General features: G+C 39.4%; 6 protein-coding genes across 6 annotated transcripts; 5 read left to right on the top strand and 1 right to left on the bottom strand.

Annotated features, from left to right (window-relative positions):
* Window positions 1-1,039: 1,039 nt before the first annotated feature.
* Window positions 1,040-20,019, top strand: cs (citrate synthase). The gene is made up of 11 exons (XM_084917006.1): window positions 1,040-1,219; window positions 4,768-4,818; window positions 5,091-5,198; window positions 5,979-6,044; window positions 9,136-9,267; window positions 12,335-12,523; window positions 12,676-12,875; window positions 15,312-15,441; window positions 16,642-16,743; window positions 17,693-17,902; window positions 18,000-20,019. The coding sequence occupies exons 1-11, from the start codon at window positions 1,169-1,171 to the stop codon at window positions 18,168-18,170; spliced, it is 1,410 nt and encodes a 469-aa protein (XP_084773132.1). The 5' UTR covers window positions 1,040-1,168; the 3' UTR covers window positions 18,171-20,019.
* A 4,093-nt stretch (window positions 20,020-24,112) lies between these two features.
* On the bottom strand, window positions 24,113-30,850 carry coq10a (coenzyme Q10A). Its single transcript, XM_084916455.1, has 5 exons — window positions 30,262-30,850; window positions 28,478-28,627; window positions 28,203-28,395; window positions 27,935-28,036; window positions 24,113-27,065 (listed from the first exon to the last, which is right to left on the bottom strand). Exons 1-5 carry the CDS (start codon window positions 30,396-30,398, stop codon window positions 26,898-26,900), a joined length of 750 nt encoding a protein of 249 aa, XP_084772581.1. The 5' UTR covers window positions 30,399-30,850; the 3' UTR covers window positions 24,113-26,897.
* A 1,713-nt stretch (window positions 30,851-32,563) lies between these two features.
* On the top strand, window positions 32,564-52,887 carry ankrd52a (ankyrin repeat domain 52a). Its single transcript, XM_084916454.1, has 28 exons — window positions 32,564-32,772; window positions 33,388-33,471; window positions 33,565-33,643; window positions 33,842-33,912; window positions 34,118-34,318; window positions 34,399-34,486; window positions 34,615-34,757; window positions 34,923-35,135; window positions 35,624-35,702; window positions 35,821-35,935; window positions 36,117-36,199; window positions 36,311-36,428; window positions 36,568-36,636; window positions 36,753-36,893; window positions 37,776-37,838; window positions 37,949-38,060; window positions 38,239-38,310; window positions 38,408-38,609; window positions 38,731-38,818; window positions 38,968-39,085; window positions 39,740-39,959; window positions 40,065-40,152; window positions 40,231-40,314; window positions 40,772-40,917; window positions 41,066-41,148; window positions 41,285-41,367; window positions 41,751-41,842; window positions 42,869-52,887. Exons 1-28 carry the CDS (start codon window positions 32,746-32,748, stop codon window positions 43,138-43,140), a joined length of 3,234 nt encoding a protein of 1,077 aa, XP_084772580.1. The 5' UTR covers window positions 32,564-32,745; the 3' UTR covers window positions 43,141-52,887.
* Window positions 52,888-55,211: 2,324 nt separating this feature from the next.
* Window positions 55,212-60,039, top strand: rnf41 (ring finger protein 41). Its single transcript, XM_084916290.1, has 7 exons — window positions 55,212-55,342; window positions 56,139-56,221; window positions 57,338-57,447; window positions 57,543-57,814; window positions 57,923-58,058; window positions 58,368-58,471; window positions 58,565-60,039. The coding sequence occupies exons 3-7, from the start codon at window positions 57,358-57,360 to the stop codon at window positions 58,917-58,919; spliced, it is 957 nt and encodes a 318-aa protein (XP_084772416.1). The 5' UTR covers window positions 55,212-55,342; window positions 56,139-56,221; window positions 57,338-57,357; the 3' UTR covers window positions 58,920-60,039.
* A 1,438-nt stretch (window positions 60,040-61,477) lies between these two features.
* Window positions 61,478-79,501, top strand: dgkaa (diacylglycerol kinase, alpha a). The gene is made up of 24 exons (XM_084916287.1): window positions 61,478-61,864; window positions 68,500-68,603; window positions 68,967-69,043; window positions 70,241-70,370; window positions 70,553-70,627; window positions 70,708-70,757; window positions 70,847-70,921; window positions 71,217-71,333; window positions 72,895-73,012; window positions 73,184-73,272; window positions 73,387-73,506; window positions 73,719-73,817; window positions 74,053-74,139; window positions 74,279-74,352; window positions 74,446-74,520; window positions 74,667-74,752; window positions 74,840-74,929; window positions 75,102-75,262; window positions 75,354-75,418; window positions 75,803-75,893; window positions 76,020-76,206; window positions 78,150-78,267; window positions 78,445-78,505; window positions 78,591-79,501. Exons 1-24 carry the CDS (start codon window positions 61,824-61,826, stop codon window positions 78,663-78,665), a joined length of 2,265 nt encoding a protein of 754 aa, XP_084772413.1. The 5' UTR covers window positions 61,478-61,823; the 3' UTR covers window positions 78,666-79,501.
* A 73-nt stretch (window positions 79,502-79,574) lies between these two features.
* Window positions 79,575-90,747, top strand: tamalin (trafficking regulator and scaffold protein tamalin). Its single transcript, XM_084916288.1, has 8 exons — window positions 79,575-81,056; window positions 82,891-82,943; window positions 84,326-84,380; window positions 86,142-86,244; window positions 87,316-87,409; window positions 88,488-88,554; window positions 89,348-89,414; window positions 89,780-90,747. The coding sequence occupies exons 1-8, from the start codon at window positions 80,805-80,807 to the stop codon at window positions 90,250-90,252; spliced, it is 1,164 nt and encodes a 387-aa protein (XP_084772414.1). The 5' UTR covers window positions 79,575-80,804; the 3' UTR covers window positions 90,253-90,747.
* Window positions 90,748-109,854: the final 19,107 nt, after the last annotated feature.

Raw genomic sequence — 109,854 nt, 5'->3', positions numbered from 1 at the left:
AAGGATTGGCTTTTTGTTTGCGGATAGGTTGACAGATGAGGTCAGGAAGGATGAAGTGGGAAGGATGGAAGCAGGAAGGGTGTTTGAATTATGATGTTCAAAGACAACACTGTGATCTGTCTTGAGAGTAGTGAGCAGGTGGAAGAGAGCCTGGAGAGGTGGAGGTATGCCCTGAAGAGAAGAAGAATGAAAGCCAGTATAAACATGACAGTATAGGTGTGCATGAATGGGAGGGTAACAGATTGAAATTTAAAGATGCAAAGAGCAGGAAGTGAAGCTAGATGAGTTTAAATAACTTGGGTCAACCACCCAGAACAACAGACTGTGCATGAGATGGGTGAAGAGAAGTGCAGGCAGGATGGAGCAGTTGGAGATGAGTGTCGGGATGATTTGTGACAGAAGAATAGCAGCAAGAGTAAACAGGACAGCTCAGGTAAAGTAGTTTGGAGACAAATTTGAGAGGCAAGGTTGAGATTATTTTTTATACACCTGTAGAGGAGGAATGCTGGGTACAGTGGATAAAGGATGTTGAAGATGGAGCTCCCAGGAAGGAGGAAATGAAGAATACCACAGAGGAGACTCATGGGTAAAAGGAGGACATAGCACAATGCTAGGGTTGGGGTAGCTATAGGTAGATGTGGGAACCTTTAAAGGAGGCAGTCAAATGAGAAAAATTACACTATGTTGCTGTTGTCCTTTTATCTGAATACCACTTATTAACATTGTGAAGACTTAAATGTTAAGTATATGTTACTGTAGCCTCACAAAAAAGCTCTTTAACTGCATCTGAACAATAGGAAGGATAAAGATCATTTTAGAAGAAAAATCCTTCAATTTGTTCGATTTGTCAGATTAAGCCAAATAATTGCGCGGTTTTATAATGTCAGTGTTTGTGAACAGAGCCTGATATTCAGCCCTCGTCACAGGTTGAAGGAGAATCTCTATCCAATGAAAATAACCTCAACGGTATGTAAACCAATCAGATGCCTTTACGTAAGTGCGCCGATCCAGCCCATTGTCCAATCAACGCTGTTTGTAAATGCGGGCCTGAATCCCTCTTCAACCTTCTGCTTTCTGGAGGGGCACCTTCAACCAGGTCCGCGGTGCACTGGCAGCGGCTGTCTTAGTTGTAAAGAATAACTGGAAATAAGACTTTTAGACAGACACAATGTCGTTCCTCACTGTCACCAGGCTAGCGCCCAAACTACTTAATTCAAAGGTAAGAGAAACAGAATGAGCCTCGATGCCGCTTTCTTGGTTAAATCTGTGGACGTTTCCTTTAAGCTAACGTCGGGTTTGGTAGCTAACAGGCTAGCTTAGCCCTGTCAACCACATTGTGAAATGCAATTGGCCGAGTTTTTTGCAATTTGCGTAAACACTGACAAGAACTTTAATCATAGTAATGTATGGACCCTGTTTTTCGTAGATATTATTCAGAGACAGAAGCCGTGTTCTGTTTGACAGCTCGTATCTTGTTAGCTAACGATAGCGCATGAATCATTGCACTCATGTTGGCCTTGTAGTGTCATAACTGTGGTATGTTTGTCCAACCAGCACAGAGCAGACTCTTAACTTTACGCTACGAGTTTCTACTATTTGTAGTATAGCGTAATAACATTAAATTGTATTTTCTTTTAAATTATTCACCATCGCAGTTGATCTTCATATTAAGATTTTAACCAACCATATAATGCTTATATGTTTAAAATACAGTTGAATAGCCGGTATAAATCATTTTTCATAAATCAATTTTTATGTAATCAGGTTAGGTCCACTGAAAAGACCTCTCTTAAAATAAGAGCTATGAAGAGGCAGTCAGCAGACAATTACAGAGGAAAAAAGCTGCAAAAATCATATAATAAAACTTTATGATATCTAAAGGTAGAGATCATACTACTTACAAGGTAGAAGGGTGCATACCTTTGGAACATCTGGGGTTAAGAGGTGAAGTATCTATTATGTTGTCTGGTTAATAATATAATAGTTATGGGATGGTTTGAAAGCTTGAAAGATGAAGCATAGTCATACTCTGAGCTAGGACAATTAGGTATTCATTAAAATAATTACATTGACAACTAGAGATCCCCTGTGGTGTTCTGTTTCTAATGGTAAAATTGCATGATTGATGATATAATCCCATCAGCAGCAGTCTGGGTTTTGTCTGTGAGGTTGGATATTAACCAGTTAAATGTGGCTTTATCTTGACATGGAGACAGAAGTAAGATTTATGGTTTATGAAATGGGCAGGGCACATTTTGTATCTTATGTTTTTATAAATATCCAACATTAGGGTAAAATCCAGTTGCATTTGGAAGAGCATATTGCTGTAATGTCCATTGAAAAAATGTGATTATTTGAACAGATAAATGACTTTGTTTTAATTAAATCATTTAAAATATGCTTTGGCCAGCCTGTCAATCTTAAAGTACCCTTCCAGTGACCTTAGTCTACTGCTTTACTCCAGTGACCTCTCAGTATGAACTACTTGGTTGCCATATCAAGTCAAGTCTCCTACTACTGAAATAATGAGATCATTTTTCAGTGATGGCGACTAAGTAGTGTCTCTCTTTCTTTGAAATCTCTATCATATGTGGGGACCTCACCTATGTCACAGTTACCTTTCTCTCTTATCATTTGTAATCTTTGCTCTGGAGACTTATTAGTAAGCTGTAGTTGCATAAGAACGTATGTGTCTGAACTATGAAAGTCATATGATTTTTAATGACGCAATGAAGTCTTATAAAGGAGAGTCTCATGATTTATTTTTTTCTTGCTTCAGATCATTTCATCTTTTGAAAAAGGGGATTGTTTTAAGTACCTCTAGATTTAAATGTCATTAAAATGTGTATTCCTTATACCAAGATGTCTGTTTTGATTTGTTTGTCCATAGAGAGGGTGGCTTTGTTGCTAATCACTCAAGTATCATGTGTTTCTTCTAAACACAGCCTCCGGAGGGGTTGCCTTTTTGTGTGGAGTAATTTCCGTAGTTGCTCTTTAACCCTGGCTGATGGACAGTTGGGAGTGAGTGAGTTTAACTGGTGCTCTATATTTAAGACACTGAGCTGTTACATAATCTCCCTGATGCTCAGCTGGGTAAACTGTGTGTGTAGTGACGCACCCTACATTTTTGTTTCGCTGAGCCTTGATGGTCCTGATTATTCAAAACGGTTGTGGTTATAAGGAGTAACTGTCTCCTGCCCATTGATAATCTACTGATATGTTTAAATGAACACACAGGAGAGTCGTATTTCACTAGTGAGCGAGACAATCAGCTGAACTTCTCAATACTATCAATGAGTTTCAATTAAGAATACTTTCATAAACACTTTTTTTTTTTTTTTTAAATTCATGCCTTGACGTGAAGGGAAGGAGGCATCTTTTCCTAGTTTGTGAGTAATTAGGTTGCTTCACTCTGGATTTGCCCCTTGGATACATGTAATGGCTGGTTTACATTTTACCAACAGTTAGATCTGAAAGAATAAGACTAGATGTACTTTTCCTGGCTTTACAGGACCAGTCTGATTGTTTTACACCAGCATTAACATTGTGAAAAAAACAAACTGGAAATGACACACGAGCGCAAATAATTTGTTTATATTATAATGAGATTGTGGTGTGAGGTTTTTAGAAAAAGTGCACACTGTGCTGTTTGAAAGAGGTGGGGTAATATTTGTGTGACTTGGAACATCTCCACAGTATTGGCAGATAACACAAAGCCCCAGTTTGTGATCCGATTTTTTTTTTTTTTGGCCAGGTTGTCAGACTTTGAAGGTCTCAGGTGCAGAATGCCCTGGAATGGCTGTCACTAGTGGCTCTTTGTTGCAGGCCATGTACTGTGAACTACCCAGTTATAAGTGTTGTTGTTTTTTTAACTCTAAATTTTGGGCAAGTTTGAGTGGCAGTTATAAAATGATGAGGATGAAAATGGAGAAAGTACTCTGAATAACTGCTTAGTTTAGTGAAAGCTATGTGTTTTGCTACAAGGTACACTTTAATAGGTAAAATGCTAGAAAGAACCTGTAATTATATGTATTAGGCATGCACCAGTACAGCAAACAAACATTGTTACTGAAAATATGGTGCTCTACACTGTTATCGTCATATTAAAAAAATAAGATGCCATTTACCAACATCAGTAGCCGATATGTATTTGGTACCATGTAATGGTTAGTGTTCAGAAATTGTTTGATGAAGAGCAGAAATGGAAATGGGCTTGTGCTTGTAACAATCAGTGTAATATTGGTGTAGCACCAGTCTTGCACAAGGATACATTAACATTTGGAGGAGCCTCTAACCGAACCACTGACCTTCCAATTAGTAGCTCTACCTCCTGAGTGACAGCCATGCTAGTGCTGTGGACAAAACAAGCATACAGTATTATATAAATATAATACTGTTTGCTTGTAGTGTAATTTTTTTTCTGGACCACAATAAGAACAGTTGTTACTGTGGGAAAGAGAAAAAAATTATTATAGAAAATGTTTTTTTTTCCTGTGTAAAAGTTTCTGTACACTTGGTAAGAACACTGTGATTCGTTTAACATGTATATTGCTTACTACAGAGAAAGAGTTGGAGCCATTTCACTCACAGACTGATTGCAGTATTGTCCTTAGAAATGTTTTGTAGCTTTTAAGGTCCTCCAAGGTTGTTTCATTTTAAATACAAGCAGTAGGTAGTCTAGAAATTCTGTTATTACTATAATGTTGTTTTGTGTGTGTGTTTTGTTGTACTAACAATCCAAATTGTATTTCCTAATATGTTCTGCAGAATGCCTCTTTCCTATTTGTGGCTGCCAGAAATGCCAGCGCATCAACAACAGTAAGTGCATTTAGTTTACTCCACTGTTTTCTGCTTGTTTTATATAGTTGTTCTGTAGTTTTACTGTTTGTGTTAACAACCTTTGGAAGAGACACCGGTTCTTACTCTGTGGTCTCTGTGAAGATATTGACATTTGTGGAGCAACAAATCATTTTTTTTGCCTGAAATGTTTGCATAAAGTTTGTTTAACCACGGGTCACAAGGGAATGTAGTCTATTTTAAGGCTGAATATTTATTCAAGGGCATTAAAGAGTAAACATCGTCTTTTACAGAATCTGAAGGATGTCCTCTCAGACCTCATTCCTAAAGAACAGACCAGGATCAAGAACTTCAAACAACAGTATGGGAAAACCAACATAGGGCAGATTACTGTAGACATGGTAAGTGGTGGAGATTTTTGCACACGTTTAGTGAGCTGAATAAAATAAGACCCTCACACAAGTGAGGCACTGAGCTGGATTCCTCAGATCGATTATATTAATTCAGGGAGGAGCATTTGGGCTTTACCTTGATGCAGATTAGCTGTGGCATGTTAGCTGCACATAATCCATCTAGGCCTGCCTGGTCTTGTTTACTGTGCCAGGTATCACTGTTTGGTCATCTCCCTCAAAGGTCACAAATTGTGCTGCTTCCTGCCAACAGGGATATTTGAGCTGACTCACTCAAACCTCCACTGTAAACTGGCACTTGCACTTTCTCTCTCTCTCTCTCTCTCACACACACACACACACACACACACACACACACACACACACACACACACACACACACACACCACTGCAACAAATCTATCCTCTTCCATCTATCAAACACTGCATCTAACTTGTTGCATTGTAGATTTAAGTTGAGCTTCATGTGTCACGGCAATAATGCATTCAGTGTCTATTAACTTATTATCCTGTGTGCAGAATTACAAACCTGAATAGTATTTAGGATGTTTCTTCCTGCCTTTATAAAGACATTTGGTGGACACTGATAGCAAAATCAAAGAGGTGAGCTTCTGAAATGGTCTACTGATAAAAATAATCAGTAGATAAAAGGTTTTAAAGTCCAGTATAGCGTAACTTGGTTACTACAAACACACACGGCTGTTTATATATATTATTGACAAGACAATTTTCTGAATGTCATTCCATGTTTTTGTTTGTTTTCATCCATAGGTCTATGGGGGTATGAGGGGAATGAAGGGTCTGGTGTATGAAACCTCTGTGTTGGATCCTGAGGAGGTCAGTATCAGAGCCACAGAGAATACACTGATATATTATTGCAGATCTATTAGTGCCTGCGTTTGTTGGTACATTTATAATTTAAAAAAAAAAAAAAAAAAGAAAAGGGGGGGGGGGGGTGCAAGACCGAGGTGCCACACTAGGTTTGAGGTTGTTTAGAAACAGAACGACTTGTGATCAAGTCAGTACTGCAAAGTAGGGCAGGGCAATATGGCCAAAAATATTTATCACGTTATATATTTGAAGATTTGCGATAACTATATAACTGACGTTATAATTGATGCAAGACAAAATATTTTACAACTCAAAACCCCCCATAACTTTATTTTCACTTAAAAAAGCAGCTGTTTTTTATGTGCATTAAAGCCATGTACAAATTTAACAGTGCAAACGCAAATTCCTTGCTGACAGTTTAACCAAAAGGCATTTCCAGTGGAAATGGGCCGACGTATCCTCAGCATAACCACGCATAATATCCACAAAAGTTAAAAGAGGTGCTTTGCAACATGAAACTGCAGTGTGCCAAATAAATAAGTCAGATACGTACTTTTCAGACCATAAGGTGCACGGGATTGATTATAAGGCAGATTAAGCGAAACAAAACAGTCAGATAGCCTTGAGTTTAAAATCCGCTTCATACGCATAAGTGCCACACACACAATACGGTAAAATTATGTTGAAGCACTGTACGTATTACTCCATGAGGCTCCTGACTACGGTACTCTTAATGTTCCGACAATCCATCAAGCGGTGCGGCTTTTTAGTACGACTTTGGTAAGCTACAACAGTTTTTGACAGATTTTTGAGCGCTGTGTACCGCATAAAATTGGTTTGAGTACGCACAACCAGAATTCATACAAAAGGCACACCGGATTATAAGGTGCATTGTCGATTTTTGAGAAAATTAAAGGCTTTTAAGAGCACCGTATAGTCTGAAAAATACAGTAATAAGGACGGCCCACTTGCATGTTCTACAAAACATTTTGCTTTGGTGGCTATGTGACGGACAAAAACCAAATCAGTTCCACATCACTGAAGTTGAACCATTTTTACAAACCAATTCTGGTTCATCTGTTTCATTCAACGATCTGCTTTCGCCCTTCTCATTCTCTGTTGCCGCCACGCTTTTTCCGCCATGTGTGTATGAAAACAAAGGCACTGCGCATGCGCGTTTTACCCATATTCTGTCGCGATATTTAATTTTCTTATCATTGCCCAACATTATACCGTGAACGGTATGTTGTTGGGTTTTTTTAGTTTTTTTTTTTTTAATTTTCTTTCTAAAATGAATTTACTTGGCATATTGTCATGCACATTAATTCAGGTTGTTCAGTGATTGACTTCCCTCACATGCTTCAGATACTCTGTTAACAAACTGACCCTGATTGACAAACACACGGTACACCTATCAATGTCCACAAAGAAGAAAAACAAAACAAAGACAAGCATACTTCCTCTTGCTCTCCTTAAAAATTATTGACTCTCCTGTTGAAAATTGCTGATAACTGCATAGCTTGAAATTCAGGTTAATCTATATTAGAGATTAATGGTTGCTCTCTGCTCACGTTCAACATCGATGACAAAAGCGCAGAGTGCATAGTGTAAGTTCTCATAGCAGTGACCACTTGCTCTGTGTGGAGAGTTCTTGGAAGTAATGTAGAAAAGGCAGCAGCCAGAAAGCTGCACTGGCATGACATGATATCTTAAATTTAAATCGGATAAGGTTTTTGAACAAACATGTTATCAGTCAGACTCTAAACACAAAAAGCACAAGGTATTATTATGGTAAGCTTTTTTTCTGTTTTTTTACTCTTAACTGCATTAGGGCTGCCACGATTAGTCGACTAGTCACGATTACATCGACTATCAAAATCATCGACGACTGATTTAATAGTCGACGCATCATTTGAAGCTTTGTAAGATCACAAAAGACGCAGGAATAAGTAGTAGGATTTAAGAGTGTAATAACGGACTGAAACAGAAGAGGGCAGCACTGCATGTACAAGGATGCCAGCTGACGTTAAACCCTGAAGAAGAAGAAGTAGCTCTGTCCGAGAATTCATAGCGCAGCCCAGCTCAGTTTCCAACAATGGCGGCAGCTAGTTAGTTTTAATATTACTCTTATTATTCTTTCTGGGTCACAAAATAAACGTTTAACATATTTTCAGGCGAGAATGTAGCTGTGTAAACCTCAAATATCTGCTCAGTTTATCAAGACACCACATATTTTCAAAAGCGCTCCGACGTTTTCGGAGACGTCTGTTACCCACTAGCTCGATAGTTAGCCGGGGGCAAGGCTCACTAGAGCCGTGAGAACACCGGACTCCCGGCAAATCGTTTTCAAACCCACCGCCGTCTTGCGCTACTCAGGTTAAATATATATATATATAAGTCACTTGATAACTTAAAAATGTTATTGTTTGGCTTTTTTTTAGTATTTTATTTGTTCCTGAGTAAATCTGTTTGGCTGAGATTAAAGTTATAGTTTTTACACAGCTGAATAAATGTCAAGGAGACAGCTGATTATCAGAAGTGTGAGATGCTGGAGAATATACTCCGGTGTCCCGTTATATTTTAGATAGCAAGGAGCAGACAGCTGAGTTTATTAAACTTCACCGAAACAATCTGCAAATTTCATTAAAATTTAATAAACTATCATCTTCTCTTTATTTTTAGTTAGCACATACCTTAAACACTTAAAGCTGTAAGCTAATGATAGTTATATAAGAGCAGATGCGTGCAATAATCTATATGTTTTACGTCCAATGGATGCATGATCTGATTAGTCGACTAATCGCAAAAATAATCGGTGACTAGTCGACTATGAAAATAATCGTTTGTGGCAGCCCTAAACTGCATACACATTAGCATTCCCTGTAGGCACTTGAGTTGATTGCTTTCTGGCCAAAGCTGTGGCACTCTGAGGCATTGAATCATCAATATTCATTGGTAGAGATGCAGCTTATATTAGCAGCTTGCCAGCACTCAGTTGATTGTGCATTTGATGATAACAGGAATATGTAGCTAATTATCACAAATAACATTTACTTCAACATCTTCTCTCCCCTCTCGTCTCTACTTTGATAATCAGGGCATCCGCTTCAGGGGCTACAGTATTCCAGAGTGTCAGAAGCTGCTGCCTAAAGCTCCAGGAGGTGAGGAGCCACTGCCCGAGGGTCTTTTCTGGCTGCTGGTCACAGGACAGGTCCCAACTGAGGAGCAGGTGAGTCGATGCAAGAAGTTATTGTCGTAAAATGTTGTTGCCTACTGGAGTTTCAGTGAGCAGGTATCTGTCATGGTATGTCAGACGCTGTCAAATCTCTTCAGAATGCTTCATCAAAACTGAATATTCTTGCAGTGCAGTAAATAAGGTGACTTTGGCACCTGGATCAGTTAAGGTACCAAATACGTGAGTCATGACATTTTCTTTTGCATCATGGAAACGTGAATAACAAGATGCTTGGCGTGTGTTCAGTTCAAGTGTATTTATGTAATGACAGATACAAATGTACAAAGGCTCAAGGCACATTAAATTTTAACCTTGGTTCTTCTCAAAGTGCAAACTGCCATCCTTGTTTTAAAAAAAAAAAAAAAAAAAAAAAAATTTCCATGGCCTTGTCAAGGAAAGAATTTATATAGTAATCTTTAACTCAGAAATGTCTTAATTTCAGTTGTTTCTAGTTATCTATGGGCTCAAAATGTGGTCATAAATATTTTGTACTTGTAAATCGGTTTTGTACTTGTAAATCAGGATTTGTATGTGTAAAAAAGATTTGTGTGTGGACTTAGCCAAAAAAAAACCCTGCAAGTTACAAGTACAAATTTTGACCCTATTTTTCTTCCTTTCATCTGATTGGTCAATGTCATGTCAATCACAAATGTAACAATCCAATCAGAGAACAGATGGGTTTGGCTGTCGGAGGGGCGCTTTTTTGAACTGCAGGTCCTTGAAGGGTAGCAGCTAGGTCCCCTAACTTTCAGTAGCTGTTGAAAGGGTAAAGTTGTGGTATATCAGTGGTTAGAAATACCATTATTACTTTAGGATTAGTTTAACACAAAGTCAGGGCTGACCCGGGACCATGGCTGTGAGTCACAGTGCGCAGCATAAAAGTCCTTTCACATCGGACGCAGGATGTGCTGCTAATGCTAACTGCTAACTAAAAGCAAAGGATCCAGAATTTGTTGCGCTGGCTGCTGGGCTCTGTGGGTTTTTGCAGCAGCTCTACCTGTACTAGATGCACCTGCTCCGGAGCAGGTGCATCTTTTCTATCTCTGACTTTATGTCCTCTACAAGAGTTTCTGTTTTTTTTTTGCTAGTTCTTCAAATGTTCAATAAAAACATGTATGCTAATTGATAACGAAGAAAGCTTTGTAATGAAGACTGTCATTTCCAAAACACTGCCCGCCCCCCCGCGGTCAGCAGCGCTGTTGAAAAGGCTGTGGAAGTCCCTATATTAAACACGTAGACCTGTGACACAAAAATCCCCAAACTCAGACGACCACAGACTGTTTTCCTTCGTGATGATGAAGGAAAACGCTGGGTTGGCATGTAAAAGGGCATTTATTCCCTTCAAAGACCTGCAGTTCAAAAAAAGCGCCCCTCCGACAGCCAAACCCATCTGTTCTCTGATTGGATTGTTACATTTGTGATTGACATGACATTGACCAATCAGATGAAAGGAAGAAAAATAGGGTCAAAATTCGTACTTGTAACTTGCAGGGTTTTTTTTGGCTAAGTCCACACACAAATCTTTTTTTTACCCACGCACAAATCTTTTTTACACATACAAATCTTTTTTACCCACGCACAAATCTTTTTTACGCACGCACAATTTTTTTTTTTTTACACATGCAAATCCTGATTTACAAGTACAAAATATTTATGACCACATTTTGAGCCCATAGTTATCATCTACATTTAATTTTTCTTTACGTTCACAATAAAAGAAATGGTACCTTAACAGTAGTTTAAAAGCTAACTCAGTGAAAAAGTGACAAATACACACAAACGACCAATTGAGGTGATATATTACACTAAATGTCTTGACGTGAGCATTTCTCTTGTGCAGCCTTTAAAAATATATTTGCACTGAGTCACCAAAATTTTGAGAATCACTTAAGGCAAAAAAACCCACCCTTGAGCAAGAACCTGTTTGCAGTGGGGAGTAAAAAAAACAGGCTCTGTGTGTGTGGCAGTCTGCCTTGATTGGTTGGGTTGAGGAAAGCGAAGATGAGTATTTTACAAACCAAATGACACAATAATAACCTCTGGGCAGGTTGGTAGGGCCAGTCACTGTTGATGAAATGCATGCAGTTTTAAACTCAGATTTGCAATTTTTGCCGAAAAGGTACAGGGACAGAGAGGACAGAACAAAATGCACAAACTACAAGAAAGAAAATAGAAGCAAATGACATACAATACTATAATAAATAAATGCCTGCAGAGTGAAATACAGAACAGCACAAGACAGGTGCTCTGTGAGTTTAGAGGTCTCAGCAACATAGGCCCATGTAGCAGCAAGAGTCAGAATCAACTAAGCCAGCTCTAATTGTATCCATCAATCCATCCATCAATTCGCTTCCGCTTTTCCTTTTCAAGTTTGCGGGGGGCGCTGGAGCCTATGCCAGCTGTCATAGGGCGAGAGGTGGGGTACACCCTGGACAAGTCGCCAGTCTGTCGCAGGGCTAACACAGAGACAGACAACCATTCGCGCTCACATTCACTCCCACATTCACACCTATAGGCAATTTGGATTAATCAATTAACCTATCCCCCTAATTGTAATCATCAGTATTTAGTTTTTTGTACAGCGTCTGCCGCTGAAATATAAAAGCTACTTATGTTAATTTAAAAGCTCTGAGAAGCACAAGTAAGGCTGAGTGAAGTTTTCTATATGGAGCTGTGAGATTTTTAGAAAGTAGATACAAGAATAAGCTTGATTTTTACAGGGAATCAATAACCAAAGTCAATATCTAAGAAACTGTTTCTGAAATTTGGTGTGTATAAACTAGAGGTTGTATCTTGTTTCTCAGTTGTAAAAACAATCTATAGGGATTTTATTGCTGCCAACTATCTCCTTACAGAATGATATGAGGACAACCTATGCTCCTTTCAAATGCTTGCAACTTTCAAGCACACCTCTCTATCTGTTCTTCCTGCATCTCATATCTGCTCAAATCAGCCAAGGAGGAAATGTTTATTCTCAACACACATTTGTCTCCTTATTGATCGAAGAGTTTTCTGAGATTTCTGCCTCATCTATTTATTTTATGTCCATCTTTCTTTCCAGGTGAACTGGGTGTCCAAAGAGTGGGCAAAGAGAGCAGCACTTCCCTCTCATGTTGTCACCATGTTGGATAATTTCCCCACAAATCTGCACCCCATGTCCCAGTTCAGCGCTGCCATTACAGCTCTGAACAGTGAGAGCAGCTTTGCACGGGCCTACTCTGAGGGAGTCCACAAGTCCAAGTACTGGGAGGTGAGTTTACACCCATACCTTTTTTGAAAAATATGGACTAATAGAATTTTTTTTGCTCAAGAGACTGAATCACTTTAGACACAAGAACACTTTCAGTTTGGTTTCATGTGGTCTTTTCTTGTTGTGTAATTTATCTATTTCTTTTTTTAAAGTTTATCTATGAAGATTCTATGGACTTGATTGCCAAGCTCCCCTGCATTGCTGCCAAGATCTACCGTAACCTGTACCGTGAAGGCAGCAGTATCGGAGCTATCGACTCCAACCTCGACTGGTCCCACAACTTTACCAACATGCTGGGCTACAGTGATCCTCAGTTCACTGAGCTTATGAGGCTCTACCTCACTATCCACAGGTGCAACTTAAGATGCCTTTTTACATAAAACAAGTTGGATTTAATCTTATTTTTTTTCTAGTAACACTTGAATCAAAGTCTTGCCTTTTTAATCTAAGAATTAGAGATGTTAAGTGAGATGTTGAAAAGATGAGAATGAAACTCGCAAACCTATCTGGAGTTAGACAGCATGACATTGTGTCACTACTTGGTTTGACTGATTAATGATGAGGATGACTTGGCCAAGTGTGGCCAAGTTTTTTTTTTTTTTTCATCATCTGACCATCAAAACTAACCAAACTATTACAAACAGAAGCAGTAGTTCTTAGGTATAACACAGCCTGAGGTAACTACCTACAGGTTTCCTAAAGTGACCTTAAATTTATTTAGCATGACCTTTTTCTTTTTTTTTTTTTCTCAAGCTTAGTTGAATTAGTTGCTTAATCCAGGTGGAAGGAGCTGCAAATGTAATGACTGTTTCTCCAATTTTAATATGGACAGAAGCAAAAACTCTTCCCAGACTTTTTGATTGATGTAGGTCAGTTAAGTAAGATGGGAGCCGACTGAGAATAATATATATATATATATATATATATATATATATATATATATATATATATATATATATATATATATATATATATATATATATATATATATATATATATATATATATATATATATATATATATATAAAGTAGTCTACGACACAGTGTTAGGTGTAATGCGTTACTAAAGTAACGAGTTACTGTAATTAAATTACTTTTCCACTGAAAAAGTACAGTAACTGATTACTGTTCATTTTTAGGTACTTTAATTACAGTTACTTACAATGCACTTGCGTTACATTGTAGAATAATTAAACTCGCTGAATATCATTATTTAATTTCAATAATTTATCTTCTAAACGTAGAAGTAAACTCTGCCGCTTTAACATCGCTGTAGTGCAGCTGCACGTCATTTCGCGCCAGTTTGCTGCATAGTCGTATTCTAAAGCGGAAGATGTCGGACTCGGCTGAAGCGTGTGGCTGTTTTATGAAACGGAAATATTCCCGTCTCTTCACTTTTCTGAAACAAGCAGACAAGAACATTACAGTAATATGTAAGCTATGTCCTGGGGAGAAAAAACTATCAGCCGTTGTTAATAGCACGAGTAATCTACTGAAGCGCCTGACACGAGAGCATAGACGAACACTTCTGAGTGATCCTTGTTCATCATCCATGGATAACACCGCGGCAACTCCTGCTAAGCAGGCAAAACTTGATTTTACTTCAGCAGCGCAGAAATTGTCTGAAGGTGAGCTTAAAAAATGATTGCAGGCTACATTGTGGAAGAGATGCTACCGCTGCGTACTGTAGAGTCTCCGTCTTTAAAAGAAAATTATTTATTATTTAAAGATATGTCTGTGAAGGTTCTCAGTCATCCAGGTCATCGTAGTCAAAGGAGCTTGCAAAGAAAAGCGTCTGGACTTCTTTAAGTTACTTGAAGACGTTTCACCTCTCATGCTACTTCAGTTCAGTTCAGAACTGAAGAAGCTTCTCGGATGAGAGGTGAAACGTCTTCAAGTAACTTAAAGAAGTCCAGACGCTTTTCTTTGCAAGCTCCTTTGACTATTATTTAAAGAGTTTAATTTCTATTGTTTGTCCACTCAAGGTTTATAGGGTTTTTAAAAAGTATTTAGTTAAATTACTTATTGAGTAATTAAGTTACTTTTCTGACACAGTAATTAGATAAGTATTTTAAATACAGTATTGATTAAGTAATTAGTAATTAATTACTTTTTTAAAGTAACTTACCCAACACTGCTACAACATGACAAAACTGACCATCCAACCTGAGTGTGCAATGATGTGCAAAGGCTTTAAGGTTTGAGTGCTGAGGTAATGAATCTCAGTGCTCCTGGATAAACAGAATCCACTGTTGCTAAGGCGCATGTATATAAATAAAATCGCTATTATCAGACAGACAGACAGACAGAAGTTAGAGCAGCGAGGCTTTTTCTTGCCTCAAAAGAAATGCTGGATTTAAAAAAAAAAATAAAAAATTTAACCAAGAAAGTAGCATCTCCAGTTATTTATGTGGAGAAATTCCTGCTTTTTTTTACTGTGACAGCAGTCCTCTTATCCTGAATTTGATGCAATATACAATAAAAATAGATATTGGTTTACACAGTCTGCAGTTTGTTTAGCAATCAAACATGCCATGCAGGATATGTGCACTGAAAAAAACAGACAAACGCTAAGAGCAAATTCAATTTATGTCCCACACAGATGGTTCTGCTCAGATAAAAAGACTTGACAACTCTCCAGCCTCCCCAGTGTTACTGTTTGCCATTGTGATGAAGTGTAGCAGATGCCGGTGTAGACTTAAATGGCACACTCTAGAAACTTTACTGTTAGAATTAAAATTTTAATGTGTTCATTACTATGTGTTTTTGTGTGTTTGTAAAATTGTAGTGATCATGAAGGAGGCAATGTCAGTGCTCACACTAGCCACCTAGTGGGGAGTGCCCTGTCTGACCCCTACCTGTCCTTCAGCGCTGCCATGAATGGTTTGGCCGGTCCTCTCCATGGCCTGGCCAATCAGGTTAGTAATGCACAGATCATCATTTTCATTCTGTTTTCACGCTGAGAGATTTGATAGAAACAACTTGGAGATCCCAAGTTAATCCCCCATTCATCTTTTTATAAAGGAAGCATTTTTATTACGAAGACTGCAGTGGATATTATGTGATAATGATTTTTATTTCAGTCAGTTTATTACAATTGTTCCAAAAACACTACATACAACACTTTAATTATTTGATTTTTACCAAAAAACTAAGAAATCTGATGAGGAAAAAAACTGAAAACAAGTTTAATGTGTAGTTTAATGGTTTGTTCATAATAATTTAATGCCTTTATAATCTCATAGATCTCTTCTGTAGCATATAGATGGGTTAGAGTTTATTTCGCCATACCTTCTTACTAATATTAAAGATGACCGAGTTCTGCTAATCAGCTTTACTGTCACAGGCCTGGTATTCTGAATACTAGCTTACTGTCACATTGTCACAACACTTGATTAAAACGGATCATTAAATTATTAGACACTTCTGTGTTTTTAATCACACATCAAAATATCCACTGTGGTAGAAGCCTTTTTTGAAACAACCTTGTCACCTTTGTGCCAACATGGCAACATAATCATTGAGGACTTGGCTGTTTTTTGGTCAGTGCAGTAGACAAACACTAAAGGTGAAAATGACAAAGAACCAAGAGTTCAGAGTCAAACTGCTGTGGTGCTCAATTATAAATATTATTTTAGAGTTCAATAACGTTCACAAAGCACTGCTTGTTTACCTGCGCCCGAGGAAAGGTCTCCCCTCCTTTTCTTAGCTAGCAATTTGTCAAAGCTGCTTCTACCTCCTCCAATAAATTTTGGCATCTGTTTAATTACTATCCATCCATTTTCTTAAGTGCTTATCCAATTATAGTGTCAGGGGGGCTGGAGCCTATCCCTGCTTCATTTATTTATTAGCTACTTAACTAGTTAAATACAGTCATATGACATGACCAACTATTATGAGCAGTTGTACAATAACCTATGATTTTAGATTAAAATGTTCATAATGATTTTTTTTCTTTCAGTTTGCGCTTTGCTCACATATTTGACATATTGACACTTAAAATGAGTTTTGGTTTGATTTCAAACACAGTGCCAACAAAAATACAGCAGAGAATTCACTTAGCTTATGAATGTGTGTTTTGTTTTGTCTTGTTCTGTGGGTTTTTGCTGCACCTACAGGAGGTACTGGTGTGGCTGACTGCTCTGCAGAAGGAGTTGGGAGGAGAGGTGTCTGATGAGAGGATGAGGGATTATATCTGGAACACACTCAAGTCTGGAAGGGTAAATAAGCACCACATCCGCAAACAAACAACTCTAGTTATTATTATGACTTCATTTTCCACTCTCACTCATTTTCAGAATAACACTTCTGGGGATGTCAGGGGTCCAGTTGTTTCTACCAGAAGTTACAGCTAGATTTAGGAACCTTTGGAGGAGCTCAAACCAGATTCTTTATTAAAAGAAAAAAAATTAACACTTTAAAAAGTCCCTGGTGGGCTTTTGTTGTTTTCTAAAAGAGTAGAAACTTTGGGCATGAGGCTTTCTGCATTGAACATTTCTAATTGGTTCTAATCTCCCTAATAGTGTGTGAAATCTGTTAGGACCCCATTGTCAAAGCAGTAACTCGAAAGCAACATCAACACAAGTGGCTTATTGTTGTTGCAGTGTTGTCACTTTATATGGCATCATTGTTTTTTGTATAGTCTTCCTTCACCTACAGGACTAAGAGGAGTAGTTGATTTAATGTTGGCACAAAGAAAGTTGTGTAATTACAACAGGTTTTTTGTTTCCAAAACCAAGAAATTGCTATTATTACATTTTTTATAATTTACTATATTTTACACCTGATTTACTCTGACATTCATCTAAACCTTCATATTCTAGTTTGATTTACCGATTAACTAAATTCTGTTTTTGTCTTTCATAATAGGTTAAAATTGTTAATGTATACCATAAAGAATTTGTAAAATAATAGTATTTTAGCACAGATAGAACGGTGTTGATGTCACCTAACAGCAAGTGGTTTTACATGTAAGTTCTGCACCTGGTTGGTTTCTTCTGGTTTTGTTCCCCAAAACATGCATGCTAGGGTAATTAGTGATTGTAAATTGACCTTATGGGTGTGTTTAAGTTCTTAATGCGTTTCTGAAGGTCTCGTGAGTACTTAGAGTTGTCAGAGAGACTAGAAGAGTGCACTGTCAGGTTAAAAATGTTGGTTTCTTGGCTGTAGGTGGTTCCAGGTTATGGCCATGCTGTCCTAAGGAAGACTGATCCACGTTATACCTGCCAGCGTGAGTTTGCCCTGAAGCATCTGCCCAGTGACCCCATGTTCAAGATGGTTGCCCAGCTTTACAAGATTGTACCCAATGTGCTCCTGGAGCAGGGTAAGGCCAAGAACCCCTGGCCCAATGTAGATGCTCACAGTGGAGTGCTGCTGCAGGTAAGACCTGGGATTATAATCATGCATTTGTTATCTAACTGAAATAATCACAGATGCTGAAGTAACTGACTGCTTTCCTGTTTGTGTGTATGTTCAGTACTATGGAATGACTGAAATGAACTACTACACTGTGCTCTTCGGTGTGTCCCGTGCTCTCGGCGTGCTGGCCCAGCTGGTGTGGAGTAGAGCCCTGGGCTTCCCCCTGGAGCGCCCGAAGTCCATGAGCACAGATGGACTGATGTCTTTGGTTGGAGCAAAGTCAGGCTGAAGCACCAACCTGGAAGTAGCTGTGGGTTAGTGTTAAGGGTGGGAGGAGGTGGAAACATCAAAAAGCAGACATAAGTTGACCCCTTGTCATTTCCAACCCCAGGGATTTAATAGGATTCAAAGAGACAGTATGCGTTTAATGCCATTTCACAATAAAAGGGCCTTTTTAAATTGTCATAGCATTAGTCTTCAAGTGTGTTTAGTTAATCACTGACAGGCTTTCCAATCATGTCTCTCTATCTAAAACATGAGCAGAACAAACTTTATATATGGCCACGGTAGGCTCAAACTACCTACCACTTTTAGGTCTGCTAGCATTGCTAAGATTTCCCCTGAGCGGTGCTTCTCATTGGACACTGGGTCTAAACTAAGAATAGGTAGTGGCATTCAAAGGGAATTGTGCACTTCCTTTGTATTTAAGCTTCTACATTTAAAAATCTGACTAAATCTTTTTGGCCAATACAGTGATGTGTTGTAGAGGATACTTCCAAGCAAAATACAGTTTTGTCACACAGCTCTAATTTTAGTTTTTCGTCTATGCAACGTTGTCATCCCACCCAGTTGATCAATGCGTTTCACTCCCACTTATGAACACTCCAGCGTAACGGGAAAAAAAGGTCCTCACTAGTAAAAATCCTAGAAAGCTGTTTAAGAAAAAATATTCGTTTAAAGACACTGCCCCTTTAAATCTCTGGTCTCCCCTTTTTTTCTTTTTTTTTTTCTCTAACTTGTAGTTTTTTCTTTTTTCTAGATGACCTGTAATACCTCTATGATCAAAATAACAGTCTTTATTCAAATTTGTTTCCTTGGTCTTATTTTCCTCAAAATATTTTCCTATTTTTTTTAATGGGTTTCTTATATTACGAATCGCTGAGAATCAGGACTAATGAAGGTAACTGATACAGATTTGAGCAAAGGGTGTTGTAACTGGCAACCTGTAGGGAATCCTTAAGAGCAAGCTTGAATAAAAACAGGATGGGAGGGGGGGGGCTTTGTAGAGTTTTGTTTTGTTTTCAAGTCTTCTTTTATTTGACTGTATGGTCATTTCTTTATCCTAGCAGCAGAGCACTTCAAAGGACAATTGTAAAATTATGATGTATTTGATTGGATTTCCTAAATTGTAACAGTAGAAAATCTCCCCCTTTTTTTTTTTTCCTTTTGGTGTTGAATGATGTATGAAAATATATTTGGGTTTGAATTTTGTTGTGGTTTTATTTATACTCTGTGTACATAGGTATATATATGTATAGCATTAATGTATGAGCTGTAAGCATTCACTTGCTGCTTATAACCACAATGAGCACCACAGTTTACCAGCAGTGTAGTCGTGCCCACTATGTCCAGTCTCGCTGGTCACTGTGAATTTCTGACAATGAACAAAAAAAAAACAACTGCAGCTATCTTCTGTATATACAGTTTATTCCCAAGCTCTGTTTCCTCAGCTGGTGCTGTATTTCAGGTATTTCACTTGAATGTGTCAAGCTTGCTCTTAAGTTCTGGGTTTCTCAACACTCCATTTTTGTCTAGTTAGAGTTCTTGCGTATTTCCTCCTAAGAATACTCTTTAACGTGTTCGTTCCGATACTTGATTCTCTCTGCTCTGCTCTTCTGGCTTTTTCGGGCACGTGTTTTGTGTTTTATTGTAGCATTCTTCCATGTGGCAGGTTGTTCAACAGATGTGATTATTTTGATCGTAGAGGAGCTTAAGGGTTGTAACTGGGGGGAATCATTAGAGAAACACTTGGGGGCGGGGGTACAGGGCTGGATGGGTCAAATGGGCAAGAAAAGCTTGAAACAACTATTGGAAAACCTTAGAAAAAAAATGAAAAATAAAGGTTTTTATTAACACTTTTTTGGTCTCATTTCTTCATAAGTGCTTGAAAAAGAAATTGTGATGTAATTCCAGTTCCATGTAACCTTTGAAATTACCAGGATTTCTGAAGTGATTACCCAAATGCTCTATGCCCTCCTTGTAATACACAAACACAGTCTCACAAAACGCTGTCTTTTAGCCATTGCTAACAGTTGTTAAGCTTTCACGATTAAAAAGGACTGAAATAATAGTTAACAATCATTATTAATGGCTGTGGAAAAAAAATGTTTTAACAATTATTAAATTATTTAACAATTAAATTTGCACTTGTTAGATACCGTATTATACACTTACTGGACACTGTTAGTTACACCCTGCTAGTACCAGGTTAGACTCTTGTTTTCGTTACTGCCTTATTTCATCGTGGCATTTAGCAAGATAGTGGAAATTTTTTTTTTGTCCACATTTACATGATAGCATCACACAGTTGCTTCTGATCTGTTGGCTGTACATCTATGATGTGAATGTCTTTGACGTTTAAACGATACTCAGTTGGTACAGTTGGAATCTAAACTGGGCTGAGGAAAATATCACTCATAAGGTTCCAGCAACAGCCTGAACAGTTGATACAAGCCAGTGTGGAAGCATGCTTTCAGGCTGTTTATACCAACAGCAATGGAAATTCATCAACCCAACATTCAGTCTACTGTTTTCCAGTTATGGTGAGCCTCAGTTTTCTAATATCTAGGGATGGGTATTGATAAGATTTTCACGATTCCGATTCCATTTTCGATTCTGTTTAACGATTCGATTCTTTATCGATTCTCTTATCGATTCTTTTTAAAAAAGGAGAACACTAAGGTCGATTATCTTAGAACTTTGTTTTATATCTTCTCTTTGAACAAGATAGAAATTTAGGAGTAACATGGCCTTACAAACCCAACAGTGAGATCTTAAGAGATCCAGCCTACGGCTCTTCAATGGGTGTCACAGGGTCCCCAGGAAAAAAAATTGTAAATGTAAAATAATAAAATAAATATTCTTCTGTAGCAATAACAAATTATAACATAAATTATTCTGTAGCAATTACACAAGAATATCCAGTAATGTCCCTGCCTACAATTAAACACATTCACTTACCGAAAATCGGGGGCATCTGCTGTGGCAAATGGGTGCAAGCCTTTTACCACAAACTTAGTCACTGCTCGGTGACATTCGTCTATCCTGGCCTGAAAGGAGACGCTACCGGTAGACTGCAGCGACAACTGCCAGCATCTGAGCCAGCCAGACTCTGTCTGTCTCTCTCATCATGGTCGCCTAAATGCACAGTAATGGCAGGTTTTGTAATAAGGCGGATCGCGCTAACATAATATGCACTGTTAGTTGATTATTTACCTGCCGCATTAACGGGAGAGGACGCGCAAACGTTACCGCTGCTGCTGGGTTGAGATTCACGAGTCCGGAGCGGAATTAAAAACACGACATTCATTTAAGGTCATCGCGTGTTTTGTGAGCAAATGCTTTTGCATATTCATAGTGTTTCCTCCCTTAAATGAAATATCTACTTTGCAAGTATTGCAAGCTGCCCAGTTGTCATCCGTTCTCGTAAAGTATAACCAAACTTTTGAGCGTTTGAGCCGCTTACGCGCCGTGTTTCCTGCCAGGTAAATGACACTCCGCAACGTGGTGACGTCATTCGGGGCGACTGGAATCGATAAGGGAATCGTTTGTAAAAATGTCAAACAATTCCAAGGAATTGAAACAGTGGGAACCGGTTCTCAACAAGAACCGGTTTTCGATACCCATCCCTACTATTATCTGACCGGAGTGGCACCCAGTGTGCTCTTCTGCTGCTGGATTCTATCGGATCCAAGATTTGTCAAGTGTCTGTGAAGGTTCTCAGTCATCCAGGTCATCGTAGTCTAAGGAGCTTGCAAAGACAAAACTCCTAAACACTAACTTAACAAGGTAGTGTATGCTGTACAGTGCAGCGAGGAATGCTCAGACCTCTACATCGGAGAGACCAAACAGACACTTCATAAAAGCATGGCACAACATAGAAGAGCCACCTCCACAGGACATCTGCATCTAAAGGAGGATGCCAGTGTTCCCATTTTGGACAGAGCAGAAGGATGGTGTGAAAGAACCCATCTATGTCAACTGTGAACGGCCATCTTTGAACAGAGGCGGTGGTTCACCACACCAACTGTCTGCCATCTATATGTTTATATTGACATCCTTTGTTGTGTTCCTACCTTTTAAGTTTCTTGGTTAGGTTAAACTACCATAAGGTGTTAACTGATGCCTTAATGCCCACTCACATCCTGGGCCATTTGACCTCAATAAATCACATGATAGGGTGGGGATGGGTTTCACAATGGATTCACCTGAAACCTTGGCTGACTGTGAGACACACCCGTTTTCAGACCTTGGACCTTGTGATTAGGTAGAGGATCAATAGAGGGTCCATGACCCTCTTGCGGACACTCCCATAGGGCTTAAAATCTGGGACTCTCCACCAATTGCGCTTAGAACTGAAGAACTGAAGAAGCTTCTCGGATGAGAGGTGAAACATCCTCAAAACAAAACTTAAAGAAAAGAAGTCCAGATGCTTTTGTTTCCAAGCTCCTTAGACATTTCATTTTGTTCCCCATTCAGATGCTTGACTGGAGCATCACAAGTTCATCTTGACCATGCCATGCATGCCTAAATGAATTGAGTTGTTGCCATGCGATCGGCTGATTAGATATTTGCGTTAAAGAGCAGTTGAACAAGTGTACCTAACATTCAGGAGCAAATGTAATAAACAGTGAATATAACAGGACCAAAACTGCATTCTCCAGCTTCAGTCTGGTGATTTACACCCTTACCTACCTACTTATTATCTATTTAAACAAGTATTAGACTTTACACTTGCATCCAAATAATGTTTGAAAATGCTTTACACAGTACATATTAACAGTTTACTAAGATGTATAAACATAATTTGCATTTTTATAATAACCAGATAATGATCTTCAAACCAATGAATTCATTAGTAAACCTTATGTCCATTTGTTAACAGCAGTTAATTTCCCTTATTGTGGACTTTGTGTGTCGCTGTAATGATCCTGATTCAAAGACCATTCACACTGAGCAATCTTTACTGAGAACATCACTTCTTGTCAGTTCACACACTTTGAATGCCTTTATTTATAGGAAGGGCACCTCTTCAACTCACACTTCCAAAATGAGATCCTTAGCTGGAACACTTGACCTCACTACTCACTTCTCCTTTTGGAGAAGCTGTTCCACAGAGGTTTACCTTTTTCCATCTTGCACTGTGTGGTTATTCAGTGTGGACCATAAAATATGAAAAGCATAAATGTTTAAAGACGTCGAACTTGTCAGCTGTTGTGACTTTAGATAAAAAATATATTTTATGAGTGATTAGTGCTACTTGATAACTTCAAAGGGATTACAGACTTTTTTTTCTTGCAATGGTGTGTGGCATTTCAAAATGATTTATGACAGTGACAGGGTTCAAGTGAGGTCAGTTAGGTAAATTCTCATGTTTGTAACATGAGGATGATGGCACAATGTAAAAAAAAAAAATGTATTTACACTGTAAACTTTGAGTAATTTTCTCTTTCCGATGAGACATACAGCTCTAGGCAAGAGTGTAAAGAAGTGTTTGAATTCAAAAACCAGATACAAAACCTGCTCATTTAAGAATATCATGATCATCAATGATTCCTGTTGTAATGCTCCAATTTCAATTAGTCTTTATTCCATACTGTGATCATGAGAAGAAGATGGTCCAAATGCCCACCTCTCCTATGTGCTGTTATTAATAACTGGCCCAAATACCATCACCCCACTCTGGTTTCTTGCTGGTCAGCTGAGCTGTGCCACTCTTTCCACTCCACTTGTGCAACAAAGGCAACCAGTGCTAAGGGACATCAACTCAATGCCATCCCCTGGAACACAAGCTCAGTCTAAAAACGGTACCTGGTGTCATCTAAATGCATTACAACGCAGCTGCTGCAAGTGAAGGACACAATGCTCAAGCACTAATGCAGGTATACCTTCAGGAGTCTGTTTTGTTTTTGTTTTATCAATCACCTTTAAAAAAAGCGCATACGCAAAATGTGACAGCTCCTTTTTATTTAAATACAAATTTAAAATACACCGATATTTACATAGATACATTTTCTGCTTGCAAAAAAAAAAAGCAACTGAAATCCAAAACAGTGAAAATAATTTTGATTGAAGCAACAAGTGACTGATATTTATTTATATCTCCTTTTATACATACAAGGCTGCCTGTATTAAGACCAGTGGTCATTAATACACCTGCAGCATGAATATTGATGTGGAAATGTACAGAGGGGTCGAAGGGTTATCAGGGTTACAATAATTTCAAGTGAACCCTTTATGCTCACCTGGACTGTACTAGAGTAGCTTTTGCATGAGTCACAGTTCAAAATAATCCTTGTTTATCTTATACTACAGCTTGGTGCAGCCTCTCAGTTCATCCACTGTCTGAAATAACCTGTTTTAGTTCCTCCACCTTTCTGATTGGGCAGCCTTTACAAACAGGAGGTTAGAACAGCAGGTGGGCGGGGCTTCTGAGCTCATAACCCAAGCAGTGTGCCTGAGATAACCACTGTCACTGACATCATATAGTGCAGACAGTAGAAAAACCTGCCTGGAACCTGAGCGTCTGGCTCACAGGAATTACTTGTGCATACGCTGACCTCATTATGTTAAATTTTTGGCATATTTAATATGAGCATTCACTATTATAAGAATCTATATGTATATGTCAGAAAAATCAAGAAAAGCATAATAGGCTAATTCGGAAAATATTTCTGTTTACACTGCCCCTTCTTTTCCAATAAGGATTGGCACTTACAATGAAAAACAAACAAACTCTCTCTGTAATACACTTAAAGACCAAAAAACCTTGATAGTAAAGATGAATTCTAATGTGATGCAACGTTAAAAACACGACACAAAATTTTCATTAACATTACTTATAATTATGTTAGTTCACTTTGAGTCTGGCAATGGTAGGACCATCTTAAATAAAACTACACAGTTAATGCAATACTTTTGTTAAACTGCTCAAAGAAAAAAAAAAAAGACGCTGGAACTACACTTCAATCATATCTTGATTGCTTCTTTTCAAATTTTGATAGTACACAAAGGCCAAATTGCAACATAATACACAAAAGTGGTATTCAATGATTTTACCTCAAACCATTTTTAAATGTATTTATTTTTTTAAATAGTAACAGTGATTCTCAGACTGAATACGCCTGTCTTGGGTTTTGATGACTCATTTTTCTTAATTCCCAAATCACCTTACTAACCAAAAATAAAACAACATACTTCAGTTTCACAAAAATACGAAAACACCTTTTAGCTTTACTGGACCATTTGGACAAAATGAAACATTTTTCACAGAGAAGGTCACACTAAATTACTTCTTTAGCAACTTACGAGTCACCTTTAAAATGTAGCAAAATACAATCAGTTACCTTTAATAGCCCTTTATCACAGAATACTGTGAAGGGGCTGCTTGATTTTAAATTTAAGTCAAGTCCTGACAATGCAACACATAAATGCTACAAATATATTTGCCTTTGTTACTTATATCCATGCATCAAAATGTGTGTAAAGATAAGCTGAAATGTCAACAAATAAGCATGAAACTCATTGATAAATAAGTAATGTTTTATTCTACAGCCCACCGCTACAATTTATAGAAAGATGACTCGAGTGTTTCATCCTCCGGATCACCTTCAAAAAATCTAAACACAAAACAGCCCACTAAGCAAGGACACACCTACATTTTTTAAACTATGACCTAAACTGACTCCTAACAGTTAGAATCCACATAACATGGCAATGTTTATTTATTTTTGATCCAATTACAATATAAGCCACATTCAAATCACAAGAAGCCATCTTTAATTTCCAATTTTTTTTGTTTTTAATCGATCATAAAGATAATTTTTGTGTAACATTGTACTCTTCTTACATTCTTTGTGATACCTTTTACAGTACTGCAGATTTTTCACCCTTTCAACAGGGGTTCTTGGTTGTGCCAATTCTTATTTCCCCACCTTTACTGACTGATACTAGTGCTGGGCTGTAAAACAAGGCATTATTAAAACTACTATGCTAATTTTTCTTTTTTAACGTTCTAAAGCCCAATCCTCACAGCATCCAAGTTAAAGTGACATTTCTCAAATCCTAGTATACTGAGACCACACCTAATTTTCCTCCTTTGCACCTCATACTAACCTACAATAATGCTCTTATAGCATGGCACTGTCAATATGAACGCCTATAAAACTGGTTGAAAAGTGCTGCTGAATAAATTAAAGAACTAAAAGCAATATTATTTTGCAGCAATACCAGTACTTTATTTCAAACTATATATTACTATTTCCATTTGAAATGAAGTCAATGCTAAGTGTAAAAGCAAAGAATGTGCTTTCCTGAAGCTGAAGTTCACTTGATAGTAGTAACCTCAAGTTACAGTGAGACAACTGCTTCGGCAAAAGGGACTCTGTGTCTTATAGAAAAACCGAAGTTTAAGTTTAAAGTAATAACTGAGTCTCCAGCACAATGTAACAATGCTGCGATGACTTACTGTTCTTTCTGCTAAACAAGGATATGGAGGTAGACAGAAAATGGACAAACGTAACACAATGAGAAGGGAGGTGAGCAAAAATTTACTAAGGCAGGAATTACAACATTATGTTTGCAAGCGTTAGATGCGCTACACCTTTGGTAGCCGCTATAACATCTATGAAGCAGTGGAGATTTGATGTAGTGGCCTGCTAAGCCACATCATGCAAGTTTATTGAGGGAATAAAGAGGGTACGGTTTAAGGCCAGATGAAGACGTACACTTGCTGAGATCACGTCTGATGCACCTCATGAAACATCAGCTCTCGTGGGATGCGAGTCTCTGGGCCGTAAAGCTTGCAGGCTCGCCGCTCGAATGCAGCAACATTCTGCTTTACCACTTCATCGAAGAACATGGTGGCTAACTGTGAGTGCAGCAAAGAGCGGAACTCGAAGGATATCTGTTAAACACACAGAAACATAATAATTTAGTTTAAAGAAATACTGCAAATATATATAGTGGGCATGATAGGTTAAAGCTAAGCTTATTTGTGTTCTTGCAAAGATATCAGATGAGATTGGAACACAGTTAGCTTAGCATAAAGAGTGAAAAAAGTGGGACGAAGCCAGTCTGATGGTTTAAAAAAAAACAAACAACAACAACAACAACAACAACAACAACAAAAACAACAACAAAAAAACAAAACAAACAAACACCTGACTGAAAGGTTTCCTGCAGAAATAGATCTTGTTCTGGTGGCATTTCCTTTAACTTGCAGTTAAAGAGGGTGGAGCTGGAGTCTGACCACAGGACAACAAACCCTTTAGAGAGAGTGAAACGATAGTGGCCACTGCTAGTCTTCAGCCAAAATGAACAAATTAGACAGGAAGGGGGCGGGAGCTGCTGATAAGAAGCAACTGACCTTTTAAAATAAGAAGTTGGAGACTGCCAACCAAACAGTAAATCATCTCTTGAATAGATATAAAGTAAAAGTGCGATATAATTGGGTAGCTGCTGTTAAACCTAGGAGGCTGACACAAGTAAATCAAATGTTTGGGAAACACTTCCACAGGTGGTCTCTCTTCCTTCATCTTGTTCACTGTAGATGAAGGAAAAACCAGACCCACACGTAACCACTCATAAAACCACAAAGTGTAATTTTTACATTTGTGCTTTTTCACAGCATAAAAAAAAAAACATTAACTAATGAGCATGAATACAGACTTTAATGATATCAGTCTTCTGATGTATCATCTATCCCATGTGGTATTTAGTACACACAAGCAGTTAAAGTGAGCTACAGGCTAAAGTGAGGCACAGGCTACTTACAGAAAAGTCTACGGTGCAGGTACGTGGGTAACCGGGAATGCCAGGACTAAAGCGCCATATCGTCTCCAGGTGATTGAAGAGCTTTCCATCTGTACACACTGCCTACAAATAACAAAAACAAAGACAATAATTAAAAGTTGTAAAACACAGAAACTGTGTTTGAGTCATATAGTTTATATATAAACAAATTCTAGCAACAGATGGAGCATTAAAAATCACATATCACAATTCAAAAAGACTGGGATAATATTTTTCTACCATTACTTACTTTGACTAGATGAGGTCTAACATTAGTGATCATAGATGTGTATCTTTCCACTACTGGAGGAAATCCCACTTCAAGCTGGGCTTTGGAGTGACCTGCTCTTTTCATGATGGTCTGGGACTTCTTACACCAAGGCACAAAGTGCTTGTACTCGTCAACGTTGGCCACAACATCATACATTTCCTGCATAGAATACCTGTAACAGGAATATCCTTTTAATTAAATTTTTTGTATTAATGATCAAATTTATGATTATAAAAAGGCTCATCAATACTTACCCAAGTATTCTACGTTCAGAGTACTCCTTCCTTTTGTTGGTGAGGCTGATGAAGCTTCTGCTTTGGGAAACCGCTGTCATTGTGTCACAATCTTGAAGGCAAAGCACCCTGGGACTTCTTGTCATCAAAATGCCACATGACGACAAGTGTCTGGAAAGGTAATTAGAATCTGTGTTGAAGTGATGTGCCATAAGCCCCTATCTAGAAAGAGTGCAGTCTGCAACAAAATAGGTCCACTGCTTTCCAGTTTCAACAGTCAGTGAGTGCGCAGATGGACCAGAGAGTTATGAAAGGTCAGTGTTGAGAGCATGCTGGTATTTTCCACGTCTGGTCTTTTTTTGTGAATAGCAAAAAGCTGTAAGGTGACACCTACCTGCTCTGGTTGAACAAATTAGCTTTGTGCTTTCTGGAAGGTAGCCTGTAGGATAGGGGTGAGCAACATTTTTTCCTCATACTGAGAGTTAAGGATCAAACTAAATAAGCAAATTAAAATATTGCTGTATCAAATTATGACACGAAACATTAGATCCTTGTGAATAAAATATTCCACTTAAATGAAGCACCAGTTTTCAAGTTTTTATATAACTTTACCATAAGACATCATAGGTTATGACAGAGAATTTGTTTGCCATTTGTTGGAATCAAGTTAAACAGCAGTGAAGCAGTGATTTATTTTATTCTTTCATCTAAAGATCCATTAACACAAAGTTTACCTTGATCAAGGTCAACCTGATCAAATGGGTTGTGATCACTAGTTAATGCAAGTGATTATGTGTGTGTGTGCTTCCCAAAACATGAAAACATTCATTCATTAAGTCAATGCATCATACTATTCACTGCTACCACACACAGGCTGTTTTGGAAACTGTTCTCCACATTTTGGAAACATGTTATCCATTATGGATAAGCCACCATCTGCACCAAGGTTATTATAATTACTAAAACTAAACTAATAATTAAAACTAGGAGTTACAAAATATTTGAATTAACTGTAATGATAACTAGAATTTATAGAAAATATCAAGCTTTTTAAGTGGCGTTAGGTTATTTTACTTAGATTTTTATTATGCTTTTTCTGTGCTACCTTTGTAATCTTTACCTTATTGAGCTATTCTCTTTTGGCTGCTGTAACACAGAATTTATTAGGAATAAGTGAGGACGTCCCTTTTATACCCCCCCCCCCCCAATTTTTTACACCATTCTTCAGGTCTTATTTTCAGCAGTTTACTTATGGAATAAAATAACTGTGGGGTACTCTGTAATGTTTACATTTCATGCATGAAAGAACAAAGTTGAGTGGTTTATAGTTGTGATTTTACAGTTATGTGAAGTCAATACAACAGTGCAAACGTAGTTAATATCCTTCTATATCAAGTTAGCTTCTTGTAATTTGTTTTCACCAGCAACATGGCACAATTACAACGATTAACTTGCTTGTTTTCATTTATGTTTATGTATATATTCTACAAAAACATTAAAGCAGACTGGACTGCAGAACCCATGTCGAAGGCAGTTGTTAACAGCTGCCTTTACCTGGTGAGACAGTTCTGGTAATTGGTAGTTCTGTTACACTAATCAGCAGTTGCTTCTCAAATGGAGGCTGGTCACACTTTAAAGATAAGAAACCAGAATTATGGAGCTTGATAACATTATCTAGTGACCTTCTCGTTATATATCGTCCGCCCTCAGTGGCGGCAGAGCGTCAGTTCCTCTGTACTGAATGACCAGCTCGGTGCTGTTAACCATAATAATAACAGCCTCCAGTAACTCCCCGACAGGCTCACCTGATGTTTTGTCGCAGGCATCCTCTTTGCACCGCCGTGCGACACGAGCGAGGGGAGCCCACAGTGGCGATCTGGAGAAAGTCACTGAACGTCCGAACACCCATGGGTAATCTCCGGGCACCGGTCGAGGCTGCCATCAAGTCAGCCTCTCCGCTTCAAGAGAGGGAGATCCTGGGTCTGTCGAGCTAGCCCGGGGTCTGCTTTAAGACCGAGGGCACAGAGATTCAAGGGTCCAGTCCAACCTGCACGCTGCTTCGGTGCGGGTATATTAATGAACACGTAGCGTTAGCACAGCCGCTTTCCGAACTGTGAGCGTAACTATCGTTAGTTACGGCAGTCAGCTGCTAACGTTAGCTAGCAAGATTTCCAACAGCCCGACCGATCACGACGTATGGCTACGTTCCGCTGTTTTTTTTAACGTAATACTCACATTACTCCACGCGTCGAGTTCCAAACTTGAAACAAAGTTAAATTATTTACGTCACTTTCTGGCTATAAATATTGCCAAACTGCTGCCAGCTGCGAACGACCTTCTGCTGCTAAATAAAACGCCGGTGGGACAAATTGTTCCTTTCTTCTGTCATCGATTCTGCCCAACAGCTCTGAGAAGAAATGCCGCCCCCTACTCTGCAGGAGGTTAACGGCGGGGAAAAATATTTTTATTTTGTTTTATTTTATTTTATTTTATTTAACTTACGAAAGCACTTTTATATTAGTATAACAATATATATATTTTTAAATATCCTGAACAAAATGCTGTGAGACTGTATAAACAGGGTTCAAGTGTTTGTTTGTTTGTTTTGTTTTTAACTTTGATTAAAATCACCCCTGAAGAAACACAGTTAATATTTTACAAGTTATATTTCTCTTACATCTTTTATCCAATAGCCCACATATATGTGGACGACAACAGTAGGGATGTGTGTGGTAGGAGTGGCAGATGGGATGAAGGTGGGGGTTCTGAGATCTTTCTTTTTTGCATTGGTGATGGACAGGTTGACAGATGAGGTCAGGGAGGAATCTCCAGTCTTCCGTGGAATATGTTGTTTGTGGAAGACATCTGTAGTCTGAGTAGGAAGCAGATGGAGAATAGCACTGGAGAGAAGAAGAATGAAAGTCAGTAGAAGCGAGACAGAACACAGTGTGTGAATGCGATAGAGACAGTAACAGTGAAGCTGCAAGGAACAGAGGCAGTGAAGGTGAGAACGATAAAAGAGGGGAGATAGATCATGTTTAAAAACAAAGGTCCTCAAGCTAAATAAAAAATAACAGTCAATAATTTATAGGCTTATTTTACTGTTTACCATTGTAGCCTTTTTTTTCTTTTTCTTTTTTTTTGCTGTCGCTTTATCAAATAAAAAGAATAAAAACAGAGTGACAACTCATGAAAAAAGTAGCAGTGGATCATTTATTACTAAAGAACACTTTGTTCCACAACAGTAACTGATGTATAGGGGACGAATATTCAGCAAATCTGGATATTTAACTTGATCTTAATTATTACACGCAAGGCCTACATTACTTTTTTTTATCTGTGATTTTTCACTTCAGTTTCACTCTCACACATGGAAATGGAAATGTCTTACTTTTTATTGGCTCTAGTTTTACAAAAAGTAGAACTCCCTTTAACTGAAATGGAGATTTGCATGGATATAGCTCTGCAGTGACAGCCAAAAGCCAGTTAGCGGGTAGAACAATATGGTGGAATGAATGTTTTAAGTTATAGTGATAGAAAAGGGAATGCGTGACTTATCAATGCGATAAAGTGTTTTTGTATTTAAGCTGTAACCACCACAGCTGGTGTTTTGGGGGGTTTTCTTCAACCGTTGAATAAAAAATCCCCCAGACCCCCCAAAATAGAACACTTTTACTATCCATAATTCAAAATTTTGGGATAATATCTCAAAATGTCAGGTTATTTATTTATCATAAAGAGTTGGTTACTATTTCAAAATAACTCACAATTAAGAAATTTACTTTAAATTTTGAGTTCTTAAGTCGAAAGTTTGAAATAACCTGAAATTAGTGGAACGTTTTTGTTTTTCAGTGGTTGGATTTTATTTTTCTTTTGTCAGGCAGAGCTAAGTCGAAATTTCGACTTACTGAGTAAGTTAACCGAAATTTTAACTTGTAGGTTCCAAGTTTAAAAAAATTTTTTTCGGTGGCAGAATCAAGTTTCCATGCCACAGACGTCACACCGCCGGGTGAATATTGGCTGTTTTACCGTTCTCTTGCCGCACGGTGTCGCCATTTCACCCGAGGAGACGAAAACAGACCGCCACGCCTGTAGGCGGACCCGCACAGTCGTAGCCAGTATCAGCAGACCAGACACTGGATACAGACAACAACAGTGACAGACCGAGACCGTATTTCTGTTTGCAATCAGCTATGGGTGTAGTCTAAGAAGAGAACACAGTAGCGCACCACAATATACCTCGAAGTTTTATCCTCATGAAGGAGCTCCGTCCTGGCTGAGTTTGGGAGATGGGAGTACTCAATATTGCAGACCAGGTACGCTGAAAGAAAGCGCTCCGTATTTGTGCTGTGGCGCAGTCTATTTGCTGGGAGAGACTCTGCTCTTGTGCGCAACATACTACGTCTTCTCCGCCGAACGGCTTGCTTTCATTATTAGCTCGCGGCGGGTGCATGCATATTTAGGCGGATATTCGCATGGTAATGGTATTATTTGAAAAGATTAGCAATGTTCGTCTTTTAAATGTTAATCTGTGAGGGGTTTTTTTGTTTTATTTTTTTGATGGTGTAGTTTAGGCCCTGGTCTGGGTCAGGGCCAGCTCTGTTGCAGAATTAGCTAACAGAAGCCATTTGGCTAGCTGACGTAAGTAAAAATGGCCTATAGGCCTCAGCCAAAGGCTTGGTGTATCTGCTGGAAGCAAACAAGAAACCCATTCAGTTACACACAGTAAAAGTATTCAGTGAAACATTTAATGTTACGGGAGTACATTTAACCTCTCCACTGCGCAGTTGACGGCTTTAACGATGGTTTAACCTCCTCAGATGAGACGTAGATGATGTGTGATGGTCGTATAAGAGTCAGCGCTCCGGCTGCACGTAATTTTTTGCAACGTTATTTTTTGCGGTAATTTGACTGATGTTCCTGTATTGCAGCCTCCTCTGGTCCAGGCCATCTTCAGTCGCAATGCTGAAGAAGTTCAACTATTATTGCACAAAAAGGAGGATGTCAATGCACTGGTATGAAGCAGATTCAGTTACCATGATCATGATTTTGAAGGACGTTACCCCCAAAAAAATACCTTTTATTTTTTCCCCCCCCCCGCATATCAGGACCAAGAGCGTCGTACGCCACTTCATGCTGCTGCCTGTGTGGGAGACGTCCATATAATGGACCTCCTCATTGAATCAGGTGACTGAATTGCGTCCATCTATCTGTGCATTAAGTATTGGCCACCTCTGTTAGCGAAGTAATCCCAACACCTGATCATTGTTCCACAAAAATAAGCTTGCTCATTCTTGGTTCACTCTACCTCTGTATCACCTGAAAAATAATTAAAATCTACTATGTAATATAGTATGTAATAGTGTTTCTGTTTCTGTATCACAGGTGCCAGTGTAAATGCTAAAGACCATATATGGTTGACCCCCTTGCACAGGGCAGCTGCTTCCAGGAATGACGTACGCAATGTATTTCCTTTTTTTCATTTAAGACTGATGATTTCCCAGTCAGATGCCCTCATCATCAAAGTCTTTTATGTATTAATTTACAGAGATTATAATTCTTATTTAGACTTACACACTTAAGAACTGCACTAAATTAAATGTGGGAAGCTGCAGATGTGATATACACCTTAAGCTGTGGTGATTGCTTCCCTCTTCCCAGAGGGCAGTGGGTCTGCTGCTGAGGCGCGGAGCTGACGCAAATGCACGTGACAAGTTCTGGCAGACGCCTCTGCATGTGGCTGCTGCCAACCGTGCCTCGCGCTGCGCAGAGGCCCTGCTGACCCAGCTGAGCAACGTGAACATGGCAGATCGCAGTGGCAGGACTGCCCTGCACCATGCGGCGCAGAGTGGTTTCCAGGAGGTGAGGCTTAAGTGATTTGCTTTGTTTTTGAAGGACATAGTGTTCTCTTTGCAATAAAGTTCCTTCAATTTGTCTTGCAGATGGTTAAGCTGCTGCTGAACAAAGGGTCCAACCTGAGTGCCATCGATAAGAAGGAGAGACAGCCTATCCACTGTGCTGCTTACCTGGGTAAGCAAGTTTTACTTTTCTTGCCAAATAGCACTTACAGGAGTGATGACAAGTGCCGGCCTGGGCTTTTAATCTGTTGAAATAAGTAGAACTTGTAATGAATTGTGTCTTTCTTGTATTATCCACAGGGCATCTAGAGGTTGTGAAGTTACTGGTGTCACGCAGTGCTGACAAGAGCTGCAAGGACAAACAGGGCTACACACCTCTCCATGCTGCTGCTGCAAGTGGTCACATTGAAATTGTAAAGTACCTGCTTAGGATGGGGGCAGATGTGAGTAACTATGCAAGAAATATTTACCTTCAGAAAAGCCAAAGTAGTCTTCCCTCATGTCTGGTTTATAAATTGTGAGCGTCTGAGAGCAGCTCAGGGCGCACTATTTATTTTTCAGGCTTTTGGCACATTCTGATGTCGTTTTGTTCTGTGTTTTATTGTCAGATTGATGAGCCCAATGGCTTTGGAAACACTGCGCTTCATGTGGCTTGCTACATGGGGCAAGAAGCTGTGGCTACAGAGCTGGTGAACCATGGAGCTAATGTTAACCAACCCAACAAGTGTGGCTACACCCCTCTGCACCTGGCTGCCGTCTCCACCAACGGTGCCCTCTGTCTGGAGTTGCTGGTCAACAATGGGGCAGATGTCAACCAGCAGGTAGCTGTTTTGGTTCTTCTTCTTATTTACTTTATTTCACTACTTCTGAAAGTAGTGAAACTCCACATTTTTATTTAGGGCAGCTTTGCAAGCTTTGCAAGAGCCAGAGTTGTAGATGGGTTGATCAGGTTATTCGATCCTTTGGCCGTTCTGACAACATATACAAATATTAAGAAAAAAAAGAACCAAACGAAATCCAGGTCCTAAGGTTTCATTTACCATTTATGATTTCTCAGTTTCTAGTTTACAGTGCCTTAATAAGAATATTACTGCACATTTTTGTTAAAGAAAATTATCAAACAAAAATCTATAGGTGCCTTTATCCCAGTGCCAGAGTGCACCGGCCCTGGTTTAAGTCTGGGCTGTCTTCCCTCTTTCTCTCTTGCTCTCTACTTTTCTGTCTATCTTCACTGCTCCACTATCTAAAAAGGCAAAAATGCCCCCCATGCATAAGATCTACCCTGAAATGTGTTTGTTACCCCCTGCAGAGCAAAGAAGGGAAGAGCCCCCTGCACATGGCAGCCATTCACGGACGCTTTACACGCTCTCAGATCCTCATCCAAAATGGTAACACAGAGTGTCCTGTCTCATATTTATTTTTATTTTATTATAAGATCATGTCACTGTCTCTTTCTCTTCTGTTAATGGGTCTTTGATTTACTCCCTGTACTCTGATTTCCGTCAGGTGGGGAAATTGATTGTGTGGATAAGTATGGCAATACTCCTCTCCACGTTGCTGCTAAGTACGGCCATGAACTGCTGATCAGCACTCTGATGACCAACGGAGCAGACACGGCCAGGTATCAGACAACTTTAAGTGGTGTTGCTGATGTAGTAATGTAATCTTACTGTGAGGTTATAGAAATGGTTTAAAGCATAGCCCAATATGAGGGTGCATTAAAGTTTATGCTTCACGATGTAAGACGCTTGGTTGTAAGTAGATGCATTTGTACAATCGACTGTTTTGTTTCTTCTTTGCAGACGTGGGATCCATGGAATGTTCCCCTTGCACTTAGCTGTGCTGTACGGGTTTTCAGACTGTTGTCGCAAGTTACTCTCCTCAGGTGTGTTTAATAAATGTGTGCACTCTTCTTTACCCTAATCCCTTACCATCTGTGTCTGTGTATTACTTTGAGATAGTTGTTACCTCCAGCTGTTTGCTCATTGCCCCACAGGTCAGCTGTATAGTATAGTTTCATCTATGAGTAAAGAGCATGTACTATCAGCTGGGTTTGACATAAACACCCCTGACAACTTTGGGAGGACCTGTCTACACGCTGCTGCCTCTGGAGGGTGAGATGCAGAATCTGGTTTAACACTAAAATATTAAAATGAGCAGAAATGTTGCACATGCATTACATTAAATTGTTTACTTCCATTTCATTTATTCTCATGATCTTTTTTTTTTGTTTGTTTGTTTGTTTTTTTCCAGAAATGTTGAATGTCTGAACTTGCTTTTAAGTAGCGGTACCGACTTGAATAAGAGGGACATAATGGGAAGGTGAGTCCCGCTCATCTTGTTTAGGTGTCATCTGGTTTTAAACAGCATCTGAGTATCATGTCCTGCATACTCAACACAGGTTAGAATTCAAAGTGAGGACTTTTTTCTGTCTGCAGGACACCGTTGCACTATGCGGCTGCTAATGGGAGGTACCAGTGCACTGTGACCCTGGTGAGCGCTGGCGCTGAGGTCAATGAGCCTGACCAGACAGGCTGTACTCCCCTGCACTATTCTGCTGCCTCTCAAGCCTTCAGCAGGTTAGACACTTGTTAATCTCCTCTCTGTTTTCTGTTTGAAAAGACAGAGTCAACACAAGCTACCAAATTCAGCCCAAGTCAAAAAGTCAACTGTTATTTTAGAAAAATGGCTGGCTGATTTTAAAAACCTGTAATATAGATACGTTATTTTGAAATTCATTTGCAGCTGGGGAGCAAATGCGACTGTAGTCTTGAATGCCTGAAAAGAAAACAGCTGGATGTCTTTTTGTTTGTGAAGACGTTTTTCCTCTCATTCAAAAGCAGGGGTCTAAAACTTAAATGAGCTGTAGGCTACTGCTGGCACTGTCATCTCATGTGAGAGCCACTTTAGTGTTCAAGGAGTACAGTCCAAGAAGCTTCTTCAGTTCTCAAACACGTGATGGCTGTTTTAGGTATTTGGGTGCTCTAAAACAGCAGCTCACATTTTGATGCAAGGTGTGAGATGGGGTTGAAATGCCTGGGAAGGCATCTCAAAACTGTATCATCAGTGGCTGATAAGTGGTGTCATAATCCACCACCTCTAAACGATGGTTGTTCACAGTGGATGTGGTCCCTCGTTTACTCCTCTTTCAAACCAGCTGTCTTCACGGTCCTGCACCCTTTAAATGCAGGTGTACACTTGTTGAGGTGGATCTGGTATTTTGTGCCATGTGTTTGTGGAAGAATTATTTTGTTTCTCCATGTTAAGGTCTGAGCACTACTCACAGCAGACACTACATTTTCCTCTGTATCGGATAAACTGTTCTCGCCAGCCTATACAGACAAATACGACTCTATATATGACCCATATGAACCATCAAGTTTGAGAAGTTAAGTTTTAACCACGTCACAGCATAATTTAGGAAAGTTTGACTAAATGGAAGCATTTCTTGTTTGTTTCAGAGTTGATCGTCATTTTTCTGGGAGCCATCAGAATGATGAGGACGAGGCAAAGGAGTCATACTTGTAAGTTCTGTTTTTTTTGTCTTTTCATCACCTGACCATAACCGGTTAATTGTAGGCAAATTACATGTCTTCTTTATGTCTTTTTTTTTTTCTTCTTCTTCTGATAACAGCTGCTTGGAGCATCTTTTGGACAATGGTGCTGATCCATCAATGGTGAATTCAAAGGGTTACAGTGCTGTTCACTATGCAGCTTACCATGGCAACAAACAGAATCTGGAGCTGGTGAGTTTCCTGTTTTGAACTCACCAAATAACTTGGCCCATAGATTAATCAGTCATCTCACACGTTTCGCATCAGGTTGGGGATTAGTTCATGAGGCTAATGACAATTTATGTAACATTTTCTTTTACTAGTTTCTTTCCTAAATTACACAACATCAATTCTTCTGCCTTGCTTTCAGCTCTTGGAGATGTCCTTTAATGCACTAGGAGACATAGAGAGCAGCATTCCAGTCAGTCCACTGCATCTTGCTGTAAGTGTTGCACTCACTTGCAGTCACTTCTGCTCGTCTTCAGCTTCATAATCATAACTAAATGCAAAATTGTGACTACCTTCCTCTGCTCGCTCAGGCTGATAAGGGCCACTGGCAGGCTTTGCGTGTGCTCACAGAGACAGCAGCATATGTGGACATGCAGGACGCTGCAGGCCGTTCTGTACTCTACTTGGCTGCACAGAAAGGCTACGCACGCTGTGTGGAGGTGCTATTGGCCCAGGGGGCTTCCTGTCTCCTCAATGACAACCGCCTCATGTGGACTCCAATTCATGTTTCAGGTATCTGAGCTGGAAGATTTCTTGATACAGCAATGTTTGTGATTCTTTCCCACAAGTCGATTTTGTGTTTTGTTTTTGTTTTTCCCTTGTAATTGTTCTTTTGTATCTTATTACATTCCAGCTGTGAATGGACACTCTGACTGCCTGCGCATGATGATTGATTATGGGGAGGAGGGAGATCTCACTAATATGGCAGACAAATTTGGCCAGTGAGTTGTTTTATTTATTTATTTTTATTTTTAGTTTATTTTTATTTATGTTTTCATTCAGCTTCAAAAAACTTTAATGCTTAAAGCTAACTTGACGAGTGAACATCCAGTGCTAAAGTGTATTTTTTGTTGCTTTTGTCCCCATCCAGGACCCCTCTGATGCTAGCTGTTCTCGGAGGACACACTGACTGTGTCCACTTCCTGCTAGAGAAGGGTGCCTTGCCAGATGCCAAGGACAAGAGAGGCAGCACAGCGTTGCACAGAGGGGTAGGTCAAAGAAACAACAGTTAACCTAGCATGCATGTCTTTGGACTGTGAGAGAAAGCTGGAATACTCCTAAATGCCATCTCTGCTTGAAATATAGTAATTTAAATGTTGCCATTAAACTTGGAAGTTGGTATTAAAAAACAAAAACAACATTGTAACTGTAAAGCTCGTTTTTAACAGGTGCCCCTGTTTGAAAATTCTAATGACAATGACAATGCCAGGATTTTCTCCCTATTTTTTTTTCTTTTTTTCTTCCAGTTGTAAAATTGTCATCAAATGTTTTATAAACTGGACACTGGTCAGATGCACAAAGTTTTCACCTGTTAGTCTTATGCAAATGCGTGTTGCTGCAAAAATACCCAAATGCATGTTAGATTGTGTTGTCTTTGGCATTTTTTTTTTTTTTGTTAAAGAAAAAACAAAACTTGGTCACGTACAAGCACTGAACTAAAAATGAATGGAAAAAGCAGCCAGTATCCAAACAAAACTTTGAAAGACCTTTGGAAAGCCTGGAGAACTATCGTTCAAGACCACTTTAGAAAAAGTCTGGCTCCTTGGAAGTAAAATGTAAAGGGGGAAAAAAAAAAGTAATATTCTGAATTCAGTTTTTGACAGTGAAGTTTAGCTCATTCCCCATTGTTTTTCGTTGCACAGGCTGTGTTGGGTCATGATGAGTGTGTGACAGCCCTGCTGGAGCACAAAGCTTCTGCTTTATGTCGGGACACCAAGGGTAGGACACCGCTGCACTACGCTGCATCCAGAGGCCACACAAAGATCCTGGCCAGTCTGGTGCAGGCCGCCATGGAAACAGACCCACAAGATAAATTGCTGGACAACAAACAATACACCCCATTACACTGGGCTGCTTACAAAGGTTTGCTCAGTTTAATGCCTAATCCCCAAACATTAATGTTACACATAATCACTGTCACATCTGTTGTCTCTAATGGTAAATGTGTGTTTGTGTGTTTGTTCTCAGGGCATGAAGACTGTTTGGAGGTTTTACTTGAATATAAAACATTTATCCATGAAGAGGGAAACCCTTTCACCCCCCTGCACTGTGCTCTGTGAGTATCTTGGTCTGGAAAAACTAATTACCTTTAGATAACATTAACTTTTCATTAACATGGTTTTCTTGCTGATAGGATGAATGGCCACTGCGGTGCTGCAGAAAGACTGCTGGAAACCTCTGGGGTCCACATGATTAACACCAGAGATGCCAAAGGAAGGTGAGGCTGCAGAATGAAAAGTACAGGTCAGGTTTTTAGGAATACATTTGTTCAATTTAGAATTTGGTGGTTACCAAATTGTGGTTATTGTTGGGGTTTCCTGCTTTCTTTTTTGTATTACTGTAGGGTTACCTTACAGTACAAAGCACCTTGAGGCAACTGTTGTTGTGATTTGGTGTGATTTTGGCTATAAACAAAAAATATAGGGATGGGATGTGGAGTTAAATGTTACATAGTTTATAAATGGGCAAACATTTTCCCACATTCTCGACTGGGAGATCTTGGTGGAATATCCAAAACAGATCTTTAATAAAGGGGGCATAAAAGACATTTTAAAAAGACGTACAGCAGCCTGGTCCTGTTTGACCGCAAAGAGCTTGACAGGAAAGTTGGCTCGTCAGCACAGACATTTAACAGTTTGGTTTTTTTTTGTTTGTTTTGTTTCCTGTCTCTATAGGACCCCACTGCATGCTGCTGCATTTGCTGAGGATGTCGCAGGACTTCAGCTTGTGCTTCGTCATGGAGCAGACATCAATGCAGTGGACAAAAGTGGACGCTCTGCTCTGATGGTAGCAGCTGACAAGGGACACAGCGGCACCGTGGGTAAGTACTACAACTGTTACTTACGTGGGATTTAGTTTTTGTTGCAGAATGTGAAACATTTCTATAACAATAAAAAAAAAAAAAAAAAAAGGGCAAATTAGTGCAACAAAAAAAGAATAAACAAATTTTGTGTCTTGGTGTTGTCCAGCCATCCTCCTTCACCGGGCCAAGGCTGACCTGACACTGCTGGACGAGAATAGGAACACTGCCCTGCACTTGGCCTGCAGCAAGGTACACATTAGTTTTTCACAAGATCCTCAAATCACAGGATTCTCTAAGGAATATCTTTCTGTTGACATTTTATTATTATTATTATTATTATTATTTTATTTTTTACTTTTTTATGGTCATTTGTTTTATTCCTCAGGCTCATGAGATGTGCGCCCTGCTGATTTTGGGCGAGATCCACAGTCCCACTCTGATAAATGCCACCAACAGTGCTCTGCAAATGTGAGAACTTGGCAACATTTTAAACCAACAATAGATTTTTTTGTATATGTGGAATTAGACTGACACCCACAACATGCTGCACAGTCCATGTTTTTTCTAGCGTGATTTTTTTTTTCTCCCTTTCAACTGTAAAGTGTTAATATATTACATTTTTCATGCAGGAATCTACTTAAATTAGATTAATTAATTTGTAGAATTTATCCCCTGTATTGTTAAGAAGATATTTTGCCATGTTGCAGTAACAGATGTACAGGAATTTAATTACTATCACTAGGATCTACATCTGAGCATTGGATTTAGGTTGGATCTTTTATTGAATATCATGACTTGCATGTATTTATTTATTTATTTATTTTCCCACACACTACCTTGTTTGTCCACAGGCCCCTCCATCTTGCAGCACGCAATGGCCTGGCTACGGTGGTGCAGGCACTGCTGAGTAGAGGAGCCACGGTGCTGGCTGTGGATGAGGAAGGTGAGCAACACCGAAATTGAGATTTTTCAGTTTGTTTCGTTTTTCTATAGATAAGAACACAAAAGGCAGTCCATTTTTAATCAGTTCATTTATTTTGTTAATCTTGTTACTGTTTGAGGGAAGTAATGTTGAAAGCAGATTTTAATAGGTCTGGTAAACAAACATGCATTGGCCACCAAATACTGCTACCATTATATCCAAGTGTTCTTTTTGTTTTTAGCTCTATATTATTACTGAAACTTGTGATCTTTATTAATGGCACATGGGTTAAATATGCAGGCAGTGGAATGATATTAAAGCCATTACTTATTGGATTTTGGCCCTTTATGTGCAGGTAGCCAGCGGTGAAAGAAAAAGATCTATTACCTTAATAACCTAATGTGCAAAATGTCTCTTCCTTCAGATGTAAAACATTTCATTGTGTTCACTAACTAACACAGACTTTGCATACATGTGGCTGTGCAGGTAGTGAGCAGTGGCCTTTCAGTGCTCTGAGGGTCATTGTCCAAAGGCAGCTGCTTTTGCACTGGGTGTGCCTGTGATCTAATTTGTAGAGGGTTTTTTCTGAAGTGCTTATTGTTGCTTAGTTACAAAAGCTTCCTTCTTCAGTGCTGGATGACAGTGACAGACAGGATCATTGTAGACAATGTTGATGCAAGTCCCACCCCTTGATTTTGATTGGCCGCTGAGATGGAAGCAACAATGTGTGAGGCGAGTGTTCAGAAGTTGAGCTATACTCAATATTAAAGTGGTTTACCGATGCCTGTGGACAACAAACCATGTGCTGGAAGTGAGTCAGTAATAAGAGCTTTAAGAGGGGGAGCTGAGGCAAACTAAGCAATTAGAATTAAGACTCTGAAATGCTCTTAGAGCCAAGAGAAAGTGTAGTATTTCTCTGAAATTGTACCACTGAGTTACTTTTTAATTTTTTAAATAATGTTTCATTAGTTAATTATTGGTAGTTCCAATATTGATTAGAACATCTCTGACACATGATGCTCTAATGTGCATTTTGATGTGGAACAGGACACACCCCAGCTCTGGCCTGTGCTCCCAACAAGGACGTGGCTGACTGCCTGGCTCTGATCCTCTCTACCATGAAGCCTTTCCCCCAGCGGGACCCTTCCTCCTGCTCCTGCTCCTCTCCTACAGTCTCCCCCTCCCCGGGTCTCAACTTGTTGAAGCACTGCGGCATCACTGCCGCCTGCGCCCCGCTGCCCAGCAACGGCCTCCACAACGGCTACGTCAAAGACCGTCACGGTGCACCAGTTGGCCTCGACGGGTGTCTGTCTGAGTGAGGCCACACGGCCCTCTCAGTCAGCTGCTATCACCATCATCACCACCAGGGGGCGACTCCCTTTAAAATGGCCCAGAGGACCAGGAGAGCACCCACCCACATGTCTGTTTTCTGTGTATGTATGTGTTTGTGTGTCTGTGTGTGCGTGAGTGTTTGGTCTTCTCTTGAGGTGCAGTCAAACCTAATATGCAATTAGATCCCATTCCTCCATCTCCTAATAGTGCTTAATATGTAGAGGCACATTGCTCTACAAGGTCACTCAGATAAAGTGTGGCATTCAAAATAAACACTAGCAATCTGGCCATCTCTAAATCATTTAACCCTTTAAAATCATGTTGACATAGTTATATAACCAACATTTAAGAGCATGTCTGTATCCTCGACTGTATTTCGCTTCATATCACTCACTATAAAGAAAGTCATATCATGTTAAATCAGTTGCAGTGACCTTGTAGAGGAACATACAGCCTTCCCAAATTAATGATCAAAGAGTTTCTTTGTTTTTTATGGTAATTACTTTCTTTTTTTTTCTTTTTAATTTTGTTTTTAAATTGTCCGTTAGCCTAGATTTTTATGAAGGAACCACACAAGGGAAAAATCTAAATTTAGCTTCAGAGTGCAATGCTTGTGTACTACAGTACAATCTGCAAATTTGGAAAAGGGTCACAAAGATGTTAATTCCATAGTGTACTTTAAATGTACGGCCTAGAATTGTTTGGCATTTTAAGATAATTTGGTAATGCTGCTGAATACATTGGCATGCTCTCCTTCCAAAGGAGAGCCATGCTTGGGTCAGCATCGTAACATCGATCTGTTCTTAATGCTGACTTCCTTTTTTTTAAAGATGCTAAATAAGTGTTTGTTAAGCTAGAATGTTTCTAAGCATATAAGTTATGACCAAAGTTGATCAACACTACTATGGCTATAAATTATTTATTTGAGATGAACTGTACTGTATAGAGAAAGACAATAGATCTCGATATACCTCGTCAACTCGTTTAGCAGCTGCTTCATCTTCACCCAGGGTCCGTAGGCCTAATGTTCTCTTTTTGTAGGACTAGAGAACTACTGTAGGATAGTGACTGACTGAGGCCTTGTTTATTCTAGATGAAGGCTTTACTAGTAATATCTGCCAACAACACCTCATCAAAGCATCATATATCTGAGCACATAAGTGAACAAGCCATTTCAATTTATTTCCCATCTCTTTAACAGTGTTTTTAAGGAAAAGATTTTAGAATCTGAATGGCCTGATTGTTGAAAAGAGTGATCAATTTTGGGTTTTGGCACTAATGATGTTTTTGCTCTTTGTGTTTCTGAAGTTGAACCGGCCATCAGCATTGCGGTTTTAACAAGCTCTCTCTAAAGGAGTATTTCTCGGAGCTGATGAACTAGTCTTAAGCATCTAATAGCTTATATGTCAACCGGTGAATGCTGATCAATTAGAACAGATTAAGGAGTATTGTCTGCTATTTTTATTGGGCAGTTTTCAAGCAATATTTTCTTTTGGCCTTCTTTTGTTTGGCGTTATTGAATAGACAATCACTGTCACAAGGGCTTTTGTTTCCCTGGAATGTGTTTTGATTTTTCTTTTTCTTTTTTTCTCGGGGGTTAGTTTTTTGGGTTTTTTTTAATATTTCATGGAAAAATAACCTAAAGACTAAACGAATGGCTCTGTGTGCCGGGCATTTTACTGTCAGTGTCAACACAAATGCACTGGATTGCCTTTATGGCATCTCATGAAATGCCTTTTTGACCCATGCCTTCCGTACGTAACACATCATTTCAGTTGGATTGCTTAATGGCAGAGAATGACGAGCCCTGAGACCAATTATGTCTCCACCAATTTGATTGGAACAGCATTAAACCGCAGTATCTAGTGGGAATAAAACTGCCCGGCTTATCTTTGTGTCCCGGCATTATCAAAGACCAGGGAGTTTGAAATCCCTAATAGAATCAAATAGGGCTAAGAGGAAAAAGAGAGGGATCTTTGCTTAGGCCAATACCTGTTATTTAGATTTCAGGAATAGCAGAAATCCAAATATGTGCTTTTTTTGTGTTCATTTTTTTGTCTCTTCATCCCATTTTCTGGTACTAAGCATACTAAAGATGATTGTATCGGACCACTAGAGCTGTTTGTGACTTTTAGATGTTATACCTATGCTATTTTGTTGTTGTTTTTATTTTTAAAAACCATCGGCTGGTGGTTAAATTACACTGAGTCAGATTGTTTTCATTGGCGCGATAACTTCATATCCACAGGTAATGAAGTGGCACAATTGCACACGTTAGTTGACTGGATGAGAGATGAGGACCTAGGCTAGGCTATGTTGTTAAATACATCTTACAAAAACACTTTCGCATAATTGTATTTAACTTGGTTTTCTAAAACTGACAATAGTACACGTTAGGGCAGTGATTTCTATGAGTTAATGATTCATAGTTTGCATTTAATACAACCTCTATAACTGACTGAAATGAAGCGAAACTAATTGGTGAACCCCAGCCTTCGTTCTCTTGATTAGTTTATAGTTTTCTCGAGAACCAATATAATATTACTGGGGATAGGTACATACTTTGTTGTAATCTCAGGATCTGTGCTGAAACAACAGGCAGAATTTATTAATCCAATCAGATCTCTGCAGGATTATTATGTCTACACTTTTTCTTCTTGATGGGATGTTCCATAATTTAATTCCCTTTTAACCCCAATCCCACAGCACTTAATTAGATAGTCAAGCACGCACTTTAGTACATTCAGGTTCTAAGTGTGCAAAATAGAGCAGATGTAATGTATGTACTTATGTTTACATGCATGTGTAATGCTGCTGAAAACAGGAAAGAAGGGTTGTAAAAAGACAAGCAAAGGCTGCAGTGAAATTGTACTCCAACAATGCATTATTTAAAATAGGAAAAAAAGAAAGGGGAAAAAAAAAAAAAAACAGGTGTATTTTTGGGGACAGTGTCCACTGCCCGCTGACTTGAGTTATCGGTTTCTGGGTGCATGGCCCAGCAGCGTGATATGGTTACATTACCCAGCCTACTGCTGACGATAGACTCTGGTCTAAGTCACTTAAAGTCAGTCCAATGATTTTTAAACACCTCAGGCAGGCTCCTCAAAAACTACATACTCTTTCTGCCATCAGTAGGTGCTGTCAGGCCAGCCTGTCCAGGCAGGGGTGTCCTTTTTTAATTTTTTTTGCTTGCCTCTTGTGATGTCCATATCTGACCAGTAAATGGAGCCATTGCCCCTTGCAACTATACAAGTCGTAACTGAATCCTTTTGTTTTATTACAGTGTTCGTATACATGCTTTTTTTTCATTATTATTATTATTATTATTTGTGTGTACCAGTAATAACTGAATGATTGTGCACGGAGCTAGATCACGATTTTGATATAGCAACAATTAAACAAATGGAGCATATACAATATATCTGGAGTCAGAAACGGAAAGCAATGAAAGGTCCACTTGTAGCAATAGCGCACGTGCGTGTGTAATAGTGTGCAGCACAAATATTGCACTGCCATCCATTTAGGCCAGTTTAGTAAATCAAAGCATAAATGCCAATGGAAGATTTAAATGCGGGTTAGATGTCATAATCTTTGGTCACAAAAAAAAGGCCTGATTGCCAAAATGTGTTAAGGGGGGAAACCCCTCTTAGTAAAGCAGCAATGGATTTATGCATTCAAGCAGTTTACAGTCTGACCATCAAATCTGAGCCATGAATTTTCTGACTGAAATGAATGTAGGGTCAGTTTAGAGCAGGACAAATTGCTTTCTCCCGACTTTAAACTGTTGCTCTTCATTTGTCTTGCATAGATATGATTATACAGGTAGCATGTAGTAAAATGATTCTCTGCATATTATACTGTGTGTGTAGTAGTCTTCCTGCATCGAAAGTCTGGATATTTCTTTTGGCATTATCATTGGTGTATAGGCTTACTGTTGTGAAATATCACTTTTCTTTCTCTATACATATTGTGTGGAGTGTAGCCTACAAGGTAAACGGAGGACAGGAGTTCAGATGAATTCAACATTCATATTCATCCATTCCATTGAGATTGCCTTACAGTACAGTAAAACAAGAGGGACAAGAAGGTCTACAGTAGATACGATCACACGTTAAATAGCCTATATTTGACAAAAAAATGCACCTAAGCTACACCCATTTAGTGCCATAGAAACCTTGATTTGCCTTTAGACATTAATCACATTTACTCAGTCAGTAACATATTCAGACATAGGCAGGAGTATTATAAATTTTGTGTTTGGAGCTGCATGCTTTTCACCAGTTATATTAGTCAAAAGAAAAGCTATAAATATTTGCATGGGATATTCATACTTGAAACCAAGTATTCTGTTTAAAAAAAAAAAAATTTGGTGTTGCTAGAAGTCTATTTTATAATTGGACATTTTTTGAAGAATATACTTAGTCCCTTTGGTATTGGCAAAGCAGTCCCTAGGTTTTGTGGTAAATAAGGTGGTTTGTAAAGTGTGTTACAAGGAGAAAAAAAAACAATTTTTGATGTCCAAAACTGCATGGTATATATACAGAATAGAATTGATTTGCCTCAATGGATGTCTTGGTTCTTACTTGAAGTAAATTGCAAATTTCAATTCAACCCTCTGATCCACTGTTGAGCCTTTTGCCTTAAAAGCTATAAAAGAAAATGATACCTGGCAGTACCTGTTTAGTTGTGTCACCTTCAGAGTTATGCTGCTAGGTTGGATTGCTGAAAAAGAAAATTGGCTTTTTTTTTTCTTCCTTCTTTTGTTTGGTCTTACAAAAATCTCTGGGTGTCAAGAAGCACACAAATAAATTGAGGTAGCACATAGCTCAAGGTTGCCATGGTGCAGAGATTGCTTGGAGTGGTTGGGATCTCGCCATATTTTCCACTGTGAATGAATTCAGAGTTCACTCGTAAACAATCAACTTTGGCTTATGTAATATCTAGAGCCAAACGACCGGGGTGGGGGGTGGGGGGAGAGCAGTGGTGTACCTCAGAAATATTCAGACAGAAAAGAAATTCTTGCTTGTACAGCTATGCTAACAAAGAGTTCAGATCTTTCGATCCATTTCGTTGTGAGTTGTGTAATTCTGCTTAAACCAGCCTAAATCAGATGTATCTACGCGGAAGTGTTTGATTAGTGTCAGTAGATGTCTCATGTTTCCTACCTTACGAAGGGGCAGCCAACTGCACTTTGTACTTTTTATTGGACCTGCAGTTTTACCTCATCAGTGATCTCTTGTGTGACAATGCTGACATTGATCCTCTGTGATTTTTTTTTTGGGGGGGGGCGTTCTTCTTCTTTTTTTTTTTTTTTTTTTTTTTTTTTCCCCTTCCTGATGCCAGTTGTGAAGATTTCTCGTGTAGTGTGAGTGACTTTTCAACATATGCATGTCGAACCTAAACATGCACAAGCCCTTTTATTCTTCTTTTTTTTCCTTTTTGAATTGAAAACTGAACTGAAAAGCTTAGTTAACCCTGTTGCGACATGTTTCTCTTCATTACGATCAACCAATGACTCTGTTATCTGACGCAAGTCATGTGGAGCGAAGGGTAGAGTCTAAGTTAAGGTGGGAAATGAAGGTAGCTATAAAACTTTACCTCTGTAAGTCAGAACAATACAAGTTTTACATTATGACTAATGCTCGTTTGACCGCCTTCCCTGCCTGAACACTTGGTCATTAATTTCCCCCACCAATAAGACCTGTGTAATATCGAACACAGTGTTGGCATGGTGCCTTTTATTTGTTACTACCGAAAGGTACGGTCTTCCATTTGTATTTCCCAGAAGCCTTATATTGGGAAAGAGAAATTACACTGAACATACATGACTACAGTAGATGGGCTCATACTCCCACTGAGCATTATTACTTCAATCTAGTGTGATCCAAGTTAAAACGACGAAAACAAACAAAACACTCTAAAGAACTCCTACAGTTTTAGTCTGGATTTCACTATTTGCTCCCTTCGGGAGGCTGAATAACTTGCACAGTACTGATGCGATTTAGGGCACATCAAACATCAGATGGATGAGGATCAATAGTACGAAAGCACAAATCCAAAGAAGGCACCTCGGGGCTCAGCTGGCTCTCAACAATAAGAAGCGAAGGAGCCTATAGACCAAATTGAGGCAAAGAAGTGAGGAAAAACATCTAACTCTCTAGTGCAGGAAACATGAGGTTTGATTGTCAGTAACACATTAACTGTAGAAAGACCATTGCCTGGAATTTCAGAGCTTTCTTCTGATTGTTCTTCTCAACTCTTGGGTATTCGTTGACGGTTAGTAACTTCACAGTGCAGATTGTGAAACGATGCGGTACCTGAATTCAACATCAGACATAGGTAAACTGTTTGTTGTGACTGTGTTGCGATTTGATTGTGGAGATTTTTTTTTTTTTTGTCTTTTATTTTTAGGCTAGACTGACTACAAGTAGGGTTGCAGTAGTAGCTGTGTGCAGTGTTAATAACAGTGTGATCATATTATAGGAGTGACGTAACATTTGTTTTACTTCGACATTAAGGCATGGATCATCTTCTCTCAAGCTGACCTCGTTTGAAATGGAAGATAAAAGTGCAATAACCTTTTGTTTATCATTGCTTCCTCAGTTGGGAAAAATATTTAATATGCCCTTTTTTTGTTAACACCAAAAGTCACTCATCTGTAGCAAATGAAGGATTTCAAGTGGTCCTCTTGTTTGTGATCAGAGAGGTGGCATTTGATTGTGGAGTGTGTGATATTCCATTCTTAAAACTGTGATCGACATACATCTTTAACAGCTGCCTGCTCAGACAAAGGACCCTGCACAAGTTGATAAATTTGAGTAGGAGCTTTTTTTTTTTCTTCTTTCTTATGGATGGACTTTGATGGTATTGTAGTTTGGACTTCTGGTTTAATAGCCGGTATAGACATGTTCATTTGCATGTGTAGATGTGTATATGCATCCTTTCTTCCTCCTTGAATGAAATGTTTTCTCAAAAAAAACACAAAAAAAACATATTTAGACCTGCTGTCGGCGATGTATGCGGATAAATGGAAATATGAAATGCCTTATATTTGTTTTCAATGTTAAGCATTAAGGGTTCTTACGTGTCCCTCCCTTTTCAGTGTGTAGCCTAAAGCTTGTACAGTTAAGAAACTCATGAGATTTATATCTACTGTATAGCCTGTGTGTTTTCAGAATTTGTTACTTGGAGGTCCTGTGATTGTGGTTTTAGAGAAACATTCCCCTTGAAAGTGCCGTTTGTTTTCACCAGCAAAAGATGTGTCTTTGGGGGGAAACATTTATTTACACGAAGGAAAACAAATGTTCGAAACACTTTCCAGTGTTTACTGTCGAACTGAATGACACAACGCATTCGTGCAGTTGAACCAAGGCAGCAATCTTCTGATGGAGCACCTTATCGACATGCTCCTTCTGTGAGCCCACAATAGAAGTAGTCTCTCACCAAGCTTGATTACTCTAAAGCAGAGCCATATCAAAGAATTTGCCCATTAGGAGCCCCCTTGAATGTGCTATTAGGAATAGCTTACTGTAGGAAAGGATGTATACTGCATGTTCTGTGACATTTTAGTAGTGGTTGTCCCTCTTTCTTTTTTCTTATTTGTTTCTCCGTGTTTTTATGTTTAGTCTGCTTCACTGTAGATGTTGCCACCTCATTGCAACTCACGAGCTATTAACAATCCTCTCACAACTGGACTTAAAGCAGGCGTTGATCTGCTGCTGATGCAGCCTTAAGTCATTGCGAGTTTTAAAAAGGAAACGCTAGATTAATGGGTTGCCTGTTTTGTGTTATTTTTTTTTGAGTGGCTTATTATGGGGTAATGACAAAGGAGCTCTTATCATGAGTGGAAGGACTTTGAATCAGGTCATGTGATGAATTACAATCAAAGAGTTTCACAGTGCACCTTCATAGAAAGTTAAACAAAAAAAAAAAGTTGGCTTGTCCACCCAACATTCCAAAGTTGATTTAATTTTCCACAGTCCTGTCCCTCTGATTGAGATTTTTTTTTTCTCTTTGCTGGTGAATGAAGTGGGCGTGTGTGTCAACGACAGGGTTCCCTATTTAGCCTAACGCTGATTACCTCATTTACAAATCTGCAAATACACTATTCTACTGTGTGTAAAGGAGTCAATGCCATCACCAGCAGCGCGGTCTCGAGACCTGTGATGACAACAGGACCAATGAAGTTGAAATTAGTCAATTTTGAAATATGACCAGTCTGGGAATATAGGGTTAAGACACGATTCAGACATATTTTTTTTTCTTCTTCTTTTTTTTGTGTAAAGATGAATGAGCCTCTTAAGATTTCTTTAACTAGTACATCACCACAGCTGCTACCCCAGTCAATGCAGGAGCTGTCAGAAAGCTGCAGATACACTTTTATTGTTTTTTTGTTTTTTTTTTAAATAGCCAAGTCAATATTCAAAGTTAACATCAAACACTTGTTAAAACACAGCTCTTCAAACTCCAACTGGACTAGCAGCTGTTGGCACTAGCATGGTTCAGGAAGCCTGGTGAGTCACAATTGTTTAAGTGAACGATTGCGTTAGCGTCACTTGCTGTTTTTTCAGTAGCATTTCTCCTACCTCCTTGTTTTGCAGCCTTGAGTATTGTTCGTCTCTCCACCTGTTCTGACTTACAAAAAAAAAAAAAAAGTTTATTCACAGTGCGGGAATACAGATTTATCATAAGCAATGGTAGTTATACATAAAGTGTGCTTGGTTGTGCTGTATGTGTACTTGTCTATTTGACGTTTGGAAAAAAAAAATATTTATGAGAAGCATTTATACGACAAAATACCACTGGAATGTGAAGCCAGACAACGTTATGATGCAGATTATGATGATAGTCTATCCCCTTTAACATTCAGTGGCGAATGGTCAGAGGAATCATCTTTTTAAGAAAATGAATAACCATTGGCTTTATATTTTAACAGCATTTATTTCTTTGGTTTCCTCTTATACATATACTTCCCCTATCTAGCCCTATGCTATACAATATTTCAACGTTTACAGCTTCCTTTTGGGTCAGCCATTTATTTATTTATTTTTATTTTTTCTCCCCCCTACAGTTGTAATGATATCACAGGTTGTCACAGGGATGATAGTAAGGTGTATTTGTAAATGTGGATGAGTTTGAGCCCCTCGAGCCGTATGCCTTTGAATCCATCTGTCCACTCTGTACCAAATTCTGCTACACAGGCGTCTTGTTTCCGCACTGCCCCAACATTTTACATCCAGTTTTGACTACAAAGGGGTACGGGACAAAGGTGAAAGGTTTGAGGTTTTTCAGACCAGGCCCCACCATCCCACTACCCTCACAACCACCCAACAGCTCACCCATGCCTACTCTAAAACAGGACCAGCCCAACTCCCCCACCCCTCCCCTCTCACCCACTGTCTCACCTTTAACCTCAAGCCATTCATTTTTCTGTTTTTGTTTTATTTTAATTTTTTTCGACAATGCAATCCTGAAAGCACTTTGCCTTGTTATTCCTTTGTGTGAACATGTGAATGATAATTTGTTACAGAAATGTTAAATATGTAAAAGATCATTCACTGTTTTGGAAAAACCTGCATCTGTCTTTCTGACGTTAAAAGGAAAAGAAAAAAAAACAATTTAGTGACATTAAACCTGAATCTATTTTATAAAATGTTTGCTGCAGCCAATTGGTCTTGTCATTCAGTATTGTGGCTTAGGGTTGTTTGTGTTCAATAAAGTGCTATTGCTAAATATTTCTTGAGTCAGGAGTTATTTATGTTTTTCGTGTGTTGTGTTTTCTGCAGTGTCTTTCAAACTAGGAACCCAAGAAAAAAACATGTATAGCTGAGAAGACATTTTAAACCTTTTAATGTGTGTGTATGTGAGAATCTACGTGAGGCTTGAGGTTTCTCAACTCAAATGAGGAACTGACAAAGCAAAGAACTTGACTGTTTTCACCACCACTGTTAGCTCGCATTTTATAGTAGTATGATGGGAGTGTATTGGACTTTGACCTTTGTGTGTTACTCATAAGGAATTTATATACTTCTTAAAGTGTTTATGTTTTGTGCAAAATACAGTAACAAGCGACATTAAAATATTGATCTGCTGGAGTATATACGAGATTGAACCACTAGTTTCATAAGAAACTAATGTAATAAAATGACTGACTTGCATGCAAAAGTAATGTGAATATTGCTGTAACTAGCTCTAAGTTTCCTCACATAGATTTATAAGAGTACCAGTGCAGTTCAATGACACAGTGTCAGTGTTGGAGGAGCATGCACTCACACTGTTATAGACTGAGTCATTCATTTCAGTGTGCGCCCGGTTCTGCTAAACCAGATCCACCCACTCTGCATAAAGTGCATTTTCTGTCTGGATATTTCTACCTATTTTTTTCCCCCTTCCTGTTTACCTTCTGTCCTAAATATAACATTATGTTCTTTCACGGCTGAGAAAGAATCGTGTCATATTTGTGTGGCTGTGCTGTGGAAAAGTAATGAGCAACCATCCGTTTCTTTATGCTTTGCTAGGAAAATGGCAAATGGTTTCAGCAATTCAGTTACATGCACAAACATATCTTGAAATTTGGTATATTAGGCATTTTGCACAACTCCAACAAGATTGAAAATCAATATTTGGTATTCCTAAACGACGCCTGAATTCTCTTAGACACATTTTAGTCTTTAAGTAGTCTTCAGGAGTAGTTCTATAGGCATCTTGAAGGAGATGCCTATTGGATGTTGGCTAATTTGTGTTCTGTTCCCTGTCAAAGTCACCCCCACACTGTTGACGTCTAGGCTCTGGGAAGGTCAGTCCATGACGGATCGTGATCCATTGTGTGTATGTTTTTTTGTTTGTTAGTCCAGGTATTCTTTAACTTACTTTGCTTTTTGTGGTCATTTTGATGGTTATAAATTAAGCCATTCATTGTTTAGTTCTCTCCTGACCACCTCCAAACATTGAGACAAAAACGTAAAATCTGGATTCATCATCCTCACACCAAACTGGTCATCACAGATGGATCCCCCTCACTGGGACTGGTCCTGCAAGAGGTTTTTTTTCCTGGTAAAGGGAGCTTTTCCTTCCCGCTATCACCAGCTGCTTGGTCACAGGGAGTTGGGGTGACTGTTGGGGTTTTCTCTTTATTATTGCCAAGTGTATACCTTACTATATAAAACACCTTAAGGCAACTGTTAATGAACTGTAAATACAATTTAATTTAACTAAACGGAATCACATGTTGCGACTCATTGTCAGTCATTTGGCATACCTCAGCATTTTCTGTTTTCATATTTTAAGAATGTCTTCTTGACTGCCACTCTTCCACTGAGACCATTTCTAATGATGCATTTCTCGGGTCCTGTGTCAAATCTTTGCTGGCTGTTTTCCTGTTTGTTACAGACATAACATTCAGACACAGTTTTTTTTAGGCCTTCCACTTCTTTTGTCTTCCAACAGGCTGCTAATAACAAAGTACCTAAAGATGCAATTTAAAATCAGACAAATTAGCAAAATCTTTGCTAATGTGTGTAAAGACACAACACTAGTTCATCCCATGACTTGTTGCTTTTTAATGCTTGAATGATTCATTCAAGTACCAAAAAGCTTGTCTAATAGAGTTCAGGCAATGCTGTAAGTAGTCTAAGAGACAAAAATGTTTTTATCTGAATATGGTGGGTAATAGGGATGGACTGAAAATGAATGAAAAAAGCAACCAATGTCCCAAGAAAATCTTTGAAAAATCATCCAGGAAACCTAAAGACGTATTGTTGAAGACAACTTTAAAAATACAAGAAGATCAAAATACAAGATTTTGCTTCCTGGAAGCAAATTATAAAGAAATGAGAGGTGGCTCAAGTCTGTTTCAGATTACTGTATGTATTTGTGCCATATTTGTCTTTAAAAATGAAACCATCACGGAAAAAATTAACTGGTAGTTCTAGTCAGATTTGAGTAAATGTGTATTATAATATGGTCTGTAGATGAATGAAGATAGAAAGATGGATAGAGAGAAAAAAAAGTTAAAGGACCAATCAAACGAACGTTGTAGCGGTACGTCATGACGTCGCCGCTCGCTTGCGTCTCAACGACGCTGAAGTGTAGGATGTAGCACAGGACGTGGCTATCAAGCTTCTAGCTACACTGGGACGTCTGAAAAAAACACAGAATTCGTCATAAAGAACTAGTTTAATACACGCGTGGGTAAGTATATCTGTTAGTTATGGTATTTTCTTCTAGCGTGTGCAATTGTAAGCGGACATTTCTCTGTGTAATACGCCTAGACTGAGCTCTGTCTGGTTAGCTTGATGCTAATATCCAGGGAAAACCTACGGTACCGTATTTGCTAAAAGGGATGGTTAGTGGAATAGCGATAGCTACATGTAATTCGTGACTAGAGAGGGGTTCTTATATCCAAGCATTGCGGTGCTTTTTGTGTGATGACCCCAGTTGCTTTAATTATAAACCCCAAATAACTGGAGCAAAGTACAGCGTTGTCAACGAAATATCTTCCATATAGCTAACGTTAGCGATGCTAATGTTTGCAGGGCATGTTGAGAGCAACTGGAGAAATGGGGGTCTGTAAATCGCCTACATGTGCCGCTTTCAGTCAAATTGGGTCATCAGCCAGTCAGCTGGAATGACAGGATGTTCTCATTAGGTGCCGTAGGTGACAGTAGGGTTTAATTTACACAACGTTAGGTCAAGGGCATCGATACAGGGCTGTGTGCTCAATGTCTTGAGTCATTGTTCCTTTAAAACATTTTTTTTATTAAAGCAGAAAACGATGTTCATAAAGATAAAACAGGTGTGGGATGCTGTTAGGTAAAGAATATAGATTATTGCAAGAAAATTTGAAAACGACTGAGCTCACGACTTTTTTTATTTTTCTCCAGATAAATTGCGTCGATCTTGGATTTTGTCCCATGCAAGGACTGTAATGAATCTAACAATCACTAAGAATATTATAATTTTTCTTTTTCTTTTTTAACTCTTTTAGCAAGGAGGCCATTTTACCAGATGTGACGTATCAGCAAAACATCAGGACCTGAATGGAAACATTTGAGGCCTTTTGTGCGTGAGGTAGGCTTAAAATATTTGAACTATGTGAAGGATTTAGGCAGATTATTTGGCATTGCTTGGCAAGTAATTTGTCAACATGTCTTGGTAAACTTGCCCTTGTTCTTTGAATCTGAACTGCTTTTGATTCTTTATGTAAACTCAGACTGAGCTGATGGTGTTGAGCACAGTTGTATTATGAAGCAGGTTCAACATATCCAGGTTTTGGTTTTTTTTTGGGTTTTTTTTTTGCATTAGCTGGCTTTACCAAACCTAAAACTTTATTTGAACATAATAAAGATTTTTATTGATTCTCACACTTGCATAAAAAAGGGAATTTGATGCATCACATGACTGCTTCTCAGCATAAAATTGCCAGATTGTGTGATACAGATCTATGAAGACCATACAAAAATATAACCTCAAATGGCAATTTTTGCTGCTAGACATTGTCAACAGATCAAAGCGAAATTAATTTTATTGGTTAAATATACTCTGTGACTGATATACAGCAAATTGACTGATTAATTTCTAATCTGCTGTATTTTCAGCAGTCTACTATGAATTATGACAACTGAATACATGTACATTTATATGACATGTGGTCCACAGTATGCACTGTAATGGCTTCATTTATTTTTATTAGTAAGTGTTGTTCAGCTGGTGCTATATATAAAATGGTTTCCTTCAGCAGAGAATCTGTAGCACACTTGGATCATACTGTCTTTAAGAGTACCAATTAAATTGTGGCAGTTGCTCACAATTGTAAACCAAAACTCTGAACACGACCTGCTCTGGACCAGGTTAAGAGTTTAACACGAGTTACCATGGTGACCACCTTTGTGACACTGAAAACTCTTGAGTTTTAAGCTTGACATACGCTGCTGACCTATTAGTCTCGCTTTGTGGTACACCCCTCAAGGCTAGTTGAGTACCAGCTGGTGTTTTTCTTGTCACTAAAAGTGTTTTTTTAATCACTTTGGGGTCATTATCATGCACCCAAATAAATTTAGGATTAGTCAGTGCCTCTGTTGCATAAGAATTAAAAATACTTAAAATCTTTGTACAGATTAGTATCATCTGTCTACAGTTGTCTCTAAGAAGTTAATATGGCTACAAACCTTTTTATGTGTTGTTCAGGAGGTTGTGGGTAATGTACCATGGGGTACGACGTTACGAGGTTTCAAGGGGAGGTGGATGAAGACCTGTTGTGTCCAATATGTAGTGGAGTGTTAGAAGAACCAGTGCAGGCAAGTCTTTGATCAAAATACCCCCCACCTTTTAATTCTATCTGTATTTCTGACATTACATTTGTCTTATATGCATATGCATTTTTCCGCCTCAGGCTCCACACTGTGAACATGCTTTCTGCAATGCCTGTATAACGCAGTGGTTTGCCCAGCAGCAGATTTGTCCTGTTGACCGCACAGTAGTGACGCTGGCTCACCTCCGTCCTGTGCCCCGCATTATGCGCAACATGTTGTCCAAACTTCAGATCAGCTGTGATAATGCGAGCTTTGGCTGCACAGCCACACTGCGGTTGGACCAGCTGCAGTCACATCTCAAGGACTGTGAGCACAACCCCAAAAGGCCTGTCAACTGTGAGGAGGGATGTGGGTAAGTGGATTCCATAGAATAAATCCAAAGCCTTACAAGCCTCCTTTGTATTTTATACTATTAAATTTTCTTTTCTTTCTTAATATTCTGTTTTTCTCACTCTTGCAGGCTTGAAATGCCCAAAGATGAGCTGCCCAATCATAACTGTATTAAACACTTGCGGAGCGTTGTCCAGCAGCAGCAAACTAAAATTTCAGAGCTGGAAAAAACTGTAGCCGAACATAAACACCAGCTGGGGGAACAAGTAAGAGTATTTTGCCAACACAATAGTATATTTTTGCCAACACAATAGTATATTTTTGACAAAATATTAGGTCTAGTCTTGATAAAATATTAACAGTTGTCTGTCTCCTATGATATTTGGCAGAAATAATTCGAGTGCCATGTCTTTGTGGTATAAGACACAGATGCATGCCTATTATATGTGTTTGATGGACGTGCAATAACAATGGTCTCCTCATTCTTATTGGAATGAGGAATTATTCTTATATGGATTTTGTACTTGAGGCATGTTGAGAGGTTTTTCATTCACTGTATTGCTTTTCATTTCCAGAAACGAGACATTCAGCTGCTAAAAGCCTACATGAGAGCAATTCGCAGTGCAAACCCAAACTTGCAAAACCTTGAGGAGAGCATCGAGTACAATGAGATACTTGAGTAAGTGAAGCTTTCCTTTCCTCTCCCAATATGTGATCTGAAGTAAATTCAGTTCCTAATTTTCTTTTTCTTTTTTTTTTTTTAAACCTTCAGGTGGGTAAACTCCATGCAGCCTGCTAGAGTGACACGCTGGGGTGGCATGATCTCCACTCCTGATGCTGTCCTCCAAGCAGTCATCAAGCGCTCCCTCATTGACAGCGGCTGTCCTCTCTCGATTGTAAATGACCTGATCGAAAACGCCCACGAGCGTAATTGGCCGCAGGGACTGGCCACTCTCGAAACGCGGCAGATGAACAGGCGCTACTATGAGAACTACGTTGCCAAGCGTATCCCTGGCAAGCAGGCAGTGGTGGTGATGGCCTGTGAGAATCAGCATATGGGGGAGGATATGATCTTGGAACCCGGCCTGGTTATGATCTTTGCGCACGGAGTCGAGGAGATCTTATAACTGTGCAGCTAGCTGAACTGATCCAGCGACGAGTAGGGACGTTTTGCTTTGGGGGTTTGCTGTGATGAGTATGATTTCTCTCTTTGGAGTGAAACCTTTTGAATAAATCTGGCTTATTTAAAGTAAACTCTTAGGCTTACTCCTAAGCTTGATACCTATGCCTTAAAGTAAGGACAAATGCTTATTGAACCTGGCAAATATAAACTTAAACTGACTGATATCTAAGATAAAAGGTGAGATGTGATGTTTACAAGGTTTATATTTAGTGCATTATATGATCTGATTGTTCTGCTCCATGTCCTGATAGAGTAATAAGCCCAAACCCCAGTTTAATGTGCTCTGTTGTATAAATGCTTGTAAATAGAAATACTATATTGAATTATAAATGTTATTCTCCTCACTGTAATTAGATTGTGATTTTCTGTTTTTGTTAATCTCAGTTCTCTTTAGTCAGCTTCTCTTACTGTCTACAGGGACGTGCTTGCTTTAGTATTTAGTTTCCTGTGAATATTCCCAGAGACATTGTGCTTCTCAGTTTAGATTGTTCAGACCTTCCGTGCCATTTGTTTTATTTATTGTGTTGCCTTTCACACAATTATGCTTGAAGATGTTATCATGTGACATTTGGAGCTCTGCCTTTATCGGTGCATTTGAAGTTCACTGCAGAAAGAAATTGATTTTGTGTTCTATCTGTTTGTTGCCTCAGTTGTACATATAGTCTGTATGTTGGGTCTAGTGAAAGTTTAAAGTTTGGGATATGACTATGTATAATGAGCTTTGAAAAAGTGTTGTGGCTCATTTCTGATTTAAATATAGACATTTACATCATGGACATTTTTTCATTATTCACAGTTGGCTAACATTGTCGCTGAAATGCCACTAAAACCAGACACAGCTTGGAGATTGTACCAGTATTTGTAAAGTCACTTTTAAGGCTTTCAAGAGGAGAAATGCTTTGCCATTAGTCACTCATTGCTGTAGTAAGACGAGCAAAAAAAGCTGTTGTTATAGAAACCCACACAAGTGGATAATTCCCTTTACTATTTTCCTTGTTATTGTTTTTGTTATGTGTCTGTTATGTACCATGTTGTACAGACAAGGTAATAAAATGTAAAATCTGGGTGGATTTTTGTCATTGGAAAAGCCTGAGTTTTTATTTGGCTTCCTAATTAGGAAAAAATGCAGTTCCTTATTTTACCACAACATGTCATCAGAGATCTGCTGGTAAGTACACTTCATAATTCACTTCAGCTGACTGCTTTATATAAAGATTTAAGTCCAGAGAAAACTGCTGCAGCCTGTAAGAAGTCACGATATGGAGTGTGAGGTGGTGCTGATCCAGTTTACGAAAAAAGAGGAAAGTTTAACCACAAAAGTAAAGCGGGGGAAAAGTCTGACTACTCTGACCTGACTCACTCTCCTTTTCTAACCCAGACACCCACATGTTTTCCATGTCTGTTATCCTCTCCTGCCAGCCTCGTCCTCGTTGTGCAGCTTAATCCCTCACCATTGTGCTCAGTGGAATGTGAAATAATGTGCTTTACCAAATATTGTGGTTCTTGTTAAAATCCACACATATAATTATGTCATGTGGTTGGTTGAGGACTGGTATGCTGCAGTACCGCACTGGCCAGAATATTACAATACACCTCAGAATATGTGTAAATGTATAATAAAGTACTTAAGCCTTTCCACAAGAAGCATAATTTAAATAAACAGAACTTGGTTTAATGGAGACGCAGAGGAAGCATTCACCTCATTTAAGAAAATTTAAAGTGTGGCTGCATTATACTGTAGCTATATATGTGTTTGATATGAAATAAACAGGCAGTGCAACTGTTTGAATTTCACTGTTATATTAATGGGCTACTGCGTGAACTCATTCATACTGTGCGATAACACCAGAAGCTGTACAGCGTTCACCCATAACAGACATCTTGCATGGTAAGTTCAATTTTTCATTTTATCTGTAACGTATCCGTTATTAGTGGTGTACAAATGTAATGAAGTAAAAAGGAACAAAAAACAAAAAAACTTTTATTATTTAATAACAAAATACTCGTTTCTAATTGGGTGAAGTTAACGTAAGACTCGTCAGCAATAGTATAGTTCCGGATTTTGTTCACGTTCGATATCAATACGCACTGTTTGTTAAAGATATGAGTTCATAGCCGCAGTATTTGCAGTATTTCACTGTTTACTCACTATTTGATTAAAAGCATACCTCAGATAACAGCGTAGCCTCTATAAGGCTTATAACCACGTAAATACAATTAATATTTATCGTTATTGGTCACTATCTATAAACAAATTCTATCAACACCAAGGTGGCTCGAGGTCTGTAGCCTAAGTAGCCATAAGTTTAGTATTTATTTATTTATTTTTTGCTAATGTTGTTACAATTACAAGCAATTTGAAGGGGTTATATGCTGATATTATTTTATTGTAACCACGGTGGCTTTTTTGTTCTGCGCCTTAACATGTGACGTCAGCTTCATCACTTTAAAAAGGCTCATGATGGACAGCAACACCAAAAACAACAACAGCGCTGCAAATGATAAAACTGTTGAAAGCATTACGGTGCAGCTTTCAGCGTATACTTCCTGAAGGATGCAGAGTGATAACTGCTCTTTTACAGCTGCATAAGTTAAACGAAGCATTACTTTCTAACTTTGCAGATGGACGCACGGGACCGGAATAACGGGTGTGTATTGGCTAGCAAAGGAGGGCGCAGATCAGCTGAGGCGGTGCTTCGCCTGAGGGATCCTCAGTCGCTGCTCTGCGCAGTAGTTCACCGCTTCCACTCGGCAGACCTCGCCGCCTCCGTTTAAAGTTAACGACCACTTTGCTTCGCGTCTGAGAGCAGGATTTTCGTTTTGATTCTTTCTTCTGCACAGCGTGGAGATGGACTGTGTAAAGGCAACCAACACAGTGGCGGCGGAAAGGTAAATGACAAAAAACCAAAACCTTGCACCGTTCGCATTGATCGAAGTTTTAGCAAACCTCTATACGTCTTTCGGCTGCAGATGAGCCCCAGTCAAATAAGAGAGGGTAAAATTTCGTCTTGGTTTTGCGCTGCTATTAAGAATTGAATGAAAAGATCCGAGCAGATTCATGAGGATATCGATTAATTTCAGCTTAGTGCTTTTTTGCTGCTAATAACAGAGTAATTCACTCAGCAGATCAGCCTTTTAAAAATCCCCACAAACATGCATAATTTCAGTTCCCTTTGCCAATAAATTTGGTACCTTTGTCAGCCTATTTCATGTGTCAGAGTAGGAAATGGCAAGCATGTAGGCTGCTAAACACCTGAAGATTCTTCATGTAAAACACTTACTGTTTTCTGTTTGTCAAAGCATGTCAGCAGCATACTCGACAAACAGGTTATTGGGTGATTACACTGCCTGATAGGACTTTATCTGAGTAACCCCCATCTGAGATTACAGGTGTTGCAAGGTATGGTGCTACACCAGTGGGAAAAAACAATAAGTACACCCCATAAGGGCTTTTGTATGAGTTTTCGTCACTACTGGGAAGGCAAAAATCCTTCCTGGTGTGAAGTAGGTGATGGGGCACGTTGGTGAATAGCACTATTGCATTGTTTACTCAAACCTCTCCTTTCACTGGCATTTGTCTGCAAAACAGTCCCCATGTTAAGTGGAAAAAGAAAGCATACAGGACAGTCTAGATATCAGGTTTGTGTGTCCCCCATCACCACTCTTTTTGTCCAAAACTCTCCAGTTTTGCAAGCTTTACATCCAAGTGATTTAATTTACGGAGCAGTTTTTCCTTTGTCATCTTGTGAGCAGGTTATTTTTAACGCTGAAGAGGCTCCGAGGTGCTCATTTGTTTGTGGCTGCAAGAGGGTTTTTAGGAACAGACAATCAATAGTGTAGTCAGGTCAATTGTGCCATTGTTCACGTTTGCATCACAGGCTAGAGGATGTAAATTAAGTAGAATTCAGCCCATTCTGTGACTTTCGGTTTAACTTGCACATTTTTAATGTTCCAGCTATAGTTTTGCAGGATATGAGAAAGGATGAGCTTCCCTTCCTTTATCATATTAGCAAACCAGCCTAAAATTAATGAGCTACTACCTGTGAATATGGCATGAAGTGTCGCACATCAGTAATTTTCAGTAACACACTATGGTAGCATGCTGCGACTTGTAACGCTGATCCTTTCCAGTGAAGAAAATTCCTCAAAGTACAGGTTTTTTCCCAGTTCATAATTGGTCTTTAGTTGGAGGTAACTACACAAGTAAGCATGATCAGATCACATAAGTTAAAAGCAAAGATTAGGTATCTTATTTGACAGAAGTCCAGTTATTTCCACGTTAGTTCTGACCATTTTGAAATAAAAATATGTATTATGCAAGAATTAATAAAGCCTCAATCAACAAAACCGGATTATATGGGTCTGACTGAACCATTTAAAAATGTTCAATGCAGGAAATCCCGAATGAGAAAAGACAATCTGTATATTATAGCTCTTTCGGATGGAAAAGACTAAATTACTGGTATGATAGTGGAAAATACTGCTGAACAGCACTTGAGATCATTTCAAAAGAAATGTGACATTTGTTTCATTTTTAGTTGTGGAGAGATCTGTGGGTGAACCAGACGAGACTCCCTGATAAGTGCAAACAGTCACACCATAAAAGCAATGTGGCCCTTATATGACAGCATGCACTCTCACTAGTCTGGGCAGGTTTGAGGGTTTTTTTTCTGAAGGCAGTATGGTGTTCTACGGGGCTGCCTCCACACACACAAACACGCACACACAGCTATTATATAAGTCACATTCAAGTCTGAACTCAGAGTGATGGGCTGCTTTCACTTTGAAGCTTGTGAGCATGTAAAGCCCTGCCTACATTTCCAAGAAATGTGTGATTCATGCTGTAGTGAATAGCTTTTGTTGTTTTTTTTGTTCAGTCTTTTTTTGTCTTGATTTACAAGCCATGTTTATTATGTTCACATTATCCAGTATTCCTCCTAACTGGAGCCTGCAGTTTGCATTCTTCAAATATCACCAAACAGTGGTAGACAAGGGAAAGCCCTGTTTAACAGAGCATGCTCAATTCTGACTGTGGAATCGTTTTGGCCCAGCTTTGTGTGCTCTATCTATCTATCTATCTATCTATCTATCTATCTATCTATCTATCTATCTATCTATCTATCCTGATCGATGAAAGTTATAATGAAGTTTTACTGAAGATGACCCCCCCCCCCCCCCCCCCCAAAAAAAACAACAAAAAAACAAAAAAACAAAAAAAAAACAGAAGTAGAAGCACTACATAAATGTGCAGAAGTACCATTTTTCCATCACCACCACCACCAGTTAGTGGTTTGTAACTTCAGGCTTAACCTGCAAACTGACCCCTTAAGCAAACAGTCCATTTATAGTTAGGGGAGTGTTTCCCTCTTCATGCAATGAGTCACAGTAGCATCTGCATGTAGAATGCAATTTGGAGCGTGTCCTCTAGTTTTGAAGGCCAACCAAGACCTGTGGTGTGGGAGGAGGCACCGATGAAGGGGGAAGACTCACAGTTATGACTGGGCTCCCCTTCCCTCTAATGGATACCCCCCCCTTTCTGCCTCTGGATCCTCCTACCTGTTAGTCACCCATGGCAGCACTTTGACAGAGAGCAGCTGATGTAGGGAAACACTTTCCATAGCAACCAAACATGTCTGTCCTTCCACTTGTGTTAACCTGATGCATTCGGCACACGGTTCAATGAGCAGACTCGTTGTAGATTCGAGAGAAAAACAAATGGCCAACATTGTATGTTGACTTCTCTCTCTTCAAAGAACCTACGCAGTGTTTTCCAACCGCAGAATGAGGGAGTCAGTGACTTACACCCTGCAAGTGTTGCAAAACAGCAGATTTCCTTGACACAAGGCGTAGGCGTTATGACAGCTTGCACAAACATTAGCCTGCGTGGAAAAAGGTCATCCCCAAGTATACCTTCAAGTGCCTGTTGTAAACATGGTGGTTTTAGGGTCGTTGACAGTTTTAAATGAAGACTTTAAGAGCTCATAATTAAACCCTTGCCATATGTTAAGGAAAATGTGAACGGAACTGTCGCTTTAATCCTCCAGTTTTATTTTTGTAGTTTTTTTGTTGTTGTTGGGGGTTTTTTTTCCGTGTGGTGAAAGCAGTTGCTTTGGTGTTTTTTCTTTTGAGCAAGTGGTCAGAAGTTAAAGCCGCTGTCAGGCCCGAGACAGGTGGTTTTTTTCAGAAGTTTATTTGGGAAGTCGATGTTGCTGTCACGAGTCGTTGCTAACCACTTTAACATTTAAATTGTTTTTCAGTGCTATTTGAAGAACCACTACTGCGCCAGTAGCTAATGTGCACGGCTGCTCAGAATATGTTGCATCATTTATTCTGTACTGATTATGTGGAGCAACATTTTGTTTAAACAGTTATACCTCGAACTGTCTGTCTGTCGAGCAAATCAAAGTAAATCACGTAGAAGAATTGTACTCTTTTTAGGCCAAATATGAATTTACATAGTCAAGACTCTACCACATAAACTTTATATAAAGGAACACAAACAGTTCCTTCATAAGGTATCTGCCATTTAATGTTATCAGTGGGACCTTATTGACCTGACTTAGTCACATGGTCTGTATTCGGTCTTACCGAGCTTCAGGCATTCGTGAAACCTCCTGAAATATGTATGCCGACTTTAGTAAGCTCATTTAGTCAAGGCCATAATTTTTCAAAGAAATCCATCCCGTGCTTTTGAGTGTAAACAACTGGCTCGTGTGCATTACACTCTTCATCCGTCCTCTGAGAACATAGAATGCTTCTTCCTGTCCTGACTGGTCCCGATTTCCCACTCTGCATCGTGCATGCAAATCATTATCTAATCAGGAAGTGTGGAATCAGATTACTCAGATAGGCTCAAGATCTAGTGGAACCAGACAATAATGATGATGATGGTGATGATGATGACCATGATGCTCTGGGAAGGAGAGAAAATAGGCGCGACGCTGTTCGTGACATCATGAACAAAAAACACCTAGAACCTATCTAAAATGAGGTGTCTTTTTATCTGCAAATAAAAACTCACTCGTAAGCTTGTTTTTAGTTTATTTAGGGGGCAGTGTTTAAAGAGATGGAGACAGGAGAACATTTATAGAATAAAGAGGTTCAGGCTGTAATCTGGTGATCAGTAGCAGATGGCTTCTCATGATTCCTTCATGTGTCACTTTGCTGTCGATAAAAACCTGGCCCACCTGATCGGCTGCATAAACAAAGTGCTAGGCAACGGCTCTGACCTTTTGAGGGAATTAAGTGAGGACAGCCCGAACCTTTCGGAGCCCAAAGAGAGAGCAAATGGATTCAAAGGGAGTGGGTGTTATTTCAGATTATTTCATTTCATTTTCTCAGGATATTCTTTAAGTACTCTGATTTTCCTGTTTGGTGCAGGCAGCCTTCACTAATGCCTAAACAGACTGCACATAGATGTGTGAAAACACCTGTAGACAGCTGTGTGAACGGCACATTTACAGTTCGTCAGCCTGGACGGAACTGCAACATTGAGGTTTTTTTATTCTGTTATTCATGAGACTGGATTTGCAGCGTGTGCATGAAACTCTTCTTTAATAAGAAACAAACAAAAATGATTTTTCTTGTAATAATTGTATTAATGATCACATTTGTAAGCATGAAATCACCATCATTTCTAGTGGGTGCTTTAAAGTTTGTTCATAATCAGATTAGTGTTCTCAGTTTTTCAAACCTGAATCTATTTTGTTGTTGTTTGCCTTCGAAGTCTTATTTTGCATTCCAGTTTCCATTTCTAAACAGTAATAAAATCAATTAGGAGACGATTCAAACTTTCGCATAGTGTACTTGTACTCTTAGAGAGTGTTATATAAACGGTATTTAATGGTTTTAAGTACCCATTACCGCTGCACAAGAATGCGGAAGAAGAACGGATTGATTTATAAAAAGTCTTCGCTGCATTCCCTCATCATGGTAATATAATTCAGACAAAACCTAATGTAGCTCGCTGTGATTTATAGCACAGAATGACAAATACAAAATATTCTGTCATGTGAAGTATTCATGGGTTAAACCAGTGCTGGTGTAATCCTTTTGAGAAAAGCCAAGTAAATTTAGCAAAAGAATGACAGGATAATAATAGATGAGAAAATGTGTAAAAGAAAGAATTCGTGACAGGTTCAGAGGAGCCATAAAATCTTTGAACAGCCTGAGTCTTGTCAGTTTTACAGCAATATTTAACACTGTACCTACGTATCCTCTCATTTATTTAATACAGCAAGGTTTCTGTTTGATTATTAATTCAATATTTCATTTCTAGATGGGAGAAAAATGGCACGTTTTTTGCCTTAACGTTAAAGAAATGGATAGTAAATCAGAAAAGCACGTGTGCTATTTCTTGGTGCCAGACGTGATGGAGAGATTTCCTGGCTCACCTAATTGTAGAAGACTGATCACGAGTATGTTAGGTATACTAGAAATTTGCTATTGATTTTATCCGTGCATTTCCTTAGGAACCATTTTTATCCACACACATCTAAAACAACATTAAACACGATGTCAGGATGCCACTTTGCTCCCTTCCATTAACCAGTTTCTCCTCTTTCTTTAATTAGTAATGAGCTGTATGCTTTCCTGTCATTATAGAATTCATCCCCCATCATGTGGAGTCGTTAAAAGAAACATACCAAATCTTCATCCGCACTTCACGCTTCCTTGCTTCTGAACGACTTGCCGGGCCAGTTTTTATTGAACTTACAAGCTCTTTTTCTGTGTCAGATTCAAATTTCACGCTCTCTTTCAGCCTTCTGTGACATTTAAGTCTCTTCCTTTTGTTTAACGGGGAGGCCCCTTGACAAGCCAGTTTGGTTTTTGCAACCTCTCCACAAGGTTTTATTGTTTATCTGTGCATTTTAACACACCAGTGCATCTTCTTGTCCTAATTGAAACCAAAATACTCCCTGTAGCTGGTACTTTGCAAAACTAATGTGGGCCAGTGAGTACATGGAAAAAGACTTTGGGTGCAAAAAATCCCTAGACACAAGGCATCATGGGAAAATTTAGCCTCAAATTAGTTTTGAAAGCCTTTCGGCCCAGTTTCCATTGGCTAGTTGCATACTCTGATGGTGTGAGATCTAAAACAAACAGCGTAAAAGCACAAGTGCTTAAAGTTTGCTGTGTTTGGCAGTGAAGTTGCATTTTAGTGCATCATACGAGGAAAAATGTTATCATGTTGAGGAAAAACTGCGGGCGTATGCACCTGGAGCACAGTGACAATATTGCGTTCTGATTTAAAAACGCCCTGTTGTAGTTGTTTTCTGATTAAAGACATTTTAATGTGTGCACAGTTCTGTGTACTCTTGCTTCTGCTTCAAAGAAAGTTTGGATGTTAAGAGCGATTCTCCCTGTCTATAATCATGGATTTTTACAGAGCGAGATGTGAGATGCTATCTTTTGCTTGCAGCCACGCTTTTATGTTTTACAAAGAGGAAGGCTAGCGTGCACCCACCTTCTCTTTTCTCTCCGTCTACATCTCACGGTTTCTCTCGCTGCCTGCTTGTTCACAGGCAGGCAGTTTGTGCAGAAGCAGGCACCATGTCCTCCCCCACAAACCCAGAGGTGAAGGAACTGAACCCTGTCGACTTTATCCAGCTACAACAGTACATTGAATGTGAGTACAGACAGGCGGGCAGGCAGGCAGCTTTCTCAGCGCTTAACACCCCCCCCTCCACTTCCACTTCCACCCACACACACTCATTTACACTCGCTCATGGTTTCTCATATCTAGAGGAGGTAGCAGTCTACCACATTCTCTTTTTCTGCAAATTGAGCATGCATATATATATATATATATATATATATATATATATATATATATACATATATTGTTGTACTCCAGATAAATCTATATTTATGGTGTAATCATATACACAGATGACATTTAGAAGTGTGGATTAAAAACGTTTGCACACAAAGTTGAATGGACGAAGTATGCATGCGTATCCCTGTGTGACCTGCGTGTCTTTGCTTCCAGACAACAACTTGAAGGTGAAAGATGTGCTGAGGGAATTCTATGCAGATGGCAGTCTGGCCCGGCACAGGCATGGAGAGGTGAGGGGACAGTGTGTCCTGCTGTTCACAGTCAAATCCATCCCTCCAAAACTAATTCACAGAGATGCCATCTAAAAGCTTCATAGCTCAACAGAATAATAGGTCTGAGAGTAGCTGTTCGCTGTAAAATGAGAATAAGATTTACGTGTATTGGGCAGTTATTAATTATCCTCGCTGATGAATTAGATTTCAACCTGCAGTATCGATCAGGCTGACTAAGCTGTCCATGAGAAATATCGTCAGCGTATTCAAGCGAGACTGCAAATGTAAATTACCTCCTTAGATTTGCCCACGCAGCAAGGCCTTGTTTAACAGTGTGCTGGCTTCCCTCATGCAGTGTAAGCTCAGATGTGATTGAACAGCAAAAAAAAGACTGCTCAAATCAATGGCTGATACTGACTACTAATTTGTGAAGACAGCAAATACAATAATTTCTCAAGTAGTTGTTACAGCAGTGAAAGTTTATTTGCCACTTTGAGTTTAATTAGAAGAATGAAATGTTGTTTTTCATAATGGGAGAGAACACAGTTGCGTCCATAAAGTTACAAGTTAATTGCTGTCAAAATACAAATATGGCTACAAGACTACATTTAAATGATTTGTTGGAAATGTTGTTGTGTTTTGGTGGTGCAGCTCCGTTAGTCTCTCTCCCTTGTTTTTTTTTTCTTTGTGTGATCCGGCTGCCTTGCATTCATCTTATTTATTACTCGGGCAGCTCTGCAGGGTAAAAAGTAGGGAAAAGGAATAGCAACAAGAAATGGGTTTGTAGTTCACCATTATCAGGGGACTACAGCTTGTTAGCCCTGCAGCATAATATCATGTGAGAAAAACAGATGCCATGCCAGACAGATGGACTGAAATCTTTAAGCAGGAGCTTATTTTTTTGTTTTATGTCATTGTCACATGACACCCTGTAGACACTTTGTTTTGGTACATTTTTAAATTATTGATTAAATCTATTTGAGAAGCTTTTTAGGCTTCTGAGATCTTGCCAATCCATATTTGAGCTTAGAACAGCTGATAAAGCGACGCTTGTAAAATATACGTTTTTCACACAGTTGTTCATAGTATTATCTTTTTTTATTTTCAGAAGTAACAAGCATATTATATACAAATAAGCTTCAACCCATTCATTTCGCACTTCACTAGACCGCTGTAAACAGAACATGCTTCTCCCATTCATGTTTTTTTTCCCAGTGCATCAATGAAGAAGGCTTTCGTCTGTTTCTCAAGACATATTTAGAAGTGGAGGACTTCCCTGTGGATCTCTGCCAGAGACTCTTCCGCTCCTTTCAAAACTCTGAACCCGGCCAAGAAGACAGTACCAGTGAGATTATACATACGCACCGTGCATACAAACAGCTTACCGCCTTTTCAGCCGACCCTTTTCGCCTCATGGCCGATTTGGCATGCGTGCAGTTATCACCACATCCCTGCATCGTACTGTTTGTATACATATGGTAACTAGAGAATTCACAGCCTCCTCTCTCTCCTCAATCTCTCCTGTAGAGGAAGTCTTCCTTAAAGATGTCTCATGTTACTTCTCTCTACTTGAAGATGGCCAGCCCAGGGACAAACTGGAGTGTGAGTTTTTGTTTTCTTTTGTGCCCAAAATAGTAATGACTCATCTAGCAGCTCCACTTTCATTTCCATTCTTTCTTTAGTTGCTTTCAGGCTTTATGACAGAGATGGGAATGGAGTTTTGGACAGCTCTGTAAGTTGTTGAGAAACTATTTTAAAGTATATTTAAAACATCTTCAAAACAGCCGCAACACTAAAACAAGCGTGCTACATTTTGAACAGGAAGTGGATCGGATTATTGCACAGATGATGCACGCTGCAGAATATCTCGACTGGGATGTGTCAGAACTCAAGCCGGTAAGTCCCAGAATATAAATGTAATGCAAATGTTCTGCATGCACTGCACTTAGGTAACGTATAGTAAATGTATGTGAAGACAGATTTATTTGCGCAAGACATCCATAACAGTGTTGGGTACACACTATATGGCACTTCTTGTTACTCATTTGCCAGAGGTTCATAAAGTGATAAGCTTCTCTGCATATACAATTTACAGATTCCAGCTCGACTACTTTCAGAAACCACATGGCCCTTTAAGTAATAGAAACGTGTGTGCTGATTGGATAATAACAACTGAATGTGATTTCATCAGGTTCTGAAGGACATGATGACAGCAATTGATGCTGACAGCAGCGGCACAGTTTCTCTGGATGAGTGGGTACAAGGAGGCATGAACAACGTTCCCTTGCTGGTCTTGCTGGGTCTAAAGGTGCTTTTAAAAGGAGCGTGTGTTGGCTCCAAAGTCCAAGCTCAAATATATTTCTTTTTTATAGCAGATATCTCACAAAGTAGTAACTACTCTTGTAAATTCCTGGCCTCGCATGCCTCGCCTCTGTCCTTCGCCTCCTCCTCCTTTTCCCTAAAGCCCTTTTTGCCAACTCACTGTTACAGGGTGTGGTAATCTCATTCCTTCCATGCTCTGCACCATCAGAATGCCTTTGTGTTTTCCGTTTATTCTGCACAATATGAATGCTTGAATGATATAGCAGTGCTTAGCGCTAAGGCCGTGTATATACAATTAAGGAAATAATTAAAGGAAAGCACCCTAAGATTAAAAGAAAACAAATGACAAAAAGGGTTTCCCTTTGTTGGTATGTGCTAATCCATGTAATTAAAGAAACATTTTCATATGCTTGCACCTCCCCTTCCACTCAGAGCTAGACTCTCAGCTTTTCGGCACTTAAAAACTTAAATCCAAAGAGCTCAAGCATATTTGTTTGTTATTTTTGTAATTTTATTTTTGTGACTACAAACCAAGCAGAAACATCTTTGGGTCTAATGGAATTTCTCTTGAGAGACTTTTCTCACGTGTCACTCTGACCTTTTCCTAAAATGTTTTAATCCCAAACAGAGTAACAGTTTCCCACCACCATCTGTACAATTTGTATATAAGTCTGGTATATTTTATTTTATTATAAATACTTAACTTGGCAGGAGTTACACATGCTTGCATTGACCAGTTGTGTTAATCTGAGGCTAGTATTCACAAGAGTTAGACAGAACTCTCCATTGACAATTCAGTTTTTCATTTCATCCCTTTAAAATGAATCCATTTATTATTGGCCCTATACTTTAAAGGGGTTTTATGAGATCCGCTTTGTGTTATGGGTGTTTAATGTGTTGCCAACAATATAGAGCTACGCACAGTCTGTTTGACAGTTAGCTGCAGCGACCTAAACCCACAAACTAGATTGTGTTTTTTCATTTGGCCTCTGCAACAATGCCAGGGACTTCCCCTCCAGCTATTTCTAGCCACCAGTGGACATTTGAAGCCTAGGGTGCATGAATTCAGCCCCCTCACAGTTCCTGTATGCTGATTCGCAATTCTGTCTACTGATCCTCTTGCAGCAAGTGAAAGGGTGATACATCCCGTCATTAAAAAAAAATGTTTCAGTATCTAATCTGGATAAGAACACTGACCACTCAGTAAACAGATTGAAACAATTTTATAATCTTCTGTTAAGCGAGATTATAGATAGTTTTGATTTGAATGTCCATGAAGTTGTGCGTTGTGTGATGATATGTAGAGTCACCGCCATACTACATAATGAGCCATCTCATTAAGTTTAATAATGAATGGGTGCAAAAGATGAAAATCATGCCTTGTTGTGGAACTAATATCTAAGAATTGGAAGAGAGAACAGCTTCTGTTCTTGCAAACATATATTTTTCTGTTCAAAAATCATATTCACAAAATAAAAGATCATAAACTGTTTTATTCTTCCCTTTCTTGCACTGACTTCTTCATTGACTGTTGTTTCAACAAATAGATGACCCAGAAAGACGGGCAACACCTGTGGAGGATGAAAAATTTTAACAAGCCCGTTTACTGCAACGTGTGTCACAGCATGCTGCTGGGTTTGAGGAAGCAGGGACTGTGTTGCACCTGTGAGTACAAGAACTAACCAGAAGAGGGCGCAAGGAAGTGTCTAATTTGAAAATTGCATAAAATTTTTTTTGGGATTAATCAATGCTCATCTGCCTCCTTGACATTTACCACAGTAATTTATATGTATTTAGAAATTATGTGACAGCTGGTTTGTGTGTCGTTTTGTGCAGCCTGCAAATACACAGTCCACGGTCGCTGTGCAAACAAGAACCCAGCCCCTTGCGCCAGGACATACGTGAAGTCAAAGAAAGAAATAGGGGTATGCTGATGTCTCCATGACAACCTTTACAGTCACATGCACGGTCTAAATTTGATTTCATGCTATGTCTGAGTGCTCTTACATGGACAATTTAAAATCCATCTCACTTTTCAGGTTTCAACACATGACTGGGTGAGTGGGAACTGTGACTCTAGGAAGTGTGACAAATGCCAGAAGAAGATCAAGAGCTTACAAGGCCTAACAGGCAAACACTGTGTGTGGTGCCACACGATGGTGAGCAAACATATCAGTGCATGACTCATTGAGGAATAAATTTGAGTAAATTATTTTCTAATCAAGGAGGAGATTTGATTTAGTTGCATTCTGGAATTGTTGTGCGCATTTGTATCTATTGAATCCAGGAAGCCTCCTTTCTATACAGTTTTTTTTATTGTATGCTCTAAATCTTCACTGTATTTCTGAGTAATTTTATTTGTATTCTACAGCGTCATGATCAATGTGTGGACCAAGAGTCAACACCGTGTATGTGTGGGCTGCTCAGAGACCATATTCTTCCTCCATGGGCCATATATCCTGTTATAAAGGTACACAACTATCCTCAGGCACATCTCAAGCAAATGCACAGAGAGTACGCAAACAGTGCCTCTCTCACACCAACGCAAAACATAACATCAGCCAGAGGCTGTTTTTTTCATTGGTAAATCATTCTCACCTGTGTGGCATTTTGTTAGGTACACAGTGTAGATATTTTTTATCCAAGAAACACTATGATATTTTTAATGATTTATTTACTCTCTGTCTTTATTGTTCTCCCTAAAGGAGAGACCAAATAATGTAAAAAATGGCTGCTCTGGGTCAGGAGATGACAGCGAGCTCAATACCACTCCTGACGGACAAGTGCTTCAGGTATTATTCATGCAAGCAAAAGCTTTTCATTAAAGCTGAATAACAAGAGCTCGAAAATGTACACCATGCTATTAGTGTGGGGTTTGCTTTTTATATTCCTTTAGTATAATACCTGTAACATTTGTTTATTAATCATCAGATCTGCCCTGTGCTGAACGCCCATCCTCTTCTAGTGTTCGTCAACCCTAAAAGTGGTGGTAAGCAGGGAGAAAGGTGAGCTCGGAAAAGAATATTTTACTGGAAAAAGAGATTTCAAATCCATGAACATTGTGCAACTTGGTTTTCTTTATGTTTTCTTTATTTCAGAGTGCTGCGCAAATTTCAGTTTTTACTGAATCCACGACAAGTATACAACCTGTCAAATGGTGGCCCTGGACCAGGGTAAGTAAAGTGATACAAGAGTTTTTGTTCAAATTGATTTTAATATTAGATTATTTCTTACCACATTATCCTGAGTACTTACTTAAACCTCCATAACTTCCTGTTACAGTTTTTCCCCCAAAAAATATCTTTCAAATTTCTTTCAGTTTGAGTTTCTTCAGAAATCTTAAGGAGTACAGGATCTTGGTGTGCGGTGGAGACGGCACAGTTGGGTGGATTCTCGATGCAATAGGTGAGATTGTTGGCATAAACTTCACAACATCACATGTGAAATTGATTGTTACACACTTTGTATTTCCTTCCCTTTTTTTGCATTCAGACAAAGGCAATCTGCTGGTGCGGCCACCTGTTGCTGTACTTCCTCTTGGCACAGGAAATGACCTTGCTCGATGCCTTCGCTGGGGAGGAGGTGAGAAATGAAGAGATGAAGTGTTCCCTTATGTAAATAAGATAATACTTGCACGTCACTATTTTCATGCTATGGCGCCACTGTCTATGTGTGCTTTCAGACAGTGTTTGCACTAATTAAATGGGCTTCAGCAAGTTCTCCAAATTACAGTTTTCTTGTCTCCATCTTTAAGGGTATGATGGTGAAGATCTGAACCGTATTCTTAAAGACATTGAGGGGAGCTCCCAGGTGCTGATGGATCGCTGGAGCGTGCAGGTTATCACTGATGAGAATCAAGAGGAGGGTGACCCAGTGCCATATGAAATAATCAACAACTACTTCTCTATTGGAGTTGTGAGTTTCTCATAAATGTGTAATACAATAGGAAGTGTTTTATTTTCGGTTTAGTAGGTCGTATAATTGCTATATTGTTTTGTGTTTGCAGGATGCCTCCATTGCCCACCGGTTTCACACAATGAGGGAAAAACATCCTCAGAAATTCAACAGCAGGTTTGCATATTTGTTTGAATATTATGTGTCTCTAGGGCACATTGTCAGGAACAGTAAACAAAGCGAATGCATTCCTGCTTATAGCAATACAACAGTGTTTCATAGCTTAACAGATGCACAGTTTAAAAACACAATAGAGCTAAAAGACAGCAAATTTTCTCTTCGCAACATGACTTCTATATTTCCTGTTTGCCTTTGCAATTACTGCTTTTTTTAAAGCAGTAAAAGACACGAATGCTCGAGGTGACAGCAGATGTCTGTGGCAGCAAGTGTTGCTGCTTGACTCCTACTCTTTCTAAAGCGCTGCGTGCACTAAAAGGAGAAAATGTTCTGTGAAAGTGAAGTATCACGTAAACCTAAAGGAGATGCTTTTTCTAACGGCAGAATGAAGAACAAGCTGTGGTATTTTGAATTTGCCACTTCAGAAACCATCTCTGCTTCCTGCAAAAAACTGAGCGAAAACTTAACAATCGAGGTGAGAGCACAGCACACAAGTTTGCAGTTTGCTACTTTGAAATAAGTAGCCTCGATACAAAACAGCAATCAGAGACAGCGCACTGATATTTCACTCTAACGCTGCGGTGTGCTGTACCGTCTCCAGTGTTGCGGTACTCCCTTGGATCTCAGTGCTGTGTCTCTTGAGGGTGTTGCTATCCTAAACATTCCTAGCATGCATGGCGGGTCCAACCTGTGGGGTGAGACCAAAAAAGTGGACACTAAGGGACTGACGGCGCAGGAAGAGCCGGAGGTGATCGTCAATCCAGAAATCCTGAAAGTGACTTCCCAAGGTATTTTGCAGTTGACCTGTATTATTCAGATGTCTGATCTAACAGCAGTGGTCCTGAGAGAACACAATGAAATTAATGAAATTATAATTAGCAGCAAGTGTAAAGTTTACCTAAATTCATCCTCACCACAAGCCTCATCTCCTGACCTGAAGTCACGGCTCTAATACACAGAAACGTGCAATAATATGTTTATTTATTTCTGATATTGTAACGATTTCTTGTCAGCAAATTAGACATGCAACAACTGACAACCAGCAACATCGAAAACTAAACAACATCAGACGGATATAAGCTAACATTATGTTTGCTTTAGTGTCCTAAAGATTACATTTTCCCTTTGTTAAATCGTTTGATTACATTCCTTCAACGTATGGAAGTTTATTCACTATGTGAATGTTATCAGCAGCATTTACTGATAGAAAAGTTCAGCTTATCCTCAAACTCACGTCAGCATCAGCGTCATTGGACAGAAGTAAGGTTCACTGACTCATCGACTCACCATAGACACATTAGACTTTTCACAAAGTTTAACCTGTCACCAACTCCTTTATGAGTCTTTTTACGAGCCACCAGCAGTGTGTTCATTAAGTACTTATCTCTCTTCATCCATATATCCAGAGTATATAAACTTACTTCCTAGAGGAATTTCACCATTAAGAATGTGTTGCGGGCACCATATCTCTCTTTGATAGTTTTAAATAACCAGACAATCCCAAAATACACAGTAGTCATTTGCATTTTAATTTCCACATTTTCTCCAAAAGACAGGGGGTTAGTGCTCTAGCAACAGTACTAGAGGGTGTAATAAAATAAAATCTATTTATTCCAACCAAACTTCCTCTGTTTCTAAATTACACAAATTATAATAACAGTCCAATGAAACTGGAACCCATATGATGATGTTTGGTCTAACTTTGAATGTGGAGTTACTGATTTTTCCAGCCACTTGAGGGCAGCATAACCCCGTGTACGTGATTTTGACCCCTTTAAGGTCATCTATGCTGTACTATACTGTACTTCTGTCCATCTCCATATATTTATTCTTGGATTCTACTACAAACATATTTACTACATAATTCACAGTTAAAGATAATCCCTATTTATCTTATTTATTTGTAGCAGCCCCTCTTCTCTCTTTGAAAGCGATAGTCCATTTAAGTGTTTAACTTTTTTTTGACTTGCCAAAATATTAACACTTAAATGCATGGTTTCAGTGCATACATACAAACAAGTACCTGGTGCTATTTGTGTAATCTGGTTATTGAACTGTATGATACCGAGCCACCAGAATAGCAAGCCAAAATTTCAATGCATCTGTATTCTTATCTGCAAAAAAAAAATGTTTGTGTTATCTTCCATGTTCTTAGTTCTTCTTTTGATTGTACTGTAATGTCCCTCCATCATCTTATCAGAAGATTTCAGCATTCATTTGAAGTAGGCCCAATTTCTCACAGAAGGGATGCTAAGTTTCCACGTGCCTCTTCAGTGCTTGAATGACACCATGCTAACATTAGCCAACTTCTCAGAAATGATGACGCATACAGGCTGAAAGCTGTTGACATCTCAGCTGAAATCTTAAGAAGCAGAAACCAGCTTCTGCAAAAATGTTGTTTTTTTTTTCTTTTTCTTGAGGTTCTCTGCACTGGTGGTTAGTTATGGTTTGCTTCTCAAATCAGTTTCCTCCTAACTATTCATCTCTATGCTGTCAGCCAAGACCTGAGTCCAACCATCCTGCCACTGTATGCACAGAGAAATAAGTGCACGTAAACTGCAGTTGTTTGCAGGTGCATGATGATTATACATTATGTATGATTATTGATATGCATTGGTGTGCTTCAAACCACTGCTGTTATCGATGCACATTAAATATGAGAAGTGGCATCTGCCTCAGGCCCAATCTTGTCTTCCTTCTCTGGACTGATTAGCCTCTGCTTTCTTGTCAGACCTCAGTGATCGGCGATTAGAGGTGGTCGGCCTTGAAGGAGCGATGGAGATGGGCCAGATTTACACTGGACTCAAGAGCGCGGTGCGGCTCGCGAAAACGTCTCAGATCACCATCAGGTGAGGGGGGAAAAAAGACACATGGACATGTTCAGACATGACAAGGCTGGGCTCTCAGCTTCAACAGTGGGTCATAGTTAGGGATCATCGTTAGCTAATTTACATAAGAAGATACATTTACATTTTAATGACACATGACCTTCCTGATGCATTCTGTTTATCCCTCTCTACACGTAGGACAAAGAAAGCATTACCAATGCAGATAGATGGAGAACCGTGGATGCAGCCTCCCTGCACGGTAAACACTGCACAGGCACAGAAACACAGTGGCTGCTTAATGCAATGAAATGCCTGATTTTATATATATTTTTTTTAATTTACAGATTCAAATCACACACAAGAATCAAGCCTGTATGTTGATGGGTCCTCCAGCCAAACCATCTGGCTTTTTCAAATGAAACAGACTGACGACATGCAAGTGTTTGCTGTAAATAGACAACTGACTCTTTTTCTTTGTAACATAAAATCAGTTTGGATGTGTAGGTTGTAGAAAAACTGCATTGTGACAGTCAAAGTTAGGATAACTATTTCAAAAGTTCTGCATTACTGTAACACATAAACTAAGCATGGCATGATACAAATACAAATGTTATGGTACGATAAGTTTGCATTGTGGCAAAAATGACTGACCAAATTTTCTCAGTGTTTTCTATCAATACTCAACACTTGCTGTGTGAGTGCTAAGTGGAAGTGCTGCTCTGTAGAAACTTAAAGCAAGCTGAATATCATGCGAAGAGTAGAGTATTCAGCTCCGTTCAGTGCCTTTATTAGCTGTTCTCTTCATTATGGCTTAGGTAGACGAACATACAGGCATGCACTTTGAGCATAGACCATGTAGTATTGCTGTTTCGTTGTTGTTTTAAAGAAAGTCAGAAATATGTTTGTGTGAATTTGGAACCAAGACAGAAGAAAAGACAAAGCTATATTTCAGTGATGTTGAAGATACTTGAAAGTGTTTTTGGGAATAGCAAAGAGGCTGCATGTTGATTCACTGCCTGCTGTTCCCGTGTGTGTGTTTGTGTGCATCAGTAGGAGTGTGAGGGCATAAAGCTGAGATATGTTGATTTTAATTTGTAATTTGTGATGAGTTCAATTCGAACTTATTGGTTAAGATATGTTTAAACGTGTTTATTTTTATTTAAATGCTTTATAAATCATATCATTCCAGTATATCAGGAGGATGTTGATGTAATAAGTGACTGTGTAAAGATTTTAATAAATCACCTGGACTTCAGTTTTTGTTTTGTACTTCTTACAATTTGATAATTTTTACATACCACAAGGGGGCATTGCTAACTTTTTTTTAGTCCTGGGTCATGCTCTCATCAAAGTCTCTCTCTGGGAAAGACTTTTGACTTTTTTTTTTAATCTTAGAGATTAATCTGTTTAGTGTCACGGATCAATAATCTGTTCAGATTTCCCCCTGCTGAATTTTAACAAGTAATAAAAACACTAAATTTGCAACTAAAGGTTGGTTTGAAAGCAACAAATGTTGCTGTCACAGCAGTGTGAGCACTAACAACACGATGACACACTTGTGGAAACTCTGTCAATGGCTGGTGGTCAAAAAGGTTTACACAACTGTAATGCAAACAGTCGGCCACACAGAACATTATGTAAGACCCCAGGTTTCTAATGAAATTTACACACGATTATTTCTGCAAGGCACATTTGCTTTTTTGCAGCTTCTCCCTCATTTGAAATAACCCCAACTGATGAATGAGCAAATACTCAAAGCAGCTTTTCAATGTTATCAAAGAAAAATAAGCAGAATCGTTTTTTAACTTTTAACGAAAGGATAGAAAATCATCAGTCAACTTATTATATTGGATTGATTCATAATGCATGGACTGGTAATAAACACAAATGAAAACCTTCCTGCGTCACCTTATCAGAGGATTTAAATCTATCCAAATGGTCCTGCTGCCTGGGTTCAGATCCAGCACTCATTTGCAGCAGGCTTAATCTCTTTTGGCAAAGAGTCATTAAGATTTCTAAAGACAGAAGGAAGCTGAAGTGGGTGATCCAACATTCAAACTGCTACCAATTAGTATGAGAAGCTGAGGTATTTCAGCTGATAATTTTGTCTGATATTCTATTTTCGGTCTGTTAAAAAATCAGAAGTATCGTTTTATCCTGTCAGTTGTCCCTATAGTGAAAATATTTAGTCTGCAACCATATAAAAAGCAAATAAGCGGAAACTCCGTCTTCTTGTCTGGAATTTTTGGATTACATTTTTTACCTACTGGTTGATTTTCTTTCGACTTTCTTTCTTTCAGCTAAGAAACTAACGGCATTTATTTATTTTGTCTTGATAAACACTGTTTGCTGTTGTTTCAATACGAAACAGAAAAGATCCGAGGTGCACTTGAAGGCACCGCGGAGGAGGCAAGTCTCTGTTGCTATTGGCACTCATTTGTGTTCCTCAAAACAGTCCCCGCCTCCAAACTATTCAAAGGAAACAAGAGAAATTGTAGTTGGCTCCACGCTGAAGCTCCAAACTCGGTCAGCATCTCCCTCGGCAGGTTTCAGACTCTATGGGAGGACACCAAGAAAGTTATTTTTACTTTTTTCAGTTTTCATTTTCAACAACAATGACGTTCAGGAGGCTGAAGAAGGTGAACTCCAATGGACCGGACAGCGGTCCCGCATCTCAAGACGACATTTATTTCCCTTCGTCAAAGTCGGACAGCTGCAGGACTATGGACACACCGAGCAACTCCTCGGAGGTTTACAACTACAAGACCCTGGCTTACTCGGGGGGGACGCTGCCCAGAAACTACAAAAAGGTATTGCTACTTTTCCTTTTAAAAGTTTATTAGCTGAATGTACCTGCAAAAGTTTATTTTTTGGCAGGTAAACTAATAAATTAAAGTTTTATTAAATTTATTTAGTGCTTTTTTTTTTTAACTTACAAGGCAAAAATCATTTACACAGTAATTTCTGTATGTTTCCTATTAGTCCTTTTATTATTTATTATTTAAGCAGACACTTTGTAAGCTTATTAAAAGGGTTATCAAGTTATTGTATCCAGTGAGTGGCTGGTCGGCGCCACACAGGACATCTTATAGCAGCCCATCTAGGGGCAAGGGTGCCCACCCAGACTCTGAATCTTATGTTGCATGAAACAGACTTTGCCCATGTTCTTTATGCCTTAAAATCTTTATTTAGATGAAAGTGATCTCTAAGATTAAACTCATGACTGATAAGAGTTTTAGTTGAGAACAGGTAGATTGTTACAAAAGCAAATTTGCATTTGATGATTCATAGAAAGTTTGTCACTGTAGTCATTTTAACAGTAAGTTGCATCAGAGCTACAGGATGCGCTACAGAGTCCGGAGGGACGTGCTTATTTGTTTAAAACTTACAGCAGTTAGTCACAGCATGCAGATCACCTGCCTGGATCAGCCGTTGACTTTGGGGCAGGTAGGTGGGGGTGGGTCAGTATGAGGATCAGTGTGATCATTGTTATTCACATCACCTGCCGTGGTTTGAATGTTGTAGCTGATTGTGATCTGATTGGTTATAAATTGGCCCTGAGTCTTCTTATTTCAGGGGAAATGATTTTAACCCGTGGCCTACATATTAGTCTGGATTTTAGGAACGGTTTCAGACAGCCCTCATCCTTTAGTCCATGTTGCGTAATGCTTAATGTTTATACTGTAAATTTGTTTGGCTACTGCATCAGTGGCTTTTATTTTCCTCTCATGAAGCTGATTTCAGTGAATTCTGTTACTCAACTTGCTTTGGAGTTTTCTGCCCAAAGAGCACATCAGAGTTGGAAAAACTCCTTTCACAGTGCCCTGATGTGACTGAGGCATAGTTAAACCCACACACATACGCTAGTGCGCCGGGTTACAACACAGCATTGTGTACACTCGGGGATGGAGATCCTGCTCGAGTCACCCCTGTTGGTCTCTCTGGGTATTTGGGAATAAATGCACTCATTGAGACTTCTCTGGGTCAATTCTGTAAGTGTTGGGACATAAAGAAAGCAACATTTTACTACCCAGAGAGACTGTAGCACAAAGCAGCCTTTCATTGGAGCAGGATTTGAAAATGATTGAGCTGGAACAGAGGTGGATTGATTCAAGTGATTTTAGTGGAGCCTTCTGGACAGATACCTGCCTTATTTACACAGTTAGGTGGGGCAGGGACCTGAACTGCTCCTGCTGGTGAGTTGGCTTTTCTCTCAATGCTGTTATTGTGCTCAGTGCTCACCTCTGTGTCTTATTTGCTTCTTTTAATAGACTGAACTTGGTGTAAACAGTGCTGCAGTTTTTAGATTGGTTGACAGTTTGTGCCTGAAGGCAGCCAATTTGCTGTTATGCTTGTAGGTATGCGTGCAACTTGTTTTGATGTAATGAGTAAACAGAGCAGCAGTCACGCATTTCTGGTTTCGTCAACAATATCTCCATGCTGGTATGCAGGTTAAGTAGCTTAAGAATACCAAAACACTCTTGGCTCATTATTCGAGATGACTGGATGGACTGGCCGCTGATCGCTGATGTGCTCAGTAGGTGTGCCTAGGAAATGCCCGAAGGGGGGAAATCCTCGTGAGTAAACTTGAAGCTACGCAGGTGTGTGACATGCTTCACATCTTGTTTCGTTTTCTCCTTGCAGGGTGGCGGCTTACAGAAGTGGAAACCCCTTACGCAGACGCCAGAACCACAAAGGTACAACATCCCTCATTTTTCTCTGATATTTTTTTTTGGACTTTTTAAATTTTTCCCTCTTACTGTGCCTTCACATGAATTCTTTCACGGTGGCATCTTCCTCAGAAAAATGATTCAGGGCGAGCAGCCTCATATCAGAGTGACTGGCAGTCGTTCAAACAGGGGGGTCACCGATTAAAGCCATTGTTAAGGGAGGTTATAAATATTCATTGAGCCTCACTCCAACAGACCGTTGTACTGTTACTGTACGTCTGCATGTGACGTCCACATGCTCCTGCATACAGAGGAAGTGCTGTGCAGCCAGTGGAGGAGTTTTGTTATGCAGTTTAGTTAAGGATGCAGAGAAACACAGACATTAACCTCTCACTGACTTTCACTCTTCCTTCCTCTTGAATTTTGTGTTTGATGTACATAAAAGGCTGTTTTATGGATGCGTCAGAATAAACATCATTAAGCTATGTTCGAACGAGCTATAAAACCTCTAAAACCATAAGCCATGCTTTTATTATTGGACTGTGCTAGAATAGATTTGCACCATAGTTTATCTCATTCTGGGCAGCCTACTTCACGGTCCCTTCCCCCACTTCGATCTTGTGGTTCTAACTTTATCTGACCTGCTGCAATTTAAGAAGTCAGAAAAAGAAAAATTCCACACACTGTTTGTCAACCTTTATTGACAGAAAGGTGATATAAGCCTCTAAAGGATATCCCCGCTCTTTAACACCCTACAGTGTCATACCCTGACCTTATCATTTCAAACTGACCATGTCTAATATAAGCACACACCATTGCATAAATTACAGAAACTAAAGCAACTACACAGACTCTGCTGGCTTTGAAGACTACGAGTTTAGAGATAAAACTAAAAAGCTGTGATTGTGGTTCATGTAACCCCCATCAAATTTTAAAAAGGAAAGGACATTTATGCCTCTGCTGTATTGGAAACAGTGAAAACTTCTCCTTAACTATATCCTAGTGTTCAAGGGGACATCTATAAATGTCCTATTTTGTCCAAATTGTAGTATAAAACCCATTCATCCGCCCATTGTCGTAACTAAATGTCCCATTCAGGGTCGTGGAGTTGCTGGAGCTGATTCCAGCTATAATTGGGTGCACCCTTGACAACCCCCCCTTGTTTACCCATCGTTTATTGAGATTGTTTGTACCGGTTACCCTTATTTTTCTTGATTCTACAACTGAATCAGAAGGTGAATACCTCCTTTAAGACTAAAAAGAAGTAGGCATCAACTGTTACACGATCACTTGGTCTTTGCACTGCTACCTTTAAAAACGTAAAAGAAGCAGTGCTGGCTGCAGCAAACCCAGAGGAGAGTTTGTCCAGTTAACAGTGACAAAATGTTCCTTTTATTGTTTTATTTTAGGAAGGTGGTGGTCCTGGAGAAAAAAGAAGAGGAGGCATTTGGTTTTGAGATTCAGGTAAGTTTGGGAGTGATATTTGGGGGGTTGGAGTGGATTTCTGAACTTCTCGAGTACCACTTTCACGATCCGCCACTATCTCTGTCCACACATGATAAAACCTAAGTGACATAAGCTTGTACATCCTGTTCCCTGTTCTGTGTAGGAAAGGTCACACATCAGTCAATACATCAATAAGCCCGTTGATGTTAATCCCATGACTGTGGAGATGCTTTTATTTGTACTTTTTCTCCCAGCATCTGTATTTTGAGCAGTGTGGTTTATTCACATGCCTTCCATGTAATACCTGCCCCGCTCTGCCCTGCTCAGCAGACAGAAACTTTTCACTTCTGACCTCAGTTTGTCTCTGATCTCGCTCGTGTGCCCTGAAGCTCCCTACCTCACAATATCGGCTCTGTTGCTCAGACCTCATTCTTTAAATAGTTTGCTAAATGATTAAAGCGTGCGAGTACATCTTCACATTATCGTGCTTTGGCGGTCTTTTTAGACTTCTTGGACTGAAGTACTTCTTTGAGGAAGCGATATAACTATATTGTTCTATTTCTGGATTTTTGCTGCACGTTCCCACCCTTCCTGACCAGAAGGAAGTGAGATCATGAGGACAAGTTTGATGCTACACAGAGAAAGAGACAGAGAAAGACAAATTTTTTTTTTTTTTTTTTTTTTCTCTCGCCGTTTGCTCTGTTAATACTGGGAGCCGAGGATCGAGCACATCAATGTGATATTTGCATTTGAAACAATATTTGCATGGCTGCGTGAGAAGGGAACGAGCAGCAGGATCAGGCTGATTTGAATAGGATACAATCTGTCAGGCTGAATTCGGGAGCAGATAGCCTTTATAACTTGAATTTTATTTTATGGGATGCTTCGTTTTCTTTTTTCTCTCAGCTGGAAATTGGTTTTCTTTGTAAGGTAGAAGCTCCTTCAGCAGCAGCAGCATGCTGACTAACAGTTTTGCTGCTAGGGGAAGTCTATCTATGTTCTGCAGTGGTCTGACCTTCTGTAGAGGAGCTGTGGTGACAGAAACTAGGAAGAGCATGCAAATATGTATGGAAGTTACAAAAACGGTTGCCAGAACAACAAAATATTTGGCCTTTGAGTTTAAGTAATGCTCACGTCATGTGGTTAGGCTAAAGTAGCAAATACAACCCAATATCCTGGAGTCAGATTGAAGTTTTCAAAAGTAAATAGTACTTGTTATAGAGGACATTTATTACCCTTGAGTAGTTTACAGCAATTACTTTTTGATTTTACTTTTTTTTTTCACCAATCTTGTCACTTTTTGCTTGCAGCAGTTAATAAAACCCAACAACTGGTTATGAAATTGGTCATGTGATGATAGAACAGTAAGAGTTTTTACAACTGTAATTTGTCTTTTTGTAATTTATTATCTTTATAGCTGTAGCTTTCCAAATTATTATTACAGTACTTCCTTTTGACATTTAGTGGTGTATAGAAGTTGATTTGTGATCTGTGATGAGCGGGGCATTAAAATAACTTCAGTGTCGCGCATCAACCGGGCATGTTTCATCAGACAAGAGTAAGAAAACCTCATTTGCTTCTTTGCGTCACATCTCCGTGTGTTCAGTGATATCTTCTTTCCTGCATTGTCTGTCATGACTTCCTCTGCCGGTTATTCAGTGGCTTTTCAGCGTTGCCACATTCATTTACAACACGTATAAGACAGCACCTAGGCTGGGAAAGTTTTTTTGTGTGTGTGTGAGTTCCTTTTATTCAGTGTGATTTTTCTGTCTCCTTCAGACTTACGGTCTTCACCATCAGGACCAAAACTCTGTAGAGATGTGTACGTTTGTGTGTAAGGTCCACAATGACAGCCCGGCTCAGCAAGCAGGACTTAAAGTTGGTAAGCAAACTTCCTCCTTCTGTATGTTTTCCTCTTTTTATCTGAGCTGTATTTAAGCTTAAAATAACCTGGAGAAAAACTTGAAATAAACTCGAGGGGAAGCGAGCGTGACACGAGGCTTCGGTTCAGGTCGTTGTTTGCCAGCTGACGCTTGTGTAACGTGCGTCAACATAAGCACTCGTGAGTTTCTGTTGGTTGTTTAGGGAAGCACAAAGAAGACCGTATCCCTACTCATTTTTCCCAGTCAACAAAAAAGCTGGTGATCGACTACTCCTCACCAACGTGGCAAATGACACAAAAGCAAATTAACTTTGAAGGAAGTGATATTTTTTTAATGTCTGGCTTCCTTTTTAAAAAAAACAAAATAAAATGAGAAAAAGTCAAAATTACAAACAGCTAATGTGTTATAACTAATTAATTAAACCAGGAAGTGCATTCATATTTTGTGTTTTTGAGAGACTGGGGAAAGACAAGAAAATATTTTATCAAGTGAATTGTCTCAGTCTTCGAAGCTTGTGATTGGTCAGTCACAAGCTGTCCACACCCAGTGTTGTTTCCATTATGTCAAAAAAAGAGGGAAGGAGATTATGTGCTGCTGCTCTTACCGCCCATTTTCTTCAACCTGCGTCTGTCACTTTAGTTTCACTTCCTAAATTCCTTGCATACTCGCTCCATTGTCCCCCCCACTCTCCGTCTTGCTGTGAACACAATGACTTCATCGCAGTGGGGATTTTTTTTCTTTTTTTTTTTGAAAGGTCAAAGTAGGCTAAAATCTCACAAAAGATGCTGTCACATGAGTATCCACGCCACATCTTTTCCTGCTTTGATGAAACTGAAGTAGAACTTTGTGACATACGCGACTTTACAGCTACCCAGATGTAAACGGTTTAATGGCAAATAAACGCTTTTCTGCGGTCCTGTGACGAGCCATATGCCACGAAGACGCGAACTAGTCCTTCCCACATTTGTCTTGCACATGTGTTGAGGTTTCATTCAGAAGTGTGCCTCATCTGGCTGCTTCGTGAGGCGCGGCTGGCTAACATACACGTTTGTATATTTGTGTTTGTGCAGGGGATACCATCGCAAGTGTGAACGAAGCCACCGTGGAGGGGTTTCGACACAAGGAAATCGTTCAGCTCATCAGAGCCAGTGGGAACTCGCTCAGGTACACAGACTCACAAAACCCAACAACAGTGGCTTCAAAACACTTTCCTCAGAATTTGTTAATAAGTATGCTCAGCTCATCGCGGTGGCTAAACGGTTGATAGAGCTGACAGGATGCTCACTTCATGGTTCACCTCTCTAACTTAAAAAACAAAAGTGAATGTGTTTCACATGGGAACAGAAACCAAATAAGTTTGAAAGGTAACAGAGGGCCAAATCAGGAAAGATGAGAATAATTTCTCACAAAAGTGCCGTTTTGGTTTTGAGATTAACGTCAGAGAGGCGGTACATCCTGAATTCTGTTAAGGTAACATGAAAGATGTTAGTTACTGTTTTTCATTAACAATGCAGATGGTAAACATTTGCAAAGGCATGAAACGTGGCAGTTTGCTTTTATTGTCACTTGCATAAATGTTCAGTAGGATAGGAAAACAATCAGAAGATGCTATTTCTGTTTTTGGAGTCCAGGAAAAACTTGAAAAATAATTGAGGTTAACTTAAAAAATCCTTCCATATTGTACTCGTTTAACTCTCTTAGAATAATTTGTGTGCCTCAGCTTTTTTATCTGGCACATCGCTGTTTAGAGTCCTTATCTGTTGGTGTGCTGAGTGGGTGTTTTTAATTTGAACCACACAGTCTTCTTCAACCCCCTTCTCTGCTTGTAAAAGATTAAAAGGAAAGTTAGCACGGTGTAAGATTCTCTGAGCTGATGCAGAAGAAGTGAGGCGAACCGCATCAGAGCGCCAGTGTAGACACACTTTACAGACTGACATCATCAAATTATACTTACAGTTCAAGTCAGTAAAAGCTGTTAGAGTGAAAACGAGCTCTGTATGTTCTCTCGCTCATGTTATTTGAACAGATTTGCGGCACTTAAGTGGAAACTGTGTGTGTTTCTTGTTCTCCCTCCTTGCTTGTAAACCAAACCCGTTCCTGTTACTAACTTTATGAAAAGAGCCTTTCATATGGTCAAGTTTTATTTATTTATTTTTTAAATCACTGTTTTCTGCCCTTGTAGTTTTTATGCGCTTCCTGCTACGCCTGTTAACTCTACTGCCTTCTGGTTTTTCGTTTAAAGGCTGGAGACGGTTTACAGTGACTCAATTCGAAAAGCTGAACTAGAGGCCCGGCTGCAGTATCTAAAGGTGAGTTTTTCACCGTTTGTCAGTGGTGAGTCAGAACGGATGAGCGTCCAGCAGCCTCTCACACCCGCTTAAACATTAAGTTACACGCTGGATATAGACACCACACCTCCCTCCCTCCACACCTGTCCCTCCAGCAGCACCGCCACCTGTTACATTAGCAGTTTGTGCAGCAGGCCCACTGATGGCTGCACACATTCTTGACTCGAGCTGCCTGTGAAGTGGCCTTAAGTGAGCGAGCTTTCCCCCAAGATTACAGCAGCTGTCCCTTTTCTAATCCTCAGCGACACAGCTGCCTTGTGAGAGAATAAACCAACATTTTAAAACACAGCAACCTGCTGCTGAACACGGCACGTTTGACGCACAAGATGAAGTAAATGTTAATGTGTAAATAAATGTGACGTGGTTGTTGACTCATTTATGAAAAGATAAAAAAAAAAAAAAAGAAGTGAAATGAGTGAAGGCCGCTTATGCAACGATGACAAGTCTAAACTTCAGTTAACAGTCTATGACATGTAGATTTACCATCTTCAACTCAGTTTTAGTCTGTAGCTTCTAATTCTAGCCACGTGGCTTGTTGGTTGCCTGCTCAAGCACTGATCTAAACTGGCACCGTATTTTTATTTTTAATATTATTTATTTCTTTTTTTTGTTTAGTGTGGTGTGGGCTCAGATGATTTAGCTTTATTGCTTTTAAAGGTTGCACATGAGGGTGGTGGATTTCCTGTCTGTATGTTGTGGGGTTTTTTTTGTTTTCCTCTTGTAATCAATTCCAATATCTTGTGTTGTCTTTTAGCAAACGCTTCATGAGAAATGGGATGAATATCGCTCACTGATGGTGCAGGAGCAGCGCCTTGTTCATGGTAGGTGATTTTTGGCCTTGTGCAGCTCAACTTGTACATGCATACAGAGTTTGCATTCTTCTATTCTACTTTATTAGTACTTTTTCCACATCCAGACAAGATTCCAAAATGTAGTCAAATTCCAGGTCACACTAAATCCCAAATGTAAAAAACAAACCATAAATTAATTAAAAACAAGTTCATGTACATGTATCCAGAACATTTTATGTCATCCTGATAACAAACTGTACCAATCACATTACCTCCTTCTTGAGGGGGAGAGAATCAGGATGTGTATGACTGCTGCTTTGCAGGAAGTCCTGATTACATAGTAGAAAACAATTGGTCAGTTTCCCATGTCCTCACGCTGCCCTTCTTCACCGCAGGTATAGTAATGAGTGACGCTGCCTTGTATGAGTCCCTGGAGTCAGCCGGTGTGTACGGCAGCCTCGGCGCTCCTAGCCCTGCGCTTCAGAGAGCCCTGCACTGCACAGGCAGCACCAGCAGCAGCGCCAGCTTTCTCAGCACGGCCACCGAGGATGACCCTCTCTACCAAACCTGCATATATCAGGCGGATGGCAGCGTGGACTCTGACAGTGCAGAAAAAAAGAAAGAACAGTTACCGAAGCTGCAGCGCCTCCGGCCGACCAGCGAGTTCTTTTCAACGCCCAAGACGCAGCTGACCCGCAGCGCCAGCACTCGCAGCTACGTCAAAGGATCTTCGTCATCGTCCGTTCCGGGGGAGAAGCTGGGAGCCACGCTGCAGAGGAAGCCCAAACAGAAAAGCTTCCGCAGACGCCTCCTCAAATTCATCCCCGGCTTAAACAGACCACTGGAGGAGGAGGAGAGCAAACTGTGAGCGGCAAACTGTTCACAGACAGCAGAACTAAAAACTTAAAGTAATAATTACTGCCAAACTAAAGTGCCAAAGAAAACAGCAAGCAGCCCCAAAGAGTGAAGAATTTAAGACCAAAGTGTATTGGTTCTGTAGTTGCACTTCTTCCTGTTTAAATGGGTAGACCAATGGACATTTAGCTACATTCGGTAGCATTCAGTGTTTTATGGCTGTACATAAGTTTTTTTTTTTTTTTTTTTTTTTTGTTTGTTCTAAGTTATTTATTTATTTTTTGCATGTTCAGTTTATGTTCAGAATGAAGGATGTCCCAGTTTGTACTGCATGCACAAGTTTAATTTTGACAGCTGAATAAAACACCAATGATCATTGTAATTGTGTTGCAGAACATTTTGTAAGAAAAAACTTTGATAATGACTTCAGATGACTCAGGCTGATCATATTTTATCTTCTCTACTCGAGGTCACGGTTCCCAAAAATAAAACCTGTGGCTGATGATTATATGCGTATTATTTTGTGCAGAACTTGCTTGAAAAGCTATTTTCCTCCCCAAGCCACAACTGTTTGTGGGAATTGTAGCTGCCAAGCTTAAATTAGTGCCAAGACCCCGAGTGTACACACAATCTGTAATTTCCCCTGGTGGAGATGTGCTCTGCTCCATGTGATGCTTTTAAATATAGTAAGCTTTTATAATTTCACAACTCTGCCACCATTTAAGAATCTTATCAGCCGAGTTCTGGAGGTTGGCGTGCGGCTTGGGATGCTTTAGGCTTTTTTGTGGTGTGAGATATCCAGAATGGAAGCTGTTGTATCTGCTCTGACACAGTTTATTGTTGTGAGAATAGTGAGGAATGTGCAGAGAAAGGCATGACCCAGAATTCCAAACACAACCGCTTTCTTTCAGCTCCTGCAGGCGAATGCTGATTCCTACTCTTCCACACTACCATATTCCCGTGGCGGCTTCAGTTGTCCAAAGGCTCGCTGGGTGTTGGGGTGTGTGAGCGTTTGTTGGGCGGGGGTCGCTTGGAGTCTTTTCATTCCTGGCTCCCAGCTGACCCATGAGGTCATGGTGGTCACTCTCTCATTGGCTCTGTTGGGTTGATCCCTTTTGTCCTCTGCTGCTCGTTCACAGATGCATTAGGAGTGACGATGCTGGTGAGCGATGGTATGTGGACATGTGTCAAAGCCAGGCCCTCTCATCCTCGTTTTTCTAGTGAGAAGCAGAGGAAAGGACGTCGTTATAAAGGATTGTTATGCGTGTGTGTTGGTGCTTAAAATATGGGGTTGGAGTGAATGGGCCAAATGTGTAACGAGGGTTTAATTAGTCAAGACAATTGTCTTTAGTGCACAATGTGTGGAAGAGCTATATAACGGAGATGTGGGGCCCAAACAAGCAGGGTGCAGTTGATGCTCAGCAATTAACACCAACGGAGATTAGGCTAGGCGTGTGGTTGCTGTTGCAAATATTTGCATGACACCCACAAGCTTAAAGACTGCTGTTGACATAAAGACTAAGTGGAGAATTTGTTTTAGTCTTTGCACAAGTGGGTTTGACAGGTTTGCTTCAGTTTCTGCTTCTTGTGCCTCCTGAACTAATTACTAATAAATTTAACTGCCATCTCTACTGTCATAATAGTTTATGACAATTCTTAGTAAGCTGGATTATAAACTTTCTTCCCTTACAATGTTTAAGTGGAAAAGCAGCTTCAGAATTGGAAGTAGGTGATGCAGGTACATGAATAAAGGGAAATTAACAGAATATTTTCCAGGGTTTTTTTTTTTTTTTAATATATATATATATATATATATATATATATCACGACTTGTCTCAAGATGTTTCTACTCAATTTAAAAAAAAAAAAAACGCGGAACATGAGACTTTTCTAGCTTAAATTTCCACTTCACTGCATCTGATGTGTGAGATGATGGGCCACTGGGAGCAGTCTACCCACTAATGTATGTAGCACGATGTCACTTGAGGTGAAGTCCGGTGATTCTATAGACTGCAAGATTTGGAAATGACCTCTGGGGCCAGCTCTTGTGAGATGCCTTTAAAGGCATTATTGAGAACTTTCAGTTGTGTGTGTATGTGTGAGCTGTTTGTCCTATTCATGTCATACTTAGTGTGAGTTCCCTCCAGACCAGGGGTGTCAGACATGTGGCCTGAAGGTGAGAACTGACCCCGAATCTAGATTACTAAATACTAATTGCTTAATAACCTCAGAAAGCATGATAATTATGCTAAGTCAATAATAGCTTCAGTTTTACAGCTCTTGGCCTGAAATGTATTTCTAGGTCTTGAGAATGTCTTTGACTGAAAGGGTAAAATACTGCGCTTGTTTAGATTCACTTATTGTCAATGTCAATGTGTAAAAAATGCACAAAGAAATCCTGCACACTACCTGGGTGGCTGTGGCTCAGGTCGTAGAGCAGATCAGCTACTGATCGGAAGGTTGGTGGTTTGATTCCTGGCTCCCCCAGTCTGCATGCCAAATATCCTTGGGCAAGCACCAACTTGTCCAAGTTGGGGCTTAACCCCAAATTAACCCCAAATTGTCCTCCGATGCGTTCATCGGAGTGTGAATGTTTATTAGTTGCACTTGAGTTTAGAAGTGCTTGTATGAGTGGGTGTGAATGGGTGAATGAGGCATGTTGTGTAGAGCACTTTTGAGTACTCCAGGAGAGTAGAAAAGCGCTATATAAGAAGCAGTCCATTTAGCTCAGGTGTGCATACACACACACACACACACATATATTCTTGTATGCTTAAGATAGTAAAAATGCCCATAGCAGTTTTATTGCACTTGTGTAAGAAAATTGTGTATATATAGTAAACAAGAAATAACAATAAATAGTGTGGCCCTGGGTGCTTGTAGATTTGATGTGTTATTGATTTTAATGTGGGTGATTTCAGAGCAGAGCTCAGTGTGATGGATCTGAGATTAATCGTGCAGTGGATGCTTTGATGGACCTGAAATGTTTGCCTGAGGGCTGACATTCAAACAGCTGATAGGCAGGGGAGATGAGTCCTTTAGGATGCAGTGTACTTTCAGCAGGCAGCGTGATCTGTTGTTGAGAGCAGAGACTCCCTTCTTATCTGCTGCAGAGTTCCAAAAACTTCTACCTGAGAAGATTTTGTGGCTTTGTAGATGGACGTTAAACTGTAATGGATGTGCATTAGGAAATACTGTTAAAATGACAGTCATATATTTTTCATGTCAGGTGTTTTTTTTTTAATCATTACTGTAAATGGATGCACTTCTTCACACTGAAAGAAAGGTAGGCTGTCACGCAATAGGTTTAATGGTCTGGCCCACTTGAAATCAAATTGGGCTGTAAGTGGCCCATTAACTAAAGTGGGTCTGACACCCTTGCCCTTGAGAGACTTTCTGCCTACACCACTTTGTGTGTGGAGGGATGTGCATGCATACACAGACACAGACATGGCTGCTTGGCTATCTTTGCGTGGACATTCAAAAACTCTCATCTAAATGCAATTCTGACTTTTACCCGAAAGCCAAGTCTTAAATTTCAAACAGGCTCTTTAAGGGGTGTGAAAAAAAAGATAACGTTTTATACACTCTTACAGTTTCAAACTGAAACTGGTTCTGACAAAGATAGCTGAACATGTTTTTATTCTGGTTTATTTATGTCTTGTATTTGGTTTCCTGTGAGTTCAGTCACTTGCTGAAAGCCACAATATGCTTCTTCTGCACAGCCACATGTAACTTTTGTTACTTATTGCGTGCATGCAAGAGTTTTAATGGACATCTGCAACCACTGCTACAAAAACAAACCAGCACTACACTCTCCCCAGTCGAGCACTGAACTAGCTCTGAATAATGCCTCTAATAGTTCCTCATACACTGCTCATTACTCCAGCAATAACAAACAGCCATCACAACACACGCGAAACAAAAATGCCTAAATAAAAAAAGTATGCTATCTCTGGCCTTGCTGTACTTATTTATCTACTTAATTTTAGTTTTGAGCTTTTCATCCAAAGTCCCAGAGCCTTGTTTTGACAGGGTTTAATCAATTGGCGAATCTTAATTTTAAGACTGGAGATCAGAGGGGAAAAAGTTCCACTGACCCCTCATGCATATGCACGTTCCTTTTGTGTCCCTTTACATGCAAATTCAGCTGTAGAGTTAGACTTTTTAAACCAGCTGAAAGTAGCTCAAGACAGAGTAGAACAAAATGTGCCTGGGGGACGAGTCCTCTTCCCGTCTGTCAGTTGTGAAAATGAACATTTGAGAAAGGGAAGCGGGAGGGCCTGTAGGACAGAACTGAGCCTCTGTGGTGAAACAGTTCAGACCAGAGTGCTATTTCTCAATCCTGCTACATGCTGTGGCGTCTGATTGGCCGTTAGTCCCCTCAGGTTCAAATGCTGGATCAGTGTGCTGATGGTTAATAATGAGGAAGCAGTTTAGCTTAGCACTTACACAGCTACTTATTTGCAGAGACGAGACGCCAGACAAAACCACTAATATTGTTCTCACGCAAGATACCAGCCTCTCTGAAGCACAAATATCATCAAAAAAAGGAGGAAGTTTTTAATCTCAGAAACTGGGGGTGGTAAGTTGTGTGTGTTACGAGGGCAGGAGCTTGTGTGGGCCGTCACGGCAAAGGATGTGGGTAACAAATGTGCTGGAAATCCAACCTAAAGATAAGAGAATAAAACTCAAGGCAGGGTTTGAAAAAAACAAAACAAAAAAACCAACCCACAGCTTTATAGGTATGCATGCATCTACATATCCATCTGTCTGGCAGTCTGCGTGTGTGTTTAATGGGGAGAGCGAGAGAACAGGTAACGTGCAATATTGAGAAATGATGTCTGAAATAAAGACAGAAATTGTCCTTTACATAGAAAATATAAAAAAGGAGTAACACTGAGGACCAAAGGGCGAAACATGCCCAGCGTGACTAAGATGACTCAGCTTTATTGCAAACCTGAGTGGCCGTCAGCTTCAACAACGGAACAGCTAAATAAATGCAAAGCGCTGTAATCGCATCATAATCTGCTGCATATCAGATAAAACTCCTGCATTTGGTTTCCCAGCAGCGGGGTACTGATACCTTCAGTCGTCTATCATCACTTTGTGGTTTTATCTGCCCCTTTCCTGTACGGTTCACAATTTTAACCCAACAGCTTGTTAAAGAACAGCCCAGAAACTCTATTTAGGAAGTGTGTAGATGTTTAATTTGTAAAACTTGGTCTGTAGCTGCATCGATTTGAAAGATTTAAAAATAATAAACATTTCATCCCAAAGCGTTTCCTTAGAATAAAAGATTAATGAAAATATGCAAACAGCAACTTGAAGTACATATTAAAGCCTCTTTTTTGTAGGATAGACTGATGGGAGTGTTCAAAAGTGGGGAATTTGCAGCTACTGAGATTTTCATATTTTTATGTTTTTATATCTTGTCTGTGGTTCTCTCACTGGTTTGCAGTAGGCGAACCACGGCTGGGAAAAAACAACAAGAAATGTAATATCATGTGTTTCCATACAACAGTCAATCAAGACATCTGATGAAAGTGGTGTGTTTGTTTGCATTTGTTGCAGCAGCTGGTGAAAAATCAGATCAAACACACACCTACGCTGGCCAGAGGAAGCAGATGAGATAAGTATTCAAGAAGAAATTCACAAAAAGAATTTTTTTTATCCCACTCTGGAAACGTTCTAGACTTTATCATCTACCTGTATGCAAAAAACAAAAAGAATGTCATGTGAGCTGCGTGTTATACTGTTGATTTTTCAGGGCTGTAACACAGAACAGTTGAAAGATTTAAAGGCTTCATGCAACGCTGACAATACAAATCAAAGTACAGATGTTTCTGGCAGAAAATTAATTCTGTTTTCTGCATGCATGGTGTATTGGAAACACGTGGTTATATCATGTAATATAAGCCTTGCAATTGTATCGTATTTGCATTAAATTTATGGGGAAAAAAGCTGCCCTTTAGTGCACAAAAGAAACCTGCGCCACACAAAACACTTGTCTCACAACAAAGTTCATCTTTACACTACTGACCCTGGAGTTTTGACCTACTCAGACATCTTCTTCTCAGAAACAGGTGAACCTGTGCCAGAAACCTTTAGTCTGCTTCCCATTTAGAAAACAAATTACAAACTTTGAGAGACGTTTGAGGGACTGGGCAGATAAGGCGTGATGAAAGATACTGCATAATGGATCCAGTGTTTTTAAAGATCAACAAGCGATATTGTATCTGTGGCTCTCCTGCATAAAATCGGGCAGTTCTTTTATCTAACTTAGTGGCAATGCCAAATGAGGTGATAAACTGCCCTATTATAGGGTAATGTTTTTGTTTATGTGCTTTTGGGTGGAAGAAAGGGACTTTGTGATCTGTTAAAAGCCAGTTCCATGTTATGTGGTTGACACACAGATACATTTTACATTTATATCAAAGCTCTGGAAGTGACAATATTTGTTTTATTGCAGGAAAGCAGGTAACTGAGGTTGAAACTGTTTGCATATGTGCCAGACTGTCTACACAGACGGTTACTACAGCAACACTTCCTTTTCATCATCACTTCATATCGCAGCGTTAAATAAATTCAGCTTTAACTCACCATCCCACACTCTAAGCTATATTTTTATTTCCTGTTAAAAGAGTAACAGGCGTTAAGCCTGCGTCATTGAACATGCTTTTGTTTCCCTCTGCCGCTCATGTATCAGACACTCGTGACCGTTTAGCTTCACTGCCCACTCTGGGGAACAACAGCTGCATGCAGCTTATCTCAGTACATAATGTGTATATAAAAACATCCTGATGTGATGAATCATAGGCTGTCTTTTAATGCAATACACATGTGACTGTGTTTGGGTTAAACTCCGAATCTCTGTTTTTTTTGTCCTGCTTTCAAAGCATCATTACTGCAGCAGATCTGGAATAAATCTTTACATCTGGAAGGCTAAATCGTCTGAATTAGATCTAATAATATGCAGGTTATTTTCTTGATTCTGTATCTTTGGAATGGTGAAGCATAGTGTGTGTCCAGATGGCGTAGGATGGGCCTCAGGCTGAACGTTCAGTTTTAAAGTGGTTCCTCTTTTTTTTTTAATATAATGGTTTTATTGTGTTTGAGAACAAAAGTCAGATAAGGAAACACCTGTTAATCCTCTGCCAATTCCACTGTAACCGACGAACATGGAGGTTTACCGAAAATGACTGAACGTATCTTTGTTCAGTGGTCAGATTTCCAATCAGGTTCTGTTTAAATGAAGTTTTCAAATGCTCAGATCAAAATAAACCTCCGTATGTAACTTTTTTCACGTGTTTCTTTCTGTACTTTACTTTACTATTGACCATTCAGCCTGAAAAATGTTTTACTTTAGTTTAAGGCATCTCAAATTATAGTGAAATAAAATTATATCAAATCCTATGCAGCAAAAATGCAAAGAAAGTTAAAATCTAGTAAAATCTAGACTGGATGTTACAGAAGTACTTAATCACTGTGATGTCACCCAGTGGCACTAAAGTATTGCTGTCGTCAAACAGGATAGTAAGCTTTGTTAGCAACCTGCGTCCACACAGTGCAGCAAATATAATACTAGTCTTCCATTAATACAATCAGATACTCAGGAAGCCATTTTATTATATAGGCATATTTGTCATATATCTTCAAAGCACCAACACCACAATCACATTTAACAGGTACAGTTAACCGGCTTGAGTTACTGCAGGCAAGGCCTTGCAGACAGCTAGTAATTTAGTTTAGTTGACCGTATAAAACATGCAGTCAATACACAAGTGCTTTAAAGCTTCATTGTTTCTGAAGACTACCAGATGGTGATACCTGTGGCTGCAAAAATACCTGCGATCCTATAGAAATCTGTGCAAAAATAGCTTTTACTTTGGACCCCCGTAAGCACTTTCCTGCTGAGTTTATGGCCTCAGCAACTCATTTTGGGTCACACAGACTAAATAATCAAGTCTATTTTGTAAATCTTGGTCATATTATTTTTCTGCATGCTCATTGGCTAAAGACATAAAACCCAAACGACTTAATTCTTGCATTTTTATTTTTATTCTAAGCTTTATTATTATTTCATTTGAAAGAAGACGTCAATGGCATGTTGCATGTGATGCTAATTGACGACAACAGATTAAGTGCTCCAAAATACACCAGAGAGGAAACAATGATGAAATTTAAAAAATGAACAACATGCAGATCTTTTTAAAAACCACACATAAAATAGTGTTTTTAAGCATGAGAGGAACATGAAAAACCTGACTGATAAAGTCATTTTTGACCCATACTGTATGTTTAAGGGTTAAAAACTCAGTCTCTGTTATATAAAACCCCTGACAGCTGTGAGTGTGCACACAAAGACAGAGAAAGTCCTCAAACACAATAGCAGGAAGTGTCATGAGGTTATATATTTAAACACACAGTGGCCTCAGTTTCAAACTTTTTCCCACAAATTGTAACAACAAAAACATTTCAGCTAAATTATTTGCCCAAACCATCACATTTTTTGCTGTTTTACCCCCAACTGATTCTCATAACTGTAGTTTCCACATCAAGACTCCCTCCACATATCTACACTCGAATTCAAAGACGCAGAATAGTGACTGTAACTTCTTCCTGCCTCCAAAGACAGGAAGTGTTGGGGATCAACTTGTTCTGGACGACATTTTTTCCCCAGGAGATGCTGAACAAACATAACCTCCACGTCAACACTGATGGAACAGCACAGCAGCATTTTGTACAGCATATTGTCTTCATCTCCCACCATTCCAGAGCAAATGAAACCAGCATGGCCGCCTGAAAGCTGCACAGCAGAAGTGTCTGGCCTTCAGGAATGCTGGAAGCTGAAGTGTTTGGGAGAGAGGATGTTGACTCACCATTTTTTTAAGAGCCAGCTTCAGGAAAACAGAGGGGATGACGTTCAGAGATACTGTAGTCTGTTCCTTGAGCGTAGTTGGCTGGAATTTACAGGAAGAAAACCTTGTGCTTTGTATGATAACAAAAGGAAATGACACAAACAACCCCAAATTTTGTTTCTATACTTTATTAGAGTACCTGCATGATTCACAGTTCATAATGATCCCTTTTTACCTGATAGAGGACCCAGTGTTTGAAACCCTTGCCTTCTGTTTTAGCCAACCTTCTTCTGATTGGTTGTCCCTCACAAACATAAGGTTTAAACAGCAGTGGAGTATACCATATTAAGATATCCCCTCTTACTGAGCAGAAAAAACTGTCTGAACCTGGGTGTTTAGAAAAGTCAAGAGTTACTTCTACATAAATGGATGCATACTGTACATAATGTGGGTCTGCCTCAGTACACCACCTCAGTGGATTCTAAACAAAACAATAAATATATGATTGAAGTGTGGGGCATCTTATTCTTCATTATCGGACTTAAAATACTTGGTACACCATTACTTGGGTATTTTTAAAGCTCAGCAAGGTTGTATTCATAAAGCGTGTGGGTCCGGATTTTACACAGACTCGCTTTCATCTGGTGGTGTTTAGATCATTCTCACTTTTGCCCACACACTCTCCACCTCAAAGTCCTTCACTCTCAATCCAAGAAGGTAGAACTGACTCATCTGTGGTAATGACACATGCACAAACACTTCTTTGCGAATAAAGTGACGACTGTGAAAGCAGACACTACAGCGGCTGTGATATCATATTCCTAAAACAACTGAATTATCTTTGTTGGAAAAAGAAGAAGTTTGCGTGTCTGTCTTTTGACTTTGTGGCTGCTTCGTCTGTTGCCACTTCTTCCTTTTGTTTTTCATTTTGTTTCATATCCCATGATTAAAATCTATTTCTAAGAGCCAGAAGATTCCCCTTGGTTAATCATATCTATAATTTTCATATCCTTTATGCTCTTCAGTTTGGTACCACAGTAGTTTGTTGGGCTCGATTTAGCACCAGACAAATAATGACTGTATACGCCGTGTGCTGATGAGATCGGGGAATTCACTGTGATTTGAAAATAGACCAAACAAAAGCACACTGGGGCACAGCTATTATCCATTTCGGTGAATGGCAGCAGTGGTTCTTGCGGCTGACGTCTCTTTTCCGCCTTCTACGAGTTTCTTCAATCTCTGTTTAATGCTGAGAAGCAAGCCTTTGTATTGTTGGGGGATTTCACCTGCATCAGTGCAATCAACCCTGTGATACAAGCGCTTTATAAAGTCCCCTGCTTACGCTTAAACAACTAGATCCTGACCTTGAGCAGGTCCAGGAAACTTTGAGACAATAACACCACTATTTCATCCACGGACTGTATCTGGAAAAACAAGAGGAAATTCGCAGGGAAAAAAAGGGAAAAGTTTAAGATGAATAGGGGCCAAAGTCAGCCAACAGCCAATAGAGTGAGTCACTTATGGCGACTGTCCCAGACCTGGAGAGGAATCAAAACAAAAAGCACCAACAGTTCACCACAGCAGCTCATGAGGAGATGCTAGTTAAGGGGAGTTCCTGGAAGACCTTTATGCTACCCCCCACCACCCCGTTTGGGGCCTCGTGTAATACTTCCTGACTGTTTTCCTGTGGGACCTGTGAAAACAGTCCCCACCCTCGTCCACGCCTCTGCGGAGATACAGCGAGAATGAAGGCAACCACGACGACCCAGAAATTCAGAATAAAGGAGACAGCCAACCAAGGTGTGACTTTATGAAGAGGTGCTTCCCCCTCTAAGCTCATGACCTCGTATTATTTTCCTACAGAGGCGCTAAGTCTTTACTCAAGTAGCACTGATGCTACTTAAGAATTGCTTTACAGATGAACACTTCAAAGTCTGTTGTGTTCCTTTGATTTGTTACTCATAAATACAGATCAGTAACAAATTAAAGACGCAGTCGTGTCTATATTGAGGGCTATGTTGTGGAATGGCCTTACTGGCTGGTTTGTCTTCTTAAATTAACTCACAGTTCCTTCAAGTCCACCTTTTATCCCTGGATAAAACATTTTTATCCTGATAACAGTGGTTTCTGTAAGGATGACAATATCCTCATGCCCTCATGGGCAGTGAAAGATTTGATGTTTCTTAACGAGATGCGAGCCAAATATAACTGCTTTCTTCCAGTCCCTTAAACCTGTTTCATTCTAAGGTCCAGCAGGGGGAAACCACTCCAGCTGTAATCTCTGTTCCCTCAATAAACATTTTCCTGGTTTTAGTCAGTAGTTTCCCATCACGTTGAAAACATGGACGGACGGACGGACGGATGGATCCTAGCCTGTCGCAGGGCTGAGACAGAGAGAGACACACAATCCTTTGGACTCACATTCACACCTATGGGCAAATTTAGAATGACCAGTAAACCTAACAGTTAATCTCACCTTCTGCATGTCTTTGGACTATGGGAGGAAACAGGAGAGAACCCGTGCAGACATGGGGAGAACATGCATACTCCAAGCAAAATATGGTGGACTTTAACCCATAACCTTCTTGCTTTGAGGGAAAAGTGCAAACCGCTACACCACTGTGATGCAACCACGGCTACCACCACAGTTTTCTTACTACACTGCCCATCATACTTAGCTAAAATCCTGCAGCATTTCCATAAAGTTTTTTATTCATCGCCATTTTTCTTGGTTTTGATGGCCTTGGTTGTGCCCCAGTGACAGCCACACATGTATCCCTGAGAATCAACCACACACAGTGGACGAGGCCCAGCGTGTGTGGCTAAGTGAATGTGGGCAGTTGGAGGAATGTGAGAGTGGGAAGGTGGGGGGCATTCTTGTGACCTACAAATGGACGACAGAAAAGATTTTGTCCTCTCCGGGTGACAGAGACAAGCTTGAAGACAGAGCTCGTTATTCAAACTGTGCCGTGATGAAATGTCTCTGATGGCAGCACAGCCGGGTCTTACGTCACTTTCACTTAATGTAATCTGGACCCAAAGTCATTGTGCAACACTGGCAGCCACATGGCTTTGGAGACAGATTTAGAAATCCACAACTTTAGCATTACATCTGCAAATCATCTTCATTTACCAAGATCTCTCTTTTGATTCTCAGCTGTGGAAAAAGTATCATCATGCCGAAACATAATCCTATTTAATCAGCTTGAATCTTGTACAATGTGGTCTCCATCCTCACATCTTTTTCCATTGAAATATTTATTGGATCAAGCCAGCAGCTGACTTAAGCTTTATTTGATCTATTGTTGGCAAATAATACATTGGTTGCTGTTTATTTATAGTGTGTTGTAAATTTCTTCCTCTCTTATTGACAAACTCTAATTTCACTTGTTATTATTGTGTTGTTTTTAGATAATAAGATCTCACCGGCACAATCTTTGTGTTTTTGTGTCTCATTACCTTTCAAATGTCCGAAAATAGTACACAAAAATGTCCTTGCTAGATTCTAAGCATGCATATTGAAGTCTTTAAGTGTCTTGTTTTGAGTTCAAAACCCCAAATAGAGCGGAAATAGCTGCATTTAACACAGCAAATTACTTTTATGTAAGCTTTTCCTTTCGTGTTTACTGATGACAAGAAGATAAATTACAACCAAATATGCCCAATACATCAGCTTAAGCCTTCTCGAGTAGAAATAAATGACTTTATTTCAATGAATAAAGTGAATGTATTCATTTGTTTCCTCCCTCTCTGCTTCAGATTGCGTCATGTAGAAGATGGACCCTCATTGTGCAATACACAAATAAACTAACTAACTTAATTTTGCTTAAATCCGCCTCCCGTTATTCAGCCAAAGGCAAGAGGACAGTAAGCTGCTGACATGCTGTAAAGGTCCTGCCCTGCAGTGAAGACACGAGTGTTTGCTCACTTGTGTCAGGATGCTGCCCTCCAGTGGTTAAGTTCAAACATGACAGTTTAAAAAAAAATAAATATTTTGTTGTTGTTGTTGTTGTTGTTTCTTTGTGGATCACAAGCTAGTTGTGTCCCACAGCACTGGGACACAACTTACATGAATATAAGCAGCTGGAAATGATATTGTTTCATTATAACCTCAAAGACTAAAGTGTTACTAATTTCAACAATTAAAAAACAATCTGTCCCTTTATGTGAACGGAGATTATTCATAAATAATTCCACAAAGTATAAAGTTAAGGCTTTGGCTGTTTACTGACTTACAGATATGATATGTAATCAGGTTGAGCTTTTCGACTTAAATAAATACACTCACCAAACACTGTATTTATTTCACATCTCTCCTGACACTAGTCTCAATCTCAAGAGACTAGTTTGAGATGATTTGAGGTTTTTGACGTGGCCAATTATCCTCCCTGAAGCAGCATGGGTAGACTGTAGTCACAAGGAGATGGCCTTGGTGAGTAACAGTCCGCACGCTCTATGTTTAAATGACCCTCAGTTGGTACTAAGGGGCCCAAAGTGTGACAAGAAATATCCCCCACAACATTACAATAACAGCAGCAGCCTGAACAAGGATAAAAGGCAGGATGGATGGCTTTTATGTTGTTACTGCCAAATCCTGAGTCAAACATTCAAATGTCAAGGCAGAAATGAAGACAAGGAGACTATTTTCTTCTTTCCAGTTTTGGTGACTCTGTGCAATTTATAGTCTTAAGTTTCCTGTTCTTAGCTGACTCAATGCAGTCTTTTGCTTCTGTAACCCATCTGCTAATGTGTATTCAGACATGCTTTTGTGTATAACTTGGTTGTAATGAGTGATTATCTGAGTTACTATTTCCTTCCTATCAACTCAAAAAAGTCAGGCGATTCTCCTCTGACCTCCTCAGACATCAACAAAGCATTTTTGCCCAGACATCTTTTCGTCTCTGTACGTCTCTGTAAATCGCAGAGAGTTTTGCGTGGGGAAAATACCAGTAGATCAGCAGTTTCTGAAATTACTCAGACTGGCACGCCTGGGACCAACAACCGTGCCACATCAAAGTCAATTAAATCACATTTCTTCCACATTCTGAACTTCAGCAGCTCGCATCGATCGTATCTATATGTGTAAATGGACTAAATGGCTCCCACGTGATTTGCTGATTAGAGATTTACATAACAAGCAGCTGAACATTTGTACCTAATGAAGTGGCCAGTGAGTGTGAGGGAAGCAGCCGCAGGAGGCCAGCAACATCCACACCACTCACTTTGTAACATTTAAGTGAGGGTCAGCAGAATCTTATGGCCCTCCATCTGAATGACCTGAAAACCAACACAAAGTATGTCAGGTAGTAACTTCCTGGTAAAATGCACAGAAAACTGTTCGCTTTATGTGTGACTAATAACTCACAGCTGATCTGATTGCTGTGGCGAGTTATGTTAGTTTGTATGTTGGAAAGCTGGAGTGAGAATCTGCGAAGGGGTATTTCATGCACTTCTTTTAAAAGTTGAAAGATGAGGAAAAATATTTTGTTGAACACTGAGAAAAGAGGCACTCTTGGACCTATCAGGGTCCCGCTGAGTCACTCAGGCCGGAAAATTGATAAGAATCAAAGACTTTCACCCACACAGATTAAGATCAGAACAGGGAGAACTCCAACATGACAAGAAAAACACGAACAGCACTTAACTTGTCTGCTGTAGTAATAGAGCCTGCAACTGTCAGTACTCACACAGTATTTGACTTATTTCACATAAGATATTCTTATGTACTTTGAGTCTTTATCTTTACACTTTTGACAGCTACAGTCAATATTATAGTCACATTTATCCTCTCAGATTGAGATTTTGTTGTGGTCGTTGTTGAAAGCAGATCAAAAATCAGTTAAATATTGTTTTTTATTAAATTATTTATTTGCTTATTTTAATCCAGATGGATGTATACTAAAAGCTTTAGCGTACATCCAAATAGGCTTGCTTTGCCTTAGTTTGACATGACATTTCAGTTGTTTCTGAGCTGATAACAGCTCTACCAAAGTGACATTTTCACTCTGACCTTCTCACAAGGTTTCATTTATGCAGGGCTGTCACATACACTGACTGTTTGACTTCTTGCCTCTGAGAGTGTCTGTGTGCCACACCTGAATGCCACTGAACAGCATCTGCTTGTTAGTGAAGCTGCGTATTGAGGCCCAGCTGTTTGCCATTTGGGCACTGAGCTTGTCTTGGATGGATGTTAAGTTCAGCCTTTGATGTACCTTGAAATGTGTTTCTTGAGAGTTACTTGTGGCAAACCTATACATTCTCAGTTCCTGTTCTTTTTTGTTGAAATTTGCCTGTAAGGCGATGAAGCTTGGTAAAAGGTTTTCTGACGCTTTATTTTTAGTATGTTTTTCCTGTTTTGTGGCCTGTCAGGGAACCTGTGTCGTCTAGTTTTTGTTTGAACCTGTAGCTTAGTGTTTCCCTTTTTTTAGTTGGGGTTTTGCTTGTCGTTTTGGTCTGTGACCTTGGCCCTTCTCAGGATGTTCAGTACTTTTGATGTGAATTACCAAGTTTACTAAGAAAAATCTTTGATGTCACTTCCTGTGCCACCCTGGATTCCAGGTAAGGGTTCTCTTATGTGCCTAATTTGCTTTTCCTTTCTGTCATCTACACTCACTGGTCATTTTATTAGGTACACTTAGGTACACGCTCAACAACATAACTCTCTAATCAGCCAATTGCATGCCAGCTACTTAATGCATTTACATGGCATTTGAATTGAGTAAGCCCCTCTAAATGGAGTGAAAACTGCAAACATTACAGAAAAGTTACAAAACTAGACTTATAAGATACTGCTCTCTGATTGACAATACAGAATTAAAGGGACATAAAGACATTTTACACGTGCAGCTGCTATGATCAGCCCTTTTTTACTTTCCCCGTAAGTTATTTAAGTCGTTCTTATTTCTCACTAAAAACAGTGAATGCATTTTCTTTTAAATTTATTACACAGAAGGAAAGTTTTGGCTGCACTATTTTATAATGATAATATACCAATAAACTAATTTTATATTTAAAAAATGTCAGAAAATGTTTGAAGTATGTTTAAAATCTTATTACATGTATCTGTATCATATGTATTTTTATACCATTTTTTATTTTATTTATTTATTTTTAGAAATGTATACTTTCACTGTTGATACTCTAAGTACATTTTTTGCTTTGCATTTTGAATGTGAGGTTTTCTCTGTGATGGAGTATTGTTTTATTTTTTTTACACTGTGCTTATACAAATATTTCAATATTTTAAGAACTTTCTCATACATGTTGGTTTGTCTATTCAGAGGGAAAGTTCATTTTTTGAAATGGCAACAATAAAACCGTAACTAGTCTTGTATTTTTCCCTTCTTCCACCAGAGGGAGCATGAACAGTATGTGCTGCATCCTCTCCTTTCTGCAAACATAAGCAAAAATTGAGGACTCTGTAGTCACCACAGTCATAACAGATTAGATGTCACTTGTTCCTAGACTGAGCTGCAGCTCTGTGCACACCCATGTGGCTGTTCACACCCATTAAAAACAAAGTCAATGTGTTATTTTACGCAGCAAGAAGAAAAAAAAGTTTAAAAAAAACAGAAATGATGTGAAAATGAAGGGAAGGAAGTGCTAATTTATGTGATCTGAATTTAAAACATGAGCTGTACTTTATGTGTGGTGCCTGATCCTCTTTTCATATGAGACTGGAAAGTGGAACCTGATAAGGACAGTGGCGATTTAAGCCTCATGGAGGAATGTGGGGGTGATAAAAAGTGTCTCACGTGTTCGGTATAAAAAAGAAAGGGGAAGAGTGGCAACCAAGCCTAGTCATGTTTTCGTCATGGGTGCGACCAACAGCTTCTGCAAATACGTCTACTCCAGAGTCTGAATTGTGTTTCTTGCAAGTTATTCACCATTGTGGCATTAAATGTGGCACGAAGGATTTCCCACATAGCTCAAAACTCTTTTCACAGAACAGTTAAAAAAAAATGAAAATGTAAAAAAAAAAAAAAAAAATTGTTTTTATTTATACAAAATGTGATTGGAAATGTCAAATATCAAATAAATGGATTGTTTTATACCTTTGAATGCACATTTAATAAAACAAACAAACAAAGGCATCACAGAGCACACTAGCTTTGTAATTCACAAAACACCAAAAATCACCAACAGTAACACAGCTTATTGTGAGCACCTTAGTGTATAATTTACCAGATGCTTTAGTTTATGATAGTTTAATCCTCTGTAGCTATGAAATTCCCTGACAGTTGACTGCTTTGAAATCAATCTCTCTTTTAAAAATATTAAAATATATTTTGATGTTAGATTATAATCTATCTATCTATCTATCTATCTATCTATCTATCTATCTATCTATCTATCTATCTATCTATCTATCTATCTATCTATCTATCTATCTATCTATCTATCTATCTATCTATCTATCTATCTATCTATCTATCTAAGATGTGGAGGATGAAGGTAACAGTGTCCCAGGCAAGTGGCTCCAGCAGCAACATCTGAGATCTCTGTCCAGACAGAGCTCAGTCCTGGGAACAGCTAAGATACTGCGCAGGGCCCTCAAGCTCCCAGGCCTCTAGTAGACGACCCGAGCTTGGACAGCAGGAAAAAGCCTGTGGGCACAAAGGCAAGTCTGAAACCGATCACTGTGTAGTAGTAGCAGATACCAGCCACAGGCAGAAGATATTCTGAGTGCAGAATGCAAGCTTTGTCAGGAAAAAGTTTATCTGCAAGGCCTCAAGAGACTGCGCACATGAAGTAAAGAGTCCCCAATGTATTATCAGAGGCACATTTTGAAAGAGAAAGTAAAGTTAACTAGCTGATATTTTATTTCATTATGTTCAAGGTTAAAGGATTTTCATTGCACTGTTAAAAAAAGAAATCTCTGGTGCACAGACTGATATTCAAGCAACAGATAGCATTTGACAATACTATACTATACTATTAGATATGATAACTTTCTTTTTTAGTTTATATGGGTGTGATTAAATTTTCATATCGGGGGGAGGGGGCGGTCAGAGGGTGTAGTGTATTAAATGTTGAAATCAACAATTTGTAATTGTACCAAGGAAGTGGAATTCCCTAAGGTTTGGAAAAAGATATGATATGGATATCATATCTGCCTCATTTACATCTGTATGCAAACTACCTGGGATCTGGCTTCAACAGCTTTAGCACTTTTTTCCATCTCTAACGAACAGATGCAGCTTTAGTCCAGCTCCCTGATGGGAGTAATTTGCGTACAGAGCTCTCTGTTATCTATTATCAGTTTCATTACAATGCTGAAGTCCCTCAAGGATTCCCTGCAGCTCTCCGTGAAGCTTTGATATTTTTTATCAGATGGTAAATGATAAAGGTGCACAAACGTGTCTTCAGTTTGCAACAAGTTTGGCCAGAAGAACTGGAGGATTTTCTCCACAATCCCAAACATCTTCTCAACACTTAAAATAGCATCTGGAAGAGCAACAGGTGGTTGGTGTATGTGTGAGCGAGAACAGTTGCACATTATAAGGTCTAAGATCTTACATCAGCTTTAGCCTAATGGAAACAGAATAAAGTGCAACCTCCTAGCAGCTATGATTTAGTGACGACTTCCTCCACGTTTTGTGAGTAAGCGCCCAAAATTAGATACAAAGAGCGGATGTCACAAAGCAATGACGTTGTGTCTGATAAGACAGATATGATAACAAGCAAAATTTGTTTCTGTGCAGCAGGGAGGACCCAGACAGTGCTCACATGACATCACAGATTAACGGGAAAACAAACACGCAACACCAGGGTGATTAGTTTCCACCACCCGAGGCTGCCATCAGTAGCTCAGAAGCCAAAAATGTGTACCGTCCAAGAATTTTGTCTCGAAGCCAGTAGCAACTGTGTAACCATGTCACCTTTGGTGCACGCAGCTCAATCATTCACCATCACCCGTACTCACAATTTCTGCTTGACGTGTGAGTGTGTGCGCGGCCTGCTTCCTCTGCTGTCAGCTTGTGAAAAGCTCTTCCTCCCATGTGGCAACAGAACTATGACTGACATTCGGGGGCAGTGAGCACATCATTAATGAGAGTCTGGAGGTTGACAAACGCTTTGAGAAAACACGAGTCGAGGTGGGAAGAGATGTGACGCAGTGGGGTCTCGCATAAAGCCTCGCAAGACCGTACTGGTTTCTGAGTGGTAATAGTGGAGGTTTCTGAGTGGAGGAGTGAGAAAGAGAGAAACGCAAGTGCACTACACACTACTGCACGACAGCAACACCTCATAGGGGTGCCCTCTAACGAACTTGTGTAGGTGGACAGGAGAGCCTCATATGAGTAAAGACGATAAGCTAGCAATTATCACGTACAAATGTCCAACCCAGAGTCCCTCTTGATCTCATTGTGTACAGTTTTTCTCTACTTTATACTGATTAATATCTTTGCAACAAAACACAAAAGAATTTGCCAATATGCGAAACAGAAACAATGATCTCAAACTAGGCTCTGAGACTGTGATCCTCTTTACAATTAGGTCTCAAAAAGGCACACACACATAAAGGCCTTTGTGTCACAGTCAAGGGCTCTCATTTAAATCAGTAAAAACCAGTTCACACTTAGCAAAGATCAGGACCTCAGCTCTAAGGACTGAGTTTTCACTTTAACTCAAGTTCTAATTTCTGTTTTACTCAATTACTACTCTGTGAATCACACATCAAGGTGATCAGATGCTAGCAAGTAAATGTAGGGCAAATGTGGGAAGCATTACTAATTCTGAGAGGTAGTCTGAAA

This window comes from Perissodus microlepis, chromosome 20, assembly GCF_051167445.1.
Source record: "Perissodus microlepis isolate ML-2025 ecotype Zambia chromosome 20, ASM5116744v1, whole genome shotgun sequence".
Lineage (NCBI taxonomy): Eukaryota > Metazoa > Chordata > Actinopteri > Cichliformes > Cichlidae > Perissodus > Perissodus microlepis.
Note: the sequence above shows the minus strand (reverse complement) of the source record. Positions and strands in the feature narration are given on the sequence as shown.

What these genes read in the sequence shown, in the direction of transcription:
- rnf41 (XM_084916290.1), top strand. Translation starts at nt 57,358, where the DNA reads ATGGGGTACGACGTTACGAGGTTTCAAGGGGAGGTGGATGAAGACCTG. An exon ending in TGTTAGAAGAACCAGTGCAG is followed by an intron (nt 57,448 to 57,542) that starts GCAAGTCTTTGA and finishes TTTCCGCCTCAG; the next exon opens with GCTCCACACTGTGAACATGC. An exon ending in AACACCAGCTGGGGGAACAA is followed by an intron (nt 58,059 to 58,367) that starts GTAAGAGTATTT and finishes TTTCATTTCCAG; the next exon opens with AAACGAGACATTCAGCTGCT.
- ankrd52a (XM_084916454.1), top strand. Translation starts at nt 32,746, where the DNA reads ATGGGAGTACTCAATATTGCAGACCAG. An exon ending in CAGCTGCTTCCAGGAATGAC is followed by an intron (nt 33,913 to 34,117) that starts GTACGCAATGTA and finishes CCCTCTTCCCAG; the next exon opens with AGGGCAGTGGGTCTGCTGCT. An exon ending in TGCTTAGGATGGGGGCAGAT is followed by an intron (nt 34,758 to 34,922) that starts GTGAGTAACTAT and finishes TTTTATTGTCAG; the next exon opens with ATTGATGAGCCCAATGGCTT.
- cs (XM_084917006.1), top strand. Translation starts at nt 1,169, where the DNA reads ATGTCGTTCCTCACTGTCACCAGGCTAGCGCCCAAACTACTTAATTCA. An exon ending in CTCTACCTCACTATCCACAG is followed by an intron (nt 12,876 to 15,311) that starts GTGCAACTTAAG and finishes GTAAAATTGTAG; the next exon opens with TGATCATGAAGGAGGCAATG. An exon ending in ACACACTCAAGTCTGGAAGG is followed by an intron (nt 16,744 to 17,692) that starts GTAAATAAGCAC and finishes TCTTGGCTGTAG; the next exon opens with GTGGTTCCAGGTTATGGCCA.
- tamalin (XM_084916288.1), top strand. Translation starts at nt 80,805, where the DNA reads ATGGGAGGACACCAAGAAAGTTATTTTTACTTTTTTCAGTTTTCATTT. An exon ending in TGCCCAGAAACTACAAAAAG is followed by an intron (nt 81,057 to 82,890) that starts GTATTGCTACTT and finishes TTCTCCTTGCAG; the next exon opens with GGTGGCGGCTTACAGAAGTG. An exon ending in GCAAGCAGGACTTAAAGTTG is followed by an intron (nt 86,245 to 87,315) that starts GTAAGCAAACTT and finishes GTGTTTGTGCAG; the next exon opens with GGGATACCATCGCAAGTGTG.
- dgkaa (XM_084916287.1), top strand. Translation starts at nt 61,824, where the DNA reads ATGGACTGTGTAAAGGCAACCAACACAGTGGCGGCGGAAAG. An exon ending in GCCCAGGGACAAACTGGAGT is followed by an intron (nt 70,628 to 70,707) that starts GTGAGTTTTTGT and finishes TTCTTTCTTTAG; the next exon opens with TTGCTTTCAGGCTTTATGAC. An exon ending in CCATATATCCTGTTATAAAG is followed by an intron (nt 73,818 to 74,052) that starts GTACACAACTAT and finishes TTCTCCCTAAAG; the next exon opens with GAGAGACCAAATAATGTAAA.
- coq10a (XM_084916455.1), bottom strand. Translation starts at nt 30,398, where the DNA reads ATGGCAGCCTCGACCGGTGCCCGGAGATTACCCATGGGTGTTCGGACG. An exon ending in TGCCTGCGACAAAACATCAG is followed by an intron (nt 28,628 to 30,261) that starts GTGAGCCTGTCG and finishes TTACCTTTCCAG; the next exon opens with ACACTTGTCGTCATGTGGCA. An exon ending in TCTGAACGTAGAATACTTGG is followed by an intron (nt 28,396 to 28,477) that starts GTAAGTATTGAT and finishes TTCCTGTTACAG; the next exon opens with GTATTCTATGCAGGAAATGT.